The sequence below is a fragment of the Sebastes fasciatus genome, chromosome 15, assembly GCF_043250625.1.
Source record: "Sebastes fasciatus isolate fSebFas1 chromosome 15, fSebFas1.pri, whole genome shotgun sequence".
Lineage (NCBI taxonomy): Eukaryota > Metazoa > Chordata > Actinopteri > Perciformes > Sebastidae > Sebastes > Sebastes fasciatus.
In genome coordinates, this window is record NC_133809.1 from 32,238,040 (window position 1) to 32,370,865 (window position 132,826).

Genomic DNA, 132,826 nt, shown 5'->3' on the forward strand with positions numbered 1-132,826 from the left:
GTGGAACAGGGCTTGCTAGTTACCAGATGTAAACAGGATAATGTCATCAGCAGAGAAATTTACTTTTTGTATTTACATTTTTTTTTTATATCAAGAAACCATTCATATATAATATATGCAAATTTTAGGTGTATAATATAAAAAAAAAAAACAATTGTAACTGAATTGTAATTTCATGTGCCTCAAGAAGTGCATCATAACGGCAGGGTTTCATATATGTCCATCTGAGTACTTGAAAATGAAGATATTGACATAAGATGTATGTTTTTACCTCAACATTCAGTAGATATTCTTATATGCTTATGCCTTAATCATAAAATCATGTAAAACCATTGTATAGATGTTTCTCACAGCAGTCATTTTGACTTGTCATAGGATAAATAGCACACGTGTAATTAATAACATAAATGATGGCTCTTTTCCATTTACAGTAGGTGCTGGGACTCTTCATTGTCCGAGTTGTCTGTGTTCCAGACAACTCGGAGGTCAGAATTTTCTCAGTTCAAATTTCCAACTTCCATCTCCAAGTGTTCCAGGTGCACAACGCCAAACAAAAACCATGGCTGACCGTGACAAACTGATGTTTCTTGTGTACACACAATTGAACTCTCCAGCAGTGCAGCCTCCACGTTGTTCTGGCATTTTTAATGTTTTACCGAATAACTTTTGTGCAGAGAAGATAACTTTCAGATTGTTCGCCGTAACCAGCTACCTAATAACATAGCGACATATTTAGACATCAATTTACAGGCAGAACAGGTTTTACTAAATGATGGTATTTATAATTATAATTAAATACAGGTAAAAGTACTTTACATTGCCTTTTAGTTGATGGTTTACCGTGTGCAGCGTTGTGTGACGTTTGACAATTGCTTCTTTTTGAAGTCGGGTAGATGGATTTGCCTGGAATGCAGCTTTACAAAAAATGGAGCCCTTGTGTTATTAATTTCACCTGTGATCATGTGATCAACAGTTACAGTTACACTAATTGAGCAGTTTTTCTAATTTTACACGACTATCAGTTTAATCAGTCTGTGAAAACAGATAGATTTTGGGGGGTTTATCTCTGCATGGATTTTGAGACAAATTCTGAACAGAAAGCCTGTGTTACAAACTTAGAGCACGGAGTTTGAAAGACAGAGCATGTCTTATGCTAGTGGTTGCATTATGAAAAATGTGGGATTCGGCATCTTTTGGACTTTGACCCTTATTACAAATTAAAAGTCAGGATATCTCAGTCTCTGTTGCTTTGATTTTGACCTTTTTTAAATTTGTCTCTGAGGCATCCCATCTACTTTATGGAAGTGCAATACTTAAAACAAATTGCATTCATGTAGAAAGTGACTAACTGTCTAATCTGTGCTTTTTAGAACACTTTGGAAAAATAAGACCTCTACAATATTATAGTATATTATATAGAGTGCTGCAGGGATGATGTATGTTTGTGAGCCAACGCAGAAGTTAGCATTGCACTGGTTCCCAAAAAGCTAATAGTATTTTTCTATTGGATTTTGGATTATTGCAGAAAATATACTCTGTGGCAAACAAACATTTATGATTAGTTCAGTAAGATAATGTCCACAAATGAACACCGCTTTTTATCATTTTTGTTAACAACCGCCATTTTTAAGACAGGTAAAAGCTTCACGAGTGGGATGTTTATTAATGTATTTTTTAATGTATTTTAACTAAAAATCCACTGACTTCCAGACGAGGGAACAGGAAGTATTAAAATGCTAACTCACTTCTTGGTTTTAGGACTCATTCCTGTAACACTCTACTGAAGGTAACATGCTAATGTTTGCTGAGAGTTCAGTAGATTACAAATACAGTACATGTTTTATTTAAGCACATTTTGCACAGATGCTTCTTCTGTACAGCTACAGCAAAGTAACATCTTGGGAAAGATGAGAGGCTGCTTGATCTTTGGCATTTCTAATGATCCCCTTAAAGGGTTTGCACCACTGCAGAGTCATGCACTGAATGATGTCATATTGTTGGAGCCATCTGAAGACATGCGGCCTGAGGCGCAAATATCGGACGTCACCCGTGATGAGCGAGCATTGTAGATGTACATTTTGCTAAAGCACCATAAGTCACGCATTATTTGCTGGAAGTGGCTCCTGAACTTCACCCCAATGAAGGCATAGAGGATGGGGTTGAGACAACAGTGGAGGTAGGCTATGCTCCTGGAAATGGCCAGAACTTGGAGTTTAATCTTTTCTGCTTCACAACTCCTCTCCTTAAAAAGAGACAGAGTGTGGTTCAGCAGAGACACATTGTAGGGAAGGTGGCACACTATGAAAACCACAACAACTGCCAAAACCACACGGACGGCCTTGTGCCTCTGGCTGCTCTTTGCTCTCAGCAAGGTGCACACGATGCTGGAGTAGCAGAACACCATCACCAGCAGAGGTAGCAGGAAGCCAATGGCCATTTGAAGGCTGGGAACCACCACCTTCATTAGCTTTGCGGTTTCATTCTTACTGAAAGACAGCTGACACATCACAGTGACAGTCTGAGCCCCCAGATTCGGCTCTTCAAAGCGCTCCGTGTAGAGGAGCGTGGGCAGAGTTAAAGCCACTGCAGACACCCAAACAGCTGAGCAGATAAGGCGGCTGTAGATCAGAGTGTGCGAGCGAGCGCCGAAGGATCTTCTAGCCTGAACTATAGCGACGTAACGGTCGCCACTAATGCAAGCAAGCAGGAGCATGCCACTGTAGAGGTTGATACTATAGGCTGACCTCAGCACCTTGCAAGCCACAGGACCCATTAACCAACTGTGCTGCTCGTTGTATATGATAAATGGCAGAGCGACCACAAAGATCAGGTCTGCCACAGCCACATTGTAGAGATAGACGTCTGTCATTGTCTTGGTTCTCTTGTAGAATATGTAGGTGGCGATTACGAGAGTGTTGCCGATCAGGCCAAAGGCACAGATGAAGGAGTGGATGTACGTTTGGGTGATGACCTCCATGGGGTTAGGGTCGAGGTCACAGGGCTCTTCATCTCCTGGGTAATCTGCTCCTGTACTGTAATCATAGTCTGGAGTCACCGACGCCATGATTTTGATCTGGAGAAGAAAAGATGAGCATTTACACCGAACAGCAAATAATTAGGGGAATACAACAAAATGAAAAATATTTTCCAAAACAAATTTGGTGTCACATTTTGATAAGAAGTGGTGGAATGTACACTAAGTACATTTACTAAAGCTGTGTGCTTACGTACAGTTTGGAGCTACTTGTACTTGAGTATTTTAATTGTATAATACTTTACACTTTATACTCCACCCCTGCATTTCAGAGGGAAATATTGCACTTTTTACTCCACTACATGTATTTGACTGCTAAAGCTACTAGTTAATTTACACATTAGGATATTACCAGCAAAACTTATAGACTATGATACAGTGCTTTACTGTTAAACTACCTAGTACTGTACTGTAATTGCTTTTGACTTGTCTGTCACTCGACGTCAGGTCTGTAAATGAGGGCAACCTCAGTGAATTTTTTAGTTTAAAATAAAAGAAATAAAGGTATAATGTACTTAAAGTTTGCTACACATTCCTCTACAGATACACTGGTTCACTGACAAAGGTAATAGGCATCTACCCCCTTTTTATTTATCTATTGTTATAATTCTTATACTTTGTATGGCCTCTCATGTGGACAGTTATGTTTTATAAGTTTCAATTGTTAAAAGCACAATAAAAACAGTTTTTAAAAACATTTGCCACATATGGACATTATAACAGTAAGTAATATTATCCAATAATACTGTACATTTGTAATAATATAACCCTCTGAAAGTAGTGTTTCTGCATAATGAACACTTTCATTTCTGACAAAAAATACATTTTGTTAATAATACTTCTGTACCCTTACTTAAGTTCAGTGGCAGGAAAAGTACTCGGATCTTTTACTTAAGTAAAAGTAGTAATGTCACAGTGTATAAATATTCTGTTACAAGTAAAAGTCTTGCATTCAAAATTTTACTTCAGTAAAAGTACACATCCGTATTAGCATCAAAATACCCTCAAAGTACCAAAAGTAAAAGTATTCATTATTCAGAATGGCCCATTCCAGAATCAAATCTATTATACTATTGGATTATAACTCTGGGTGCATTCATGTGTAAGCATCACTTTAATGTGACAGCTGGTAAAGCTGGGGCTAATTGTAACTACTTTATATACTGATGGGTGGTTTAATCTATGATTTTACATCAGGAGTTTTTAGTTGATGATATTTTCTATTAATAATATGAATATGCAAAATAACTAGTAACTAAAACTGTCAGATTAATGTAGTGATAATATTTGCCTCCTAATTGGAGTAGAAGTAGACAGTAGGAGAGACGGAATTACTAAGAAAGGTACAAGTACCACAAAATTGGACCTAAGTATAGTACTTGTACTTAGTAAATATAAATACAGTACTTGTACTGAGCAAATGTACTTGCTAGTAACATTTTGAACACAGGACTTTTACTGGTTATGGAGCATTTTTAGACGATGATATTTCTACTTTTACTTAAATTACAGATCTGAATACTCTCTCCTCCACTACTGATAAAAGTTTCATGAATTGTAACCAATGGCTTTATTAATGGTTAATAACCAATGTATTTATTCTCCAACAGATTTTGGTTTTGATAGTTTAGTGCACGCTACATGGACTGGGCAACACTCACATCACAGCTTTTTGTCTGTTTACAGGATAAAAGCCAGTGTTCTAGTTCAGCTCTTCCTCCGGGTGTGAGTGACCCAATTTCAGCCCCATTAGACATTAAGGAAATGCACGCAAGGGTAGGCTGCAGGTGCTTGCACTTCGTGCTTTGTCTGATCTTAGAAGCTGATAAGATCTTTAACAGCAAAGATCTCAGATGTATCACTGAGAGTCAGTAAGTGTGTAGGAAGCTCACCAACTTGCAACCCCAGCAAACATACTGGAAATCTAAAAGTGATGATGAAGTGTTTCTATGCGTGATACTAGAACATTAGACTGTTCTGTTTTAACTGATGAATATTAAATTACACAAACCCAACACGCATAGCGCAGCAATGAACACATGAGTTCTCCTTTATGCAAATAATAGCATGTGAGAAACATGTTGCATGCTTCAACTTACTTCTTCGAAAAGCCTGATGTCAAAAACAGATATGACAATATGATGATGTCTCTGTTTTCAGCACTTTCACTTCTCACAAATCACCACAGTAAGATCATGTATAGCACTCGTCAATGAGGAAGGTTTTGTTCTGTTTGGGAAGATAATATAACGAGAAAAGGTTGAACCTTTTGTTTAGAAACGCGCTTTGAGAACTTCAAGTGCTGAGTAAATATTGTTTCCATATTTTACAGAACTGACAGTTCTGTAAAAGTGTTCCGTGTGTGTGTCATGTGTCAGCTGTGAAACCTGAGTCATTTAAAAGTTTATCCAATTTAAAGTGATAAAAAAATAATAATTTTAAAGTTTTAAAACTGATCTAGTAAATCTTTAACATTTATCAATGCAGTGCAGCTTAGAGATTTAAAAAGTATAACATGCACTATATCAAGAGCAAAACATTAAATTACACTTCCACACTTAGATGCTACTAAATAAATAATACATAAAGATGCACATCAAAGTATGTAATGCAGTTACCAAACTGAAAAATAAAATGGATAATCCAGCACAGAATTTGGAGCGTTTACTGTTTATTTGTGCTCATATTTTCTGTTGAGAACATACATACCTTGCAGAATGATGATTTTCTCTCAGTTAATTTCTTTATCCTCCGGGTCCGATGTCATCAAGTCAAAAGAGAGTGAAAGCTCTTCCTCCCAGGCACCAGAGCTGCTTCTGAAGACAGAGTTCAGTGTGGGGGCTTTATGTCACAAATACTGTGTGCTTAAAATATCAAAAGAAGAAGAAGATAAAGCCAGAACCGCATACAGTACAGTGCATCACTGATCTTCCTACTTTTAACGTCACACACACACACACATGCAGGGACATTCCCCCTGCGATGCACATTTGGAGGTTTCTGTTGCTTTCAAAGCAGTGCTTTGATTTTCTGCAAAATTGCTTGATTTACCCCAATTGCCCACAGTCTCAACAACAACTACCCCCCCCTCCCACCCAAAGGTCATGCTTAATAAGGAAATGATTTGTTTTAATGAGCAACTATTCAATTCAATTCAATATATTATTAAATAACGTCAAAGAGAAGCTATCTCAAGATGCTTTTCATAGAGAGCAGGTTTAGACCGTACTCTATAATTTAGAGACCCAACAAGAGATCCCCCATGCTTGTGCACTAGATACGACAGAGGCACGGAAACGGGTAGAGGGAAAGAGAGAGACAGAGAGAGAGACAGAGAGACAGAGAGAGAGAAAGCAGAGGTAGCAGTAATAATAACAGAAATATGACTACTACTACTAATAGCAGTCTTAATAGCAGTAATAATAATATAAATATGACTACTACTACTGATAGCAGTCTTAATAGCAGTAATAATAATAATATAAATATGACTACTACTACTGATAGCAGTCTTAATAGCAGTAATAATAATAATATAAATATGACTTCTACTACTGATAGCAGTCTTAATAGCAGTAATAATAATAATATAAATATGACTACTACTACTGATAGCAGTCTTAATAGCAGTAATAATAATAATAGAAATATTACTTCTACTACTGATAGCAGTCTTAATAGCGGTAATAATAATAGAAATATGACTACTACTACTGATAGCAGTCTTAATAGCAGTAATAATAATAATATAAATATGACTACTACTACTGATAGCAGTCTTAATAGCAGTAATAATAATAATAGAAATATGACTTCTACTACTGATAGCAGTCTTAATAGCAGTAATAATAATATAAATATGACTTCTACTACTGATAGCAGTCTTAATAGCAGTAATAATAATAATATAAATATGACTACTACTACTGATAGCAGTCTTAATAGCAGTAATAATAATAATAGAAATATGACTTCTACTACTGATAGCAGTCTTAATAGCAGTAATAATAATATAAATATGACTACTACTACTGATAGCAGTCTTAATAGCAGTAATAATAATATAAATATGACTTCTACTACTGATAGCAGTCTTAATAGCAGTAATAATAATATAAATATGACTACTACTACTGATAGCAGTCTTAATAGCAGTAATAATAATAATATAAATATGACTACTACTACTGATAGCAGTCTTAATAGCAGTAATAATAATAATATAAATATGACTTCTACTACTGATAGCAGTCTTAATAGCAGTAATAATAATATAAATATGACTACTACTACTGATAGCAGTCTTAATAGCAGTAATAATAATATAAATATGACTTCTACTACTGATAGCAGTCTTAATAGCAGTAATAATAATATAAATATGACTACTACTACTGATAGCAGTCTTAATAGCAGTAATAATAATATAAATATGACTACTACTACTGATAGCAGTCTTAATAGCAGTAATAATAATATAAATATGACTTCTACTACTGATAGCAGTCTTAATAGCAGTAATAATAATATAAATATGACTACTACTACTGATAGCAGTCTTAATAGCAGTAATAATAATAATATAAATATGACTACTACTACTGATAGCAGTCTTAATAGCAGTAATAATAATAATATAAATATGACTTCTACTACTGATAGCAGTCTTAATAGCAGTAATAATAATATAAATATGACTACTACTACTGATAGCAGTCTTAATAGCAGTAATAATAATATAAATATGACTTCTACTACTGATAGCAGTCTTAATAGCAGTAATAATAATATAAATATGACTACTACTACTGATAGCAGTCTTAATAGCAGTAATAATAATATAAATATGACTACTACTACTAATAGCAGTCTTAATAGCAGTAATAATAATAATATAAATATGACTACTACTACTAATAGCAGTCTTAATAGCGGTAATAATAATATAAATATGACTACTACTACTAATAGCAGTAATAATAATATAAATATGACCAGTACTAATAATAATAGCAGTAATAATAATATAAATATGACTACTACTATGACTAATAGCAGTAATAATAATAGAAATATGACTACTACTAATAATAATAGCAGTAATAGTAGCAGTAATAATAATATAAATATAACTACTACTACTAATACAAGCAGTAATAGTAGCAGTTATAATAATATAAATATGACTACTACTATTAATAATAGCAGTAATAGTAGTAGTAATAATAATAGAACTATGACTACTACTAATAATAATAGCAGTAATAGTAGCAGTTATAATAATAGAACTATAACTACTAATAATAATAATTATAGCAGTAATAGTACCAGTAATAATAATAAAAATATGACTACTACTAATAATAATAGCAGTAATAATAATAGAAATATGACTAATACTACTAATAATAGCAGTAATAGTAGCAGTGATAATAATAGAAATATATAACTACTACTATTAATAATAGCAGTAATAGTAGCAGTAATAATAATAGAAATATGACTAATACTACTAATAATAGCAGTAATAGTAACAGTAATAATAATATAAATATGACTGCTACTAATAATAATAGCAGTAATAGTACCAGCAATAATAATAGAACTATAACTACTAATAATAATAATTATAGCAGTAATAGTACCAGTAATAATAATAAAAATATGACTACTACTAATAATAATAGCAGTAATAGTAGCAGTAATAATAATAGAAATATGACTAATACTACTAATAATAGCAGTAATAGTAGCAGTGATAATAATAGAAATATATAACTACTACTATTAATAATAGCAGTAATAGTAGCAGTAATAATAATAGAAATATGACTAATACTACTAATAATAGCAGTAATAGTAGCAGTGATAATAATAGAAATATATAACTACTACTATTAATAATAGCAGTAATAGTAGCAGTAATAATAATAATATAAATATGACTACTACTACTAATAGCAGTCTTAATAGCGGTAATAATAATATAAATATGACTACTACTACTAATAGCAGTAATAATAATATAAATATGACCAGTACTAATAATAATAGCAGTAATAATAATATAAATATGACTACTACTATGACTAATAGCAGTAATAATAATAGAAATATGACTACTAATAATAATAATAGCAGTAATAGTAGCAGTAATAATAATATAAATATAACTACTACTACTAATACAAGCAGTAATAGTAGCAGTTATAATAATATAAATATGACTACTACTATTAATAATAGCAGTAATAGTAGTAGTAATAATAATAGAACTATGACTACTACTAATAATAATAGCAGTAATAGTAGCAGTTACAAAAATATAAATATAATTACTACTACTGATAATAACGTAATAATAATAAAAATATGACTACTACTACTAATAATAGCAGTAATAGTAGCAGTAATAATAATATAAATATGACTGCTACTAATAATAATAGCAGTAATAGTACCAGCAATAATAATAGAACTATAACTACTAATAATAATAATTATAGCAGTAATAGTACCAGTAATAATAATAAAAATATGACTACTAATAATAATAATAGCAGTAATAGTAGCAGTAATAATAATAGAAATATGACTAATGCTACTAATAATAGCAGTAATAGTAGCAGTGATAATAATAGAAATATATAACTACTACTATTAATAATAGCAGTAATAGTAGCAGTAATAATAATAGAAATATGACTAATACTACTAATAATAGCAGTAATAGTAGCAGTGATAATAATAGAAATATATAACTACTACTATTAATAATAGCAGTAATAGTAGCAGTAACAATAATACAAATATGACTACTAATTATAATAATAGCAGTTATAGTAGCAGTAATAGTAGCAGTAATAGTAGTATCTACTGTATATGCCATCAGACTTTTTGAATACAGAAAATCTCATTCATATCATCAATGAAATTTCAAATACATTTTTACAAACTACTAAGTAAAACTTTGCTGCCCTCCCTCACTCTTGCTTTCAGTCTTTGAACACATCCCTTATTATCAAGAAGGCCTCACGACCCTCAGTGAAGCTTTGGCGACCCCCTAGGGGGGGTCGGGACCCCCAGATTAGGAACCAATTTTTTTTAAATAACATTTACATTTGTCTATGCCTATATATATTATTTGTATCTTTCCTTTTTGGGTTTTCTGCTTGTTCTAATTTGTAAGCTGTACAATTTATTCTATTATTGTAAACCCTGATTTAATGAATCCTTAACAAAACTGTATGTTTTGATATTTTTGGACTATTTACTTGTTTTGTGTCAGACTAGTAGTTTGAAAAGAAGCAGCTATGGACTAATGTACAATAATTGTAGTTGCAGTAGTTGCTTTTCCTCAACATGACCAGCAGATAGAGCTGTCATTTCAATGGATACTTTGAGACGACAGCAGCTGCTGGGAAAAAGTTAATCATTACTACCAATGAGTTCATATGGACAGCAAGTCATCGTTTGTAGGGATATAGTGGAGGGTAAAACCATCTCAACTGAGCTTCATTTATGGTAGAAATGAAGCAAATATGATTTAAAAAACTTATTTTTATAAAATGTGTCCTCCGGTGTCCTCCGGTGTCCTCCGGTGTCCTCCGGTGCTCCTAATGGCATCTGCAGGATTTCACAGACCTGAGGAAAACAAGCAATCAGAGCTGATCTGGAGTTTACCGTCTCTTAGCTGCTGTCAATCACTCACAAACTCTGATCAAACGGTCAAACTAGGCAGCGCTGATCAAATATGAATCAATATTCTGTTACTGTAATGACTATTTCTCTCCTCAGATGTTCTCAGAATCATCCTGTAGTGTACTGTTTAGCTGTAAAATGAGAAAGTTTATGACCCGGCAGCCATGTTGAGATCAGTTGAGGAACTACCAAGCCCCGTCCACCAGCCGCAGCACAGCCAATAGGAACACTCTCTCTCTCTGAAATGACCTGTGATTGGTCAAAGTCTCCCGTCAAGAGCTAGATGTTCTAAAGCCTGAAAACAGAGCCATGAGGAGGAGCAGAAGTCTAGTTTTCTCTCAGAACACTTGACTTGAAAAAATATTGTGCCTACTGCCGGTTTAAAGGTTAATGATATAATATGTGATATAAATGTACGCTACAATCTATATCACAGTTACTAATAGCCAATTTAATTTAAGTTTAATAAAGTTTAAGCTCAAGTTTAAGTTTTGAAGTTTTGAAGTTTACATTTACATTTACGTTTACATTTATGTTTAAGTTTGAGTTTGAGTTTTGGTTTTTAAAGTTTAAAGTTTAAGTTTAAGGTCTTTTAAGGAGAAAAAGAAGAAAAAATACTTTTATTAAAGTAATAAACTTGTAACAGCTTTTGGTGTAGTTAAGGATCTTTATGTTCAAGTTGAGATGAAACCCTAATTATCAACTGACATCTTTGAATGCCATGCAGGGGAATTTGTATCAACTTAAAATTAAGATCAAAACACATACATAGACTGTATATGATCCAGCCATATATAAATATAAAAGCAGTATAATTACAGAGTGTAAAGATGTAATTAAAGGGCAAATGGAGGTTTTCATTAAGGTGAGTACTGTAAATTGGAAAGGTTGTTATTGAGAAATTCAAGAGCCTGCTGCATCAAGCAAGAAGCTGCTAGTTTGTTTTCAAAATAAAAGCTTTTTAGTGTAGCTCCTTAACATGATGTAGCCCATACTCCTTGCGTGAGAGAGAATAACACTACTCATATCAATATACAGTTGAATACTGTAATGAAATGAATAGGCCTACTTGTGATCCATGGATGGCAAAAATCAGGCCATAATTGCTCCTTGCTTAACTTATACGGCTGTAAAAGACATTCTCTAACACCAAACTCAACCAGTTGGGTTACATTTTTGTCAAGTTGGTTCAAGTTGGTTTTAACATGTTCCTACAGGAAAGGTGGAGCAGATGCTGCAGAGTACTGGACCATCAGTGGACCCAATAAATGACAAACTGATAATTCCAACTATCAAGTACTGCTTTAAACCATTTTTGAAAAGCCTGTTTGAATATTATATGACAGTGCACTTGTGGGTACTTGAAGGGGCCAGGGAAGGTACTTGTACAGCAGATACTACTGATGGTTAGCAGTGGCAGAGGTGACCCATTGGGGGCCCCTGGTGGGTCAATCCAGCCATGCCTGTGTCTAACTACTTCTTCCTGCTTTGACCTTTAAACTAATGTTGTGAGAGTGGCGTGGGGCATTTGGTGAATAGCAGAGTCAGTGTGTTTTGTGTCTGTGCGTGTATGTAGGAGGTGGATCGAGTGGGAACGAGCGCGGCGTGTGAGTGAGAAAGCAGCGGAGCAGAAGAGAGTTGGTTTTAGCTCAGTGAAAATATAAAGTGAATGTTCGATGTAAGTTGCAGTTTGTACAAGAAATAAATGCTGCAGCTCTTCAAGATCAACGGAGGTTTCCCGTGTCTTGTTTCCCTGCTGTTGAGTTAAGTGACGGGGGTTAACTCCGGAGCGAGTTCAGTACCGACTACGGCCCTGGAGACCAAAGCTACGGTCTCCCCAGTGTCTTCTGACTACGGTCGGGAGGCTGAAGCAGGAACAGTTAACACTAACCTGTTGCACCAGATGGTTTGTTACACAGAACCATCTTAGAAGCCGTCATTGGAAACTGTTTGGAGAAGGAGGGGCACTTTAAAAAAATATTTGGCAGGTGATTGAAAGAACCATCTGTCAATCAAACTCTTGCCGAAGCCAGTCAGGAGAAGAGCGAAAACATCTTTTCCATCAAGGAAAGCCTTCAGTTTCAATGAAGAAATACTCTCCAGTTCTGATATAACGAATGCTACGCAGCTACGCTAACCTCTTCAGGAGCTGCCATTGTTGTTGCCAGTAGCTCCTCACAGGATGCTGATAGGTCTGTTGTCTGACGAGCTGGACACAAACACATTACTTGAAACCTAACAAGATGGATTTTTGTGTGACGTGATCCTGTGATTCTAAAGTGATCTTGTGACATCACGAGAATCCAGCTACCGTGCAAGGTTACCTTTAAACCTATTTTTAACCTCATTATGCTTGCAGCTCACACTGAGCTCCTTTAACAGAAGCACCTCTTTATCTGAAACAAGTTTAACTGCATATTCATGCATGGGATAGTTTGACATTTGAGTTAATACATTTCATGTTGAGGAAGTCACCAGCTTTGGTGCATTGTTTTGACTGAGTAATTGAATAAATATCTAAAAATAGAATATTATAACAAGTAGCTGGTTGATATCTACCATTGAGGACACTGAGGTCTGAGGATTCTATTATTTTTTTTTATTTAGTGAAGATGAGACTAAACAAGACAGAACTTAATACATTGGGTGACATGACAGGATTGACACGGGGTAAAACAAACAACAACAAAACTAGAGACCGTCATGTGATGGGATCACACCAGCTGTGATGTCAAATCGGGCCAGGGGTGTAAAATGGGGGAGCCAGTGGCCCCTTTCCCACTTCCTACCCCCTACTTCCGGCGCCCTTGCTCAGAAAACACCCATCTTCAAACTCAGCCTTCTTTTTAATCCCAACAACACACCTGTAGAGTTTCGTGACTGCATCTTGCACAGTTGTGATGCAATCATGGTGACAAAATCTGTCCACAGACAGACAGACAGACAGACAGACAGATAGACAGACAGATTAACAGCTGGCAAAGTACTCAAAACAATATATTTTTATTAATTTTAGATTTATTTTTAAATGTATGTATTTAAACATTTATTTCTTTATTTCTTTCTGCACGATTTTCCCTTTGCATTCACCCCAGCAACATTTATTTTTAATATTACTTTTGCTACATCTATTGACATTTATTCAATTATTGAGTCATATATTTATTTATTCATTTATTTTTCATTTTGGCAGGTTCAATCCTCCATAAATCTGTGTAAGTCTATCGTGTTGACAAAATCTGTCCACAGACAGACAGACAGACAGACAGACAGACAGACAGACAGACAGACAGACGGACAGACAGATAAACACCTGGCAAAGTACTCAAAACAACTTCTGTGGTATTCCTTTCCTGCTACAGTAGGTGTCTGGTAACAATCAAATGTTGGATCTTATGGTGTGGGGTGTGTGTATTAGGTGCAGGGTAGCCTGTTGTGTCGGGTTCCTGTGAGTATGTATGCCAGTGTAGAGGAGGTGTTTTTTAAGAGGAGACAGAAAAAAGGAAAGAGGGAAGAATACATTTCCCGGCAGGGTGGCTAATAATATCCCATGGTCCAACCATTTATGATATTTTGTTTTGTCTTTTTATTTCTCAAACTTTCCTAGCATTTTTTAGTCCCAGGCCCTGGGGAGGGAGCTGACTGTTGGAGATCTTCTTCCGTCGCCCCTCAGAGCGTGTCCTATCCTGTACTGATTCTAAAGCCCCCCTGAGGAAAATATGTGATTTATTTGTTTGTGCTATACAAATATAATTGACTTGACTAATTTGACTTGACCCTTCGCCCTTCCTGAACAGCCAGATTATTATTATTATTTATTTATTTCTGTAAATTAGGACATCAGACCATCCCAGCCTGGAATTGTATCAACCTGGGGAGAGTTAACACTATAGCCTACTAACAATAAGTCAACTGATGTCCAGTGACACCAACCATTTTCATGATTATGAGGATTCAGTTATTTTACAATCAAACATATCAAACATTCGCTGGACACAAGCAAACTTCCCAAACTTTCCCAGCATTTCTGTTTGTGCCCCAGGTCTTGGGGAGGGAGCTGACTGTTGGAGGTCTTATTCTGTCGCCCCACAGAGCGTGTCCTATCCTAAAGCCGCCTGAGGAAACTGTGTGATTTGTTTGGGTTATATAAATAAAATTGACTTGACTGATTAACCTGACCCTTTGCCCCTCCTGAACAGCCCCCAGACCAATGGAAGAGAGTCTGTTCACGAGGGCAGAAATGAGTTATTATTATCATTATTATTATTATTATTATTATTATTACTATCATTATTCTTGTTTCTACTTCTTCTTCTTCATCTTCTCATTATTATTATTATTATTATTATTATTAATAATACTAATATTATTTTAATTGTAAATGAGGACATCAGGCCACCCAGCCAGGAATTGTAGCAACCTGGGGAGAGTTGACCCTACCAGAGTTGAAACAATAAGTCGACTAATGTCCAGTGACAGCAACCATTTTAATGATTCGATTTAGTCATTTTACAATCAAAAATATCAAATATTCACTGGACGCAAATCGACAATAGTGGCCTCATAGTAGAACTTTATTCTGAAGGTTACAGTCGGAAGTGTAGTTTTCTTCTACCTGATGGTGCGCGCGACCGGTGTAGCCAAATCGAAACGCTCGCGGCAACTCGCTCTGCAGGTTAGCCCGGTGGATCCTCCTCCTCCTCTCCTCTCCTCCTCCTCCTCCAGCTGTCCTCATGGTTCCATTCCCTGCTGGCTCTCTGTGCAGCAGGACTCGGTCTGCAGACAGACAGCATGAGTAAGTCCAGCAGCCTGAGAGTGAAGAACCTGTTTAAAGTCAAGTCCCCTGATAAACAGAGCAAGGAGCAGAAGGGGGGCTCCCTCCAGGATGGAGCAGCCACCAGCCCCAGGGACAAGTCGGGGACTTTACCTGCGACCTCCGGTCCCCTCAGCCCGGGACCCAACGTCACGTTGTCCGGTGATGTTTTACCCGTATCCCCCAAAGAAAAGAAAGGAAAGCGGCTGCTGTCGTTCAAGCTGAAACGGAAGAAATCCAAGCAGAAAGAAGAAGAGGGAGGAGGAGGAGGAGGAGGAGGAGGAGGAGAGGTGTTCTACCCGGATGAACTGGACAGCTTCAACAGCCACCTGTAAGAGAAAAACAAGTTCATTACTTTGATTTGGTTTCCTTTTTTAAGGCCATGGGTGGCCATCTGAGTTTAAAATACAGATTGATATGCTCAATATGATTAGCATACAAACTGAAACTAGGCTACATGAACCTCGTGATATCAGAACATATCTTTGTTGTCAAAGAGTATCTATATATCTATCTGTCTGTCTATATCTATATCTATGTCTATACTCTGGAGGCTGAGTGACACCAGTACAAAACCAAACCATACCTACCTTTTCTTATGTGGAAGTGAATCCATAGTAGGTTAAAGCTAATGCTGGGCCCCCGGAAACTCCCATATTGGCCCCTGGCAGTCCTTTGTCCTCATTTTGGAAACCCAGTGCACCACAGGCTGTTTCACAAGCTGACAGAGCTGAAGGAAGCACTGAAGTGTGTGAAACATCTCACAGAGCGACTGTTTCCCCCCTGGCACTTTATGAAAACTAATCACTGTGGCATTGAGCTGTGGCTGAGCTAGTTTAATCTAGTTCCAAACCTGCACACAGAAGTTTGAAATCTGCAGAGAGGTAAACAGATCCAGTGAGGAGCAGTGAAGAGCAGTGCGAGGAGCAGTGAAGAGCCGTGAGGAGCAGTGGGGAGCAGTGAGGAGCAGTGTGAGGAGCAGTGAAGAGCCGTGAGGAGCAGTGAAGAGCAGTGTGAGGAGCAGTGAGGAGCAGTGGGGAGCAATGAGGAGCAGTGAGAGGAGCAGTGTGAGGAGCAGTGGGGAGCAGTGGGGAGCAGTGAGGAGCAGTGTGAGGAGCGGTGGGGAGCAGTGTGAGGAGCGGTGGGGAGCAGTGTGAGGAGCGGTGAGGAGTAGTGAGGAGCGGTGAGGAGCAGTGAGGAGCAGTGTGAGGAGCGGTGGGGAGCAGTGTGGAGCAGTGTGAGGAGCGGTGGGGAGCAGTGTGAGGAGCGGTGGGGAGCAGTGAGGAGCAGTGTGAGGAGCGGTGGGGAGCAGTGTGAGGAGCGGTGAGGAGCAGTGAGGAGCGGTGGGGAGCAGTGTGAGGAGCGGTGGGGAGCAGTGAGGAGCAGTGTGAGGAGCGGTGGGGAGCAGTGTGAGGAGCGGTGAGGAGCAGTGGGGAGCAGTGAGGAGCAGTGTGAGGAGCGGTGGGGAGCAGTGTGAGGAGCGGTGGGGAGCAGTGTGAGGAGCGGTGGGGAGCAGTGAGGAGCAGTGTGAGGAGCGGTGGGGAGCAGTGTGGAGCAGTGTGAGGAGCGGTGGGGAGCAGTGAGGAGCAGTGTGAGGAGCGGTGGGGAGCAGTGTGAGGAGCGGTGGGGAGCAGTGTGAGGAGCGGTGGGGAGCAGTGAGGAGCAGTGTGAGGAGCGGTGGGGAGCAGTGTGAGGAGCGGTGAGGAGCAGTGGGGAGCAGTGAGGAGCAGTGGGGAGCGGTGGGGAGCAGTGTGAGGAGCGGTGGGGAGCGGTGGGGAGCAGTGTGAGGAGCGGTGGGGAGCAGTGTGAGGAGCGGTGGGGAGCGGTGGGGAGCAGTGTGAGGAGCGGTGAGGAGCAGTGGGGAGCAGTGAGGAGCGGTGGGGAGCAGTGTGAGGAGCGGTGGGGAGCAGTGAGGAGCAGTGTGAGGAGCGGTGGGGAGCAGTGTGAGGAGCGGTGAGGAGCAGTGGGGAGCAGTGAGGAGCAGTGTGAGGAGCGGTGGGGAGCGGTGGGGAGCAGTGTGAGGAGCGGTGAGGAGCAGTGTGGAGCAGTGTGTGAAGCAGTGAGGAGCAGTGTGGAGCAGTGTGAGGAGCAGTGTGGAGCAGTGTGAGGAGCGGTGGGGAGCAGTGTGGAGCAGTGAGGAGCAGTGTGGAGCAGTGTGAGGAGCGTTGGGGAGCAGTGTGGAGTAGTGAGGAGCGATGGGGAGCAGTGTGGAGCAGTGTGGAGCAGTGTGAGGAGCGATGGGGAGCAGTGTGGAGCAGTGTGAGGAGCGTTGGGGAGCAGTGTGGAGTAGTGACGTGCACAGACATTTTGGGTGGCAGATGCTCCAGCGAAAAAAAAGAGCACCCTCTCCTAATTATTTATAAAAAACAGGTACATAACCTACAGTAGCACATATTTTACTTACTTGCTTACTTACTTACATATTTATGTATTTCAATACCCATGCAATCATGCAGATGTTTAATACAGATGATGGATTTCCTACCAGCAGAGTGATACAAGTAAACATGACCAACATCGGGGCTTAGTTTGATGCTTTTTATGCACTCCGGTCATGCAAAGTACATTTCTTAAATCAATTGAAAAACTATTACTGTACTTCTACCATAAGCAGTCTCTTGCGACTTATTCCTATTTATTCATTTCTTTAAGCATGTTATACTGTGTCAGTCATAATCAGCTGTGGTTTTATTGCTATATTACAGTTTTTCTCGATTGTTTACACACATTTTCTGAAAGCATGCCTCATACTCTCAGAACTCTATACACAAATCAAAAAACACACACACAATGGGCAAAACCCCTCAATTCTCCTGCAAAATGAAACTTTACATTCAAATCAATGTTATTTCTTCTCAAAATGGTATTTTGTTTTCAAATGACACACACAAACCATCATATGAATAGACATTTATAAGAACCAGTTGAACACTGATGTGCTCAATGTAAAACACTATGATGAATGGAAAACACTTCTCCATTCATCATAATGACTTAGGCCTTTTTTTTGTTCAGTGTTACACTTACTACAGACAGTACATACATAAGTGTGTTGTAAAATATTTTAGAATATTGTTTTTATACTCAGAACACACAAATACACGGTAACAAATATATTTTATTTTCCCCACAAAAACTATGTACACAGTGTACATCCCAACCAACACATAGTTGCACATACAGTGGTCTACATACAAAACAACAGAAGAATTTACTGTATACAGTTACTGTAAAAAAAACGAAAAAAAAAATATGCTGCATCCTCTCTTCTGTTTCGGTCTGGCCACAGCACCTCATCCACATCACAAGCAATGTTTTCCCTGGCCAAGCAGCGGGGGAAATATCGCTTAGCATGTCAAATCCAGCCATGAAAAGCATCAACTGATTGCTAATTGTAACACTGTGTGACAGGTGTTTGCCCATGTGATGAGTCAGTGTGCATAGTAGGGCAATTGACTTTAGAATTTTGAATGACAGTGTGTTCCTTGTGAAAACGAGATTTTCTTCATGAAAATTGTGCCAAATGCAGAGAATTGTGTGTAGTGTTTTGAAAAAAGTGTGTTTTAGAACTGCAATTTGAGTGTAAAGCAGGAATTGTGCTTGTAGTTTAGCAGAATTGGTTCAGGGGGTTGGTGCATGAGTTACATGTTGTGGTCATTGTGTGTAAAGTACCAGTATTTGTGTGTAAACAATTGAGAAAAACTGTATTATACTTGGACTACATATGTAGTTCTTGTGCTTTCCTGTGTTATCTGTAGCCTATAGAGGGGTGTCATTCAGGTTTTAGGAGCAGTGTCCCAGTCAGGATGCTCCTACTTATTATACAGCAGGATAAAGAGACACTACAGTGAATAAAAGATACTAGGAGATACTGGGTTTGAGGGTCCTCCCCCAAGAAAATTTGGAGAGTTTTGAATTAAAACTATGTAATTTGACATCATTTTGGACCATTATTAATACTAGAGATAACGCTCAAAAAGCTTAAAGAGAAAACTTGCTATAGTTTAATAATTATTTTATTATTTACACATATCACAGCCTTCATCTTTTAATTCTTCTGGAAATGTTTTCCCTGTAAAATCCTATTGCTTGAGCACCACCTGTCTATCTGTGCACGTGCCTGGTGAACTGTCTCGCAAAACATGAGATGCTGTTGTGTGGCTTCTTGTTATGCAGGTCAAACATTTCATTTGACATATTAAGTCTTCACTCTGTGGGATGTTGTGGAAAGTGAATGTGAAAGGCAGACTGAAGCTGTTCTATTTTGGTGGCCTCGGGCAAGGCACTTGACCCCGACCCCTTCCATCCTGTCTCGTTGACCAACAGAGCAACACTGTGGCAGCTCCTTAATGGTAGGGATGCACCGATACAATACCGGATCAGATGTCGGGCCGATACTGACTTTAGTAGCTGGACCGGATATCGGTGACAATGGGGCCGATTTATTCAATTACATTTTATAATTATATACTATATACATTATATACTGGAATTTGTATTACTGTTTAAGTTTGACCAATTTGTTGCTGCATTAAAAAGGTTTACACCTGAATAGTAATTTTGAAGATTTTTTTTGCCAAGTTGTTGCTGTACAATTTATGATTTAATAATAAATAACAATTTTCTAAATTTATGTTATGTTATCTATGTATTTATTTGTTACGTCTTGTTTTACAAAGTTAGGTAAGTAATGTTGAAGTCCAGCCTGATGTTGCCTTACACATAAAAGAATGATCCCAGTCACCATACAGCTGATTAATTAAACTCTGGTATCAGATCGGTACTCGGTATCGGCCGATACCCAAAGCCCAGGTATCACTATCGCTATCGGGACTGAAAAGGTCGGATCGGTGCATCTCTACTTGATGGCAACGTGGGGAACTGTGTGACTGTGAAGCAGTAAATATCCCTGCTGAGTCACTCTTCCCTGGATAAATTAAAGGTTCAAAAAATACACTGGTTAACCTCAAGTGGTCACAATAATGACAGAGACATTTCCAGTACTTTATTTATCCCAGATATTTCCAGTTTTTTTTTCTTTTTCTTCTATTTCTTCTTCTTCTATTGAGCTCCATGTTGTTCTGGGTCCAAACCAGTTTGTTGATGAGTTGCCTCTGACTCAGGTGTTATTGTCACATGCAGTCAGGTTAACGTACAGTGACAGATGCTGTTGTGATATGAGGAGGGCAAACATTGCATAACATTTAATACTGAAATGAAAAACCTGCTCCGGAGCAGGTTATGTTCAAGATAAGAGATCAACTCGTATAAAAGCACCGCCTACTGCCCAATCACAGCTGAGTGCGGGGATCGTATGATAATATTACACACATATGAAGAAGTTACAGTCGTAATCCAGACTAAAAACAACACAGTTTAAACTGACAGATGCAGGAAGGGCAGCTGGATTCATGCTGTGGGTGTTTACTGCTTTGAATTATGTTTTTATATTTATTTTCTTTACTTGATCTTGAGTCTGTTTCACACCGCCTGAGACGGAGACGTAGCTGAAAAAAGGTTGAAATAGTCATACACGCCGCATCCTTGTTAATGGGCATAATGAAGCGTAATCCATTTATCCATATCACATTTAAAAGCTATTTATATCTAGACGACTATATCTGACTTTTGAGTGTTCCGTTAAATTAATAAGTCTGTTAATTTTCGCATTCACATCGGTAATTATTTCTTTCACTAGCTGTCCTTCCTGCATTCAGCAGCTTTAACTGTGGTTCTTTTAGTCTGATTAAGTGTTTAACTTCTTGGTAGTTGTCTAATATAGTTTACTCTTCCTTTGTTAAATGTGTCTCTCTGCCTGTCTGTCTGCAGTCTGTAGACTTGTCCATGTCTGTGATTGGTCAGATGCTGCAAACACCTCCCCGTTCATGTGAACACGCTCACAGCCAGAGAGAGAAACCCTGGGTTGACATACTGAGTTGATAACCAGCGTCGTAGGACCGCTTAGTGTGATCTTGTTTGTTAGGGTTAGTGAAGCCAGATAAAGAAGATACCCTGGGGATGATGAACTGGCTTCATAGTACAGGCCTCTGGTGTGGATCTGAGTTAATATAAAGAAGGCAGAGTGGACGACACTTGTGACACATCGGAAAAACATTACCGTCTGACTCATATGATGTAGAGCGCACAGTTAATTATATGTCAGCTTGATCGGGTATGATATTGAAATACTGTCGCGTCGTGTTGTGAGTGTCTTGGTGCATCAAATTACTGTTCTCTGTTTACTGATAAACTCATCAGTCACAGGCATTGTTTCAGCCCTGCTGTGATTAACTGCTCTTTGCTTCCTTAAACATCTGCAGGTCAGCACATTTCCATTACACTGGGAACGTGAAGTGCAGTTTGACATCTCTTTCTAGATAAAAGCTCTTTTCTTCTTACAACTTGATTTATAAAACAAGCTGAAAGACGCATAACAATGACAGTCATGGCTAAGGTATTGGCAAGCATTGTCTACGTACACATCCAACAGGTTTGGAGAGACATTATTATGCCCAAAGGCACAACTGCAATTTGTATTTCAACAGCTCATCAGAAATGATAACAACCCCCCCCCCCCCCCCCCCCCCCACCTCTTGTCTTTTAACTCTGTGTTTCACCGAGGGCAGCGTGGCTTTGCACTGAGAGCAGAGAGACAGCATTCAAACACTTGGCAGTCCGCTTACTTGTTGCTCTCGCTACCAATATTACCTAGTCTGTTTCAACATGTTTGGCTAAAAAAAGTGCATGCCAAATAGGACCGCAAATAATGATTGTTTTCATTGTAGATTAATTTGTTAGTTATTTTCTCGATTCATCTTCTTGTTTGGTCCATAAAATGTCAGAAAATTGTGAAAAATGTCGATCAGTGTTTTCCGAAACCCAAGATGACGTATTAAAATGTCTTGTTTTGTCCACAACTCAAAGATATTTCATTTACTGTCTCAGAGGAGTAAAGAAACAAGAAAATATTCACTTTTAAGAAGCTGGAATCAGACAATTTAGACTTTTCTTTCTTAAAAAATTACCGGTAACCGACCCTCGTTTACCGATTATTAACTGTTAACTGACAAGATGAATGCGTCTCATGCAGCGGTGCGCCAGCTGCAGTGTATGAGCACAACAGACAACTGAGACTGACAGATAACTGGAAGGCTTGTACATTTTCAGAATACGCCTTCAAAGACCGTAAACCTCTAAGTCTGTTCTCTATTACTGAGTTTCATGGCCTGCTGAGTCAGTTTGTACAGGATTGAACAAAACGAAACAAAAAGCTTATCAGTGACAAGAGAATGAGATCACTTTAGTTTGAGGAAGGTTTCTTCTGTCTCGTCAAAATGACATTACGTCACAGCGCTTTCCAATCTCCAGGCCTGTGACTTGCTGGAATCTGACCAGTATAGCACTTGGAATATCTCGTGCACTGAGGGAACAGTAGGGAAAGTACAGCCTGTTCAAACTCGCTGATAACACCGAGGGATTAGAACATGTTCAGAGTTTGTGTTTGTGGACTACTTGTTTGAGTGCTAAGGTGTGAGGCTACAGGCTATGTCCTGTCTTCATGTTACTGCAACAATATTTAAAAAAGTCTGTAGAAAAGCTATCCATTTCACTGGATGGCTTTAAATGAAGTATTTGAACAGTAGGTGAGAGCTCATGCAGTCTTCCACAATAATCTAATCTCAGCAGACAGTCTAGCAGACTAGATAAACCTGTCACACCCTTCAGCAGAGGCTGCACATTCCTGCTCCTACAATTTCTAGATAATCCCTAAGGTGAGGGTGTGGAGTTTGAAAGCCAAAATGAACAAGTCAACATTTTTGTGCACAGCACCTGTGGTCCCATAGCAATTCAGGAATTAACAAGTAAATCACCCTTAAAGGACTAGTGTGTAACAATAAATAAGTATGTTTTCTTTAGTGTATAATCACCTGATCATAAGAATTTTCATTTTTGTTACCTTAGAATGAGCCGTTTATATCTCCATAGGGAGCGGGTCTTCTTCACAGAGTCCGCCATGTTGCACCGCCATGTTTCTACAGTAGCCCAGAACGGACAAACCAAACACTGTTAACTTTTCCTGCTTGGGCTGGAGTCGATAACGTTACTCGCTCCCAATGCCGCCTCTCTCTCTCTCTTGCTTCATCACTCACTTTCCACATACACAAACACTCTATGCGCTGGCTCTGCTCCAGATGACATACAACTGGCTCTGGAGAGGACCATTCACATGTTTGTGTTAGCCACCATAGTTCTTTTTAACGCTTGGCACACGGGAGAAGCTTCAGTTGGTTTCAATCTGCAACCTCACCGCTAGATACCGCCAGTTGTTGTATAAGTGGAGCGCCCACCCTCCGGTTCCCCCTTAGCTGTTGCTGTTGTTTGCATGGTTAGCTTTGTTAGCACCGTTAGCTGTAAGCCACTGGCTCAGCCGTCAACGATATACGGTCAGATAGAAGTGGTGTACGTCATCTGGAAGCGGGGAACCTAAAGATTAATTTTAAATGCAGCTCAGCACTGTGTGTCAAATTGTTCTTATGATTAATAAGAAATAAACATTAATTAATTAATTAATTAAATAATTGAAATAAATAGTGAAAGTGTACAAGGGCTTAGAACATAATGATAGAAGTATATGATGGCCATCCCCATGCTATTATGTCTCGTTGTTGCAAAAAATCTTTGGGTTGATACCATTTGTTACACAGATTTGGTGCTAAATTGAACCATTTTTTACCGGTGGAGAATTGATTAAAATGATCAATAATCCCTCCAAAATACCACATTAAGAGACACCAGAGAAAAAGCCATGCTGTGATTTGGTATCAAAAACTGACATTCAGACTTTTCTGCAGGAATTGCATTTTTCGGCAATTGGATGGCGAGCACTGCTTAGAAATGCTCTAGGTCTCTAGTCTGATCCATCCATCCTCTGAATGCTCTAGGTCTCTAGTCTGATCCATCCATCCTCTGAATGCTCTAGGTCTCTAGTCTGATCCATCCATCCTCTGAATGCTCTAGGTCTCTAGTCTGATCCATCCATCCTCTGAATGCTCTAGGTCTCTAGTCTGATCCATCCATCCTCTGAATGCTCTAGGTCTTTAGTTTGATCCATCCATCCTCTGAATGCTCTAGGTCTCTAGTCTGATCCATCCATCCTCTGAATGCTCTAGGTCTCTAGTCTGATCCATCCATCCTCTGAATGCTCTAGGTCTCTAGTTTGATCCATCCATCCTCTGAATGCTCTAGGTCTCTAGTTTGATCCATCCATCCTCTGAATGCTCTAGGTCTCTAGTCTGATCCATCCATCCTCTGAATGCTCTAGGTCTTTAGTTTGATCCATCCATCCTCTGAATGCTCTAGGTCTCTAGTCTGATCCATCCATCCTCTGAATGCTCTAGGTCTCTAGTCTGATCCATCCATCCTCTGAATGCTCTAGGTCTCTAGTCTGATCCATCCATCCTCTGAATGCTCTAGGTCTCTAGTTTGATCCATCCATCCTCTGAATGCTCTAGGTCTCTAGTCTGATCCATCCATCCTGTGAATGCTCTAGGTCTGTAGTTTGATCCATCCATCCTCTGAATGCTCTAGGTCTCTAGTCTGATCCATCCATCCTCTGAATGCTCTAGGTCTTTAGTTTGATCCATCCATCCTCTGAATGCTCTAGGTCTCTAGTCTGATCCATCCATCCTCTGAATGCTCTAGGTCTCTAGTTTGTGGCTGTAAAGTTTCATGAGGCTGTGATTATCCTAGAGGTCACCACAGGTCATTTTATACAGTGAGGTCAATGAAATGTCTCCTATGAGGACTAACATCATCACACATGAATACAGTTGGGCTCATTGGATCCATCAGAGTCTCAGCTTTACACCGATACCCAATTTATGGAATTCTAAGACTGTTTAGGGACCCCAGTATGCAGAAATATTCAAACACACCATTTTAGAATAGAAATAAGACATGTATACTGCCTTCAAAAAAACTGCATGGTTTTTGCCCTACACTGCATGTGATTATCATAAAGTGGGCATGTCTGTAAAGGGGAGACTCGTGGGTACCCATAGAACCCATTTACATTCACATATCTGGAGGTCAGAGGTCAAGGGACCCCTTTGAAAATGGACCTGGCAGTTTTTCCTCGACAAAATTATGCTAAATTTGGGGCGTTATTTACCCTCCTTCATGACAAGCTAACATGACGTGGTTGGTACCGTTGGATTCCTTAAGTTTCCTAGGTTCATATGATACCAGGAGCTTCTTATAGCAGTAAAGTCGGTCGGGATAGCGGGTTTGAGGTTTAAAAGTGTAATTTGTTTGAACTTTATCAAACCCAACCTACATAGCCTAATCCTTAACTACACATTGCAGAATTAGTGATGTTCAATTAATTTATGGTGCCTCCGCTCCTTCACTTTAGTGACAAGCTAACGTTACTGTAAGGCTTTTGCATTTTAGTCAGCAAACAGCATTACCTTTATTGTCAATCTACATCTGTGGTGTCAAATCAAAAATGCTTCCTCACATTGCGTCTTAGATTGTTTGGTGTCATCATGATTATAGGGATGCAACATGTTGACACGCCGGATCAGTTTTAGCGCCAATATTGACCTTATTAAGTAGATCGGGTATCGACCATGAAGCGGCAGATTATTGTGAAACGCCACATTAGACATGTTTTCATTGTCAATGTCATCATTAAAAATTCAATGTCTTAGCTCAGTTACACTCAATGAGTCACCGCCGACTCAGTTTTTAGTGCAACAGCGTCCCTGGCCTTAAGTGTAAGTCTTTGATGCAAACTCATTGGGTCCGGTAAACATATGCCATTAAAACATGGGCACATACAGTAGCAGCACAGAGACGTGAAAATGAAAGCATTTGTCCTCAAGAATTTCTGTAATGAGATCATAATCTGACCTATCTATTTATCAGCTCTGTGGTGATGAGGGTATTAAGATGGATTAATAACTAAAATTCACTACATACTTAAGAGCGCAACTTTCTTATCACATCTAACATTGAAGACAGAACTGAGAGAATTCAGTGCTGGGCTGTTGAGCGGGTTTGCTGAGGCCAAACCTACAAACCTCAGAGTCACGACAGCCGAATCCTCCAGACAGATGTTGTCGGATTTGGAGGCTCATACTGTCTTTGAAAGTGAAAGTGTTTGTGTGCATAACATGTTGTGAGAAACTGTTGACTGGCTGACCTGAGCTGTGGCTCAGTGATATATCTATGTACACCTGTTGGCACCTGCTCATTCACATGCAAACAAACACGAGACATGTCTCAATAGGAGGAGACGGGGAGCGAGAGTGCTGGTCGTGCGAGCATTTAAACTAATATGTGTTGAGTGTTTTGCAGACAGTTTCCACAACAGTTGCCACATGGACCATGCTGACAGCGCAGCTGATGATTTTCTTTGGGGAATGGGAATACTCGTATAAGCTAATGCTACCGCAAGTGTAATGAAAATTCATCTTTAATGTTACTGTGAAGAACTTGTTATGAAACAGTCTCAATTAGGGATGCTAATTTAGATTTTTTTTTCTAACCAATATGCGACCCTTGTTAACCAATTATGTAAGGGATCATGTACAGCGACCGGTCATTGTTGTGAAAGAAAGCATACACGTGAGGTGGAGCGAGCTGAGAGAAGGCAAGCAGGCAGAGGAGCAGAGTACAGCAGAGACTCCGGTCCTGGAGACCAAAGCTACGGTCTCCCCCTGCGTCCTCCGACCGCGCCCAACACTGTTTAACAGACGGGCTTCACTAGATACAACCAAGAGGTTTTGGTGCTTCACTGTAGTTTGTGTTGGAGTCTGAGTCTGAACAGCGGAGATACACACGAGCACGCATATGCAAGCGCGCATGGGACACCAACCCGGGAGATTTATACGTGTAAGAAGTTACAAACAGTCCCTTTAAGAAATCAATATTTAGACACCAAATCGGTCCGCCAGAGTCCGACATCAGAGCTGCGCCCATAGCAACGGTCTGCTATACATAGCAACGTTCTGTTATACATAGCAACGGTCTGTTATACATAGCAACGGTCTGCTATACATAGCAACGGTTGGGATACATAGCAACGGTCTGTTATACATAGCAACGGTTGGGATACATAGCAACGGTCTGTTATACATAGCATCGGTGTGTTATACATAGCAACAGTCTGTTATACATAGCAGTGGTCTGCTATACATAGCAACGGTCTGTTATACATAGCAACGGTCTGTTATACATAGCAACGGTCTGTTATATGTAGCAACGGTCTGTTATACATAGCAACGGTCTGTTATACATAGCAACGGTCTGTTATACATAGCAACGGTCTGTTATGCATAGCAACGGTCTGCTATACATAGCAATGGTCTGCTATACATAGCAACGGTCTGTTATACATAGCAATGGTCTGCTATACATAGCAACGGTCTGCTATACATAGCAACGGTCTGTTATACATAGCAACGGTCTGTTATAAGTAGCAACGGTCTGTTATGCATAGCAACGGTCTGTTATGCATAGCAACGGTCTGCTATGCATAGCAACGGTCTGCTATACATAGCAACGGTCTGTTATACATAGCAACGATCTGTTATGCATAGCAACGGTCTGCTATACATAGCAATGGTCTGCTATACATAGCAACGGTCTGTTATACATAGCAATGGTCTGCTATACATAGCAACGGTCTGCTATACATAGCAACGGTCTTTTATACATAGCAACGGTCTGTGGTAAAGAAATTACAGACCACAGAACACCGTGATTGACTAATCAGAATCAAGTATTCAGCACAGCCGTGTTATAATAACCGTTAACAAAAAGATTATTGTGTCGCATGCAGCGGTGCGCCAACTGGAGTGTATGTGCAAAACAGACAACTGAGTCCCCAGTTCACTTTTCCAGTAAAAGTCTCCACTGCACCGTTTAGTTTAGCTGTGAGGTTGTCAGCTGTGTGTCTGCCCGGTGTAACTTTACCGAGTGTCCGACAGACCTTGTGTGTTTGGTTTGTGCTACGTTCACAGATGTAGCGTTGCTAGTGGCTTCCGACAGTGACACCGGCAGCCATGTTGAGATCAGTTGAGGAAATACCAAGCACCACCCACCAGCCGGAGCAAACTTTCTCATTTTACAGCTAAACAGTACACTAGAAGATGATTCTGAGAACATCTGAGGAGAGAAAGAGGCATTACAGTAACAGAATATTGATTCATATTTGATCAGCGCTGCCTAGTTCGTGAGTGATTGACAACTGCTTCCATTGAATGAACAGCCAATAGGAACGCTCTCTCTCTCTGAAATGACCTGTGATTGGTAAAAGTCTCCCATCACAGGCTAGATGTTCTAAAGCCTGAAAACAGAGCCATGAGGAGGAGCAGAAGTCTAGTTTTCTCTCAGAACACTTGAATTACAATATGCTGAAAGGTTATTATGGAATTTTGCTCAATGATGCCAAAAATATACTGCCTACTGCAGCTTTAATGCTAATGTTAAAACTGTCAGTCCTGGAGATGTAAGTGAAACCCAAACATGACTCCTGGCTTTCCGGTACAACAATCAGAAAGTTCTCTAGAATGGAAGAGAAGCAAATGATAGTTGGAAAGGAAGTGTTCATGCCTTAGTGGCTCCAACAAAAGAATTTCAGTTGATAAAAGATGACACGATGGAAGTTGGGCTTCAAGTTGTTGTCAAGACATTAGTGTGGTGCTCAAAGCCAGTATAGACACACATGAATAAAATCAGTGTTGTGTGCCGTTGTTCACGTCTAAACAGATCTACCTCTCCTTTGGTTGTGATCCAGTTCATCCCTCTCCGTGTTCTCTGCTCTGTTTTTGAATCTCTCCACAGGAATGCAGTTAGCCAGCAAAGCTTTTGACTAGTAGCAGATCAGATGATAAGTAATGATTCACTGCTGATTGAGTCAACGCCGTTGCAGTTTATGACAACTACGTACTTGAATAACACTCCAAAACTTTAGGGGCCTTGCCTTCCTGATAAAGGACACATGGCTTTTTAAACAGGGGGATTTTGGTGACATGTTCAACCAACTAGCCACAGTTACAGACGATTACATGTGTTCAGGGTAATCATATCTGGTATTGAATATTGCCCAGTTGTGTGCTGTCTGGATTTGTTCTGAGCTTGACAGATGTTGTAGAAGGACTGAGAGAAGAAGGGCATGTGGATGGGGTAAAGAAAGCATGATGGGCTGTAGGTTTGGGAGAGAAAACAAATGAATTCACTCTCATTTAAAGGATGTCACTCCAGGGAGCAGGTTGGGAAATGTGCTGTTTTGTGTTTTTGTGGATTTCCCTTGAAGTTTGAAACAGGTTTGTAGGTTGTTCTCTTTACAGAAACGGTTGATAAAAAGCAAACATATATTTGTGTGTCATGACCCTGCATCTGTGAATATATTTTGCCGCTCAACACAGGATCTGTTGTGATATATTACCACTTGCACAACCACTTATTGACTAATTAAATTCACAAAGGTAGTAACCTTTGTACTGGATTAATGAGCCAAATGTTTCTGAAGAAGTTCTCTTGTTCTCTTGCCAACCTCTATAGTGATTGACAGGTTCAGGTAAATAAGATCCTCTACCCTCATGTTCTTCCTTCTACTTCATTATGACTGGCACATCTGTCACCAGCTATATGAGCTTCAGCTTAAAGGAACAATACCACACTCAAACACATTAGCAATGCACTATGCATTTCTGTTTTTTTTTGTTTAGATTTTCATATATCCAACGCACCTACAATGGGTAAGAGCCATTAAGGGTAGACACAAAAAGCTCACGGGGTCAAAACGTCACGCTGTCATCACAGCGTGCTAACTCTCTACTCTGTACTCTGGCTGGGAGGCTACAATTAAAATGGGTTTGGAGAAAATTAGACAAACACATCGCATGCAAATGCAGCATATGATTATCTACCTGAACTTGAGTAACTTTGCTTTTTGGGTACATACCTCTTTGATAAACCAGGTCCGAATGGAACAAATGAGTATCACCTGATAAGTTGGATCAGCCTTCATTTAAAACAGGTCCAATGACAAAGTTGGATTAGAATAATAACAGCCACCACAGCAGTTGCTCTCCAACAACAGCTAACACCACTTCTACAGCTGAAACTGAGCCGGCTTCTCACAAGTTTATTAAATATGTGTTACTACCACGAGGACAAAGTACAGCTATTTTTATTGCCTTCTTGTTGTTGTTGTTACATCGTGGTTGATAATATTATAAATGTCTGGATAAACCAGGTGATTCATGACCTAACATCTCAAATTGAATGGAGAATGTTTAAGCTTGTAATTGGGGATGGAGTTGTCATTTTTCAGATTTATATTTTCAATAAGAGCCAAGTAGGCGTTCAGATACTCAGTCATGACTGTTGGCTTTTCACAGTAAGCCATTGTGTTTGTTTAGTTATTCAAGTCATGCGCGATATCAATAGCTGCTGTTATTCTGCTGTTATTCTGTAGAAGGGAGTGTTTCCATTAGCGCCTTTCATTAGAACTGCAGTTATAAGAAAAGTTGAATGCAGAAGTTGAATAATGCTATCTTATAAGCACATGTGCATGTTTGTTTTTGTGTATTGCATAAATGTCAGTGTTGACATGCGATGGTCACTGGGTGTTAACAGCCCATTGTTGCCCTTTTGTGCTGCAGTAGGCCCTCAAACACAGCCATTAGACTCCAGGTGAGGGAGCAGCAAACAGGTATAAGTAAGTAAACATGACCTGGCTTTGGTCCTGAAACTCTTACTTGCTATTGAACCTGTGTGCATGTATTCATTGGTCGGTTTTAAACACAGAAGCAAATAGACAACATACTGTAGCCTACACACAAGCACAATTTCATGTAGAGTCACACAGTTCTCACACAAACACACCTCCAGGATTGTGTAAGGAGTGGTTTTCAGCCTGGTCCAGCTGGGATTAGGCAAGTACCGTGGGCGGACTCAAGTTTTTCCATGTTAAAGAAAGTTGTTATTGTGAAGGAATTTGAAGAATATTCATCAGAGTTCATCATCATTGTTGCAGCACCCTGAGCACAGGAGCCAGCTTTGGGAAAACATGCAGTCTTATCTGCCTCACTGTTTTGAACCTCATCAAAGTTCTATTCCTCTACTCATTTTGCATTTTTATTTTTGCATGAATACATCTGGTAATTTCATTAGTTTGTGAGGAAGTATCTCCTTACATTTTGTAGAAACTATTTATGCATTCAGAAAATGGGACGCTTGGTGTCAACTAGGGCTGTGTGCTGGCAAGAATCTGGCGATACGGAACGTATCATGATACAGGGGTTACCATTCAATATATTGCCATACTGTAATCAAAGCGATATATTTAGATTTTTTTAAATATATAATTGAAATAATAAAACTCTCATAGTTTAAAGAACACACAACCATATGCATAAAATCTAAGTAAAAAAATTAGGGCTCTCAAAGTTAATGCGATAACACTTTGACGCAAATCCGTTTTAACGCTACTAATTTCTTTAACGCATGTTTTAAAGCTAGAGTGAAGATACGGGTATCATATGAAAGTAGAAAACTAAAAGAATCCATCGGTACCAGTCATGTCATACTAGCTTGTCGTGAAGCTTCAAACTTACGCTGAATTTTGTCGAGGAAAAACTGTCATGGCCATTTTCAAAGGGGTCCGTTGACCTCTGACCTCCAGATATGTGAATGTAAATGGGTTCTATGGGTACCCACGAGTCTCCCCTTTACAGACATGCAGACAGCTGTTGTTGCCTGTTGGGCTGCAGTTTGCCATGTTATGATTGGAGCATATTGTTTTATGTTAAATGCAGTACCTGTGAGGGTTTCTGGACAATATCTGTCATTGTTTTGTGTTGTTAATAGATTTACAATAATACATATATACATACATTTGTATTAAGCAGCATATTTGTCCACTCCCATTTTGATAAGAGTATTAAATACTTGACTAATCTCCCTTTAAGGGACATTTTGAACAAAAAAATAAAAAATGTGCGATTAATTTGCAATTAATCTGTAAATGAATAATAAACAGTAAAGTATTGACTGAGTTAAGCTTGCATGTATACTATTAAATAAAACAGTGTTTTTGTCAATCGATACAGTATCACAAAACATAATATTGCGATATGAAATATTCTCGATATTTTCTTACACCCCTAGTGTCAACATGTCACATTAATGCATTAATAATCCTCTTTAGAGTTTTTATATATGAAAGCCCTTTACAGCCAGAAAAAATAATAAATGTTTGTATGTGTGGATAAGAAAAGTAAAAAATACTTATGATATGTCAAAATTATTAGAATTACTAAGTCAGAAGTATTAGATAATGTCTATAAATCATCTTGTATAATATAGTATCTATATAAACTTAGAAAGTCCAAATTTGACTTGGTATCTCGTAATTTAGACTTCCCATGAGTGTTGTCATGTATCAGTATTGATAGTGAAGGAATTTCCCCTGCAGTAATATATTGATGCTTTTTAAATTACAAAGATGAATGAATAAAAAAAAAAAAAAATCAAATACTTGTTTATTATTAAATGCAGAACACAGAAGGGCAGCATTTTTTTCAGCTGAGACATTTTGGTTGTGTCTGGTTGCAATGATATGGAATATCTACAAAAGTAAAAATGTCGGCACAAGGTAGAGTACTTGCTCTGGATGAAAGAAGGCTAAAGCATGTAGAGAGGACGGACCCGCTGGTCTATGTGCATTCATTTCTCCTCCATTGTTGTTGTTGTTCAAAGCTTGTAGCCTACATGTAGGATCTGGTCTGTGTGGTATTTGTCCCGCCCCTCCTCCATTGTGATTGGACTGCTGGGTAAAAACGTGACAGCGAGAAGCACAGCGTTTTACCCAAAATTGAACATTTTTCAACTCTCACTGACCAGAAAAAAAACGCCAAACGTGCAGCGCTCAGCGCCTCGTCATGCTGTTGCCATTTGCAGCATAGTGTAAAAAAATGGCACTGGAAGATGCCACTATGTATGAGTTTCCATGTCCCTTTCCAAAGTCAACATGTCAGCATTATGAGCTACCATTGTAACATTGTCATCCACTTGTACTTTCTGCAGGACGGAGCACACATGCAGCTCATTCTATTCTGCTAGTACAACACATAGAAGTTTGGCTTTGGTTGTTCAAAAGATGCATCGTGTCTGCACTTTGCAGTTGAGGAAAACTCTTGACACATGCATGTTGGCTTGGTTTCCATTGCACACCATCATACCAATTATTGGTCCAAGTGGAAGTGGAGTGGCTGCAGCCTACTGGTTGTTGCGGACCCGCCCAGCATCTGGCAAACACTCTGCTCTGCAGCAATTGTTCCAGGCACTCCCAATGTCACTCTTACAGCGTCTATTTGTGGTTCATAGTGAAGCCACGCTGGAGCCTATTTATATCTTGTGATTAACACTTCAGTCTATTGATTTGCTATCATCCGTTGCTTGGCATAACATCAGGCTTGTCTCAACACTGCTGTGTTGTCTGAGCATGCAAAGAGAGAAATTAGACCCATTGCAGAGCATGAGCCTCTACTTTTTGCTGCACTGTACTTCAGCTCCAAGTTTCCTATTGGGCAACTTGACCTTGAAACAAGCCTTTACACCAGGCGGCAGTCCAGACATGGCCAATCTGTGTATCACAACCTGTTCCTGTTGTTTACAGCAGTCAAATCCAGTGGCCTTCTTCAGTGTGGTCTGGATTTAGAGCAAGATATATTCCATCAACAGCCTTTAGTGACTCATTAAACCCTCATATGCCCAACAAAGAGTGAGTCAGTAGTTGAATCCTTTCCAAGCCTTGTTTGAGTTTATTCAGTAGCTCCATGCTGGTGTGCAGGTTTGCTGAGCTCACTGTTTGTTTTATTTCCCTGTTTGTTCCTGAGCAATGGAAAGATGAGTTTGAGTTGATAACCTTTTCTTGGCACCAGTATCAGTGTGCTGTTGATCTCTGGGTTGGCTGAAAAGCTGCAGTGGATTAAGTTGATGGAGGTTTGGTGCATGCATATGCATATGTCCTCTTAGGCAATAGTGTACAGTAGGTACAGTGTGTTTCACATAGATTGTGTTTTTACCTTTTTCAGAAATCGATGAGGAATGACTGCAGTTGCCATGGTGCAAGAACATCAAGCACTCCTCGTTAAAATCTCATAAAACGAGCGCTTAAACAGTAGAGCTTCTGTCTGTGTTGCACCAAAGAATTGTGCCTTTAATTGTATTTAGTGTGACTATTGTCTGTAACCTGCTAAGTCTATTCATCTAGGTAAAAAATAATGTTTATTAAAATGTATGTAAAAAATACAACCTAAATAGTGCATTAAAACAAATCAGTAAGATAATGTAAAAGAAAGGTGAAAAACAGCTATATAATGTATCTTTAAACAGTAAATTAACTGTAAAATACTGTGAAATTAATACAAAACAACCAGTTCAAACTGTATTTTTCATTAACAGTACAAAGCTGTAAATTTCAGCGACAGTATAATAATGTTAATTTTACTGTATCATAAAGGCAACCCTGCTGCCAGTTCTTTACTGTTATTTTACTGGGAAATTCTTAACAGTGTATTAGATACTTGACAAATCTCCCTTTAAGGTACATTTAGAACAGATAAAAAATGTGTGATTAATTTGTATTAATCGTGATTAACTATTTTAATGGACTGACAGCTCTAGTTTATTGTATTTTTTTGTTCACTTTTATTTGACATTTTAAAGTTCCGGTGCTTACAACGCAGTGCAGCTGGATCATGGGCAAACCCTTTGGGAAACAAAGAACGGTTATCTTTTATATTGCACCAAGATCCTTCAAACCTCTGTAAAAAGTGTGGTAAGCTGTGGAAGCAAACAACATTTAAACCACTTTTCTTAGTCTTGTAACAAAAAATACACAAATACCATTTTTCACTAAACAGTATTCTTATTATCTCCTTCCAAGGCCTTAGGCCTGTCTGTCTGTCTGTCTGTCTGTCTGTCTGTCTGTCTGTCCGCTATCTGTCTGTCTGTCTGTCTGTCCGCTATCTGTCTGTCTGTCTGTCTGTCCGCTATCTGTCTGTCTGTCTGTCTGTCTGTCTGTCTGTCTGTCTATTAGCAGGATTACTCCAAAGGTTCGCTATGGATCTGAATTAAATGTTTTGGAGGGGGGTGGGGGGGGTTGGCACAATGAACAATCAGCCTGAGCATTAAGAACACAGGGTATAACACATGCACAGTGTAATTGATGACATGTTGATGACGCGTGACCCCGCCTTCTTCCTTCTTCTGAGAGCAGAGAGATACGTGTGTGGATGTGTGTGCGGGAGCTGCTGTCCGTCCGCGGTGAGAAAGAACAAAGCGGTAGATGACAGGATGAGAGACAACGTAGTGTAACGTTATACAGACATAACAAGGCTGCTGAATGAGAGAGGCATCCGCCGATACGTTACATGGAAACACACCGTGTTAATAATAAACCGACCACCTCACGGTACCGCCAGCTGGGAGCTGTGATCTGTTTTTAAAGTCAAACACCTTGGTGGAGGTCTGCGCTCTCCGAGCGCCATTCTAGTTTTTTAAGCTGGATCCAAACTTGTTAGAGGGCTATTGCATAGCTGGAATTGACATCAACCATCTTAAAAAATGAGCCACTCATCAGGATAACAACAGCTGGGAAGATGACTGTGACTGGTCAGCTGGGCCTGCTTATGTTTTCTCTTTCAAGTTCTTTTGCTGTTAGAGAACATTATTATTACGATGACAAAGATGCCAGACGAGTCCTTCTTTTCAGAACACGTTATGATCTGGCAAAACCAGGCTGGGGCGATACATCTATCCCCCGATTTGATACTATCTTGATACTTGGGTGCCGATTCGATGTGTGTTGGGATATTACGACTAATTGTTAACTTTCTTAACACTAGACCATGGGAAAAAGTAGAATCATACACATCTAGGGACTTTTACTTTGGAAAACATCTAAATTAATCCAGTAAGACTGTTTGATATTCAGCATGTCTGTAGTCAGAGATGTCCTGAAGTCAATTATATCAGTCATCATCATTGTCGGGCATTATTTATAATTTTTTTTCCAGTAACCTAAAAATCAAAGAATAAAGACATTTCCCTCACTGATTAGTGGTATTTTCTATTTAATTTATAAGGGACATGTAATGTTTTATACTTCTGGTGAATATAATCCAATCAATCTTATTTCCATAGATGTATTTTGTAAATACAGTGCCCTTTGTTAACACCTTATTTTGAAAACCAGACATAGTCCCACATGTCTACTTCCTCTAACTTCTCCAAGGTGGTCTCTAGCTCTCCCGTCAGCTCCGTTCTCTTTATCCATCCATGGTCAGCTCCATCGGGGCCGTTTGAATGCAGAGAACAGAAATGTCAGTATCTGGGTGCTCTACAGTTGTAGCGTTGGCCCATTTGACCACGGAGATGAGAGCGACGGCCGGCTCGACCGCCACGTTACCGCCATACGATAACGTTTCCTGTCCGTGACAGAGTTAGCATGCAGCTTTAGCCGTGATGTCTAGCTCTGCTTTTCCTGTCAATGTGTGAAACCCAAAGTGTTTCCATCCTTTACTGGATGTGTAGTGTTTACCACGCTGGATTTAACATGTGAGGGTGCAGGTCGTATCCACGCTGACCCTCCAATGTTTCCTACTTAGTCGTTTGGGATCGCTGAGGTTTGTTTTAGTTGACGGATACAGAACGGATATGACGTCACGTTACTCAGACTACAACAATAAAAGTGGTAACCTCCTTCTACCTCCGCATAGACTCAAATGAAGCAAATATATCGATTCTGAAAAAAAATTATTTCAAAATCGTTAAAAAAAACAAATGGCGATCCATAGGTGAATCGAATTTTTTCCCATCCCTAAAAACCAACAAGTGAAAACATGACAGCCTGATACTGTAGGGTGCATCAGTTTACTGTACTGAAATCAGTTGACATGCTGGAGGCGTCTACGTCTGTGACTGTAACACTTAATGCAGCAGCTTCAGTGCAGGGTAAGAGTTACTCTCTTCACCTACATGTATGAGCAAGATCAGACTCTCTCTGCTCTTAATTCCCATATGGCCATATTTGATTGAAAGCAGCAAGTTCATGCATGTTCCTCGGAGCATGTTGAGTCATTTCAGGTAAAATAGGAAATCTAGATAGACAGGATGAGGCATGTGTATCAAAACTAAAACTGTTATATTTTGTCAACACACTTGTGATACATTGAATGTCATAATTTCTTCCTTGGTTTTAATCAGAAGGGAATCTTTTGTCAGGTTTCCTCTTTATTCTCCCTATGTGGTTTTTCTCTCAACCTCCCTCTGTCTCTGTCTCTGTTTTTTCTATCCCAATGGCTGGTGATGTCAATCTCGTGGTGGTGATATAGGGGCTGTACTTGGCCAGGCTTGTAGGTGGAGGGAGGCCATAGTCCTGATAGTAATTGATGAGGTCTACATCGGCACGTTCTACGTCAGCCTCATACAGACACACAGGCATGCAGAAAATGCCCTCTTTGTCTTTACCGGCTGCGACAGCGATGCTGGTATTGTTTTCCCCTTGTGAGTCTGTGTGTGTGTCATCATGACAAAAATGTGGTCCTGGAGACACCTACTGTAGCAGGAACTACCACAGAGGAGGTTATGAATACTTTGCCAGGTGTTTTTGTCTGTCTGTCTGTGGACAGATTTTGTCAACACAACAGACGTACACAGATTAATGGAGGTTGGAACCTGCCAAAATAATAAATACATGAATAAATAAATGTATTACTCAATAAATGAATAAATGTCTTTAAATGTAGAAAAATAATATTAAAAATAAATGTTGCTGGGGTGAATGCAAAGGGAAAACCGTGCATAAATAAATAAATGTTTAAATACATAAATACATATATTCAAAAATAAATCAAAATAAATTCAAAAATAAATAAATAATACATAAATAGAGGGGGAAATTAAACAGAACACTAAATAAATAGGGGAATTAATATAAAAAGAAATGAAGAAATAAGCAAATTAAAACAGAAATATGAATTTATGTCACATTTTATCAATTAATTGCTAAATTTATTTTAAATATAATTTTTTGCGACATGTAATGAGATATTTATTAATGTATCAGGTCATTTATTGATTTATTCATTTGTTTTTTGACAGGCGCTAAAACGGAGCGTTTCAGACAGAGGGTGGTTATTTTTATAAAACGGTTACTATATCCCGACTGTAGTGCATGAGACAGGTAATCTGAAATAAATCATGTTCGTCTGTGTCCTCCGGTGCTCCTGATGGCATCTGCAAGCAGAGCAGATCTGGAGCCTTGCCGTCTCTGAGCAACTGTCAATCAGTTACTGTAATGCCTATTTCTCTCCCCACATTCAACACACGTTCTCAGAATCATCTTGTAGTGTACTGTTTAGCTGTAAAATGAGAATGTTTGTGACCCGGCAGCCATGTTGAGATCTGCTGAGGAAATACTAAGCACCCCCACTAGGGATGTGCATTCCAACCAAAAATACTATTCAAAATTCACTGGGAATTAGTCGTTTATTATTCGAAAATGGCTGCATAACCCCCAACCCCCCTCTACTAGTTTATCGATGACCCATCCCTACCGCCAGCCGGAGAAAACTGGCTACTGTAACAGGCATTACAGTAACAGAATATTGATTCATATTTGATCAGCGCTGCCTAGTTTGACCGTTTGATTGAAGTTCAAGAGTGATTGACAGCTACATCCGTTGAATGAACAGCCAATAGGAACTCTCTCTCTGAAATGACCTGTGATTGGTCAAAGTCTCCCGTCATGGGCTAGATGTTCTAAAGCCTGAAAACAGAGCCATGAGGAGGACTAGAAGTCTAGTTTTCTCTCAGAACACTTGAATTACAATATGCTGAAAGGTTATTATGGAATTTGTGACCAATGATACCAAAAATATTTTGCCTACTGCAGGTTTAAAGTTACTGAGGGTCATATCAGTTGAGGCGTGGTCCATTCATCCCATAGCTCAGCCTGCACAAAGAATGTAAACAAGGTAGAATAATTACTGACAAGCCCTCTGGATCTACTGTTCTAACTCTGTCCATTCACAGGCTGAAAGCATAGAACAATTCAATATCCACATACCGTACATGAGACTATTTAACATGACTTCACAAAGTACATTACTGTATCTGTTTTTACACCAAACAACTGCTATTAGAAAGTTGGGTGTTCATCTCCATGTTAGACAGTGAGTATTTCCCTCAGTCAGGACACTAGTCACTCATCAACTGCACAGCCTCACTTCAAAGTCTTAGCACATTTTAACACAGATAAATGCTACAAAACAGTAAGGCCCAATTCCAATCCGAGCCCTACACCCTCTCCCTACCCACTTCCACTCTGTTTGCGCTAGGGATGTCTATGATTAACCGTTTAGCCGTTAACCGACATTAAACATTTTAACCGATTAACGCTATCGGTTAAAACGGTTAAAAGAAATGTTAATAATTAATTAAAAAGCTGAGCAGCTCAGAGGAGCGGCTCGTCACTTTAAGGAGAAAAGCTGGTCCATCTTAACAGCCCACCTTAAGAGGCGGAGCCGGAGTTGCAGGATACAGGAAGTCATCTCCGGTCTCTCCGGCTCGCTTGAGCGGAGCGGAGGAGTTGTAGTTTCATAGCATTTATTCACCGACAAATAAACTGTACACACACTGCTACACCTACGATCACAACTAGAACGCCACCAACAACCTCACACTCACCACCAACACACACACACACACGGTCTGTCGATAACGGTTAATAATCGGTTAACGAGGGTCAGTTATCGGTAATTAAAATACATTTTTAGCATCCCTAGTTTGTGCGTTTGTGTGGAGGGTCCGCCATATTAAGTGGCATCCCAAACCAATTAGCGAGGAGTGGAAGTGGGTTATAAAACCCTCCAACAGCGAGTCTACATCGATGCCGACTTAACCAGCTGCCCTTACTGACGACGTGCAACGCCGCTTTGTGTTCGTCATGGAACACGTTCCAATGTAGGTTCCGTGTAACTACCGGTACAAACATTTACTACAAAACTGCTCAAACTAAGACAGACATTTCATTTATTCTACCTTATTGTCATACAGACGTTATCAACTTAAAGTAAATACATCTAGTCGAGAAAACTAGATGCTCATTTGATTGTAGTGTTGTGTGTGTGTGTATATATACAGTATAGATATATTTATATTTCTTATTTTTACCCCTATGAGCAGCTATAACCCCATATTTATTATACCCTCAACTGTGCAATACTGACTTAACAGTACAATAATTTAGTGCAATAATTCAGGTTTGCAATAATCTGGTTTACTCCGGCATTAACACTGCATTTATTTATACAATACATTTAAACTAATATTCATATTTATTTATACTATTCTTGCATGTGTTTATATTTTTTTCAGCATTATTATTTGCACTGTTGTTATACATATTTCATAATTACATTTTCTTATGATTTCTCTCTCACTCTATATATATATATATATATATATATATATGTATATATATATATATATATATATATACATATATATATATATATATATGTATACATATATTTATTTTTTCTATTCTACAATGGGAGCAAAATGTAGCTCAATTTCCCCTGGGGATCAATAAAGTATTTTATGATTCTGATATATATTTATGGTTTTCTGCTGGAGAGAGGGAAGTTTGTCCCAAAGCTTGCCGCTGTATTTCTACCCTCCACCTTACAGAAGGGAGCTTCATTGAGCTGTGAGTGTGACTTCAAACGGAGTCCACTCCACCAGGGAGTGGGAGGGTGGAGGGGCCGGATTGGAATTGGGCCTAAATCTTTTCAATTGATTTGTCTTCCTGCCAGCTTTCCTTGAAAACCAATGTAGCTCTGCCCCCTTGTGGGGAAACACTACATTACAAAGACTCCTGGTGACTGTGGCTGGGGACAAGGTGCTGCTAAAGGGAACTACTGCCACAGGTATGACAGTATGCTGTCATATTGCTGTTACGTCTTGACAAACAATATTCTGGAGTAAATTGGGTTAATGTCCTCACTTACTAAGTGAATACTGACATTTGAATGTTTGTGCAGCTGAACCCATGATCGTGTCATATGACGATACTATCTTTGCATTGGTTACAATGTAAATTTAGCACATCTGTTGTTGAGTTAAGGTGCAGTGGTCTGTCATTCTAACATTGTGTAAGACCGCTCGCTGCTCAGACGACTCTTTTGATTCCAGACTGGGTGTGATTCCTCTGTGAATGCTTTGAGGCAACTGACTAACTCCAGCTGCAGAAACAGCCACTCCTCTTGAAATGGAGGCACCTCCTCGTGCCTCACACGTGTCCTAGAATCCTCGACGGCACTCTAATTGCTCAGCGTCCTTGGTTTGTCGCTGGGTTGTGAAGGTTGTCCGTCAAGTGTCATATTGTCTGTCTCTTCTGTGCGTTTTCCAACTCAACACAAAAGCACAACGGAAAGCGTCTAATTGTTCTTAACTGCAGGTTAAGAACAATTACAGGCGCCAGTGCAGTGCAGCACCTCATGTTTAAAATAGGGCTGTCAAAGTTAATGCGATAATAATGCGTTAACACGGGCTCAGTTTTAAAGCTAGAGTGAAGATACTGGTATCATATGAAATAGAAAACCTGATTTATCCATCAGTACCAACCATGTCATACTAGCACATAAATAGCGCTCCAAACTTGCGCTAAATTTTGGCGAGGAAAAACTGTCATTTCCATTTTCAAAGGGGTCCCTTGACCTCTGACCTCCAGATGTGTGAATGTAAATGGGTTCTATGGGTACCCACGAGTCTCCCCTTTACAGACATGCCCACTTTATGATAATCACATGCAGTTTGGGGCAAGTCATAGTCAAGTCAGCACACTGACACATTGACAGCTGTTGTTGTCTGTTGGGCTGCAGTTTGCCCTGTTATGATTGGAGCATATTGTTTTATGCTAAATGCAGTACCTGTGAGGGTTTCTGGACAATATCTGTCATTGTTTTGTGTTGTTCATTGATTTACAATAATAAATATATACATACATTTGCATAAAGCAGCATATTTGTCCACTCCCATGTTGATAAGAGGATTAAATACTTGACAAATTATTATAATTATTATAAATTATTTTTATGAAATGGTCATCCTGACAGTAGTAGTACATGAAACAGGTAACCTGAAAAAAATCATGTTCCTCTGTGTCCTCCGGTGTCCTCCGGTTACCTCCGGTGTCCTCCGGTGCTCCTAACGGCATCTGCAAGATTTCACAGACCGGAGGAAAACAAGCAGTCAGAGCTGATCTGAGGTCTGCTGTCCAGCTGCTGTCTATGAGAGCCGGCTGTCAATCACTCACGAACTCTGACCAAACGGTCAAACTAGGCAGCGCTGATCAAATATGAATCAATATTCTGTTACTGTAATGACTATTTCTCTCCTCAGATGTTCTCAGAATCATCTTGTAGTGTACTGTTTAGCTGTAAAATGAGAAAGTTTGTGACCCAGCAGCCATGTTGAGATGATATCTCTTCAGGAAATACCAAGCACAGCCCACATGACCGGAGTACAGCCAATAGGAACGCTCTCTCTATAATGACCTGTGATTGGTCAAAGTCTCCCGTCACAGGTTAGATGTTCTAAAGCCTGAAAACAGAGCCATGAGGAGGAGCAGAAGTCTAGTTTTCTCTCAGAACACTTGAATTATAATATGCTGAAAGGTTATTATGGGATTTTTGCCCAATGATGGCAAAAATATACTCCCTACTGCAGGTTTAAGGCACATTTTCAGATGCAGATAAAAAAAAAAGTGTGATTAATTTGCGATCATCGCAATTAACTATGGACAATCATGGGATTAAAGCTAAACCGTGCACTACAAGATGAACATCTGAGGAGAGAAATAGGCATTACAGTAAGTAGAATATTGATTCATATCTGATCAGCGCTGCCTAGTTTGACCGTTGGATCAGAGTTCGCGAGTGATTGACAGCCTGCTCTCATAGACAGCAGATGGACAGCAGATCCCAGATCAGCTCTGACTGCTTGTTTTCCTTCGGTCGGTGAAATCTTGCAGATGCCGTTAGGAGCACTGGAGGCCCCCTGATTATTTTCAGGTTACCTGTTTCATGCACTACTGTCAGAATATAGTGACCGTTTCATAAAAATAACTTTCTTTAATCATATTTGCTCCAATCTGTCTACTTCAGCTTTAATTGCGATTAAACATTTGAATTGATTGACAGCCGTAGTTTAAAATGGTGTGTTCATGCGCTCATGTGTATATAAATATCTTCAATTTGTTATAGAAGAATCAGCACATATTCAAGGAGATATCTATCAAAATCATGTCATGAATTGTAGTAAAGTTTCATGAGTTTGATGAAGACATAATACTGTAAAAACATAACATGCACATTGGGAGGAGAAACAAAGGCTAATAACATAACATCCCCCCCCCCCCCCGCTCTCTCTCTCTCTCTGTCTCTCTCTCTCCCTCTCTCCGTTTCCTGCCTCTCTCCATCAGGAGCTACGACCAGATCAGTGTTACCACAGAGTGCAGTTTCCGGACTGAATCGGACTGGGACCCTCTCTCTGAGTCCTCCTCCATGATGAGCTTTGACATGACTCAGCCACACAGCCCCTCCAAATCCTACAAGGTTGGTTTTATGAACACATTCTCACATTTACTATCAGTGTTGGACTCAAAGCTTCAGATGTTACAGATTAGTGTGTGTTGTTGTTGTTGTTGTTGTTGTTGTTGTTTAAAAAACAAACAGAAATCTCCAGTAGGATTCATAATGACAGCCATCAGTTCTTCCTGAGGTCCATGCCCACCATCACACTTGTGTAAAGAAAAGTAATAAAGAATATAGTATCAGTATCAGACATACATTTAAAATAGTAACAACAACAAAGACATCAAATAAATGAGCATTGTTGCTGCTACAGACAGAGTTTAGTTGACTTATTAAGCATGGAGTTCCACTTTACTTTTCTACTGCTAACCTTTTTCAGTGGTGGAAAAGCACTAAGCATTAGTACTCAAGTACTTATTACTTGACCTCTGACCTCCAGATGTGTGAATGTAAATGGGTTCTATGGGTGCCCACAAGTCTCCCCTTTACAGACATGCCCACTTTATGATAATCACAAGTCATAGTCGAGTTTCCAGTAATGAATATATACATACATTTGCATATAGCAGCATATTTGTCCACTCCCATGTTGATAAGAGGATTAAATACTTGACTAATCTCCCTTTAAGGTTAATTTTGAACAGATATAAAATGTGTGATTAATCACCATTAACTATGGACAATCATGCGATTAATCGCGATTAAATATTTGAACAAACTGACAGCCTTAGTACTAGACCTTTGCATCTGATACTTTAAAATTACATTTTGCTAATAATACTTAAGTTAAATACTTTTACTTAAAGTTACTGTGAGGAACTTTTAACCGGTTATGAAACAGTCTCAATGTAATACTGGTGCCACTATATGTCCTACATAAACAAACGAGACCATCAGCGAGAAGTTTGGCTATTTCTATAGTTATTCTTAATGCACGTCATCGGGGCCACCGGGTCCGATTCCAGCGAAATCAGACGAGAGCACGCAGGTTCTCCCGCCCTTAGAGAGAGAGCTCGGTGCCCGGCAGCAGCGGGTCCTCCTCCAGCCAGGAACAGAGCTTCGCCTTACTGCTCCGCCGGTCCTCGCTGGGAGCCAACACCGACACCACGCTGCTGGAGGCCCAGGCCGTATTGCTGGGCCCGCTGGAGGGAAGGGAGGCACGGGAGAACCAGGACCAGGACTGAGCGGGGCAAACTGTCAGACCCGGCTGCAGTAATATGAGGGGTTTTCTAAAGGGATGCCGGGGCTCTGAAACAGTACCTTTTTTGTCCACAGGGACTGCAAAAATCCACACAAAATGAAAGTTCCTTGTAGAGGCTTTAAGTGAATAATTACATAACTTTTCTGATTTCCAAGGTTCCATGTTTATCATAAGGGCTAGCTCAAGCATATGGCCATGCTTAGCCTTCCTCTCCAGTTTATTCTCCAAACAGCTGCACAACTCCATGATCTCACCAAATTCAGACTGCTTTCTCTCATTTCTGCCTGCAGGAACTTTCAGTAACAGACTCGCCTGTCAGAGGTGAAATATGATATTCAGGGACTGTAAAAGTGCTTCCCCTTTAAGATAAACTGCACATAATCCTATGGGATCTCATTGTCTCTGGGCTATTTCCATAGACTCAAACCTGTCAAACCTGCTCTCAGTAATACTTTTGTCTGTGAGAGACGTTAAGAAGTGATGATCGAGTTTGTTCCATGTTTAAATATGAGGGGCTTGAAAACCTTTAATAGAGTGTATAACAATAGGACATACTTCTTCTTTGGGTTTATACTTGAAAAAACAAAACATGAACCCGCTTTCTTTACACTTTTGCGTAGAGTCTGACAGGTCCAGAGCCCTGCTATAATTACCGGTGTGTGTGTGCCTTTTATTATTATTATCTGCAGCTGAAATCTTGGAGTGAAGCAGAGCTTTGGCTCCCAGATCAGGGAGTGGGCCATAATGCACACAGATATGGTGCTATATCTCCACCTACCTGACATTTGTCATTGCTATGAGTAAATACATGAGGAATGTTTGGTGGAGAGCTAATAGTGGAAGCTTTGCTTCGAGGGACGACAGGTAGCAGACTTCAACACACACTGGACACAGGATCATTTAAATTGACTCTGCTTCAACGCGGTGGATTTGTGAATGAGTGGAAACGATCTGGAGGTACTGTATCCCGCTTTGACCTAAGAGGATATTCAGTTAGGGTTGTGTGTTTCATTCTATTTAGACATGAACTGGAAAACCCGGCCACAGGTTGTCTTTACCTGTTTGCTCAGTGTTTGTCAACACTGGAGAGTCCAAACAGGTTTTATCATAGAAAAGTGACTGAAAGTACTCTGGAAATAGTCACCTTTAACGGAACTTAACTTAACTTTCATTTACTTGTGTCACACAACACTGGACCGTGGCACCTTTGACCCATTTCACTGTACAGTCCCTATCTAAATGATAGCTTTGATGAGTGTTAACTGATACAGTTCTTCTTGAATAAAGGCACAGTAGATAACAGATGTCCTGTTGATTTCCCCGGCTTTAGAATGAGGAAGGGTGGGGTTTTCTCCAGCAGGCCTATCCACACCCTCTCAATATCACTGGATTGTGAATTCTTTCTGTTTGTGAACCATCTTTCACAATATCTTTTTCACACTGTTAGCTGTGATGCAAATGGCCATGCCCTCGAGTCAGACACTTTGTTCAGAGCTGGGACATTTAACTGCAGACACACGAGACACTGCAGCCAGTGCTGCTTGTGTGCTTATAGGAGAGGACTCTTATTTCCTGCTAAAGAAGAAGGATACTGGCTTTCTTATTAAACTTTACAAGCAACTCGTTTAAGAATCATTCAGAGGATCGTTATGTCTTTGAAAAGACTATTTTGGGGATCTGAGCATTAATTAGACACAGAACTCCAAAGGAAACAACAGTTTATGCTCCAGGAAGTCCAAATGGTATGTAACTGTTGCTTTTTACTTTACTGGTCTGTAACTGTTGTTTTACGCTGTGGTTCACACTTCTTGTCCTAACATGTGCTCTTTATACTGTGACTACAGTCAGCCAGGTTGCACAAGATGTGTTTCACGTCAGCACAGTGGTTTTACTTTGTATCAGGTCTTCTTGGCTGTGATAGAAATCCTGTTAAAAAGTGACTGACTCACTGCTGCTGTTTCACACTGACTGTACCCTACTTTAATATGAAATATAATCTAGTTCTCATTGATTATCAGGCTCTTTTTGGGTCTAAGCCTGTCTTATTTGACTTCATTCTTTTACTGTTTATGTACAGTTAGTAGCTATGATAACTCCAGTGACCCTTGAGCTGAGTTGTACATCTTTCTACTGTCTAGTTAGTCATTAGTTGTCCTACTCCAGCTTGATTGTTTTACCAGTGTGTTGTTATTTGCACCAGGGTGACTGCGTTTAACCTGCTCAGCTTGCTTTGGTTTTGAGCTGTTGTGCAGGGTTTAATAAGCTCTTTTATTAGGCATTAGAAAATAGAATCTTTTAAATCTATGACTTGAAGATTTGTGGTATTTTTTTTATATCTTGAAAAAAACAAAGGTCCTGAAAAGACAATATTCTTAACAATATAAGCAAGCTGAATGATGCAAATGTATGTACATAATGTATGTATATAGACTCGTAGAAGACCCATAGAACCCACTTTCATTCACATATCTGGAGGTCAGAGGTCAAGGGACCCCTTTGAAAATGGACATGACAGATTTCCTCGCCAAAATGTATCGTAAGTTTGTAAAGTTATTTAACCTCCTTCCCGACAAGTTAGTATGACATGGTTAGTACCGATGGATTCCTTCTGTTTTTCAAGTCTCCCCTTTACAGACATGCCCACTTTATGATAATCACATGCAGTTTGGGGCAAGTCATAGTCAAGTCAGCACACTGACACACTGGCAGCTGTTGTTGCCTGTTGGGCTGCAGTTTGCCATGTTATGATTGGAGCATATTGTTTTATGCTAAATGCAGTACCTGTGAGGGTTTCTGGACAATATCTGTCATTGTTTTGTGTTGTTCATTGATTTACAATAATAAATATATACATATATTTGCATAAAGCAGCATATTTGCCCACTCCCATGTTGATAAGAGTATTAAATACTTGACAAATCTCCCTTTAAGGTACATTTGGAACAGATAAAACATGTGCAATTAATTTGCAATTAAAGGGACTGTTTGTGACTTCTTCCTAAATCATTGCAGGTCGGTGTCCCATGCGCGCTTGCGTGTGGCTACGCTGTTCAGACTCAGACTCCAACACAAACTACAGTGAAGCACCAAAACCTCTTGGTTGTATCTAGTGAAGCCCGTCTGTTAAACAGTGTTGGCCGCAGTCGGAGGATGCGGGGGAGACCGTAGCAACAGGACGCTGACTTTTGTTGACTTAATGGAAACTGAATGCAGTAGTTGTATTGGTCTATATATTTTTCCATCCTCATCTTGTCCCGTTCTAAAATTGTATGTGTATTTTTAATTCTAGTTTCAACATTAGTTGTTCCAAAGGTATTGAATAAAGTGGGTCGTGTGTTGACTTTATGTATTGTGTAAGTAGCGTCTAACCTGTGTGAATGTGCTAGTACATACAGTACATACTGCAGCTCCTCAAAGGAAATGAATGGTAAATTATGTCACTTTTTCTAGCTTAGCTTTCGGCTAGATATTTTTTGAAGAGCATTCCTTTTAGTTTTCATTTCCTGTTTTCTTTCTTTTTTTCTAGCAAATACAAAGAGAAAGGGTGTGCCAGCTGCTCTGTCCACCTCATTATTTATCTTTCTGTCTGTTTCTTGTCTGTCCTCTTTCAGAGTTCGGAGGAGAAGAAGGGAGTGTTTAATCGCATCAGCAATTTCTTCAACTCCAGGAAAAAGAAGAGCAGCAGTAGGAAGCATTCAGACGCTTCCACCGATGCAGGTTCCCCAACATCCCCCTTGTCTCCACGCTCACCCCAGTCTCTACAGGAGGAGGAGGATGGGCTAAAGACTCCAACTCCTTCTCGGAGAGGCAGTGAGCTAACGGGGCCTTATTATGGAGGGACTGAGTCCAGAGCGGGAGCAGACACCCCCACCCAAAGCTCCACTCCCAGCGCCTCAAGCGTGGTCTCTCTGCTCACAGATGGAGGAGATCTCCCATTTGCAGATAGCAACAGCAGTGGCCGAAGCAGCGTGAGGGAGATGCACGTGTGCAGGATCAGCACAGCCAGCGGTGAAAGGAATTCTGGGAATGTGACTTCCGACATTCTGGACGTTGCTACTACCACTCATCCAAGTGCTGATTTGAGCTCAGAGGTGGGCTTTGCAGAATCAGTGGTGGAGGAAGTAAGCAAGAGGCTGCAGGTCAGTTTGGATGAAAATATCCAGATGCATACAGAGGTTCAGACCACACTGTCGACAGTTAAACCCATCCTCTCCAAGGCAGCTGAGGCCCCAAAGTCGCCTAACTTAACCTCTATAAGCTTAGCATCAAAGAAAACATCGGTGAAAGTTGGAGAGAAGGGGCACAGCACTGCTCTGAGAGGAATAACTTTAGGCTCTCAGTCGTCCACCTCGCACCTCATCAGGACCCAACAGGAAGACGAAGACTCCCCGGACATGACGAGGGAAAACAAGAGGAGGGGTCAGGTATTCTCTTGGGACACTGTAGCCACGGCATGGAGCCCTTCACCTGAGAAAGTGCCCAGAGGTGATTCTCCACAACTCCACAAAGCCATATGGGTGGAAACACACATGGGAGCGGAAGAGTGGGAGGGGGAGAAAGAGAGGGATGTAATGAAACAAGAGGACGACGTTTTCAGAGCAGACTCACCGCCCGTGCTGGCTATACCTGTCACAGTAATTCCAGAGGACGACTCCACAGACAGAAGGGCTCCTACCCCCTCAAAGACTTCGCCCTCCAGTGGCAGCCTGCCAGAATCAGCCACCTCTTTGGCACCGACTACAGGGGAGGTCCAGACAACCTCACCACAGCCAGAGGAGCCCGACACTGGCACGGGCTCAAAGCAACTCAGGGAGAAACGCAGATCGAGAGAACTTCGTGTCACGCGCAAGACTGTGAATCTGCCTTCGAAACACAAGGTTTTCGCCCACAAGGTGCACGTTAGCCCGGAGCCAAGTCTGGATGGGAGCGAACCAGCGGAAGAAGAGCTCAGCAGAGATTCAACTACAAAGAGTTCAGACACAACAGAAGTGAAACCGTGAGTATCTGTCTATTTAAATGCTCCGTGGTTACTGTTTAATGGGCTCTTTGATTCTGGGGGAAACAGAAAGCAGGAGCTAAAGAGAGCTAAGCCTGCATGCAACCTGAGCTCTGAGTTCCCAAGCTCCATTGTACCAGAGGAGAACAATACACACCACACTGAGGCACTGAAATATTCATCTACAGTACATCTAACCATACAAAAACTGTTTTATATAAAGTACAATAAAGTACCCCTCAAATTCCTAAAAAGCATTTGGTGCTTATTAAGTTCCAATTAAATTCAAGGTCACCTCTGCTGTGTTTACCTATGGTGTATATTCACTACCTGAATAAGTTAGTCATTACAAAACTTGACGGGCAACTGGCGACTACTGCCTGCACACTTCTGTTTGACTTTAGGTTTCCATGGTTACACTTAGACTCATGCCTATAGAAAAAAAGGCATGGCATACATACAGATACTGCTCTCAAAAGAATACAGAATGGATAACAGTTGTAAAGTTTTGAGTTACTGTGCACTCCAGGCTACAGAGACCTGGAAAATACTTGGTGTGATTTATAGTTTCCGAACCACTGCAGGGGGATTTAAACTGTCTTTTAAGACACCAACAACCTATAGAAATAAAGGAATATTTTGACTAGGGCTGACAATCGATAAAATATTGAAATCGCGATTAATTGCATGATTAATCACAAATTAATCGCACATTTTTTTATGTGTTCAAAATGTACCTTAAAGGGAGATTTGTCAAGTATTTAATCCTCTTATCAACATGGGAGTGGGCAAATATGCTGCTTTATGCAAATGCATGTATATACAGTATTTATTATTGTAAATCAATGAACAACACAAAACAATGCCAGATATTGTCCAGAAACCCTCACAGGTACTGCATTTAGCATAAAACAATATGCTCCCATCAGAACATGACAAACTGCAGCCCAACAGGCAACAACAGCTGTCAGTGTGTCAGTGTGCTGACTTGACTATGACTTGCCCCAAACTGCATGTGATTATCATAAAGTGGGCATGTCTGTAAAGGGGAGACTCGTGGGTACCCATGAACCCATTTACATTCACTGATTTGGAGGTCAGAGGTCAAGGGACCTCTTTGAAAATGGCCATATCAGGATTTCTATTTCATATGATACCAGTATCTTCACTCTAGCTTTAAAACTGAGCCGCTACAACCTATCGCAATTTGTGTTAATATTTTAAAGAAATTAGTGGCATTAAAATGAATTTGCGTTAACGTGTTATTATCGCGTCAACTTCTGACAGCCCTAATTTTGACATTTAGGGAAACTTAGGGCAGGAAAGCAAGAAGCGTATTTCCCAAAGTGTCAAACTCTTCCTTTTAAGTTATTGTACTTGCATGTGGATACTTTGTTGTTCCAACAGGAGAATAAATGAAATGTACTATTCATTATTCCTTATTTAACGAACTGTGCAGTATATGGTTATTAAGGTTACTCTAAAATATGTCTGTTAATGTCTCTCTGTCTGTCTGTCTGTCTGTCTGTCTGTCTCTCTCTCGTCAGACTGCCAAGCCTCCAAAACAATAACAATGTGGAACTCAAGGAAGTCAACTTGGAGCCACATCCAACAACAGACGAGACTACACACTCTGACACAAATACTCCTGAACCCCTAGTTAAAGAAAAAACAGACTCCGAGGCCTCTGACTTTGATGATACCTCTGCAACCTCAGACATGTACAGAGCAAAGTCACAAGCGTCGGGGTCTGGGGTGAGAGGCCAAGGGACCAACCAGGCTACGCCTTCTAAAGGAGGGGTTAAAGCAGCAGCAGAAAGTGGGCATACCACAGCAAGTGGAGCAAAGAGCCCGTCCTCCGCGGCTGGCAACAAGGCCAAAAATGTGACAACAAAGGCTAAGACCTCCACAGAGAGCACAAAAGTGGGAACTTCCAGTGATATGCCGCCACAGAGGGAACCTAGCAACAATAAAACAGTTTCTATGTTGCCAACATTAAAAGACCAAAGCAGTGGTCCATCAAGTCCAACAGCTTCAAAATCTAAAATCCCTAAAAGGTTAGCATCAGATGCTGATGTGAAATCACCAGTGCCTCCAGATAAAACAGCAGCTGATGCTGCCGGGTCAGTGGTTACTTCAAAACTGCAGAAACAGCTCAAAACCAAAGAAGCTTTGAAATCTCCCGTCACTACAACCAAAGTTGGCAGGAAGCAAAGTTTTGAAGAAGCCAAGGCAGGGAAAGCTCTGTCAGGAGACATTTTTCCCACAAAAACACACAAGACAGGAACAAAGCTTATTAAAGAAAAGCCAGATGAGGACAGTGACTCTATGAACCTGGTAAATGGCGTGGAGAAAGACCACGAGGACAGTAGTATTACAACAGGACAGCCAACTGACAGGGAGGGCCTGGATGTCAAAAAACAAGGGCTAAACCATCTGGAGAATAATGCCTCCTTGTCATCAAAGAGTCGGTTGCCCGTTTCATCTCCGACAAGAAAGAGGAACGATGAGATGAGTCAAACAAGCGGCAGCAACTTTAAAAAGGTGACATCTGGGCAGACCAATTCAGACAGATCCAAGACAGTCCAGAAGCAGAGTCCAGAGCAGCAAGAAGTAACTCCTGGTGAGAGATCTGGTAGTGAGACACCACCTCTACTCCCTGAAAGTCCCAAGAAAGGTAAGACAGTACGATTACAACATGTTGTATGCTCGACAGGAAATCAGTCAGTTCCAGTTCTGTTTACTACGGAAGCCCTGAGAGGCAAGTGAGAAAAATAAATTCTGGTGGTCCAAGTCTGTTCTAAATAGTTTTCTCTCCTGAGTTTATGACTTAAAGGTATACTATTAAAGGTGTAATATTAAAGGTATACTATTAAAGGTGTAATATTAAAGGTATACTATTAAAGGTATAATATTAAAGGTATACTATTAAAGGTGTAATATTAAAGGTATACTATTAAAGGTATAATATTAAAGGTATACTATTAAAGGTATACTATTGAAGGTATAATATTAAAGGTATACTATTAAAGGTATAATATTAAAGGTATACTATTAAAGGTGTAATATTAAAGGTATAATATTAAAGGTATAATATTAAAAGTATAATATTAAAGGTATAATATTAAAAGTATAATATTAAAAGTATAATATTAAAAGTATGATATTAAAGGTATAATATTAAAAGTATAATATTAAAGGTATAATATTAAAGGTATAATATTAAAGGTATAATATTAAAAGTATAATATTAAAGGTATAATATTAAAGGTATAATATTAAAAGTATAATATTAAAAGTATAATGTGAAGCAGTTGTCGGTTGGTGTAAACATGCCACATTCAAAGTTGGCTCCTCCTCCTCGGCTCAACTAGCGAGAGGGAGAGAGAGGTCAGCAATGGTCGAGCGAGCTGTAGAATGAATGGAGAGAGAGAGCGGCGTAAGTGGGAACAAAGCAGTGAATCAGAGAAATAGTTGTTTCATGGCGGTTACGTTCTTAAACACAAATAAAACGCACAACTAACTCCGCACAACCCTGCGGGTAAATGGTTATTGGACTTGCATTTATATAACACCTTTCTAGTCTTCCGACCACTCAAAGCTCTTTACACTACATGTCAGCATTCACCCATTCATACACACATTCATACACTGATGGCAGAGGCTGCCATGCAAGGAGCCAACCTGTCCATCAGGATCTGATCTAGATACTCATTCACACACGGATGGCTATGCCTTCGGGAGCAATTTAGGGTTGTGTCTTGCTCAAGGACACATGGCATGTGACCGGAGCAGTCGGGGATCGAACCAGTCTGAGTCGGCGTTACAGATACAGGAAGTTGGCTCCCGTCTATAGCTCGCTTGAGCGGAGGAGTTGTAGCCTCGTAGCATTTATTCACCGACATAAACTGTACACACACTGTCTGCTACACCTACGTTCACAGCTAGAACGCCACCAGCAACACAGTCGGTCGGAAACTCGCTGAAGTTACGCCCCGCTGACAGAGTGTATGTGTGTGGCTACAGCGGGCATGGAGCCACCGGCAACGCTAGCAGCTTCTAACGTAGCACAAACACACACACTGTTTGTAGCACAATCGCTATCGTTAATCCGGACAGACAGAGTGTCGTTAATCCAGGCAGACACACAGCTGACAACCTGCTAAACTAAACTAAATGTGCGGTGGAGACTTTTACTGGGAAAGTGGCTGCCTGCTAAATTAACGCTCCCGGACGGTGAACTGGAGACAGTGAACGCAGCATACGCTCCCGTACGGGTGAACTGGAGACAGTGAACGCAGCATACGCTCCCGTACGGGTGAACTGGGGACTCAGTTGTCTGTTGTCCTCATACACTGCAGCTGGTATACCGCTGCATGCGAGGCACAAATCTTATCGGTTAACGGTTAATAATCGGTTAACGAGGGTTGGTTTATTCGGTTAAGAACATTTTTCAAAATTAGCAGCCCTAATATATATACTGTATATATATATATATATATATATATATATATATATACGTACCTTGTGTTTAGAGTGCATGGAGAAATTTAAAATCACCTGGAAGAAAACTATTTAGAACATTAGGTAGTGGTGCACTTCAGCCTCTTTTGGCCAAAATGATTATTACAACAACAAACACTGGCAAAGCCTTTTTTTCACCTGTTTCACAGATTCAATTTTTTTATGGAACTTCAAAAGATTATCCTGGCAAAACTTTTTTTTCACCTGTTCTTAGGTCATAAACACAGAGAAAACAATTTTAGAAAATGGATCACTCAATTTTGTTTTTCTCACTTGCCTCTCAGGGCTTCCGTAGTTACCCTGTCATTATTACAAAATCCTGGGGCCCCTCTGTTGACAGTGAATGAAAGATCATCTTTATAAAAACAGTTTACTTTGAGGCTTGAAAATTGTTCATGTTTTGAAGGAATTGTTCAATATTTTGGGAAATGTGCTTACGTATTTAGATGATAAGATTGATATCACTCTCATATCTGTGTAGTGCATATGTAGCTACTCCCAGCAGCTGGTCAGTGTAGCTTAGCACAAAGACTGGAAACAAGGAAACAGCTAGCCTGGCTTTATCCAGACATAACAAGATTGCCTACCAGCACCTGTAAAGCTCACTAATTAACACGTCCCGCCCAAGAACTAGTCCCACACATAACCCCTCGTCAAACCACAACATGTTTTTACACTTAAACAGGCGAGATATTGCAAGCTTTAGAGGTGTTGGTACTGTAGGTAGATTTTGTTACATTTGGACAGAGCTGGGCTTCCCTCCTGTTTTTCATTTTTTATGCTGAGCTAAGCTCACCATCTCCTGGCTCCAGCTTCATATTTACCACACAGATCTAGAAGTGGCATCAATCTTCTCATCTAACTCTCGGCAAGAAAGCAAATAAGCGTATTTCCCATAATGTTGAACTACTCCTTTAACTTGAGGACATTTTTTGTCATTCAAGAGTGTTTTTTTTGTTTGTGTTTCCAACAGGAAGTATGCTGTCAACCAGACCATCCAAACACCTCTCTAAAAGAAGCATTAGCCAGGAAGAGAGTGACACAACCACAGTGTGCGTCTCCCCGCCTCCCACCAAGCAAGGGAAAGCTGTGTCATCGAGGCTCTCCAAACATAGCGACGACATTAAACACCACAAAAGTCCGGTAAAAGATTCAGCTGATCCCTCACCCTCTGTAAGCAAGCTTCCTACAAGGGGTCAGAGAAGCCCCAACAAAGTAAAATCCAGGAAACATTCACCAAGTAAGAATTCTGAAAGCACATCCACATCTAAACGGGAGGACTCAAATCAGAACGCTAACACAGAGACAGCCGAGAGTGTCACAGCAGATCAAGTGAAAGACAATGCCAGCTGTGACAGATTTATATTCACGTCTCTGTCTACAGAGGAACAAGAGCACATAATAAAACTCACAGACAATCAGTCCGGTACCAGTGAAAACACGCTGGAAGGAAAAGAGACAAAGGAATTAGAGGAGAGCATAACCAGTCCTGCAACTGCAGAGATTTCAGAAATCCAACCAATACATAACAACAATGTGATTATTACAGAAAACACTCAAGTAAAAGTTACACCAGTTACAGGCCCAGGGGCTGAGGTATTGCCTAGCAGTGAGGTTGCCAAGGTAAGTCTATCTCAGTCACCAGTTACTCAGACTGATTGCCAGGGAGGACAGCATGAGGCCCAACCACAAACAAAAGTCGAGTCTCACATTCACACCACACGGGAACAGGAAACACCGTTTTCACCAAAGACTTGTCCGGAAGAAGTAAAAGAGAAAGACATTTTAGAGACAACCCAGCTAATAAGTAACATAAAACCAGATTTAATCCAGGAGAGAGGTCTTCCAGAGCCAAATTCTGCAGCATTGGCTCAGGATATAATATCTGCTCATGAGGATGTAACTGATATGTCAGCCAAGCCTGTTGTTGGTGACAGCACTCACTGTGACATAATGACCCCCTCTGATCAGGAAGGTGTTATGCCCGATAGTGTTTCCCTTAAAGAAACAAATAAGGTCACATCTAAGGAATATAATAGCAGAAATAGTCTTTCTGCTGAATTGGCCTCAAAAGACCAAGATGCTGAGCCAAAGGATGTACTTTTAGCCCCTCCTATTGCTGTTTCAGTTGATGCTAACCTGGCCAGTACAGAGCAGCAAAAGGAGTTATTGAAGGATCAAACCAGAAAAAAAATTATTCTTAACAATGACAGATTGCCCACATTGAGCAGAGATTTGGGAAAAGATTTTGCGGTACAGGAGAAAAGTAAAGAGGAGGCTGGCAGGAAACTAGCAGAGGCTTTGGACATCCAAACAGAGGCTGTGACTGTTTGTGAATTGCCCAAGAATGTTGAAAATCAGCTGGACAAAGAGCCTCTTTCACTGTCAGGAGAATTTGAAAGACAGGAGAATGACTCAAAACCAAATGAAAAGCTGAATGACGCAGCGGTGGAAAGCACTGACTCACAGAACAGATGCAAAACGGAGCTCAAGGGCTCAACTATCGAGGATGAAGCAGAGAAGGACATTACAAAAACACAGAAGCCAACAGATCTATCATCAGAGGAGAAAAGTGTACAACTGGAATCAGAGGAGGGACCACAGACGTATGTTACGGACGAGGCAGAGCAGGCAAGAAGTGCACTCCATGAAAATACAGCCGGTGTGGTTGATACAAAGCAGGAATGTGAGATCCTCTTGAAAGAAAATGCAGAGAGGGGTGACAAGGAAAAAGATCAGCAGATTAAGACATCAACTGAGAAAAATGAACAGGAACAGAAAGTGCTTCTAACCAAAGACAAGAAGGTCAGGGATAAGGAAGCCAACCAGGGGGACAAACATGCTGACGTTGTGATTAAGAGTCAAACTCCAGAACTACAAGCCAAAAGCACTAAAACTACTACTTCTCAAGAAAAGAGTAAAATAATGGATTCATCGATGAAGAATTTACCAAATGAGATTTCAAATGAGACTACTGTCTCTGAAATTAGGAGCGTCAAGGAACAGAAGACCTTAATCGCTAGAGACCAAGATGTGGACATTAAAAAAACAGAGGAAAATGCTCCTAGATCAGCAGAATCCAAATGTCCAAATGGTAACCTAGTACAGCAACCTGAGACAGAAAAAGCTCCAGAGAAGACAACAGAAAGCCACGTTTTACAAATGGATACAACTCAAGAACTAGAAGCAGAAAGCGCAGAAACCCAGAGTGCTGAAGGTACTAAAGAGAAAATGGAAACAAAGGAGTCATCTGTAAAGAGTTTGGTGAATGAGACTGCAATTGTGAATGCTAACCGTGAAGTTAGTATACAGCAAGACCAGATGTCCATCATTGTTAGAGATCAACATGAGGACATAACCAAACCAGATTTAAACAAATCAACAGAATTTAAACATCAAAATACCAACCTAAAACAGGAACTGGAAACGGTAACAGGAGAAGCTGCAGAGAAGATATCAGAAAGCCAAATTCAAGAACTAAAGGTTGTAAGCACCAAAACTCAGACTGCGGGTGGAGCTAAAGAGAAGACTGAAACGAAGGATTCATCAGTTAAGAGTTTGGTGAATGAGACCGCAGTTATAAATGCTAACAGTGAAGTTAGCATTCAACAAGACCAGAAGTCCGTAATTGTTAAAGACCAACATGAGGACATAACAAAACCAGATACAAGCAAATCAACAGAATCCAAACGTCCAAATACCGACCTAAAACAGGACCCGGAAAGAACAGAAGCTCCAGAGATGATATCAGAAAGCCAAATTCAAGAACAAAAGGTTGTAAGCACCAAAACTCAGAGTGCTGAGGAAGCTAAAGAGAAGACTGATACAAAGGATTCATCGGTTAAGAGTTTGGTGAAGGAAATAGCAACTGCAAACGCTAACTATGAAGTTAGCAACCAACAGGATCAGAAGTCCGTAATTGTTAAAGATCAACATGAGGACGTAAGAAAACCAGATACAAGCAAATCAACAGAATCCAAAGGTCTAAATACCGACCTCAAACAGGAACCGGAAAGAACAGAAGCGCCGAAGAAAATATCAGAAAGCCAAATTCAAGAACTAAAGGTTGTAAGCACCAAAATTCAGAGTGCTGAGGAAGCTAAAGAGAAGACTGAAACTAAGGATTTACCAATAAAGAATGAGACTTCAATTGTGAATGCTAACAGTGAAGTTAGCATCCAACAAGACCAGATGTCCATACTTGCTAGAGACCAAGATGAGGACATAACGAAACCACAGAAAAACAAATCAACAGAATTCAAATGTCCAACTTCTAAGCTAGAAGAGGAACCAGAGACAGTAGGAATTAAAGTCCAAAAGAAGACAACGGAGACACACATTTTACAAATGGATACAACTCGAGAACTCCACTCAATAAGCACTAAAGCTCAGAGTGCTAAAGATGTCAAGGAAAAGACTGAAACAAAGGATTCATCAGTAAAGAGTTTGGTGAATGAGACAGCAACTGCGAACGCTAACTATGAAGTTAGCAACCAACAGATTCAGAAGTCCATAATTGTTAGAGATCAACATGACAATATAACAAAACCAGATGCAAGCAAATCATCAGAATCCAAACGTCCAAATACCGACCTAAAACAGGAACAGCAAACGGTAACAATGGAAGCACCAGAGAAGATTTCAGAAAGCCAAATTCAAGAACTAAAGGTTGTAAGCACCAAAACTCAGAGTGCTGAGGAAGCTAAAGGGAAGACTGAAATAAAGGATTCATCGGTTAAGAGTTTGGTGAAGGAAATAGCAACTGCAAACGCTAACTATGAAGTTAGCAACCAACAGGATCAGAAGTCCGTAATTGTTAAAGACCAACATGAGGACATAACAAAGCCAGATACAAGCAAATCAACAAAATCCAAACGTCCTAATACCGACCTAAAACAGGACCCGGAAAGAACAGAAGCTCCAGAGATGATATCAGAAAGCCAAATTCAAGAACTAAAGGTTGTAAGCACCAAAACTCAGAGTGCTGAGGAAGCTAAAGAGAAGACTGAAACAAAGGATTCATCGGTTAAGAGTTTGGTGAAGGAAATAGCAACTGCAAACGCTAACTATGAAGTTAGCAACCAACAGGATCAGAAGTCCGTAATTGTTAAAGATCAACATGAGGACGTAAGAAAACCAGATACAAGCAAATCAACAGAATCCGAAGGTCTAAATACCGACCTCAAACAGGAACCGGTAACAATGGAAGCACCAGAGAAGATTTCAGAAAGCCAAATTCAAGAACTAAAGGTTGTAAGCACCAAAACTCAGAGTGCTGAGGAAGCTAAAGGGAAGACTGAAATAAAGGATTCATCGGTTAAGAGTTTGGTGAAGGAAATAGCAACTGCAAACGCTAACTATGAAGTTAGCAACCAACAGGATCAGAAGTCCGTAACTGTTAAAGACCAACATGAGGACATAACAAAGCCAGATACAAGCAAATCAACAGAATCCAAACGTCCAAATACTGACCTAAAACAGGACCCGGAAAGAACAGAAGCTCCAGAGATGATATCAGAAAGCCAAATTCAAGAACTAAAGGTTGTAAGCACCAAAACTCAGAGTGCTGAGGAAGCTAAAGAGAAGACTGAAACAAAGGATTCATCAGTTAAGAGTTTGGTGAAGGAAATAGCAACTGCAAACACTAACTATGAAGTTAGCAACCAACAGGATCAGAAGTCCGTAATTGTTAAAGATCAACATGAGGACGTAAGAAAACCAGATACAAGCAAATCAACAGAATCCAAAGGTCTAAATACCGACCTCAAACAGGAACCGGAAAGAACAGAAGCGCCGAAGAAAATATCAGAAAGCCAAATTCAAGAACTAAAGGTTGTAAGCACCAAAATTCAGAGTGCTAAGGAAGCTAAAGAGAAGACTGAAACTAAGGATTTACCAATAAAGAATGAGACCTCAATTGTGAATGCTAACAGTGAAGTTAGCATCCAACAAGACCAGATGTCCATACTTGCTAGAGACCAAGATGAGGACATAACGAAACCACAGAAAAACAAATCAACAGAATTCAAATGTCCAACTTCTAAGCTAGAAGAGGAACCAGAGACATTAGGAATTAAAGTCCAAAAGAAGACAACGGAGACACAAATTTTACAAATGGATACAACTCGAGAACTCCACTCAATAAGCACTAAAGCTCAGAGTGCTAAAGATGTCAAGGAAAAGACTGAAACAAAGGATTCATCAGTAAAGAGTTTGGTGAATGAGACAGCAACTGCGAACGCTAACTATGAAGTTAGCAACCAACAGATTCAGAAGTCCATAATTGTTAGAGATCAACATGACAATATAACAAAACCAGATGCAAGCAAATCATCAGAATCCAAACGTCCAAATACCGACCTAAAACAGGAACAGCAAACGGTAACAATGGAAGCACCAGAGAAGATTTCAGAAAGCCAAATTCAAGAACTAAAGGTTGTAAGCACCAAAACTCAGAGTGCTGAGGAAGCTAAAGGGAAGACTGAAATAAAGGATTTATCAGTAAAGAGTTTGGTGAATGAGCCAGCAATGACAACCGAAGCTCCAGAAAAGATTTCAGAAAGCCAAATTCAAGAACTAAAGTTTGTAAGCACCAAAATTCAGAGATCTGATGGAGCTAAAGAGCAGACTGAAACAAAGGGTTCACCTATAAAGAGTCTGGTGATTGAGATTGTAATTGAGAACTCTGAAGTTACCACCCAAAAGGACCAGAAGCCTGTCGTAGATGAACATGTGAAGATTAAGAAACCAGACAAAAACTCTGAACAATCCACAGATTTCAAAGCCCCAACTGCTAACCCAGTTGTTTTCTCAACTGAAAAAGCAAAGGCTGATAAGAAACAGAAAAAAAGAAAAGAAATTAAAGAGGGTGTTGAAGTTGAGAATAAAGTGACAAAGCAGGAGGATCAGCAGATGAAGGCATCAAAGATGGATGCCAAGCAAGAGTCAGAACGCATTTTTGTAAAAGATGCATCTAGCAAAAAAGGTGGTGGAGAACAAAAGGACAAACCCACTGCTGTTCCAGATAAAGTACCAAATACCACTGATGCTCTTAGGAATGATGAAGACACCAAAGAAAAAAACAAAACAGATAGCAGTTTGAAACAGGAACTGCAGACTTTAAGAGAAGAGAAAACCAGTGATCCACAAAAGCCTGCAATGCCAACACTTATTGGCAGTATGTCTCTTTCTGCGACCGCGGAACCACCTGCAACATCTCAAAGTCTACAGCTAAGGAAGGAATCTCCATCGAGCTGGTTAAATGTGGAGCATCGAAAACCAAAGAAGGAACATAAAAGAAGACTAAAGGCCTCAACCAGTGAGGATGAATCTCTTCAGCTTGATGACTTTGATGATTTTATCAGGAGCATTAAGGAGGGCTGCATTCCATTCTCACTACCTCCAAAGAGGCATACTCGTAAAAAGTCCCCATCTCCACCTTTTTCCATGCCAGCCATCAAGGAGGACCATTTTGAGAAAATGTTTGATCTAGAGGATTTCCAGTTCGGCTTAGGAAATAATGGTTTTAGGGATCCTTCCCCTGCTATGGTGATTAAACAAAGAGCAGCTAATAGGAAAGGACGGACCCTGGAAAAACGTGCACAAGATAATGCCATGCACACATCTAGAGACCAGTTGAATTCACTTGATGAGATAGAAGGAAAAGATGGAGTCAAAGAGGGGACAAATATTGAAGCAGGAACAGAAGAAAGACAAAACAATGGAGAAGAGCCTGGGAAGCTGACGTCACGACTTGAAAGGATATCCATCCTCTCCAGCTTACTGACTTCCCCTTGGTCCTCCAGGGAGCCCCAAGAGGAAGCGACCTCCGCCTCAAATAGCACACTTTCTAACCAACAACAGGGCCTGCTATCGCTTAGAGAACAGGGAGTTGCTGATTCGCCTCTGCCTGCCGTTGAAGCAGATAAGAAGGGTGTAAAAGGTATAGATCAAGGCCCACTTGTGGGTGGTGGTATAGGTACAGTTAGTGAGTCAGCACTCAACCCTTCCTCTCCTCCTCCTCCTTCCCTGCCCTTGTTCCCGGAGATAAAGCTGCCTGATCATTTAGAGAAATACCTCAAGAAGGACAAATCCGACTCTGAGGCCTCCCAGGGCACTACACAGATGACTAAAACTAAACTGAATCCTGATGGTACTGTGATGGATCAGGCCTCAGTAGCAGGAGTACCTAATATAAATGTGGGCATGGAGGGCCCTGCAGGACTGCCTCCAACCAGCAACAACAGCCAGCAGACTTCTCGAAATGGACTTTCTACTTCTAAGACTACGGTAGGAATTTCAGTATTTCAAATGATGAGCTTCAATAATTGTTCTGCTTTTTTTTACTAATTATCACTAAAAGTCTGAGCAATCCAGAGAAATAACAGGCCAAAGCCTGAATGGGTTTTGACTTGCCAGGCTTTTACAGCAAGCATTGATTTCCCTAGTTTATTTCCATGGCAATATGTCTCAGTTTCATATCCTGTTCTTTTGTTTTGTGGTGGTGTTGCAACAAAGTCATGAATCATTTGCATGTGAGGACAGGATCAAGGAGCATTTCCTCCATCTGGAACTTTGCACAGGGAATCTTTGCCAAGATCAGCTAAAACTGTCACGTCACAATAACATATTTGCATCAATATGCAAATTAAGCAGGATATGCAAAATGTTTGTGTTTGGACGAACACAGTGTGCATTTTATACCTAAGTGTTCATTTCTCTCCCTTTAGACCATTGGCATTACAAGACAGTTTTTTGGGGTAAATTTCTTCCAATCAAAATGTTTATTCTCCCTCAGTGATTACCAAATAGCAGTTGCTATAGAGTAGCTACTAGAGTAGCTCAACTAATGTGATAAAACAAAATTACAAATTGGTTAAAAAAATATCCACATATTGAGATAAAAGTAATAATAAATGGTTGAATTAGTTAGCTAAAAGTAATGGATAAATGGTTGAATTAGTTTGCTAAAAGTAATGGATAAATGGTTGAATTAGTTAGCTAAAAGTAATGGATAAATGGTTGAATTAGTTAGCTAAAAGTAATGGATAAATGGTTGAATTAGTTAGCTAAAAGTAATAATAAATGGTTGAATTAGTTAGCTAAAAGTAATAATAAATGGTTGAATTAGTTAGCTAAAAGTAATGGATAAATGGTTGAATTAGTTAACTAAAAGTAATAATAAATGGTTGAATTAGTTAGCTAAAAGTAATAATAAATGGTTGAATTAGTTAGCTAAAAGTAATGGATAAATGGTTGAATTAGTTAACTAAAAGTAATAATAAATGGTTGAATTAGTTAGCTAAAAGTAATGGATAAATGGTTGAATTAGTTAGCTAAAAGTAATGGATAAATGGTTGAATTAGTTAGCTAAAAGTAATGGATAAATGGTTGAATTAGTTAACTAAAAGTAATGGATAAATGGTTGAATTAGTTAACTAAAAGTAATAATAAATGGTTGAATTAGTTAGCTAAAAGTAATGGATAAATGGTTGAATTAGTTAGCTAAAAGTAATGGATAAATGGTTGAATTAGTTAGCTAAAAGTAATGGATAAATGGTTGAATTAGTTAACTAAAAGTAATAATAAATGGTTGAATTAGTTAGCTAAAAGTAATGGATAAATGGTTGAATTAGTTAGCTAAAAGTAATGGATAAATGGTTGAATTAGTTAGCTAAAAGTAATGGATAAATGGTTGAATTAGTTAGCTAAAAGTAATGGATAAATGGTTGAATTAGTTAGCTAAAAGTAATGGATAAATGGTTGAATTAGTTAGCTAAAAGTAATGGATAAATGGTTGAATTAGTTAGCTAAAAGTAATGGATAAATGGTTGCATTAGTTAACTAAAAGTAATGGATAAATGGTTGAATTAGTTAACTAAAAGTAATAATAAATGGTTGAATTAGTTAGCTAAAAGTAATAGATAAATGGTTGAATTAGTTAGCTAAAAGTAATGGATAAATGGTTGAATTAGATAACTAAAAGTAATGGATAAATGGTTGAATTAGTTAGCTAAAAGTAATGGATAAATGGTTGAATTAGTTAGCTAAAAGTAATGGATAAATGGTTGAATTAGTTAGCTAAAAGTAATGGATAAATGGTTGAATTAGGTAGCTAAAAGTAATGGATAAATGGTTGAATTAGTTAACTAAAAGTAATGGATAAATGGTTGAATTAGTTAGCTAAAAGTAATGGATAAATGGTTGAATTAGTTAGCTAAAAGTAATGGATAAATGGTTGAATTAGTTAGCTAAAAGTAATAATAAATGGTTGAATTAGTTAGCTAAAAGTAATAATAAATGGTTGAATTAGTTAACTAAAAGTAATGGATAAATGGTTGAATTAGTTAACTAAAAGTAATGGATAAATGGTTGAATTAGTTAGCTAAAAGTAATGGATAAATGGTTGAATTAGTTAGCTAAAAGTAATGGATAAATGGTTGCATTAGTTAACTAAAAGTAATGGATAAATGGTTGAATTAGTTAACTAAAAGTAATAATAAATGGTTGAATTAGTTAGCTAAAAGTAATGGATAAATGGTTGAATTAGTTAGCTAAAAGTAATGGATAAATGGTTGAATTAGTTAACTAAAAGTAATAATAAATGGTTGAATTAGTTAGCTAAAAGTAATGGATAAATGGTTGAATTAGTTAGCTAAAAGTAATGGATAAATGGTTGAATTAGTTAGCTAAAAGTAATGGATAAATGGTTGAATTAGTTAGCTAAAAGTAATGGATAAATGGTTGAATTAGGTAGCTAAAAGTAATGGATAAATGGTTGAATTAGTTAACTAAAAGTAATGGATAAATGGTTGAATTAGTTAGCTAAAAGTAATGGATAAATGGTTGAATTAGTTAGCTAAAAGTAATGGATAAATGGTTGAATTAGTTAGCTAAAAGTAATAATAAATGGTTGAATTAGTTAGCTAAAAGTAATAATAAATGGTTGAATTAGTTAACTAAAAGTAATGGATAAATGGTTGAATTAGTTAACTAAAAGTAATGGATAAATGGTTGAATTAGTTAGCTAAAAGTAATGGATAAATGGTTGAATTAGTTAGCTAAAAGTAATGGATAAATGGTTGCATTAGTTAACTAAAAGTAATGGATAAATGGTTGAATTAGTTAACTAAAAGTAATAATAAATGGTTGAATTAGTTAGCTAAAAGTAATGGATAAATGGTTGAATTAGTTAGCTAAAAGTAATAATAAATGGTTGAATTAGTTAGCTAAAAGTAATGGATAAATGGTTGAATTAGTTAGCTAAAAGTAATGGATAAATGGTTGAATTAGTTAGCTAAAAGTAATGGATAAATGGTTGAATTAGTTAGCTAAAAGTAATGGATAAATGGTTGAATTAGTTAACTAAAAGTAATGGATAAATGGTTGAATTAGTTAGCTAAAAGTAATGGATAAATGGTTGCATTAGTTAGCTAAAAGTAATGGATAAATGGTTGCATTAGTTAACTAAAAGTAATGGATAAATGGTTGAATTAGTTAACTAAAAGTAATAATAAATGGTTGAATTAGTTAGCTAAAAGTAATGGATAAATGGTTGAATTAGTTAACTAAAAGTAATGGATAAATGGTTGCATTAGTTAGCTAAAAGTAATGGATAAATGGTTGCATTAGTTAACTAAAAGTAATGGATAAATGGTTGAATTAGTTAACTAAAAGTAATAATAAATGGTTGAATTAGTTAGCTAAAAGTAATAATAAATGGTTGAATTAGTTAGCTAAAAGTAATGGATAAATGGTTGAATTAGTTAACTAAAAGTAATAATAAATGGTTGAATTAGTTAGCTAAAAGTAATGGATAAATGGTTGAATTAGTTAGCTAAAAGTAATGGATAAATGGTTGAATTAGATAACTAAAAGTAATGGATAAATGGTTGAATTAGTTAACTAAAAGTAATAATAAATGGTTGAATTAGTTAGCTAAAAGTAATGGATAAATGGTTGAATTAGTTAGCTAAAAGTAATGGATAAATGGTTGAATTAGTTAGCTAAAAGTAATGGATAAATGGTTGAATTAGGTAGCTAAAAGTAATGGATAAATGGTTGAATTAGTTAACTAAAAGTAATAATAAATGGTTGAATTAGTTAGCTAAAAGTAATGGATAAATGGTTGAATTAGTTAACTAAAAGTAATAATAAATGGTTGAATTAGTTAGCTAAAAGTAATGGATAAATGGTTGAATTAGTTAGCTAAAAGTAATGGATAAATGGTTGAATTAGTTAGCTAAAAGTAATGGATAAATGGTTGAATTAGTTAGCTAAAAGTAATGGATAAATGGTTGAATTAGTTAACTAAAAGTAATGGATAAATGGTTGAATTAGTTAGCTAAAAGTAATGGATAAATGGTTGCATTAGTTAGCTAAAAGTAATGGATAAATGGTTGCATTAGTTAACTAAAAGTAATGGATAAATGGTTGAATTAGTTAACTAAAAGTAATAATAAATGGTTGAATTAGTTAGCTAAAAGTAATAATAAATGGTTGAATTAGTTAGCTAAAAGTAATGGATAAATGGTTGAATTAGTTAACTAAAAGTAATAATAAATGGTTGAATTAGTTAGCTAAAAGTAATGGATAAATGGTTGAATTAGTTAGCTAAAAGTAATGGATAAATGGTTGAATTAGTTAGCTAAAAGTAATAATAAATGGTTGAATTAGTTAGCTAAAAGTAATGGATAAATGGTTGAATTAGTTAACTAAAAGTAATGGATAAATGGTTGAATTAGTTAGCTAAAAGTAATGGATAAATGGTTGCATTAGTTAGCTAAAAGTAATGGATAAATGGTTGCATTAGTTAACTAAAAGTAATGGATAAATGGTTGAATTAGTTAACTAAAAGTAATAATAAATGGTTGAATTAGTTAGCTAAAAGTAATGGATAAATGGTTGAATTAGTTAACTAAAAGTAATGGATAAATGGTTGCATTAGTTAGCTAAAAGTAATGGATAAATGGTTGAATTAGTTAACTAAAAGTAATAATAAATGGTTGAATTAGTTAGCTAAAAGTAATGGATAAATGGTTGAATTAGTTAACTAAAAGTAATGGATAAATGGTTGAATTAGTTAACTAAAAGTAATAATAAATGGTTGAATTAGTTAGCTAAAAGTAATGGATAAATGGTTGAATTAGTTAGCTAAAAGTAATGGATAAATGGTTGAATTAGTTAGCTAAAAGTAATGGATAAATGGTTGAACTAGTTAGCTAAAAGTAATGGATAAATGGTTGAATTAGTTAACTAAAAGTAATGGATAAATGGTTGAATTAGTTAGCTAAAAGTAATGGATAAATGGTTGAATTAGTTAACTAAAAGTAATGGATAAATGGTTGAATTAGTTAACTAAAAGTAATGGATAAATGGTTGAATTAGTTAGCTAAAAGTAATGGATAAATGGTTGAATTAGTTAGCTAAAAGTAATGGATAAATGGTTGCATTAGTTAACTAAAAGTAATGGATAAATGGTTGAATTAGTTAACTAAAAGTAATAATAAATGGTTGAATTAGTTAGCTAAAAGTAATAGATAAATGGTTGAATTAGTTAGCTAAAAGTAATGGATAAATGGTTGAATTAGTTAACTAAAAGTAATAATAAATGGTTGAATTAGTTAGCTAAAAGTAATGGATAAATGGTTGAATTAGTTAGCTAAAAGTAATGGATAAATGGTTGAATTAGTTAGCTAAAAGTAATGGATAAATGGTTGAATTAGTTAGCTAAAAGTAATGGATAAATGGTTGAATTAGTTAGCTAAAAGTAATGGATAAATGGTTGAATTAGTTAACTAAAAGTAATGGATAAATGGTTGAATTAGTTAGCTAAAAGTAATGGATAAATGGTTGCATTAGTTAGCTAAAAGTAATGGATAAATGGTTGCATTAGTTAACTAAAAGTAATGGATAAATGGTTGAATTAGTTAACTAAAAGTAATAATAAATGGTTGAATTAGTTAGCTAAAAGTAATGGATAAATGGTTGAATTAGTTAACTAAAAGTAATGGATAAATGGTTGCATTAGTTAGCTAAAAGTAATGGATAAATGGTTGCATTAGTTAACTAAAAGTAATGGATAAATGGTTGAATTAGTTAACTAAAAGTAATAATAAATGGTTGAATTAGTTAGCTAAAAGTAATGGATAAATGGTTGAATTAGTTAACTAAAAGTAATGGATAAATGGTTGAATTAGTTAACTAAAAGTAATAATAAATGGTTGAATTAGTTAGCTAAAAGTAATGGATAAATGGTTGAATTAGTTAGCTAAAAGTAATGGATAAATGGTTGAATTAGTTAGCTAAAAGTAATGGATAAATAGTTGAACTAGTTAGCTAAAAGTAATGGATAAATGGTTGAATTAGTTAACTAAAAGTAATAATAAATGGTTGAATTAGTTAGCTAAAAGTAATGGATAAATGGTTGAATTAGTTAGCTAAAAGTAATGGATAAATGGTTGAATTAGTTAGCTAAAAGTAATGGATAAATGGTTGAATTAGTTAGCTAAAAGTAATGGATAAATGGTTGCATTAGTTAACTAAAAGTAATAATAAATGGTTGAATTAGTTAGCTAAAAGTAATAATAAATGGTTGAATTAGTTTGCTAAAAGTAATGGATAAATGGTTGCATTAGTTAACTAAAAGTAATGGATAAATGGTTGAATTAGTTAGCTAAACCATTCAAATGAACACACTTGGTACATGATGGGTAGGAATAAATGTTTCTTACCTCTATAAATGATTTGGCTCAGGTTCAAGTTCATAATCTAAATATTTCATTTTCTTTCAGGTACCTGCGGTAAGAGGGTTCCACAAAAGGCCTGGAAAGGTACGATTAAATGTTATTTACTTGCATTTTTAATGCTTAGTGTCAATAATACATTGTTTGCTGCTACATATTTGAATGAAATGTGTATTTCCTCATCCAGATGATCATACATGAACATGCTCAGTTTGGAGGGCAGCCGTTTGAACTCTATTGTGATGTAGAGGACGCCACCACAATGAAGCTGTCCCCTGTCATCTCAGTCAGAGTCATCAGAGGATGGTAAGGCTCTTTGGGAGCATTCAAATTAAACCTGCAGGTTTAATATGGATATGATGACTAACTTGCTGATACAGTATAATCTAAATGACTATCCAGGTAATATGTGTGTACTTCAGTATTATCCTTCCATTTTCTGTTTCTCTTTGTCCTTAAAGGTGAATGGAGCCATTCACAAAGCTGTTTAATGTCTTTTAACTATCTATAAAAGTCTATAAAGTTTCAAAATTCTGATGATGTAATGATGCAGTTCTCTTTTTCTTTAGCTGGCTCCTCTATGAAAAACCTGGCTTCAAGGGTCGTATCATCGCCCTTGAGGAAGGTCCTACAGAGCACCTAGTGAATATGTGGGCAGAGGAGGGAACTCCAACGACACTAGACCAGATGGGTCAGCCTGTACCACAAGCACCTATGGTCATAGGTTCTATTCGATTGGCAGTTAGAGTAAGCTAACCTGATTATTTGTCAGTCTGTCATACTGCAATCATATTTGTATTGTTACTATTTGTCCTGTTATGTTGTTTCCCACCTCATCTAATCCCTGTAGAAGTCTTAAGCTGGGTATCAAACCTCAATATTTTTTGGTATCAACTGAAAAGTGAATGTGGCACGAGTATTGAAAACTGTCTAGTACCAAAAGCTGGCATGGAATGCTTTCTCAGATTTGTACTATTCCTCAATTATTCTTTGGTCAGACAGTTTGGGATATAGGCCCTGTCTACACGTATACACATATTTTTAAAAACAGATATTTTTCCCCTTCGTTTTACAAAATATTTCCATCCACTTTAGGACGCAAAAACGACTCCAAATACTCGCCAGGCCAGTAGGTGCCGATAAAGGCTACATCAACGATACAATGCTCTGGACATGAGAAAGTTTTCCTTCCATTCCTTATCGACAACAATCCCTGTCTCGAAATTTTCCCATCATCAGCTCGCTCGACCGGTCCTGATCCAAAACCGTTGTTTCTGGCGGTCTTTAAACCATGGGTGCTGAGGTGGACCAAATAGCATTGGGCGCAGTAGACGCCTCTGTTTGTCCGTGAAGCGGTGCAGCAATATTAAGTTCAAATGTAAAGTAGTAATTAGTCCGAGCAGTGCTAACAAAGCGTAAACTAGCCGGTAGTCCACCATCTTTGTTTATGTCTCTGGCTCATTACACAAAGCAACAATGGGCATGCGCAAATTGAGGAGAGGATGTCATTGTTTCCCACACGCTCCGTTTTACACGTCCACACCGATACAAAGTAACAGGAGTTTTAAAAATCTGCACCTTAGAAGGCGTTTTCAAAAATATCCGTTTGTGTGACCCAAAACTCTGGTTGTGTGCGGACGAGAGGCCATAACGTAGAGGAAAATATCTGTTTTTAAAAATAGCTGTATACGTGTTGATCATAATCATAATTTTGTTACTTTTAGACCGTATTTATTTATGTAGGTGAAGTTCTTATATTTTAAATTTAACATTAGAAAAGCAGGGTTTCTTTTGTTAAATATAATTCTTTTTGTTTTTTTGGTATTACTCAAAGTACAGTATCGAAACTATTATAGCTTACTCAGACACTTCGGTAATGTATTCACTCTAAAAATGTAAAATGCCCAGTTACCCAGCCTTATATGTTTAGATACATTCTCAAATTAAAAACTTGAAATTCTCACACAATTTTATTTTTATTTTTGTGTTTTATAGGATTATAGCGTACCCCAAATTGACCTGTTTTCAGAGGTAAACGGGTTGGGGAGGATGTCATCTTACTGTGGCGACGCTGTAGAGATTGTCTCCTTCGGGATCCCACAGACTACCGGCTCAATTAAGGTTCACTCTGGAGTGTAAGTTCAGCTGACAGCCAAAGGCTCTTTTGTGTCAATCATTTAAAGTAACGGGGAATGTTCCATTATGGAAGCATCTTTCAGTGTCATGGTTGGTAGCAATCCTGCTACTTAGTGGTAGTTTTAAAGCTCACAGCGACGCAGTCTCTTCTGGGACAGTACTGGAAAGAGTCTGTGTGTAGCATCTGTTCTCTGTTTATGAAGGAATGCATGTTGCAGGCTAGAGCTTGTGATTATCATAGTTTTAACTGCTGCTGATTATTGATGGTTAGCACTTACATTTTTTAACTGGTGTAGAGAAAAAGTATATTTAGTCCCTCCAGTCATTGTGTAATAGGGCAGGATCTGAAATGAACTTTTTTTCACTATCGCAAGTATTTTTTTTTTTTTCTGGCACTCAGAAATTTTATCTGCCACTTTTGAAATCTATATCAATTTTCTAAAAAAATCTATAGGATTCACCCAATACTCATTTTTGAACAGATCACGAACGCATCATAATGCAACTCAATGGAAGCTCCGTTAACGTTAGTAGATGTGTTATTTAGCCAAGCAGGACCAACCGGCCTCTAACAGCTAACGTTACTAACTCTCCTCCTGCCCATTTCAACACGGATTTGTTGTTCACAGTGTCGCTTTATCAGGGAGTAGCGATAGTAGCGCCATGCTTTTTAGCGCTTTTTTTCTCTCGCTCCGGTCCCAAACAAACTGAAACATGATACAGCGTGCATATGCCGTTTCGTCATTGTGCATGTGTAACAGTCAGAAAGCATCAATACAGAAGAATCCCCAGAAGAATCCCCAGAGAGTCATGACTCTCTGGGGATTCTTTGTTGTCCGATTCCTTGGCAATCGGACAACAAAGAACCCATTCTCTATTCCCATCCCTACCATTTTCCCTGCCTGCCAAAGTGGCGTCTGTCGTGATGATTTTACCCACCACTGCCAACAATTTAGCCACATTTGGCAGGTGGCGGGTGCTAATTTCAGACCCTGGTAAAGGATAAGACAGAGTTGCCTCTTCAAAGTACTGTGCAGAAAAAGTCACTACATAGTCATTACTTTCCCTTTCCCTCCTCCCATTCTTTTCTCACATTCCCTCCCATGCTGCCTCTGTGTCTTTAGCTGGCTGGTGTACACTGATCCAGGGTTTGGAGGTTTTGTTGGAGTGCTGGAGGTGGGAGAGTATCCCTGCCCACAGGACTGGGGTTTCCCTGAGCCCTTCATCGGGTCTCTCAGACCCCTCCGAATGGTACAGTACATGAAATATATCACATATGTTTCCACATTTTGTCACTTGTCTCGGTCTGACAAGCATCTGTCTCTTCATTACAGGGACCAATAAAGGTGGAGCGTCCTCATGAATTCAAGGTGTGTTCTGCATTGCATTACATTTGTTGCATCTATCAATATCTGCTGTTTATAGAAAGCACACACACACACACACACACACACGCTGAAGTGTCAACACAAAGTCTCATATGTTACTTTTGTTAACTATCGCTTAAGAGAATCTTGTTAAGAGGCAAAGGATGGGGGAGAAACTCAACTTTGTGGTGGATATGGTGTGGGTACCATGAATCACAAAGGTTTAGTCGAGGCATGTTTAACTGATATTATTCATGATGTTGATGACTTGGCTCAGGCTAAGACTCAGAATTTGGAGTACTGTACGTCTAACATAATATAGATTTAGAGAAACTTGAGACTGATACCACCAAATATTAAAAATGATTTGTAGAGATTAAATTTAAAAACAATTAATTAATTATGAAAATAATCGTTAGTTGCAGCCGTAGGCCGCGCCGCATCAAGCTGACTGCTAAAATAAGATGTTCACTGTGTCTGCAGTTTATGTTCATCCAGTAAATTACCCAAAATATGTTGATCATTTTCATCATTTAGGAATTGGTAGCTAATTGCCCTTTTCAACAAAAATGTTCCAGGAACTATGGAACCAGAGGAGATAAACTAGGAACTAGAAGTCTGTTTTTCTGCTACATTTGAAAAACTGGAGATCAGACAAATTAATCACACATGACAAAGAATTATCTTGTGCTTTCTATTGACTGCGGTGTGACCTTTAGTACGTGAACGCCATGAAGCGAAGCGAATAAAACTCTTGTTGACTCGCTTTGTTCGCTCCTTCTCTCTCTCTCTCTCTCTCTCTCTGTCTCTCTCTCTCTTTCTCTCTCTCTCTCTCTCTCTATAGCATAGCAGGGGCTTTTTTTTTTACTTTTAATCCTTGAGAACAAGATCCTTTTGGGTTCCTCAAAAGGATCTTGTTCTCAAGGGAAAGTTCCTGTGAAACTGTGTAATCATTTCCTAGATACAGCTCAAAGTAAAAGCTCAAAGAAATAAAGTCTGTACTTGTAGCCAGTGTTACAGACCGATGTGACATGTGTCACTGTAGTTTGTAGAAGTATTGTCATTCTACCTTAGGACAGAAATGAGCCAAAAACTCTACACAGACACATCTATAGCCCTATTTCCACCGCAGGAACTTTCCCCCGGAACTAAGAACCTTTAGAGGAACTAGTTGCAGTTCAACCGCAGGGACCAGGGTCTAAATTAAGTTCCGAGGACACTTGATGGGGCCTTTTTACCCCAAAAAAGGCCCTGGTTGGGGGGCTATTACTTTCTGAAAGTACCTGAACTTTCAGTGTGGAGTTTGCAGGGATGACTGTCGCTGATTGGTAAAACACACACACAGCACCGCTGCTTCAACGGCCTCAACTCGTGTACCACTTCAGTCAAGGAAGTCCTCTAGTATTGATTTAGGATCATTTTAGGACGAGAGGAGAACATTTCTCTTTGTTGGATAACATTAAAAGTAAAGTTCGGCTCTGCTGTCGGCTTCCCGTCTCATTAAAAACAGAGAGAGAGAGATGGCAAGGGCAATAGGTAACGTTAGATGAGGAAGACAGCCGGCGGTGCTGTGAATGAGAGAAAGAAAAGTTATTTTCTGATTGTTTCACGGTGTTAAAGTTCTAAATCACAAATAAATAACCATTAAACACTCAATAGATGATCTACTGAGGAGACAGACTCTTAGTTTCATTTCATTCATCACATCCCACGTTCATCAGTAAATACATGCAGCAGTAAATAAAGTCGCAGTGAGATGAAACGTAACGTTTATTTTTTCTAAGGTTTATTTTTTTCTAGTGTGTTTTTCAGAGCAAACAGGCGACACACTGAACGTCAGGCTGCAGAGTGAGTTTACTGCTGTGACCACCAGCAGCCCTCGTCTCATGTCATGTTGCTTTTTCAGAAGTCAGCGGATTAATTTGCCTGATCTTAGCAGGTTTTTAGACCGCAGTGGAAACACAGACAACAATGGGCTGAGGAACCTTTTAGTTCCTTGAAAAGTAGTTCCAGGGAAAGTCTCGCAAACCTTTGGTGGAAACCCAGCTTTAGGCCTGTGTTTACAACTACAGCTCACCTTTAACTCCTTTCTCTCCTGCTTCAGGCCTTAGTGTTCACCAAGCCCAACTTTGATGGAGAGTGCATAGAGGTGGACAGTGATGCGTACAACTTACAAGAACAACAAGTGGAAGAGGAGAAAACAGGCAAACCAGACAAGAACAAGAAGACCGTGTCTACAGTGGGGTCTATAAAGATACTTGGTGGTCTGTAAGTATCTGTTTGAGATAATAGATGCAGGGTGATCATCTTTGTTTGGCAGGCAGCCAACTATTAGGATATGAAACAAACAGCTAAACAAATGTGTGATCAGATTTCAGGAGAAGACTCAAACTAATGTGAAATATTAGTGCTAATTGTTTGTTCCGTCCTTGCAGCTGGGTGGGCTATCAGGAGGCAGACTTCGAGGGCCAGCAGTACATCCTGGAGGAGGGGCAGTATCCTCACTGCAGTGACTGGGGAGGATCTGAGGAGGGGCTCCTGTCACTTCGGCCTGTATGCGCAGTAAGTATCACCAGCAATATTACAGATACAGTGAAATGGTGTTCTGCAAGATTTATTGTTTGATCTTGTATATATATATAATATATCAGAAATATTGCTGTGGTGTTTCTGCGCTGGTCATTCAAACAGTGCTCTGCCATTGTAGGTAAAAAAAGGAAAAAAAATGTACGGAGCCAGGGGAGAATATCTGAGATTTTTCTCTTAAATCTACTACTTTAATCTCAGAGAATATACAATTTTTTTCTCAGAATATTACCCCACCGGCTCCGTTATTATTATTATTTTTTACCTAACATGGCCCTAATAGACTGTTGTAGAAATAAGAGATCACCCTTTCTAATAATTTCACTGTATTATTTTTGCTAGGATTTCCTGTCCCCTCATATTAAACTGTTCAGTGAGCGGCACTTTGATGAACTGGGGCTGAGTGTGGACTTGCTGGGTCCCGTCCCCAGCATGGAGGACTTCGGCCATGGTGGCAAAACTCAGTCTATCAACGTCATGGGTGGAGTGTAAGTCAAACAAACACACAAAAAAAAACATAAAGAAGGAGGGACCCACAGCTTGTGTTGTCCACGCCCTTATAGTGTTTGGGCGTGTGCTTCTCACCTACCATACTTGACTAAGCGCTCTGTCACTGTACACACACGTACAAGCACACACACACACACGCACACACACACACACACACACACACACACACACACACACACACACACATGCACATATACAGCCCTAGAGGATACAATTATGAACAATCTCGTGCGATTGATCCATTAGAGTAAATGATTTGTCACGTTTGACAAAGGATGACTAAAAGCTTCCATCTCTTGAGGGCAAGGATTTACCGATGATATGAACGAGGAGAGTGAATCTTTAGTTACTATTAAATATAGACTACATTACAGATTACAGGCTTCTTTTCAAAGTTTCTGCAGAGAAAAGGAAGCTTTGTTCCAGGTACAGCACATACTGTACAGTTTGTCAAATCACAAGTTAAGTACCTAATTGTTTAAAATCAAAAGTTTCACAATGGTTTAAATACATTTCTAGTCAGTTATTTATATTAAATAATACATTTAAAACATGGCACAAGTTTCTTTAGTTAACAGATTTTTGTCAATCAGCCAGCTGAGTGATTTGAACCTTTATCACCATCTTTATGTAACGTTCTACTGTTTGCTTTACATCTGCCTCGCCAGCTCAATCGTTTTACAGCCTCATAAAAGCACAGACTTCCTCTTTTTATCATGGTAGCATGCAGTCCAAGTCAGTGATTTAATCAGTCGAGTCTGACTGACCAATCAGGATTCCTAACCATCTCCATTTATACTAGGGCTGTCAATCGATTCAAATATTTAATCACGACTAATCGCATGATTGTCCATAGTTAATCGTGATACATTCATTTTGTATCTGTTCAAAATGTACCTTTAAAGGGAGATTTGTCAAGTATTTAATACTCTTATCAACATGGGAGTGGACAAATATGCTGTTATGCAAATGTATGTATATATGAATTATTGTAAATCAATGAACTTAGTATGACATGGTTGGTACCAGTGGATTCCTTAGGGTTCATATGATGAACTGAGCCGCTACAACCTCAAAATCACAAGCTGCGCTAATGTGTTAAAGAAATGAGCAAAAGATAAACAAATTTGCGTTATTACATGATATTATCATGTCAACTTTGACAGGCATATATGTATCTATCTATCTATCTATCTATATCTCTATCTATATATAGATATATAGATAGAGATATAGATAGATATATAGATATAGATATAGATGTAGATATAGATATATACACATATATATATATATACACATATACATATATATATATATATATATGTATCAGAGGCGGCTGGTGACTCAAAAATCATCATGTCATCAATCGTCATGTTACTTTACATTAGTTGGATACTTATCTCTACTTTCTTTATTTATTAAACATAAGAACACAATTCACATTCAGTATAATAACAACAAAAGAGCCAGAGGTATATCACACTAAACAAATATGTAGTATACGGTATTTATTGTTTCATTTATATTTATGAATAAAAGATTAAAAGAAAACACATCAAATTTGTTATAAGAAAATATTGTTTTGGTGTTTTTGAAGAAACCAAACAGCACATTTTCCCATTATTATGTCTTTAAAGATATGATCAATGACAAATCTGCAAGTCTTTGTCTTTTTTCATTTCTGCATGTAGTGGTTCACTTCCTTATCCTTATCCTTATTCACTATTAGGTATTTATGAGGAAGCATCCAGACCTTCATCCAATAGTCTATATGTCATTTACAAACTGATCCCAACATGCCACGATGACATCTGGAATAGAGACAACCTCTCTTTGAAACAGGGCAGCTATAGCTTTATTATTATTTGGAGATGTGGTGAGAAACATATTGTTCCTATCGAGACGAGTCAGCTGTGTTGGGCTTATCTCTGCTTTCTTATTAAGCAGTAAAACAACGGCTTACTAGATTTCTAATAAACGATCCTTGTAGGCTCTGCATGAGGATGAACTTCTTGTGTGCGTAATGTGTCACTAGAAGCCTGTCAGTATGTGACAGTGGGAACACCCTCCATGCCGTTGCCGGGATCCAGTCCGGGCTGCGCAGAGTAAGTTACAGAAGCACACGTCAGACCGGGACACCGACATTCCCACCGTAGTTCAGCTGTCTGTCCAGCCCGGACAGATGAGGCAGCGAGGCCCAAGGTAGCGGGGCAGCGAGGCCCGAGGCTTGGCCAGCAGAGCGAGAGGGGTTATCCTCCCTTGGAGCGTCATTTTATGTATTTTGGCCAGTCACAGACAAGCATGAAAAAAATGAATTCATATACTTTTATTATAATTACTTTTTTCTGGTCCACTTAATTTGGATATTATTATTATTTAGTTATTTAGTTATCTTTACCCCCGCGAGCCCAAAACACTACACTATAGTTAGAGATGCACCGATCCAACTTTTTCAGTCCTGATTTTGGGCATCGGCCGATACCGAGTACCGATCCGATACCGACCCGATACTGAGTACCGATCTGATACCGAGTACCGATCTGATACCGAGTACCGATCCGATACCGATCCGATACCGAGTACCGATCTGATACCGAGTACCGATCCGATACCGATCCGATACCGAGTACCGATCCAATACCGAGTACCGATCCGATACCGAGTACCGACCCGATACCGGTGTTTAATTAATCAGCTGCATGCCTCACTGGCAGGAAGTGACTGGATCATTCTTTTATGTGTAAGACAACATCAGGCTGGACTTAAACATTACTTTCCTAACTTTGTAAAACAAAATGTAACAAATAAATACAAAGATCTAAATTTACTGTATTGTTATTTATTATTAAAATAATAAATCATACACCAGCAACTTGGCAAAAAAATTATAATTCCAGTGTAAACTTTTAATGCAGCAACAAATTGGTCAAAACTTAAACAGCAAACACATTCCAGTATATAATGTATATAGTATATAAACATAGAATTGAATTGAATAGATCGGCCCCATTGTCAGCGATATCCAATCCAGCTATTTGAGTCAGTATCAGCCTGATATCTGATCCAGTATTGATGCATCCCTAACTTAAGTTATAGTTCAGTTATTTTGTGTATGAAAGTTTGCTTAAAAGTGGAAAAAAATGTCCAAAGTATATTTGAATAAAAGATTTAATCAGAGAGCCAATCAGGATAGGAAGAGACCGCTGGACCTGTATCTGTCTCTGATAAATGAACTCTGTCACGGTGGTGTTTTGCATCTTTAGGATGTTGTTTTTGTGTCCCTGGCAGGTGGGTGGGGTTTGAGAAGCCTGGATTCAGTGGAGAGCTCTACGTCCTGGAGAGAGGCCTGTATGCAAACCCAGCGGACTGGGGAGCCAAGAACTTCAAGATCTCGTCCATACAGCCGGTCTTCCATGTAAGAAACGACGTGTAGGATCAGTTCAAAACAGGATGTGGTTAAACAGGTTTTTTCACAAGGAAAGAAATAGTGTCTGCCTTTGTGATGTTTTGAATAAATGTCATTTGTAATGAAAAGTTTACATGTGTGCAAAGTTTATGTTAATACCTCCCTCCTATCTGTTTTATAGGACACACTGATGGAAACCGCAAAATTCAAGGTATCATCCCTCCATTCCAGACTTGATATAAAAACCCATTATTCCTGGCTGAGTCGCTAACTTCTGTTTTAATGTGTGTTACAGGTGCAGCTGTATTCTGAGCCAGACTTCCAGGGACGGCTGGTGGCTCTGGAGGACAGCTCAGCAGCTCTGGATGAGGACTTCACACCCAAGTCCTGTAAGGTGCTGGTTGGCAGGTAGGCACATTACCTACAACTCTCACTGATATTTACGGTATAAGAGATTCGACATGGCTGGCTGGAGAATGAATGCTGTATTTATTTGGCATAAAAAATACTTTTGTACAGATTAATTCCACGTGCATCTCTTTAATTGGAGAACTTTAACAGTCCTTGGTTCCAACGAGCCCTTTTCCAAACACACTGAATAAACTCAGCAGCATTTGGGGGGCCCAGCTGAGAGTGACAATAACAAACAACCTTATGATAAAGTGGTAGAAATCACTAATACAAGTGCCATGGAGGTAGAGTGTATGAAATAGTGTTATGAGCAGGGCTGTCAATCAATTAAAATAGTTTATTGCGATTAATCGCAAATTAATCTCACATTATTTTATCTGTTCTAGATGAACCTTAAAGGGAGATTTCTTAAGTATTTAATACTCTTATCAACATGGGAGTGGACAAATATGCTGCTTTATGCAAATGTATGTATATATTTATTATTGTAAATCAGTTAACAACACAAAACAATGACAGATATTGATCCAGAAATCCTCACAAGTACTGCATTTAGCATAAAACAATATGCTCCAATCATAACATGGCAAACTGCAGCCCAACAGGCAACAACATCTGTCAGTGTGTCAGTGTGCTGACTTGACTATGACTTGCCCCAAACTGCATGTGATTATCATAAAGTGGGCATGTCTGTAAAGGGGAGACTCGTGGGTACCCATAGAACCCATTTACATTCACTGATCTGGAGGTCAGAGGTCAGAGGTCAAGGGACCTCTTTGAAAATGCCCTTCGCCAAAATTTAGAGCAAGTCTGGAGCATTATTTAACCTCCTTCGCGACAAGCTAGTATGACATGGTTGGTACCGATGGATTCATCAGGTGTTCTAGTTTCATATGATACCAGTATCTTCACTCTAGCTTTAAAACTGAGCCGCTACAACCTAAAAATCGCAAGTTGCGTTAACGCGTTAAAGAAATTGGTGGCGTTAAAAAGAATTGCGTTAACACGTTATTATCATGTTAACTTTGACAGCCCTAGATATAAGAGGTGATTTTAAAGAGGATACAGAGTTAATGGCAAAATTGAAGAACAATATGACAACAATAATGTGTGTGTTTCTGTGTCAGCTGGGTGGCTTATGAAGGAGCTCAGTTCACAGAGAACATGTATGTGTTGGAGGAGGGAGAATACCCCAACACAGAGGCCATGGGCTTCCTGTCCTCAGACTCGACCATTCGCTCCATACAGACTGCTGGACATGTGAGTAAAGCTACATTTGGGCCCTTTGTGATGCTCACTCTGTGCTGTTGGTGATAAAGGAATCGTTGTGGGTGAGACTAATAAGGAATGAATCTTTGTGGTCTTGTTGTTCAGGAGATGTCTCTGCCCTCCATCGTCTTGTTCAGTAAGGTGGGCTGTAGAGGTCGCAGAGTGCTGCTGACCAATGGAGCTGAGAACCTGCTGCAGGCAGGCCTGGACACACGCATCCGCTCCGTGGTGGTGGAGGGAGGAATGTATGTCACTGTTTTCAAATGTCCACTATTCTCTTTCTAATGGCACAGTCTAAATGGATCAAAGTAGTAGCTGCATCACTAGCAATCAGAACGCAGATGAAACCTGCTATTAATCCTTAGCTTGATTGACAGGTCATAAGATACACATACTAACAGAACAAAACTGAAGCTATCAGTGTTTTAGAGTTAACCTTAAAGTTGTTTATATACATTTCTGCACACAAAATGTTGATTTTCTTCATCTCTTCAGTTGAGTGTACCTTAGACCTTAAATTTATGTGAACTGGTAAAACTTGTTATGGGTGGCAATTTAAAGGTGCAGTCACCAACTCTATTACACTTTGTTGTCAAATTCAGCAAATATCTCGGCCCGCTAGATGTCCGTTCTGAGTGTGCGCTGAAACAAAATACGGTGTTCATACAGAGCCCTGGCTCTGGCTGGAAATAAAAGCCGGGACTCCATCAAAAGGGACTTTCAGTCCCGGGAACTACTTTTCAAGGGACTAAAAGGTTCCTCAGCCCACTGTTGTCTGCATTTCCACCGCGGTCTAAAGACCTGCTAAGATCAGGCAAATTAGTCTGCTGACTTCTGAAAAAGCAACATGACATGAGACGAGGGCTGCTGGTGGTCACAGCAGTAAACTCACTCTGCAGCCTGACGTTCAGTGTGTCGCCTGTTTGCTCTGAAAAACACACTAGAAAAAAATAAACCTTAGAAAAAAATAAACGTTACGTTTCATCTCACTGCGACTTTATTTACTGCTGCATGTATTTACTGATGAACGTGGGATGTGATGAATGAAATGAAACTAAGAGTCTGTCTCCTCAGTAGATCATCTGTTGAGTGTTTAATGGTTATTTATTTGTGATTTAGAATGTTAACACCGTGAAACAATCAGAAAATAACTTTTCTTTCTCTCATTCACGGCACCACCATGGTGTCTCCCTCTTCTACCGTTACCGTTGCCTTCGCGAACTCTCTCTCTCTTCTTCTCTCTCTCTGTTTTTAATGAGACGGGAAGCCGACAGCAGAACCGAACTTTACTTTTAATGTTATCAAACATCTCCTCTCGTCCTAAAATGCTGGATGTGGTACACGAGTTGAAGCCGTTGAAGCAGCGCTGCTGTGTGTGTGTGTGTGTGTGTGTGTGTGTGTGTGTGTGTGTGTGTGTGTGTGTGTGTGTGTGTGTGTGTGTGTGTGCGCAAACTCCACCCGCCCAACCAGGGCCTTTTTGGGGGTAAAAGGGCTCTGTGAAATGTCACCGGAACTTCATCTAGACCCTGCAGTCGAATGCAGGGACCAGAATGGCCGACTCCACCTTTTTTTTTTTTTTTTTTTTTAAGTTATTTTTTTTGGGGGCATTTTTTAAGCATTTTATTGATAGGACAGTGGATAGAGTGTTGAAAGGGGGAGAGAGAGAGTTGACATGCGGAAAGGACCACAGGCCGGATTCGAACCCCGGTCCACCGCTGCTAGGACTGAGCCTTAGCGATACATGGGCGCTCGCTCTACCGACTGAGCTAACCAGCCGCCGCCGCCGCCGACTCCACCTTTAAATACATATTTCAATTTGCAAACCTTCAACCTTTAACTACTAATGTGTTGAGGATCAGGGATCAGTGGAAAAACATGTAAATGTTCACATTCCTGCACAAAGTTTGACAGGGACACATGAAATTCCCTTAAATGGTGTTAGCTTAGCCTTTAGAACGGGACTGTTCTCATTAAGAGCAGTAAACATGTCAGAGATGTGAGGACACATGTGACAGCTGTAAATCATGAAGCTCAGCTTGAAATGTAAATATGAGATTTTTTTTCTACATTGTCCCACATTGTCGCACATTTGTGAAGCTGAACACGGCTGTCGTCTCCCTAGGTGGGTGTTGTATGAAGGCAGTAACTACCGAGGTCGACAGCTGCTTCTCCTGCCAAGTCAAGTGGCTGATTTGTGGCAGTTGAGCGGCTGGCAGCAAATAGGATCCCTACGTCCTTTACTCCAGGTATGGAAGGAGGGATGAATCAAAACATAATTGTAGGACTTAGTTTAGTACATCAAGTTAGTGATGAGGAATATAAGTCACACATCTAGTTGTGAATGACTTTGACATGTATACATAAATGAAATGTGTGTTTTCCTCCAACAGAAGCAGATGTACGTCCGTCTGCGGAACAAGGAGACGGGAGGTGTGATGTCCCTGACAGGAACTTTGGATGACATCAAGCTGATGAGGGTTCAGGCTGTGGAGGAGACAGGAGGGTTAGAGCACGTCTGGCTCTATCGGGACGGGCTGCTTTCCTGCAAGGTACAACATTAAACCAACGCTGATCAGAGCAGGGCTCTAGTCAAGTCCAACTTAATCGAGTCCAAGTCAAGTCCAAGAACAGGTCCAGTCGAGTCGTTAGGATGGATAGAAATAATCTATCTATAAACAATACTGATCTGTCTTCTACCATCAAACTAATCAATGGTTTGAGGACCGTTACAGTCTAACGTTTCTACAACGGGTCCACCCCCAATATGCACACGAGCATATATATATATATATACACGAGCAGGGACATTTTCATTCAATTTTCGATTTCAATTTATTTACTGAGATTATTATTGATGCAAATAGCATGGACGTAGGAGCAGTAGATGTCCTGCAGCAGCTCCGAAAACAAACAACCATCAGTTAATAAAGTTTCAACTCAGTATTAAGTTTAACTTGGTGATCAAACTGTAGTGTTCACCTCTTCCTGGGATACAGGCTATATGTGAGGTACACCAGTAGGCTATTTGTGGTGGGAAAGACCATTGTTTTTTATCCGTTTATTATCATATGCATTATTATTCCTTGTGAGGCAGACTCTATCCACATCATCTGTGGAAACTCTACGGAAGCCCACAGGGACAACACACCAGGCTGTTTATATAGCTAATGGCCATGCAATTTCTTCAAACAGCACCTACAGGAGATACAGAAGTGTTCCATTTACAAATACTTGTAGTATGGCCTTAAACGCCTTTTATCTTCAGTATTTTGCTCTCTGACAGTCTTGTGGTTGTACTCACCCTACAGTAACAGTGTCTGTGCCACATATGAGTCATAAATGTCAAATTTGTGCACAAAAAGTGTGATTATTTGGAACGGCTGTTACTTTTCTGTAGGAACTATTTCAGTAGTTTGAAAGATGACTGTAGTGAAAACCCTCTACTCTCTGGCACACTTATTTTAGCTACTGTGACTGTGTACTTGAAAACAAGGACGTGAACAAGACGATATGTGAAGCAGGAAAAAACATGAATTCAATAGACTTCATTCATTCCGCTGGTCACCTCCAGCAAAGAGGTTCTGTTTTTATTCCTGTCCGTTAGTTAGCAGGATATCTCAAACAATGCAGCATTGGGGACAATGACGAGTTTTTATTGTTTTTTAATGTAACCTCAATAATTTGTAATGGATTTTTTTACGGTTTTGTGTGTGTATTTTGACGAAAATACTTTCTATTATGAAATAATATATTACTACGAAAGCCCTGAAAGGCAAGTGGAAAAAAAAGTAACTTAAAAAATGTATCCTGGCAAAAAACCTAAATAATGGATCACCAGAATTTATTTTTCTCACTTGCCACTCAGGGCTTCCGTACCTTAAGGAGATTGTGGCAGCAAAGGCGGCGGCATCAGAGGCATGCATCCTGTGAGAGCTCTGTAGTTTACAGTTTGTGCTCTGCACAAATGACAAAAGAATGAATGGCCAGCAGTTTGCCAGAGTATAACAACTGGTTTAACAAGGAAAACTAACCAATACTTACTCATTTCTCCTCATCCACGATGCCCTCTATGTCTCCAGCTGGTTGAGGACTGTTACCTGGAGACCACAGGCAGTGTGGTGATGGAGGGCAACAGGCTTTGTGTTACCCCGGAGCGAGGCACAGGCAACCACCTGTGGAACATCACCCCAGATGGCCTGGTGCACTGCCACCTCAAGCCTGACCTGGTCCTTGAGGTCAAAGGTCAGATAGCTTTGTCTTAGCTTAAAACATATTTTTTGTTGAGTTTAGGGCTGTCAAAGTTAACACAGTAACAACACAGTAACAACACGTTAACGCAGCAACAACAAACTAACGCAAATTTGTTTTAATGCAAGTAAGTAAGATATACTTTTATTGTCCCCGTGGGGCAATTTTTCCTGGACTCCGTCCAACTGCAGTTATAAGCACTAAATTAAAACAACATCAAACAAGAATGATAAAGGATTCCACCTAAGACAGGGAAACAGTTTGACAGAAACAGATGTTTCAACACATACACAGTCCACGTGCATAATGGCACATACCATCACACACACCATTAGGTAGTGCACTGCACCGTCTACCGTCTTGCCCATATTGCACAGACAATAGCCCAATATTACACAGAGGCAACATATTGCACTGTCCCTATTTAACATATAATGCCACTAATTTATTAAGGCAATTGGGTCTTTCGGAGGTTGTAGAGGCTCAGTTTTAGGGAAGAGTGAATATACTGGTATATAAAACTAGAAAACCTGATGAATCCATTGGTCCATGTCCATGTGTGATCCATGTCATACTAGCTTGTTGTGAAGGAGGTTAAATAACACTCCACAGTTAGACTAAATGTTGGCAAGGAAAAACTGTCATGGCCATTTTCAAAGGGGTCCCTTGACCTCTGACCTCCAGATATGTGAATGTAAATGGGTTCTATGGGTACCCACGAGTCTCCCCTTTACAGACATGACCACTTTATGATAATCACATGCAGTTTGGGGCAAGTCCTAGTCAAGTCATCACACTGACACACTGACAGCTGTTGTTGCCTGTTGGGCTGCAGTTTGACATGTTATGATTGGAGCATATTGTTTTATGCTAAATGCAGTACCTGTGAGGGTTTCTGGATCAATATCTGTCATTGATTTGTGTTGTTCATTGATTTACAATAATAAATATATACATACATTTGCATAAAGCAGCATATTTTTCCACTCCCATGTTGATAAGAGTATTAAATACTTGACAAATCTCCCTTTACGGTACATTTAGAACAGATAAAAAATGTGTGATTTATAGTGAATAATTGACAGCCCTAGTCGCGTTATGTTTTATGGAATATATTAAAAAGGTTCAACTATATGAGTATGTGATTGAGATTCAATCAGCCCTAAACCAACAGCTTCATCTCCTGGTGTACTGAAGAGGTGCATGATGGAAAATATCTGGCTGGTTGCACAAGCGCCCTCACTAACTTCAGTTTTGGCTTTAGTCAGACAGTTGTTGCTTTAACCACATATTGTACTAAACACCTGGTTTAAATAATGATTTTGATTACCAGTTGTTGTCAACAGTCTAAAAATGTTTTAAAGTGCAAAAACACTGACTTGTGTTTTGTTGTTGGCTTCTTAGGTGGTCATCAGTATGACAAGAACCAGGTGATCCTCAGCACATGGAATGAGAGAAAATTGAACCAAAGGTGGACCTTGGATATCCTGTGATCTGACTCACAAATCGTACTGAACCCTGTGATGCAGCTCCACTGTGGAGCCCAAACCACAGAAATGGGCCGGGTTGCGCAATGATTGCACCTTTTTGTAAAATGGTAAATGGACTTGCATTTATATAGCACCTTTCTAGTGTTCCGACCACTCAAAGCTCTTTACACTACATGTCAGCATTCACCCATTCACACACTGATGGCAGAGGCTACTAAGATGCCAACTTTGCCAATCAGGATCTAATCTAAATACTCATTCACTCACCGATGGCTATGCCTTCGGGAGCAATTTGGGGTTAAGTGTCTTGCTCAGGGACACATCGACATGTGACCCGGGTGTTACACCGGGGATCAAACCACCGACCTTCCAATTGGTGGACGTCCTGCTCTACCCTCTGAGCCACAGCAGCTGTAGTATTTAAACTCTTGTTGAGGAGGGTAACCAGTGACTGGATCAACATTAGAACTTGTATTGAATAAATGAGTGTACGAAATGTTGCTTATTTTTTGCCACTTGATTTGGATCACTATATACCAAAGACTCCATGCACCCTCTCTACGTTTCCACTGCATACAGTGAGAACTCAGCCCTGTTTCAATGCTGCATCCTTCTATTTCCTGTATGGTACTTTTCTACTGCTTGGTTCCAATGTGTGTTTTCTGACCATAATGTTGGCATGTTTAGTATATAGTGACAGCTGCAATATCACGTCCGATGTGCCTACACTCCAAAGATTTATGTAGACTAGATGTTTTCTTTTTATTAATGTAGATCCAAAATGATCTATAGTAAAGTTTTAATATCTTTTTAGGACTTTTTACATTTTTACACTTATTGTACTTTACTGCTTTAGATTGTACATAAGCATCAGGTGTATAGATTTGAGTTTAAATTTCAAAGCAGAACTGCAATGACAGTGCTGCCCACTGTTGATTGTAAATATGTGAATGTATAAGAGAAAACTGTTACACATGAAAATATGAATGTGATTTTCTTTCTTTGTTTTTTTTTAGAAAATAAAACATTGTCTTTCTTTAGATTTTAATTATCTGTTTCTGTGAAACTCAGACAGGCAGTTTGTTAGAGGTCAAGTGACTTAATCCATCTTCCATGGATTTGGGGTGGAATTGCTTTCACCAGAGCAAGCTACAAACCATTTTGTATGATCCACTGCTGCATAGAAATAGACTGAGGTAGGCCTATATTATGCACAAAGCTGTACACACATTTATACTATGGAGGACAAACTATGACCGGTCAAGCTTGTTCTAAAATGTCAGTAATATGACACCAAGCAGCAGCAGCTCCATTCATGAACGAGTACCACTAGAATGACCATAGAGCAGGGGTGGAAGTAGCAAACTACGTGTCGTTACTGAAACAAAGTTCTTTTGTGTACTTCTGAGTATTTTTTAAAATCTGTAATTTTGCCTTTACTTCAGTAGGCCACTATTTATGACAAGTAGGCCTGTAGTTCTTCACTACATTTCAAGTCACAGTCATTATAGAGTAAAAGTCCTGATAAACTACAACACACATACAACGGGGCTCGTTCGTTCTATCTCTTCCCAGCTGATATAAAGACCAGGAGTCGCTGGATAAAACACATCAGTTACATCTGTGCGTGGAACATAGCTAAGTTACTAGCTAGCTAGTGTTGAGGGATTTCCAACACCTAGTGACAATGTTACAGCCTGGAGAATAACACTTCTCAGTCACTGCCAAAGACATCAAGAGCTCCCAGCAAGCATGCTAATGCTGCAGGAACCAACGCACGGGCATCGATCGCAGGGACGTCCCACACCAACACACATGGACGTACTGAGGAGTGATGCTGGACAGTGCTGGCGAGCTAGCCAGATGTATGGTGGACTGAGACAGCTGGAAGCTCCACTTGAAAGCCCGTCTGGGGACGACCCAATGACATCAATTCTGATAGTTGTATTATCACTCTTTCCATCCACCACTATTGGTTTTGTGTTATCAGTCCTACTTGTATTAGCTATTACAGCTGCTAGGCTACTATTGTGGCTGCTTCTCTATCTCTCTCTCTCTCTCTATCTATCTCTCTCTCTCTCTCTCTCACTCTCTCTCTATCTATCTATCCCCCCAGCCGGTCTCGGGAGATGGCCGCCCGCCCTGCGCCCGGTTCTGCTCCAGGTTTCTTCCCAGTAATCGGGGAGTTTTTCCTGGCCACAGTGCGCTTGGTGGATCCTGTTGGGTCTCTAAACTCTGGTGTACGGTCATCGACCTGCTCTATATATAAAGCGTCTTGAGATAACTTCTGTTGTGATTTGACGCTATACAAAAATAAATTGATTTGATTTGATTTGATTTGATTTGTTGGTGACGTATATTGTGCGAGATGAGAGTCCTCCCTGGCCTTCCCACCAAACTGCTCAACAGACTTCAAATCATTCAGAACTCTGCCACCCGGATCATCACCCGCACCAGATCCTCCGACCACATCACCCCCATCCTCATCCAACTACACTGGATCCATGTTCAATACCGAATTGACTTCAAAAACCTTCTGCTCACGTACAAAGCCCTCCACAACCTCGCCCCCACCTACCTCACTGATCTCCTTCAGGAGTACACCCTCTCCCTTTACCTGCACTCATTATCAGCTGGTCTTCTGACCACCCCCACCTCACGCCTCAGCACCATGGGAGCTTGGGTGTTCAGCTGCTCTGCTCCCAGGCTCTGGAACTCCCTCCCTCCTCACATCCGGCAGTCTGACACTATCACATCATTCAAATACATCCTCAAAACTCACCGGTTCAAACTGTAGTGTGTCCATCAGTCCATCATGTGTCTGCATAAATGTGTCTCTGTCATGTCTGGCTGTTTCGATCTGTTTGAGTATAATTGTATCTTTGTAAGGTGTCCTTGGGTGTCCTGAAAGGCTCCACCTAATAAAATGTAGTTTATTATTATTATTATTATTAGTTCACTAACAACTGAATTATACTACAACAAACTGAGACTGGCTTGACTTGCAAAATGATGTTTTAAATTGACAAACATATGTGTGATTCATGGAGCAATAGTTGTTTTTTGTGTACTTGTACTTTGAGTATTTCTTAAAATCTGTAATTTTTCTTTTACTTCAGTAGGCTGCTATTTATTACAAGTAGGCCTGCGGTTCTACTTAAAACAGGTCTTGCTTGTTCTTTCTCTTCCCGGCTGATAAAAAGGAGTCGCTGGATAAAACACATCAGGTCAGATAACGTTCCATCTGTGCGTGGTCATAGCTAAGTGAGTTAGCTAGTGTTGGTGATGTATATTGTGTGAGGTGAGAGATGTAGTTCACTGAGCGCTTTCACACTAAAATAAATGATACTACGAAAAAACAGAGACTTTCTGGACTTGCAAAATCATCTTTCAAATTGACAAACATCATATGTGTGATTCATGGAGCAAGTCAAACAGCATCAACAAAACATTTCTCACCTCAACATCTTTCACCGTTGACTACCGTTCATATTTTTTCTGAAATAAGGTCCCATGGGTCGAGCGGAAGGGGCGGGACTTCGCTTCTCTGATGGGCATTATTGTGCCTCCGCATAATTCAAAAAACATTGAATCTATGTTAATGACTGATTTAATGCCCGCCCCGGCGAGCAGTAACGTTTACTCAGAGTACTTTTTTATTTATTTGGTCAGTTTTGTGCCTTTGTTCGATAGAGACAGTGACAGTTGTGAAAGGGAGAGAGAGGACTCCGCTCCGCTCTACCAGGTGAGCTACCAGGGCGCCCTCAGAGTACATTTTAACCTGCCTACTTTTTACTTTTACTTAAGTACATTTTTACACAAGTACTTTCACTTGAGTACAATATTCTAGGACTCTTTGCACCTCTTCCATAAAGTTGAATTACCTCCTCTCTAAAACTGTACATTCTAACCTTAATGAAGGGAGGATTTACTGCAGGACTGTTGTTAGACTACATCACTTTTACACAGGTGGATCTAATAAAGTGGCAACTGAGTGTATGAGGAAATACTTCCATTTTACACATTCAAACATTACTAATTGCTCTTTAAATAAATTGACAGTGCTTAAATCATCACTTTACTTTAATCAACTCATTTCATGTTTCAAGCCAGTATAAAAGTAGCAATCATTTTAAAGCATCGGCTACAACAGCAGCTGTAGTGCTTACCTGCACATTTTTAGCTCCAAAAATCCCGCACACATGAGAAGAAGTAACAGCAATAACCTTGTTCTTGTACCTTGTTTGCAGCTGTGGATACAATAAGCTAAGACCTTGCATTCAAATGAGTCTTAATTCAGTTTGTTTCATGATTGAGCAGATTCTCAGTCAGTGCTACAAGTCATCTCCCCCTTTGCCGATCTGGACCACAGTCTTTCCGCGAGCGTGACCTTTCTCCAACTTCTCGAAGGCCTGAGGAACCTGGGAAAAGCTGAAAGTGTCCTCCACCACTGCCCGAATCTGAGAGAGAGCAGACGGAGGTAGGCAGAGGTCATGCATAGATAGATAGATAGATAGATAGATAGACAGATAGACAGATAGACAGACAGATAGACAGATAGATAGATAGTAACTTTATTGATCCCGAGGGAAATTCAAGGCTGCATACATGCAAGCCTACATACTGTATTTACCCATAAGCCTGATACTTTGTGAATCATGGATTTCCCAAAGTCACTAATGCCTAGAACATTCTTTAACATAATTTTTACGAGAACGTAATGTGCACTAGGGGTTAAATTGGGATTAATGGTGAGGGGTAGCCCTTGTCCAATGAGGTTGGGGATTTGTTGGTTGGTTTCCACCAACCACATTGTCGACACTTTTCATAGGGACTATTCCTTAAACCTGCAGTAGGCAGAATATTTTTGGCATCATTGGGTAAAAAAACCATAATAACCTTTCAGCAAGTGTTCTGAGAGAAAACTAGACTTCTGTTCCTCCTCATGGCTCTGTTTTCAGACTTTAGAACATCTAGCCCGTGACGGGAGACTTTGGTCAATCACAGGTCATTTCAGAGGGAGACATTCCTGTTGGCTGTGCTCCAGCTGGTGGGCGGCGCTTGGTATTTCCTCAGCTGATCTCAACATGGCTGCCGGGTCAAAAATGTTCTCATTTTACAGCTAAACCGTGCACTACAAGATGTTTCTGAGAACATCTGAGGAGAGAAATAGTCATTACAGTAACAGAATATTGATTGATATTTGATCAGCGCTGCCTAGTTATAGGATATAGGATATAGTGACCGTTTTGTAAAAATAACTTTTTTTAATTATATTTGCTCCATTTCTACCTACTGCTGCTTTAAGTAGTTCCAATGAAAACTGTAGACATTGTGTTGTGTGGATGTGGGCTGTCCAGTGTAACGATGGCAACCTCAAACTAGACTCCATTCATCTCAATGGAACTGGTGACATTTCAGAGACAGATATCTCACTATCTAAATGGCCAGATACCACTAGGGAGAAACGAGAACATTTTACTTATTTATTGGTAATTTGGGTGACGCAAAGGACCATTTAATTTTGTTAGCTTTTGCATTGAATTTATGGTTCATGAAACACTGACATTCTTGTCCATGCTAAAAATAGACCACTTTGTTCCCACTGATGTCCCTGAGTAAACTTGGAATCTGTGTACAGATCAGCCTACCTGTTTGCTATGCAGCATATGGTTAATAAGGCTACTGTAAGACCACAATGTCACAACAGAAGATTTCAATAATGAATGAAGTTACCTCTGCTGTGCCACGGGGCTAAATTACACGCAGCTCATCTCTCCCTTTGGAGACACTGCTGCTTTGTGACGGCCACAGCTACACAATGAAGTCAAGAAAAGGAGCCTACATTCTACATTTGTTTAGTCAGCGTGAGAGAGTGTTTGAAACTGATGTTTCAAGCCAAAATGATGATACTGAAGGTGGGCTCCGGCCCAATTTAACCCCTGATGTGAACACAATGATGCTCACTGTCAGTCCCTTAACAGCTTAGAGAATAAATCGGGTACTGTACCTGTCCTGCATCCACTAGTTCCCTGATTTCATCCAGTGCAGGACCACTAGGTGCAAAGAATCCCCAGCGGTAGTGTACTCCTTTGACAAGGTGCTACAAGAAAACAGAATGAGAAAAAATACATGAAGCGTCATTAAAACTTGTGTAATTGTATGCATAGCAGAGACTTTACTGTTGATGATGTTAACTTGACAGTGCACGATTGTAAGGTCTGAAGCTGTAGGAAAACAAGTCACATTGAACTGCGGAACATCTCAAATATACTCATTATTTGACTGGCTTCCTACTTCCCAGCATTGTGACTTCATGATGTCAGTGCTGTTAGTTCCTGTCATAAAGGATACAGTAATAGTAGTGAGAACTATAGGTCTAGCTACTGTACTTTACAATGTGTGTCAGATCATTCTGATTGACAGGTTAGAATTGTTTCTCTTCATAATTGTTTATTAATCTTGCTTTACATTTATAGAGTGCTCCAGGGATGAAGTATTTCTGTAGGGCAACCAGGAAGTTAGCATCACCCTGGTTCCCTCGACAAAAAGCCAACCGGATTGTTCCATTGGGTTTTGGATTATTGCAGAAAATCAGCTCTGAGGCAAACACACATTTATGATGCTTATATGTTTTGTTCAGCAAGATAACCTTCACAAATGAAAACCACTTTTATGATTTTTGAAGTGTGAATGCAATCAGCAGAAGTAAAAAGCTAACGTTAGGCTGTTAACCAGCTACACCACGGTCGCATGAACGTGAGTTTACACAACGAGGCTGTAAAGGAGGACGAGTCGGCGTGATGACGTTTAGTAGTCTCATTTAGACACTTGTTAGCAACCGCCTTTTTTAAGACACGTAAAAGCTTCAAAAATCACGACTGGAGTATTTACTAACGCATTTTATATCGTAGAACAAAACGTTAAAATCTCTTCAGCTTGTGTTAACCACAGACCTGATTTCAGGCATCTAACTAAAAACCCTCTGACGTCTAGACGAGGGAACCAGAAGTGCTAAAATGCTAACTCACTTCTGGGTTTAGGACTCATTCCTGTAGCACTCTATAAAAAATGGCATTACTCAACGTAGTCCTATATCCAAAGTGTCTCACGTGTGTCAGCTGACTGGGTGGAGATGCATCCCATTTTCCCTTAACAGCTGGGTAGGATTCACTGCAACTCATGACAAAAGGAGAAATGAGTTGACTCAGTCTTTTGTTATATTTGCACCTCTGTGTGTGGGGACTTTCGATATCAAGGAGTTACTTAACGTGTTTCCGTATTTAGAAATGAGGACACTGTGACGACCAAGCCAGGTGTCGGCGCTCTAGTTTTCCTTTTACTAACAAAGTATACAGTGTGTGTGTGTGCGTGTGCGTGTGCGTGTGCGTGTGCGTGTGTGTGTGAGTGAACAAAGAGGTGTGAGACCTGGAGGTGTACAGTGTTTTTTGCTTCCTGTCTATAAACCCTCAGGGTACATCCCTCTTCCATTCTTTTTACTTGCTTTTAGGTGTCATCCTTCTGCTGTGTACAGTATGTATATCAGCTCTACGAGAACTAACCAACAGCATGTCAACTCTGACTGAAGACACAGTCATCGCTGAAACAAGACACCTCTGTTGCGTCAGTCTGAATAATCGGTGTCAGATTGTAGTTCTGATAGGAGAGATAGTGTGGGTGCTAATGAGAGACAGTCCACTTCTCCTAGTCTTACTTATATTACATTGTCTGAAGCACAAGGTGTGACCATGAAAAACAAAATCAGCTGAGCCCTAAACAAGTCTTTTGAGGGATTTCAAGTTCAAGATGTGTAGTGTGGGGTATATGTCTGAATGAACAGCCATGGGCCATTTCTAAGGCGGCATTAAAGCTGCAGTAGGCAGTATATTTTTGCCATCAATGGGGAAAAATTCCATAATAGCTTCAGAACATCTAGCCCTTTGATAGGAGACTTTGACCAATCACAGGTCATTTCAGACAGAGAGCGTTCCTATTGGCTGAGCTCCGGCTGGTGGGCGGTGCTTGGTATTTCCTCAGCTGTTCTCAACATGGCTGCCGGGTCACAAACTTTCTCATTTTATAGCTAAACCGTGCACTACAAGATGATTCTGAGAACATCTGAGGAGAGAAATAGTCATTACAGTAACAGAATATTGATTCATATTTTATCAGCGCTGCCTAGTTTGACCGTTTGGTCGGAGTTCCTGAGTGATTGACAGCTGCTCGGAGACGGCAAGGCTCCAGCTCGGCTCTGATTGGTTGTTTTCCTCCGGTGTGTGAAATCATGCAGATGCCGTTAGGAGCACCGGAGGACACCGGAGGACACCGGAGGACACAGTGACACATGAATGTTTTCAGATTACCTGTCTCATGTACTACTGTCAGGATATAGTGACAGTTTTATAAAAATAACTTTTTTTAATCATGTATGCTTCATTTCTACCCACTGCTGCTTTAAGGCGTCACACTACATGACACACTATGTAGTTACACACACAGCAAGAAGAAGGGCCAAAGCGTTCAGGATCGGTAGAAGAGGAAGAAGAAACTGGACACTAACTCTCTGTACATGCTGGAAAGGAAGTGAAGAAATGTAGTAGACTGGTGAAGGAGTATTGTAGTACACAAATATGCAGCTGCTACTAAACTTGTAATCCTATATGTAAATGCTATTCTTTTCCTATCTCTTTCTGTCAACCTTTGGGGCAATAGTCAAATACAAAACTCTACTTTTGGCAAGGAAAAAAAGAAAAGGGCAAGTTTCCCTGGGGCTGTCCCGGCCCATAATAATCCTTTTCTTAAGTTTCCAGTTCATGACTCAGTCGAGTCCAGCAGCTCTGTGAGGTTGTACTTGGGCGCGGTGCTACTTTGAGCTAATGCTAACGTCAGCATGCTAACACGTGTTAAAGTTAACAGGTACCATGTTCACCATCTTAGTTTTGTGTGTTAGCATGCTAACTAGGGCTGTCAAAGTTAAAGCGATAACGCGTTAACTCAAACTCATTTTAAGGCCATTAAATGCATTAACGCGATCGATCTTTCAGAGGTTGTACCGGGCTCAGTTTTAAAGCTAAAGTGAAGATACTGGCATCATATTAAACTAGTAGTAATCCATTGGTACCAACCATGTCATACTAGCTCGTTGCGAAGAGCTTGACTGCTGTTTGGTGCTGGGCAGGTTGCATACAGTACGTTCAGAGTTTTTAAGCTTAAAACAGCTGCGTCCTGGGGCTAGAAACAGGGCTACTGAGAGCAGTTTTAGTGTGATAAAAGATGAGAAAATGTTCCGTAAAGCTAGGACATTTTTCTGTGGATTTGTCACCAGAAGTGACACCTTTCACATTACTTCCACCTCACATCCTGCTTCAGGTCAAAATGTGTCAAGACACGGTTTCCTTGTTACTGAATGGAATGTAAATAAGTTGCATCATGCTCAAATCACTTGGACTTACCACATAGCACTAGTTAGTGCTTTAACTTCCAAACAGTACTAAATGTGTGCTCCATCCACAAAACTGTCCTTTACCACTAGATACCATACATCTAGAAAACCTATACTTCTTCAGCAGGTCATTCGTGTAAAACATAATCCTAAATGACCTCAACTGATAAAGTGGGACACACCTTTTAGCTTTAGGTGTAACCGATCATTGAACCAAGAAGAAAGTAGAAGTGTTTTGACTTTGAACAACAGCGACACATGCTTGAGTCAGTTCGTACTGTGGTGTGTGGTTGAGACTTGAGTGGAAAGAGGTGGTGACGGTAATGCACAAATGGGACATACACACGCACTAGCCACAAATGCACTGCATGCAAGCTTTGCTCTGCATGATGTTCACCGCAGCGGGCACGCCGACAGGATGCCAGTGAGTTTGTATGTGTGGGGTAAATGGTGTCGTATTTTAAATGTGTCCTGACTATAACACCATATATGCACTGCGCATGCATTGATTAAGTTATAGCTCAGGGAAGATGTTGTACTCCCGGTTACACTGGCGACTGAGACTGACTGAAAAACACTGTAGCCATAGTAACTGCAAAGATATCACAGAGTCTGTGGTATAGATGAACGGTTTCCTCCCTTATCTGAAAGGAAATGACTGACTGGTGTGAAAGCTAGTCAGCTGGTATTGGGACCAGATCACTAGACTATGTGATTAGCTAATCACGGCTGAGTTCTCTGGCTGGGCTGTTTGTGTTGGATATTTATCTACTTACAGTAGTTCATTAACACACTATATTTTCAGTTTTAAAGCCAGAGTGGTTTGATTGAGGACCTGGAAGGTATGGCTGTGGGCTGCTTCCTCTAAAGGAACTTTGTGCATTGTTTTGTTAAAGGGACAGTGTGTAACATTTCGTAGATCATATTCAGAACTATGTTTTTTTTTAGTGTATAATCAGCTGAACTAAGAATTGAAGTGTTTTCGTTAGAATGAGTCCATCATATCTACATAGAGAGCGGGTCCTCTTCATGGAGTCCTCCATGTTGCTCCTCCATGTTTCTACAGTAGCCCAGAACGGACAAACCAAACTCTGGCTCTGGAGAGAGACTTTCGCATTTTAACGTTACCTGAAGGTCACCGTAGTTCTCTGACCCGCTTGTGAAACTGCGGTAACGTGGGCCGCCGAGTGCTAAACCGTGATGCCGCCAGCCGCCGTCTGACTACCGTTGCTCCTAAAGTAGTGTTATTATGGTATGGATGGCTTATGGATAGCGAGGCGAATGGCGTTACCACGGTTTTACACTCGGCAACTCACATTACCACAGTTTTGGTAAGGCAGGAATGAGCGAAGGGGTTCTCACTTGATTGCAATCTGCAACCACACCACTAGATGCCACCAAATCCTACACACTGTACCTTTAATGTTACAACAGAAATATGTAAAAAGGGCCCAAATGCATTTATTGATTTATTCTCAGACTTACACTATACAGCCAAAAGTATATGGGCCACTGTCCATGTTCTGTTTCCTAGTTTGGTTTGGGGCTGTTTTTATGATTTGGTCTAGGCAAGCTATCTCTCCCACTGTTATTGTGTGACTTTAGTGTTTTACAGGGTTAGTTTGGATTAACCAAAGTCACACAATAATACAAACTAACTAACTGATCGAGGTAGCGGTAGGCCAGCTGCTTCCATGTTCTGTGAGGTAAAATGTCGTTGACGATGTCCAGGAATTTGGTGGCTTTGAAGAGGGGCCAGGTAAAGCAGAAAAAATATTCTAAATATAGCGTACACTTAAACTGATATTGATTGTTTTAGGTGTCTAAAATCTGTTCTGCTGCTGCCCCCACTATAGTACATTGCTTTGCTCCAGTGCTGGTACTCCTGTCTGTTTTGTCCTAACTGGGAGCGTGCCGACGGTCATCTACTGTAGGTAATACACTGACTATGGAGAAGTACCTCATACAACCCCACTGAGAAACACCCAAACTATGCCTTTAAGCTGCACAACCAGTCCATTCTTTAATAAATATGTAACTAATCAAACTTCATCTGTTATTCTACCATGATTACCTTGAGGGCTTTGGTGGCCATTGTGGCAGCAGTCTGCATCATGCCATCAGCAATGCCCAGTCTGTCAGTGTTCTGGAGGAACGGTGTTACAAGGGTGACATATTTGGCACCACACCAAGGCTTAAGCAGATTCAGTGCCCAGCGCTCCGTGTCCCCCCCGACATTATCCAGGATCAGGTTAAATCTTGAGGAGAGGGGTAGGGTTGGTGAAAACAGGAGACACAAGCAAAGATACATACGTGTGAGGTTGTTGGGCAAGAAGACAAAGCAAATGAAAAGAAGAATCTGTAGGTGTGGAAAGAAAAGGATGATTGGGGTGATGACAGAAAGGGAGAGAGAGAGATTAAGTGTGAGTGTCATTAAGTTCGTTAGAAAAGTGAAGACTAATGAGCCGACTGCAGCTAGAGGGACTGGGTTGCCTTGGTAACAAGTGCAACAAGTTCACACACACACGCACGCACGCACGCACGCACGCACAGTCCAATTAAATACCAACATGAATGAAAAATGACTGTGGATGTGTGTGTGTGTGTGTGTGTGGGGAGGGTGGGGGGATTCTCTCACTTCTCCAGTGCACTGAGCGGCTCCTCAACAGGTCCAGCAGTGTAGTCCACCACATGGTCTGCCCCCAGGCCCCTTACGAACCGCTCTGCATTCTGGGAGCAGGTAACAGTCACATGGGCTCCCCAGGCCTTCAGCATCTGGACACAAATGACAGTAGCAGCTGTTTGTTTGTATCATTTATAGGGCTGTATATATTTAACGCCATAATAACACATTAACGCAAATTAATTTTAGAGCCACTAACTTCATTAACGCATTAACACAACTTGTGATTTGTAGGTTGCGCTGGGCTCAGTTTTAAAACTAGAGTGAAGATACTGGTATCATGAAACTAGAAAACCTAAAGAATCCATCGGTACCAACCATGTCATAGTATCTTACTAGACTAGCTTGTCGCAAAGGAGGTTAAATAACGCTCCAAAGTTATGCTAAATTTTGGTGAGGAAAAACTGGCATGGTCATTTTCAAAGGGGTCCCTTGACCTCTGACCTCCAGATCAGTGAATGTAAATGGGTTCTATGGGTACCCACGAGTCTCCCCTTTACAGACATGCCCACGTTATGATAATCACATGCAGTTTGGGGCAAGTCATAGTCAAGTCAGCACACTGACACACTGACAGCTGTTGTTGCCTGTTGGGCTGCAGTTTGCCATGTTATGATTGGAGCATATTGTTTTATGCTGAATGCAGTACCTGTGAGGGTTTCTGGACAATATCTGTCATTGTTTTGTGTTTTGTTTATTATTTACAATAATAAATATATACATACATTTAGATAAAGCAGCATATTTGTCCACTCCCATGTTGATAAGAGGATTAAATACTTGACAAATCTCCCTTTAAGGTACATTTAGAACAGATACAAAATGTGCAATTAATCCCAATTAAATATTTTAATCAATTGGCAGCCCTAATCATTTATGTCTAATAAATCAATGTTTGGGTTCTTGTAGGGAGCAGAATGTTACCCAATGTTTGAGAAGCACACTGAATGTATAATTAATGATATCAAGCGTTACGTCTGTGTAATGTGAGCTACAGTTATCAGGTCACCAAGCAAAGTGTGGCACAGACTGAAACCCGACAGGCCAAACAGACTTTTTATAACACCGCTGTTTATTTCATGATCAGTGTTCTTGTTTATATTTAGAACAGGCTGTTCTGGGCTTGATGCACTTAATAATGCTACATAATGTGTACGATATGCAGCTCGGCTATCAACATCATCCTCCTCCTCTTCATCCATACCTGTATAGCAAATGTCCCCACTCCCCCGGATCCCCCGAGGATCAAAATCCTGTGGGGAAGAAGCAAGCAGACATGTACAGTGTTTCGACAATGTTTTATACGCTATTGTTGCACAGACTCTCCCTCATTAGGATTCATGTCAAATGCACTCCGGGCTTTAGCGTGTCAAGTTCACTGCAGTGTGAGGGGGGGTCTGAGCTGCTGCCAGAGAACCGCGACACATCACCCAGAGGCTCATTACGGAGCGGGCTAAGCTTAGAGGGAGTGCCAAGTGGAATAATTGGTTAGATCAAAGACCGGGTGCTTCTTCAGGGTGGACGGGGATTAACAACAAGTGGAAATTCTGTGTGTGTGTGTGTGTGTGTGTGTGTGTGTGTGTGTGTGTGTAGTAATGTGGCAGTGTTTATCCCCTCACCGCTTCTTAGCACAGTTGTCCTTGTTGAGCCCACCGGTGTTGACCAACGCCGACCAGGCAGTGGTTGCCACATAGGGAATGGCTGCTGCCTCTGTGTGGCTCAGTGACTCTGGTTTGCGGGATACCTGAGCACAACACATATTGTGCTTTTATAACAGCAGTTATAAAAGTAGCACGGCCTCGAACACCTGTCAGCAGTACATCTGCTGAGTCATGATGAAAAAGCATCTGAACGGCAGCACAACCGTATAATATTGACCTGATCATCACATACTTATAGTTGTGTTTTTTTAGGACTGTCAAAGTTAACGTGTTAACGCAAATTCGTTTTAACGCCAATCAATAATTTATTTAACGCATTTTCTTGCAATTTTTAGGTTTTGTCAGGATCAGTTTTAAAACTAGAGTGAAGATACTAGTATCATATGAAACTACAAAACCTGATGAATCCATCGGTACCAACCATGTCATACTAGCTAGTCAGCAATGAGGTTAAATAACGCTCCAAACGTACACTGAATGTTGGCGAGGAAAAACTGTCATGGCCATTTTCAAAGGAGTACCTTGACCTCTGACCTCCAAATCAGTGAATGTAAATGGGTTCTATGGGTACCCACGAGTCTCCCCTTTACAGACATGCCCACTTTATGATAATCACATGCAGTTTGGGGCAAGTCATAGTCAAGTTAGCACACTGACACACTGACAGCTGTTGTTGCCTGTTGGGCTGCAGTTTGCCATGTTATGATTGGAGCATATTGTTTTATGCTAAATGCAGTACCTGTGAGGGTTTCTGGACAATATCTGTCATTGTTTTGTGTTATTAATTGATTTCCAATAATAAATATATACATACATTTGCATAAAGCAGCATATTTGCCCACTCCCATGTTGATGAGAGTATTGAATACTTGACAAATCTCCCTTTAAGGTACATCTAGAACAGATAAAAATGTGATTAATCGCAATTAACTATTTTAATCGATTGACAGCCCTAGTTTTTTTTTTGCATGCAATAAATAAAAAAAAATTTAAAATTAAATAAAATAAATTTTTGCAAGTAATAAATAAGAAAATTTAGAAGGGGAAAAAACACATTGCTGCTGTTGAAACTGATCAAGTGCGTGACTGAAACAAACCGCAATCAACAAAAATGAAACTCACTGCACAGAACGGATATTGATGAAATTATAAACTTCCACAGAGATAGAAGCACACCTCAACAACAACATTAGCTCAAAGCAACAGTGTAGTCCATCAGATGAACAATACCTCATTGGCACTCAGCACCACAAACTCAGCCAAGCTGCCCTGCTTCCATGGCGGGATGGCTGCCCACACCTGGAGGAGACACACAGCAACACGACACGCATTGACCAAAGACATAAACAACTGTGTGTCTACATTTCTATACAGTTAGTTCACAATAGTTTAGTATGATGAGAGTAATGTATCAAATCAAAAGTAGTACATGTGTAACGTCAAACACTGAGTCACCGTCTATTTTAGCACTGCCTGAATTAGTCAACAAATGTGTGGTGACAAAAAGCTAAATATGACTTCATGAAATGCTGAACCAGTTTAAAGACCCAGTTTGCCTTCACACAAACCTCATGTACGACCTTGATCATATCTGAGATGAAAACTACATTGTAAACGGAAATGAAAGTTGTTTGAGGGCAGTTGAGGATGAACTGAAAAAGCCAACAAGAGCTGAAACTCATTTAAAGCAGCAGTGGGTAGAAATGGAGCAAACATGATTTAAAAAAGTTATTTTTATAAAACAGTCACTATGTCCTGACAGTAGTACATGAGACAGGTAATCTGAAAACAATCATGTTCCTCTGTGTCCTCCGGTGCTCCTAACGGCATCTGCAAGATTTCACAGACCGGAGGAAAACAACCAATCAGAGCTGATCTGGAGCCTTGCCGTCTCTGAGCAGCTGTCAATCACTCGCGAACTCCGATCAAACGATCAAACTAGGCAGCGCTGATCAACTATGAATTAATATTCTGTTACTGTAATGCCTATTTCTCTCCTCAGATGTTCTCAGAATCATCTTGTAGTGTACAGTTTAGCTGTAAAATGAGAAAGTTTGTGACCCGGCAGCCATGTTGAGAACAGTTGAGGAAATACCAAGCACCGCCCACCAGCTGGAGCTATCTTTCACATTACAGTAACAGAATATTGATTCATATTTGATCAGCGCTGCCTAGTTTGACCGTTTGATTGGAGTTTGTGAGTGATTGACAGCTGCCTCCGTTGAATGAACAGCCAATAGAAGCGCTCTCTCTCTGAACTGACCTGTGATTGGCCAAAGTCTCCCATCACAGGCTAGATGTTCTAAAGCCTGAAAACAGAGCCATGAGGAGGAGAAGTCTAGTTTTCTCTCAGAGCACTTGAATTACAATATGCTGAAAGGTTATTGTGAATTTTTTGCCCAATGATGGCAAAAATATACTGCCTGCTGCAGCTTTAAAACCATTAAATAACGGAATTTTTGCTTGAAAAATTGTCTTGATGAAAATGTTTTTGTCTAAATTAAATTTTCAGTTAATTTCATTTTCAGTTTATTTCCAATTGACTTGTCAATCGATGAATCAATAAACTGACTAGTTGCAGCTCTACAATGCATTCTGTTTCTTTGATATATTTTCAATTAAAAATACTGTTAGGAAACAGTTACTAACAAAAGTTGACTCCATCCGTTTTGCCACACTGGTTTAAAATGCTCGACAGCATCTCACAGCCCAATCCTCTTCGACCACAGAAGACTTGAGTCATGTCTTGTTCCTGAGCCAGGTGGAGGTGACGGTGCATAATCCTTGTGACAAAGCGTAGACTGTGACCAGGATGGATGAACTAGGTCACACTGTGATCATGATGCTCAGTTTGCACTACAGAGCCTAATATCAGCCAAGAAAACACTCCCACACTATTACACCACCGACTGCTCGCTTGTTTACAGCACCATGACTACATGCTTTATTCATACGTAACTCACTGTGTGCAGGAACAAGTGGTTTTCGTAAACAGGGGGCTACCTGTATGTATAATGAAGTGGTTACTGAATGTGTCTCGTCTGCTATTTGCTTCGTTTACCTCATCCTTTTCACTGAAGTACTTCACATCCAGGCCGCACTCCATGATGACCCCCGACACATCCCTTCCCAGGATGAGAGGGAACTCGCTGCCTGACTGCTTGATATTCAGAGGATCTCTCTTCATAGACAGGGTTGCAGCGCCGTAGCCACCTGACAGGGAGAGAGTTTCGGATTACAGATAATTTGCTGTAACAACAGGACAAGATAAAAAATGTACTTCTGAGGGCTGCTGCATGGACTAACCCAGCTAAACTTAACAAAAAGACAGAAAGAAAGCACGAGATCAGAGACACCAAGAAGAAACCTTTACTTGTCATAGAACATACAGGTACATGGAATTTGACCTCTGCATTTAACCCATCCCAAATATTTTAGGAGCAGTGGGCTGCTGCAAGCGCCCGGAGAGCAACTTGGGGTTTAGTGTCTCGCTCAAGGACACTTCGACATGCAGTCTGTAGGAGCCGGGGATCGAACCGCCAAACTTGTAGTTAAAGGTCGACCTGCTCTACCCACCGAGCTACAGCTCCAGTTAGATGAAGAGTATACAGTTGTCAATGCTGTTAAAATATACATTAAGAAGAAGTAACTACAATCAATGATTACTTTAATCTGCTCATTGTTTTCTCAAATCATCGGTTGGTTGTTTGATATATAGAATTTTAGAAAATAGTGAAAAACACCCATCAAAATTCCTAAAGCCTAATGTGTTTAGTAAGTGTCAGTGTAATGATAGGCCCTGAAACCAGCTTCAAATGGTTCAAAAATATTGCTGTTAGATTGGTAGGCCGGAGGTTGTTGAGACACACTCTATCTAGTACTTTTGAGAAGAATGGTAGGTTAGAGACTGGTTTATACTGTCAAATCTGACTTAAGGTCCATGGCAGTCTTCAGTATCCAGCATTGTGGGTCCCAGAATCAGTCAGACTGAAAGCTTTAAAAGATTTGTCTGGTCGGGGATCGAGGAGGCAGGAAATAGGTTTGGCAGTGAACAGCTGCTTAGACAATGTTGCAGATGAAATTTGTGAGAACGGGTATTATCTGGAAGTCCTTGTATACATTTAACAAAACAGAATCTGTACTAGAGTAACCAGTCTTTAATGCACATTTTTGTCCATTTTTAGATTATAATTTACAGTCTTTAATGCACATTCTTTTGCAATATGTACATATCTGTCACTTTATGTACATATTGTATTATGTACATAAATACCTGTCACTGTAAATATAAATCCTGCTCACTGTACATTCAACATTTAGACATCTCTACATGGAGCCAGTTGAGGTGGATCGGGCATCTAGTAAGGATGCCCCCTGGGCGCCTCCCTTGGGAGGTGTTCCAGGCACGACCAGCTGGGAGGAGACCACGGGGAAGACCCAGGACTAGGTGGAGAGATTATTTCTCCACTCTGGCTGGGGAACGCCTCGGGATCCCCCAGTCAGAGCTGGTTAATGTGGCCCGGGAAAGGGAAGTTTGGGGTACCCTGCTGGAGCTGTTGCCCCCGCGACCCGATGCCGGATAAGCAGTTGAAGATGGATGGATGGATGGACATGTGCATACTGTACATTATCATCCAGTCCATATACTGTATATCCATCTAGTATTTATTTCTTTGCACTATTTGTATTGTTTACAACTTCCAGAACGCTTGACTTGTATATGGACACTTTATTTTTATTATTGTATTCTTTTATTCTGCTATTTCTATTCTGTGTAAGTACATTGAGAGAGCTGCATAAAACCGGAGTCAAATTCCATGTATGTATATACTTGGCGAAACAAACCTGATTCTGATTCTAATTTAATCATCAATCTAATATCATCTATTCTTCTGCAAAAACAACTAAGAAGTCATTGGCAATAAGGTGGGTAGCTAGTGGAGGGTTGCTTTACAGTAAGTCTGGCTACATTATTAAAAAAATAGGATTGTGTTTTTTGTCACAGATTATGCAAAAGAAAACTGTTGCTTTGACAGATAAGACAGATAAGACAGAGCTCAGATAAGACAGAGCTCAGATAAGACAGAGCTCAGATAAGACAAGCTTCATATAGACATCCCTAGGCTATATGATGACAAACGTGCATGTTAGGGACAAAATAACACTTTTAATATGCAATAATCAAAGTGCAATGCAGCTAGTGAAACATAAATTTCCAAATGAGCAACCTCAAAATCTATCACTGCTTTTGCCCCTTTTCTCCACCCACACACTAACCCACCACCTCCTTCAAGATCACAGAGTGGTTCAACAGGCACTGGCTGAGTGGGGGAAGGATGACGGGCTGCATGATTATAACCACAGCAAACGTCAGTCTTACTCTGTTTCCTCACTGATAGTATCTATTCTGCTCACAGAAAAAAAAAAATACAAATCAAACTATATTTCATTCTTAAAGCTGCAGTGCGTGGAAATGGAGCATATATGGTTAAAAAGTGATTTTTTAAAACGGTCACTATATCCTGACAGTAGTACATGAGACAGGTAATCTGAAAACAATCATGTTCCTCTGTGTCCTCGGGTGTCCTCCGGTGCTCCTAACGGCATCTGCAAGATTTCACAGACCGAAAAAATCAACCAATCAGAGCTGATCTGGAGTCTGCCGTCTCTGAGCAGCTGTCAATCACTGATCTTTGATCAAATGGTCAAACTAGGCAGCGCTGATCAAATATGAATCAATATTCTGTTACTGTAATGACTATTTCTCTCCTCAGATGTTCTCAGAATCATCTTGTAGTGTACTGTTTAATGGTACAATGAGAAAGTTTGTGACCCGGCAGCCATGTTGAGAACAGCTGATGAAATACCAAGCACCGCCCACCAGCCGGAGCACAGCCAATAGGAACGCTCTCTCTGAAATGACCTGTGATTGGCCAAAGTCTCCCCTCCCAGGCTAGATATTCTAAAGCCTGTAAACAGAGCCATGAGGAGGAGCAGAAGTCTAGTTTTCTCTCAGAACACTTGAATTACAATGTGCTGAAAGGTTATTATGGGATTTTTGTCCAATGATGCCAAAAGTATACTGCCTACTGAAACTTTAAGTTTGGAAATGCAGCCACGTGTCAGATGGATTTATTTGTTGGATTCATTGCCATTATACAACACTTTTCTTAATGTCAGTGTGCAGGTTAAAATGTGATGCCACTGTCAAGTCAACCTGCTCACAGGCTCATCACTCACCTCTCATGCTGACATCCAGTGGGTTCAGTCCTGCTGCGTGCACTTTCACTATAACCTCATTGGGGTAGTGGATGACGGGGAAACTGGCATTTTTAGTAAACCTCAGCACATTATTGCTTCCATATTTATCAATGACCCAGGCAGGCATAATAGTCCTGCTGCTGTTGGTAGTGCTGAACAGTCTGGTCTGCCTGCCATGCCAGCACACTGATGTGTTCACACTTGGTGATTTACTGTGGTTTAACAACCAGCGACTGTACACGAAGGATCTCACACAACTCATATTTCAACACTGTTCATTATTGCCATGTAAAACAGTGACTCTGTAATCTAGCAGTGCTTTAAATCCTCCCTGTTACAGACGGGAAGAACTCGACCTGTACAGACACTAGACTGAAGTTCTGTAGAAACCACGACTACATGCTGACTACCGACATGTACTTCTCTTACATCCACACGGCTAGAGTTAACTAGTGAGCCATTTGGCTAAAGGCTAACGTGTAAATCCAGAGTTTATATCAAACCAGCGTCCTCTTCGTTAACATGCCACCTCCTGGACTGGGGTCTTTCACAGCGCTCGCGCAGCCTCTCCACCAATCACAGCGCGGTTTCCTCAACAGCCGTCCAATCACAGAAAGCGCTGTTAGACGGTGATTATGGAAACCAACATGGCAGCCTGCTGGAGCTGCACACTGTTGGAAGGTTGTTAGTTTAAAGGTTGTCACAGAAAGAGAGTGTAGAGATGCTCAGCCTGACGATCACAGAGGATAAAGGTTGTCACAGAAAGAGAGTGTAGAGATGCTCAGCCGGACGATCACAGAGGATAAAGGTTGTCACAGAAAGAGAGTGTAGAGATGCTCAGCCGGACGATCACAGAGGATAAAGGTTGTCACAGAAAGAGAGTGTAGAGATGCTCAGCCGGACGATCACAGAGGATAAAGGTTTTCACAGAAAGAGAGTGTAGAGATGCTCAGCCGGACGATCACAGAGGTGAGTACCACTGCTCCGCTTCTTCGTTTTATTCACTCCTGAGTGTTCAGTGTGTTCACCGCGTTTACCTGCAGCTAAACGGCCTCTGGACCTTTGATGCTGTCAATACACAACTATATACAATATACATACAATGTATAACATACAATAACAATACAATAACAATACAATAACATACAATAGCATACAATAAAAATACAATAACATACAATAACAATACAATAACATACAATAACAATACAATAACATACAATAACAATACAATAACAATACAATAACATACAATAACATACAATAAAAATACAATAACATACAATAACAATACAATAAAAATACAATAACATACAATAACATACAATAACAATACAACATACAATAACAATACAATACAATAACAATACAATAACATACAATAACATACAATAACAATACAATAAAATACAATAACATACAATAACAATACAATAACAATACAATAACATACAATAACAATACAATAACATACAATAACAATACAATAAAAATACAATAACATACAATAACAATACAATACACAACTAGCTGAAGGGAAATAATACACAATGTGTAATACTGTTGCTCCCTAACTAGCAACAGCTCCAACATCTGATCAGGCAACCGTTTAAAACCTTCTGTCTGCTTATTGTGCTTTCTGCATATGAGAGAACTAGTAGAACGTAGTTGTATGAACAGTATGTAGTAGAAGATGATGCAGCTGATGTGAACTAACCCAGTGAGCTAGACTGCTCAACCATCAGGCTTTATAAAGTTACTAACGAGATGTGTTGGTGTGAAGGAAGTAGTCCCGTCCATCAATGAAACAATGACACCACTGTCTTTCATAGTTGTTGAGGAACTATACAGGTATTTTATTTAACTTAAGTAAAATTAGCAATACGTTTATTTAACCTTAAGTAAGTAAAGGTATGCAAGAATTAGCAGATACATGTACTAAGTGTCAAAAATAAAGGTATTCATTATGCAGAATGACCCCATTCAGAGTGTAATATTTATAATTAATATATTATTGGAATACTGACTGATTGATAGATAGATTGATAAATAGCTAGATAGATATACTGTAATGCCTATTTCTCTCCTCAGATGTTCTCAGAATCATCTTGTAGTGCACGGTTTAGCTGTAAAATTAGAAAGTTTGTGACCCGGCAGCCATGTTGAGATCAGTTGGGGAAATACCAAGCACCGCCCACCAGCCAGAGCACACTTTCTCATTTTACAGCTAAACCGTGCACTACAAGATGTTTCTAAAAAATCTGAGGAGAGAAATAGGCATTACAGTAACAGAATATTGATTCATATTTGATCAGCGCTACCTAGTTTGATCGTTTGGTCGAAGTTGGTTGACAGCTGCCTCCGTTGAATGAACAGCCAATAGGAACGCTGAAAGGTTATTATGGAATTTTTGACCAATGATGCCAAAAACATTCTGTCTACTGCAGCTTTAAGTGGAGTAGAATAAAGTATGATAAAATGTCATCTCAAATAAAGTACACAAACCTCAAAATTGTACTCAACTACAGTATTATGCCCTTTTCATGGAAGGTATTTTAAGATAAAAAGTCAGAAAAGCACCGGGATGCTGCGTCAGTGTCCTGGTGTTGTGCATGCTGGCTCGCTGTCATGGCTTACTGGGACACTTGAATAGTACATGGCCAATATTAATGTAAGAGTAACACCTGTGCTTTTCCTACTATGACAAGCTAAAATGTCTGCTGTGAAAGGGGTCTATTGAGTAAAACTAGAATGGCACTTGGAGAGCGCAGACCTCCGCCCCCCTCTTCGCGCAGCTTGCGCCATCATCCACGTGTATTTTAGTTCGTCGAGATCAGCTGTACGTTACGTAGCATCGTAAAACACTTCATTCAAACTGGACAGAAACAAAATAAAACTCACCTAAACCGTTGTTCTTACTCTTTCCAACAATAACCAAGTGTGCTTTGGTTGAACTCATCTGTAATTTTACAGAGCTTAGTGTGAAAAAACGCTGAATCTACAGTTGTCCTCCCCATCACCCCACCCCCCGCTCTCTCAGGTCATGCGTCATCAACGCGTCATCAGTTACACTGTGCATGTGTTATACCCAGAGGTCTTAATGTTCTGATCGGAATCCTTAAAAATATTCCTGAATCCGGATCATGATCCAGATCGCCACCAAAATCTAATGGATTGTTCATGTGCCACACCCCACCCCTCCAAAAAATGTCATTCAAATCCATCGCAGACTTTTGGAGTAATCCTGCAAACGGACAAACCAACAAACCAACGCCGGTGAAAACATAACCTCCTACCTAGGCCTTCGGCCTTGGCAGAGGTAATAACTGATTGACATTCCACCACTGGTATTTCATCATTGTTCTTTCTCCAGGTGTCTTTGGCGCTCAGGGAGGGAAGAATCTCTCCAACAGAGCTCTGTAGGAAGTGTCTGAACCACATCAAGAAAACACAACATCTTAATGCTTACATCACTGTGACAGAGGAGTTGGCACTGAAGCAGGCTCAAGAAGCAGAAACCAGACTGCTGAGAGGTGGGGACAGCGTGTATTTCTATATATTCTGTGTTACAGTCGAAGGTGTTACTGATCTTGTTTTCCCTCAGGTGCCCCCAAAGGTCTACTGGATGGAATCCCATTTACAGTCAAAGACAACTTCTGCACAGAAAATATCAAGACTACATGTGCTTCCAGAATGCTTAAAGGTGTGTGTGTGAACCTCAGTGAAAGTTGCTGTGTCTTTTATTTTCCAATGATAACCTGCCGTTACTTGTGCTACAGACTACACTCCACCATACAATGCTACAGTGGTCCAGAAGCTTTTTGACCAAGGGGCTGTTCTTATGGGGAAGTCCAACATGGATGAGTTTGCTATGGGGTAAGGCCATTATTATCAATGTCAGAATACACATGAAACATGTTAAAAAGTTATGCAAGACAGTAAAGGTAAATCTGAACGGTGATGATACGACAATAGAACCCGTTTATACAGCTCAGCTGTTTATGCATGCCATGATATTTTCACACTTGTCTTGTTGTGTTACTGTATGGAGCCAGGCTTCACAGTCAACTGTCAAACCTGTTGCATCGCTATATAAACAAGCACTGAAAATAATGGATCAAAAACAAAGGAAAAGGCATCACTGTATAATTCTGAAAAAAGTATAATCTGCTCAGTTTTGATAGTTTTATCAAGTTTTCTTTTATCCAATTGATTTTTAAATATGTGAACAATCTCTCCCCAGCTGTACTTTGTCCATATGTCACCGAAATGAATACCAATAGAATAGCCACTAGGGGATCAATGAATGGTAACTGCAGAGTGACACAACGCAAAACTACCTTCCGTCAGTCGTCTTTTAAGTAAAAGGAATAAATATTTGGAACACCCTACCAACGGAAATAAAAATACAACCTGACCTGAAAATGTTTCTTGAAAAGGTGAAACACTGGCTGAAACTAAACCAAAACTGTGATTGCTGATTATTGATTGGGAACAAACATATGTAAATTGATTGTAATATACAATGTTGTATTATATTATTTTATGTATGATGTGCTATTATATAGCTTTATCTTTTTTTAAAAGCCTAACCTGGGACAAGGTCTGCAAATTAGCTACGTCTAGAAGTCCTATATACTGTACATTGCATCGGTTGCACTTTAATTAAGTGTAACAATCCCTACATGTATTGTCCCTGTCAAATAAAGAAATAAATAGCTGTGTACTCACAGCTTGCCTTTCAGTAACAGCTAGTTACAAATCCCAGTCTATTTTACAAATTGCTTGATGAAGCTGTTACTGCTGTGCAAACCTACAGTTGGAGACATTTTTTAGATTACTGGTTGTCATCGTCTTATTATACCCACGCGACAACGTAGTCGGGTATGCAGCGCTCCGCGTGTCTGTTTCGTTTCCAGAGCAGAACTCAGAAACTATTTAACTTAGGAACTTCAAATTTGGTGTAATGTTTGACAGTGTGGTCTAGTTGTGCCTTTTGGGGATTAGAATTGAGGAACTTCAGGAAGGTGAGCTAATAACAAGCTACATTGTGCTCAGTAGACTAATTCCATTAGTTCATAAAGGGCAAAACCTTTGGCCCTACTTTAGTAGGGGTCAAGCAGTGAGCGGGGGATGTGAGCCATGCTCACTTTTGCCTTGTGTATTTATTTGTTTATTTGTCTCTCAGTGCAGGCAGTACTGACGGGGCTTTCGGTCCGGTGAGAAACCCCTGGGGCTATGCGGCTCCCTACAGAGAGCAGACCGGGGCAGCGCTAGACTCTGACTGGGTCATCACTGGAGGAAGTTCAGGAGGAAGTGCTGCAGCTGTGGCCTCACTCACCAGCTACCTGTGAGGGAACACATTCATATGCACTGGTTACAAAGGAAATATTTGATTGAAAAGGGTGATTACAAATCAAAATGTACTGTTTTGGTAATTACTTGGCAGGGCTTTGGGTTCAGACACAGGTGGTTCTACTCGTAACCCCGGAGCACTGTGTGGCGTTGTGGCCCTGAAGCCCACTTATGGTCTGCTGTCCAGACATGGTCTCATCCCCCTGGTCAACTCCATGGACGTCCCCGGCATTATGACCCGCAGCGTCAGTGACGCAGCCATCGTCTTAGGTAGGACACTATTGATGACCTGTCATTAGACGAATGTTGAACGTCATCCGGTCCTACATAAACAAGACTTGGTCAAAACCGAGCATATGTCTGGACTGTGTACGGTCAGTCTATGAATATGTGGCTAAATTGTTACACAAATAGTCAGTGGTCATGTCTGTAATGTTAAATCCAGTACTGGTACATCCACAGCCTCCGTCCTTTTAATGCTTCCCATTCATTGTCTATGTAAGCAGCCGTGCAATGCATTCTGGTAGCGTGGCGGCGTGATTCAAGAGACGGGGCGCCGCGGCCGCTCCTCATTTGCATAAAGTTGAGGTCTAGGCTACTTTATGACTCTCGGCATGACTCTGGAAACTCCCGAGAAAATTTTAAACTAACCGTTTTTGATCCAAAATAAACCCAATCCAAATTTCTTTTTAAAGCACATTTAAAAAATCAAAAGTTGACCCAAGTGCTTTACAAAATAAAGACAGATTCAGCAACTGCATGGCTTATTTCTGACATAAAATGTTTATTGAACTGTTTTCATGATGTAAGAGAGGAAAGTTTCCTAAGGAGCTGCCATGTTGGTGTCACTCAGTCAACGTCAGGCTGGCCTTCTGCAGTCCAGCCAAAACCCTTTCTTGCTCTTGAATATGGTCATTCTACATTTCCAGCTCTTTGAGGGCTTTGAATTGCACTTATCTGGTTTAAGGGAATGTTTGTAACTTTTTACACGTATAAATCACCCGCGTCGGTTTCCAATGCGCGCTCGCATGTCGTAGTCCCTTTTATTATGCCGGCCTCCCAAAGTGCAATCGGTGCTTAATATTTACAAAAGGTGAAAAAATTGAAAATAAGCTATGTACACAAACATCAAATAGCACTGAAAATTGAGTTCCTCAATAACTCCATACTTTTCTGTTGGCAAAAAACCAATCCAAATTGCAACATATTTATGCTGCAACATGACATCAAAAACGCGCGAGAGCGCCCTTTTTAACGGGGGGATTTGTTACGGCCCCGTTTCGCTCGTCAAACCCATGAATGGGACATGACAGGATGGACAGGCAGCATTTCAGCTACTGGTCAGTGAGAATAATGTTTGTTTGAATATATGCGTATAGGAAACAGCAGAACAATCAAGTGTGCATGTCGCGGGGTTCTATTTCAAAACTCCGTACAACATGAAAAACAGTTTAGGGGAGAGGGATATGTCGCGATGTGTTTTAACTTCGGAGTGAATCAGGAAGGCAGCGGAGAAATGTTTGGCGTGTGTGTGTGTGTGCTGCCTGCAGGCAGCAGGCCAGTGGCGCAGCAGCGCAGCGGAGAAATGTTGGTGTGTGCGGCCTGAGGTGATGTGTGTGCGCTGCCCACAGTCAGTGACGGCTACTCCGTCACACCAACACAAACTACACGGAAGCACCAAACCCGCAAAGTTGTATCTAGTGAAGCCCGTCTGTTAAACAGTGTTGGCCGTGGTCGGAGGACGCGGAGGAGACCATAGCTTTGGTCTCCAAGACCGGAGTCTCTGCTGTACTCTGCTCCTCTGCCTGCCTTCACTCACACACCACGCTTGTTCTCGCTCCACCTCACATGCATGCACGCACAATACACACTGCGTTAGTTTAGCTCGTAGAATATCTAGTGAATGTTCAGTGGACGTTTGTGCAGAAATAACTGCTGCAGCTCCTCCAGACCAACAGAGGTTTCCCGTGTCTTGTGAAGTGACGGGGCTCCGCAGAGAGAAACGTTATCGTCTCCGACCGGTTGCCGGTGGCTCCCTCCGGCCGCGGTCGAGAGGCTGAAGCAGGAAAGATAAGATATTCCTTTATTAGTCCCACAGTGGGGAAATTTGCAAACACTAGGATCAGCATTGATTCATGGAGAGACCTTCGTCTGGTCAGCTAACATTACTGCCAAGCAGCTGAAAAATAGAGTGATATTGTGCTTTTAGCTGACGTGTGTCGCCTCACTGTTTTGAGCGATGCTCGTTCATGTCTATTTAGAGAGAGCAAGCGCGAGCAGCAGGACGCTGACTTTCGTTGACTTAACGACCACAGGTGTCACTGTTAACAAGCATTTCTGATTCTTACAACAGTCCCTTTAAATAAAGCAGAGGTTATCAATCTTTTTTCAGCTAAGGACCCCTTACAAGATAGAGAATATACCGGGGACCCCCCGTCATGTATGTCCCTTGGAATAATTTGACGTAGCCTATTATTTTGCACTTCTATAGTCTTAGTTATGTGAAAGAATACAAGAGAAATGTATTAGAAAGATATTAGACATGTATTAAACATATTTTTTAATCTAAAAGTTATATATTTGTTAGATTAGAATGTAATATAAGAACTATTGTAGATTTAAAAATGAAAATATTATTCTTTGATTTATGAAGCTTATTGTTAAAAAAGAAAATTCTATCATGATAATTTAAATGAATGAATCTGAAAACTTTTCACGGACCCCATGCCACGTTTTTACGATAGTTACAGATCTTGTTTGTAACAAGCACACAGTTCTCATCCTGCAATGTAAACAAGGTACAATTTAAAATGTAAAAAAGAAAAAATGGCTTCGTGAATTTTTCACAAGGAAGGAAGTGCATTCAACACATTTGTTAGACCTCAAGGATACAAACAATGTGTTTTGGTGAGACAACACTCCACAGGGCACCTTTGAATCTATCCATGTAATGGAACAAAATGTGACATTGTTAATGAATCAGTATAGCAGCTCAACAGTGTTGTGCATTTGTCATACTGCGATCAAATAATGGACCTAACCTGGGTTTTGCTATGTCACACAGGTATCCTCCAAGGCCTTGATATTAAAGATTCAACAACAACTCCTGCTCCCTCATCACTGACAGAGTTACCTGAACACTTTGATGTCAGGAACATCTGCGTAGGCATTCCTAAGGTGAGTTTAGCTCAGTATTAAAATCATCTTCTCCACTCTATTATCTCAGCATCACCGGCACCACCTTTTCCTTCAAATTAATTGGAATAGTCAAAGACTTAAGCATTTCAAAGGTAGTTTCCACTTGCAAAGTATTATACAAATCTCATTTTAAATGTAAGATGTTTAAGTTTTGTTGTAAATATGAAAAACTTGAAGAGTACTGCAGTTCTAAAGCTATCAGAAACAAAACTTATGATGCGTAACAGACTTGTACTACATCAAATACGCAACATTACAGTCATCAATCTGACTGGAGAAGAAACTGTTGATATTATGATGATTTTTGTTACATATCTTCTGTTTTTTTTAGATGAAAACTAGGGCTGTCAATCAATTAAAATATTTAATCGTGATTAATCGCATGATGGTTCATAGTTAATCACAACTGATCACAAATTAATCGCACATTTTTTTATCGGTAAAAAATGTACCTTAAAAGGAGATTTGTATATAAATATTTAATACTCTTATCAACATGGGTGGGTAAATATTCTGCTTTATGGAAATGTATGTATATATTTATTATTGTAAATCAATTAACAACACAAAACAATGACAGATATTGATCCAGAAACCCTCACAGGTACTGCATTTAGTATAAAACAATATGCTCCAATCATAACATGGCAAACTGCAGCCCAACAGGCAACAACAGCTGTCAGTGTGTCAGTGTGCTGACTTGACTATGACTTGCCCCAAACTGCATGTGATTATCATAAAGTGGGCATGTCTGTAAAGGGGAGACTCGTGGGTACCCATAGAACCCATTTACATTCACTGATCTGGAGGTCAGAGGTCAAGGGACGCCTTTGAAAATGGCCATGACAGTTTTTCCTCGCCAAAATTTAGCGTAAGTTTGGAGCGTTATTTAACCTCCTTCACAACAAGCTAGTATGTCATGGTTGGTACCGATGGATCCCTTAGGTTTTGTAGTTACATATGATGCCCGCTACAACCTAAAAATTGGCAGTTGTGTTAATGTGTTAAAGAAATTAGTGGCGTTAAAATAAAGTTGTGATATCGCGTTAACTTTGACAGCCCTGATGAAAACCATGGCATGTCCTGTACTTGAAGTTTGTGTGTCTTAGCAGCGATATCATCAAGACAAATTCTTTGTAGAGTATATTATATGTATGGTTCTGATTAAAAAAAAAAAAAAAAAATTTAATATCTCTGTGAACACAGATGCATGGCTCAGAGGGTAGAGCAGGTCGTCCACCAATCGTAAGGTCGGGGGTTTGGTCCCCGGCTGCTCCGGGTCACATGTCAATGTGTCCTTGAGCAAGACACTTAACCCCAAATTGCTCCCGAAGGCATAGCCATCGGTGTGTGTGAATGAGTATTTAGATTAGATCCTGATTGAGGTTGGTACCTTAGCAGCCTCTGCCATCAGTGTATGAATGTGTGTGTGAATGGGTGAATGCTGACATGTAGTGTAAAGAGCTTTGAGTGGTCGGAAGACTAGAAAGGAGCTATATAAATGCAAGTCCAATAACCAGTGATTTCCTAAAGCTGCTTGACTTTCCTGTCTCCTAATGTGTGTCAGGAGTACCACGCCCCGGGGCTGTCTGAGGAGACTGTAGCACAATGGAGCCGTCTTGCTGACATGTTTGAGAGGGCGGGGGCGCAGGTGAAGCAAGTATCCCTTCCCCACACCCAGTACTCCATTGTGTGTTACCGCGTTCTGTGCCATGCTGAGGTGGCATCTAACATGGCCCGTTTTGACGGCCTAGAATACGGTATGAACCAGTATGCAATATTTCAAGGTTGCAGTGTGGAGCATTTTACACATTATCACACATTACTTTACACTGTTGGATTATTTAACTGTAGAAAATCAGAAAAGGTATTGCTATTGATTTCCATCCCTCTTCTGTCAGGCCATCGTAGCGAGGTGGACAGCTCGACAGAGGCCATGTATGCCTCGAGCCGACACGAGGGCTTCAACGATGTAGTGAGAGGGAGGATACTGTCTGGGAACTACTTCCTGCTCAAACAGTAAGACAACAGATTGAACCTGCTTGCACCCTTCTGCTTCAGTTCATTAACTACACACCAGTGTCAAGGTGACAGTGTGTCACTTTATCGCTTTGACCTTTTCTCCTTGACCTTTTTATGAGCACATTTGGTTATTTGATTCTATTTGAAGAAAAAGGTAACGCCTGCACACTACTGATGCCACGATATTTGTATTGATGTTTCAATCCTGCTTGGATCTTTGTCAGGTCAAAATGTTTAAAAAAGTGGAAACCACATCCATATTTTTACACAAAGCACACCGATAGGCAAACTAGCTCGATGACGGCAGGTGTAGTTCATCCAAAACACCAGTGTGATAAAACATCCACAAACAATTCACAATATGTACATAAAAACAGTAATACAAAAGCCATACTTTTAAAAATCATACTTTTAAATATCAAACATGTTATTTATAAACATTATGTCATTCATCATCACATATATCAGAAAATCCATCACCTACGTTGAAAAATATTACATTACGTTGAGGTAGAGGAAAAAGGAAAGAGGAAATGTTTAATGGTCAGTGTATCGTTTGGTCATTCCATTTTCCTTTCGCAAAAGGATATTAAAATACAAAAATTATGTTATTTGATTTTCATTTTAAAATAAAAAATGTAAATAGAAATACAAGGTGTTTTTCATTATCAGGGTCAAAAAGGGATAAACTAAACTTAAAAAACAGGTTGATTGACAATTTGTATTTCTAAAAACAAAAAATAAAATCACTAGAAGACAGAAACAAAAAACGTTTTTTATATTCTGTGACCGTTAGTCGTGTTAGAGCGCGTATGAGGCACTGTAATAGTACAGGAACCTCTTAATTTTGAAGATTTTTTGCCAAGTTGCTGGTACTTATTATTTTGATAATAAATAACAATTCGGTAAATTTATATCTATATATTTATTTGCTACTTTTTGTTTTACAAAGTTAAGACAGCGATGTTTAAGTCTAGCCTGATGTTTCCTTACACATAAAAGAATGATCCCAGTCACCTCCACCCAGTGAGGCATACAGCTGATTAATTAAACTCTGGTATCGGATCAGTACTCAGTATCGACCGATACCCAAAGCCCAGGTATCACTATTGCTATCTGGACTGAAAAAGTCGGATCGGTGCATCCGTACCTTCTAAATAAGATATCTATATCAAATCCCTATATGGAAAAAAGACACACCTGTTGTATACAACATTACAAATATGTATGTCAGAATATATAAATATAACTGTATATATAGAAAGAGCCATCATAGTACAACCACTGTTAATTGTTTTAGAGAAAAAGTTTGATCTCATCCTCTTGATTCAGACCTCTAGGTGTAAGAGTCTGGAGAATGAACATATAGTAGCTTTCTCTTTGGAGTAAGACGGTATTTAATTCTCCTCCTCGTCTTGGAGATCTAACTTGCTCGATGTCAATGTATCTGAGAGAAGCTACTGGGTGATTTGCCTCTGCCACCCGGCTACGCTGATCCCGGTTCCGGATGCAGCTCCTGTGCTCTGCAAACACACATTTGGTTATTTGCCAAGTTGTCTTTCATGAAATATATGAGAGAATAAAATTGTCCGGTGGAGCTGTAATATTTCTGAAACGGCAAGGTTAACTGTCGGCATCCTCACCCTCATTTTGCCAGGAACTACCAGCACTACTTTCTAAAGGCTCAGAAAGTCCGCCGGTTGATCGCAGATGATTTCAAACACGTGTTCAGATCGGGCGTGGACGTGCTGCTGACGCCCACCACTCTGACTGATGCAGCCCGTTACTCCGACTTCACACAGGAAGACAACCAAACACGCAGCGCGCAGGAAGACGTCTTCACCCAGCCTGTCAACATTGCAGGTACAGAGAGGAAACTGTTCATGTATAGGATGTGTGGGAGGATTCAGGAACTTTCACCCAAAACTACTTCAGTTTTGTTTGTGCTTCTTATTTTACATCCTATAACAAAGGCTCGTTGGACCACAAATGTCATGGTGAAATGAAAAAGGGGAAATGAGTATTTTACTTCTCTGTTTTCTTTGTTGATCTCTGGGTAGATAAACATGACCTGGTCAACACATGTAATACAGGAGTGTGTTTACATCGAGTACCATTTTTTCTCCAAACTAACCTGTAACTAACATTTAGATCCTAATCATTGCCTTTCCCTGAACTTCCCTCACTCTTTTGTTTTTCTCACCCCAGGTCTCCCTGCTGTTTCTGTGCCAACTGCTTTATCAAGACGGGGCCTCCCTATTGGTTTGCAGCTCATAGCCCCCGCCCTCCAAGACATGAAGCTGCTCAGTGTTGCCCGATGGATCGAGCAAAGGGTTGGGTTTCCCTCCATCAGTGACTATGGAGACTCCAGCAAGAGCAGGTGTGACACAGGAATGTCCAAAAGAGAGCAGACTTCAGCTGTATGAAAAGAACTGTGGACACCAGGGACTGACTGTTGACAAAGGCACATATAATGGACTTTAAAGTAACTACTTTTCTTGACTTGTACGATGCCTTTTCCTTGATGGAATGAAACACAAGGGATGGACTCAGTGCTTTATAACATGCCTCATATTTGAAGTGCAGGGACATTGTGTTTAATCTGCGACATGCTGCTGTATTTGTTGTCTGAAAGTGGTGCTATTAAATATATGCAAAATGGTGATTTATTGATAGAGTGATATTTATTAAATGTCATTTTATTATTTAATTATTATTGAAATTGTTTTCAAGCACTATTGTCTAATCAAGTAGACACACTTCCTGCTAAAATGCTGTTCTTTACCTGCATTTGTTTACTTGTTGATTGAGAGTATTTGGGTCATGCTAGCACGTGGCTCTAGAGGTGGCCAGGTTGCTCTCTTGGACGGTCAGTAGGTCCGCCACTTTGGTCCAGACTGAAATATTTCCACAATATTGGAGGGATTGCCATGAAACTTTGTACATTCATGAATCATGGAAGGTCCTCAGAGAGAGTGATCTCCTGACTTTTCCTCCCGCACCACCATGGGGTTCACATTTTTGATTTTTAGTGAAATTTCAATTGTCCAATACTTTGTTTTATGACCAAATACCTGTTAAATTAATGAAATAAATTACCATGAGCCTCAGCTGTTCTCTGTTTTTAGTGCTAATGGTGAACATAACACCTGCTAAACATCAGCATGTCGTTGTGAACATGTTAGCATGGTTGCATACTTTTATATTCAATTAAAGCAGCAGTGGGTAGAAATGGAGCAAATATGATTTAAAAAAAGTTATTTTATAAAACAGTCACTATATCCTGACAGTAGTGCAAGAGACAGGTAATCTGAAAAAAATCATATTCCTCTGTGTCCTCCAGTGTCCTTTGGTGCTCCTAACGGCATCTGGAAGATTTCACAGACCGGAGGAAAACAAGCAATCAGAGCTGATCCTGAGCCTTGCTGTCTCTGAGCAGCTGTCAATCACTCACAAACTCTGATCAAAGGGTCAAACTAGGCAGCGCTGATCACATATGAATCAATATTCTGTTACTGTAATGCCATATCTCTCCTCAGATGTTCTCAGAAACATCTTGTAATGTACTGTTTAGCTGTAAAATGAGAAAGTTTGTGACCTGGCAGCCATGTTGAGATCAGTTGAGGAAATACCAAGCACTGCCCACCAGCCGGGGCAAACTTTCTCATTTTACAGCTAAACAGTACAAGACAGTACACTTGGACAGAGCCAGGCTAGCTGTTTCCCCCTGCTTCCAGGCTTCATGCTAAGCTAGGCTAATTACCATGTTTGCTCACAAAATATTTTTGACCAATTTCACCTTCACTGAAAATCTGACTGATCTTATTTGATCTCATATCCCGGCTCACTGCTGTGACCAGGCATTTACTTCTATCTCTTTCTCTTCTCTCTATCAGTCTATACTAAATTCGTTGTACATCTGTAAATTCTACCTATATATATTTCAGTTTCAGTATATTGTTTTGCCCAAAACAACAAAAGCAAACGTTTGCAACAGTCCGACTTCCTTTTGTATTCTGTAGAACAATTTTGACATGATTTACTTTACATGACTTCATATTAAGGAACCACATCATTCTCAGGATAAAGTGCTCTGCAAAAAAATTAAATGATCATGTTTTTAATTATTTTCTACAAATTAATATTTTTTTTAAACAAGAAAGAATAAGGCAGGTTGTTAATAATTAATAATATTTTATCTAAAAAATAAAAGGTGAAATATCCTTACTGCACTGGCAGATTTAGTCACTTGTTTTGAGAAAATAAAATTACAGACAAAAATGACAGCTAAGGAGATATTTGTAGTGTTGTGTTATTCAAGACCAAGTCCACCCTTCCCTAATTTTGTTACAATGCCCAGGAATCCCCAAATCCTGTTGCTACAATTAGCATGCAGCTAGCTACCTGCTAAATTTAGCACAAAACCTGTTGTACGTCAGCTGAAAGGAGGACACCTCAGTCTGAGAACAAGCAGCCAGCCACAGCAGGCCACATTGAGACTTAATTAAGAGAAAATGCCTTGTTGATGTCAGAGGTCAGAGGAGAATGGGCAGAGTGGTTGGAGATGATAGAAAGGCAACAGTAACTCAAATAACCACTCGTTACAACCAAAGTATGCAGAATACCATCTCTGAACGCACAACACGTCCAACCTTGAGGCAGACGGGCTACAGCAGCAGAAGACCACCCGGTACTAGCAAGGTGTACCTAATAAAGTGGCAGGTGAGTGTATATTAATTTATTAAACTGATAGTGTTTCAGTATATTGTTTTGCCAAAAACGACAAAAGCTGACATTGCAACAGTCATACTTCCTTCTGTATTCTATAGAACAATTTTGAAATAATTTGACATCACATCACTTCACTTTAAGGAACCATATCATTCTCAGTGAAAAGTGTGCACTGCAAAAAACTGAAATAATCATCCATCCATCCATCCAACCTTTATCTGTAACCGCTTATCCTTTTCATGGTCGCGGGGGGCTGGAGCCGATCCCAGCTGACATTGGGCAAAGGCTGAAATAATCATGTTTTCTACAAATTAGCCTAAACTTTTCTTGAAACAAGAAAGAATAAGGCATGTTTTTAATAATTAATAACATTTTATTTAAAAAAAAATAAAAAAGGTGAAATATTCTTACTCCACTGGCATTGTCAGTTGTTTTGAGATAATACATTTCCAGACAAAAAATTACTTGATAAGAAGAAGATATGGTGTTATTCAAGACCAGGTCCACCCTTCCCTAATTTTGGGAGTTTAGCCAGCCACAGCAGGCCACATGAAGACTAGAATAGGATTTAGATGCTTGTTAGAGCTGGTGCTCATGTTTCTGTACGTGCATTAGCAATTAAGAGCTCCATCTTTAAAGGAATAGTTAGACATTTTGGGAACTAGGCCTACACTTATTCACATTGTTTTAAGTTTGGACAGAGCCAGGCTAGCTGTTTCCGCCTGGTTCCAGGCTTTATTCTAAGCTAGGCTAATCACCTAGCTTCCAAAATATGGAATTAATAAAACTTTAAAAGATTTTCCTTTTAAAGTTACTTCCGCTCCTCTATGACAAAGGAAGTCATGCCACTGGTCGAAGTCATTCTAAATGGTTACAACATGAAGTAACAGTTTAAAAAATGGCTTCTAATCAGTCCATAACGTGGGTAGCCTATCTAAAAACGGAATTATGTGAAAACCGGTGTGGCAACTGAAATGTAGAGCTTTAAGTCTTGTTGTGTCCAATATCTCACACAGCAGAACACATGGAGCCCATGCTGGGCTCCTGTTTCCTCTGACATTCTCCTCTCTGGATGTGTGGATTTGCGTGGTATCTCCTCTCCTCTTTCATCATTGCTCCATCCCTCCCACCTGCCCAGCTCTTTCCAGTGCCTCTCATTTGATCCTGGTCTCTGTGTTCATTATGCAAATGTCGCCATCGTTCATGGTTGACAGAGAAGGACATGCTATTGAAATGAAAGCACAGGCTCCTCACATAAGCCATGTACAGTATGTCCATATAAAACAGTGAATGCCTATAATCTCTGCTTGACAGTTGCACTCATTGGAAGATTACGACACCTCAGAATATGAATGTAAAGTACTTCAGATTGTACAATGCGCTCACAGTGCTCAGTGCAGAAGGAAGTGCTTTGTGTCATGTTTTGTAGGTTACACTGATTGTAAAATGAGATATTAGACACCCACACACACAAAGGCTGTCACAGAGAGGGCATCTAAACAGTAAATATGTTTGTATTGGTTTGAGAAGGGGAACTTGAATTGCAAAGAAAAAGTTGTGTCTTTCTTGTTAAACCATGGAGGTACTGTATATTAAAAGAAAAAAGAAAAACAAGCATCAAGTGTGTGTGTGTGTGTGTGTGTGTGTATGTGCTTGTACAACTATCTTTGTGAGGACCACTTTGAGTTTTAGACCTTTAGAGTGAGGACATTTTTGGAAAGTGAGGACATTTTGGCCGGTCCTCACCTTTGGACAGACCTTCAAAGGCCTGTTTGAGGGTTCAGACTTGGTTTTAAGGTTCAAGTTAGAATAAGGTTAAGGTTAGGGTAAGGGTTGGGGTCAGGCATTTAGCTGTGATGGTTAAGGTTAGGGTAAGGGGCTAGGGAATGCATTATGGTAATGAGTGTCCTCACAAAGATAGAAGTACACGGCTGTGTGTGGGATGGCCTGTTCCTCTTTAAACCAGAGGATTACTGCCACAGCTGGGCGTTGCCAGGTGAAGGGATCTCCCAAACCCTGAGGTTGGTTCCTTTACCTTCCACAGATTAACTTGTGGTTGCATGAGCTCAGCTTTCTGTTAAAGACTGTTTTTTGGACCGTTCAAGGTCAAACATCACCATGTGTGTCTATATGTGTAAGTCCTGTGAGGACTTGTGACTCGTCCATGCCTCTTGCCAAGTGCATGCTTGGATAGCATCCAGTTCTCTGCAAGGATGGATGGACTTACTGTAGACTTTCTTTTTGTGAATAATAGTAGCATGTAACTATACAAAACTGGTTTATGTATTTATTTATTTTGTATTGGTGGAATCTAAGTGGATTTTACAGTAGGGTGGATTAAGAACAGAATTTTTACTTAATAAAATAAAATATCCTGTCTCATTTTCCTGATCTTGGTTATACAAGCCCCCACTGCATGCACATTTCTAATAGGACAGACTTGAAACTCTATGAGTCCTCAACCGTGTGAACTGTTTGTAGGACAACAAATCTCTTGCTCAAATATAGGGTTCATTTTTTATATATAACTGTAAAAAAATAACTATTCTTCACCAATGCTACTGTTACTCATGTGGATTTTTCTGTATCTAAGGTCAAATTTAAATGCAGGACAGGAACCATTTAAATGTCATATTTAAATTTGTATATATGTAGCATGAGTTTTACATAATTGTTCATATATACATACATATATATATATATACATGTTCAGGTTCCATGTCTGTGTTGTCGACACCAGCGCAAACGGGCCTGACGGTGAAGGGCAGTCATTGCAGGCTTCCTGGTAGCCTTATGAGAATACACTGTTTACCATTGGCATAGCATTTTGGAACATTTCTCTTGGGCGCTACCCACATAATCAGCTGTGCTGCTCATCCCACAAATGCATGATCCTTACAAGTTGGAAATCATTGCGTTGGTAAATAAACAGGCTTTCCAACGATGTAAAATACAATGACCATTAGCTTTGTAACAACAGAGAAATAATCGACCAAACACAAGTTTCCAAACTTTGTTTTACCAGTATATATATATACATGTATGGTAGCCTAAAAATTAAGCTATAGCCATGAGCCAACAGCTGGTTAGCTTAGCTTAGCATAAGACTAGGCTACTTGAAACAGGGGAAAACCGCTAGCCTGGCTTTGTAACACCACAAATTGTGTTTTTACACATCAGTTTTTGTAAGGATTAAAACAAATTGGAAATAATGTATTATAAGTTAGTTTTAGAGGTGCTGGGTTTTATTAGACAGAGCAGGCTAGCTGTTTCCCCATTTCCAGTCTCTGTGCTAAACTAAGCTAAGCTAACCAGCTGCTTGCGGTAGCTTCAGTACAGGCAAAGACTATAGAAGCAAAGAGACAAAACTCTGGTGTTTATTCGGCAACAGCTGCTGCTGCTGCTGCCGCCATTTTGGACTGAAAACGCTTATTATATTTATAATATTTTATTGTTCAACACAGGCCATTTAGGGCAGAATAGAAATAACTTTGTTTTAATTTTGTACTATTTAGCCGGACGTTTTACTGTCGTCCGGTATTTGCTTTCGGTCCAAAATGTTGGAAGTGTAGCTCTGCTGCTGGGCGCTGATGTTGCAATGGAACGAACTATTGACTTTCACTTCTTGGCAATATATGTTCTTTAGATGGTATATTGATTGATCCTTTCATCTCACTCTCTGCAAACTCTTTCACTATACATGTGTGATGTTATGCCATTTTCAGACATGGAATACGTAACATTGCTGGTTACATCTGTTTGTTAATGTAATGGCTTTTTGTCATTCAGAGATATAGGTGATCATTACAGAAATGTTTGTTCACATCAGTTACAGAAAGATCCACAGTGCTCGCACATTATTTGGCACCTGGTGCCTTTCCATGGCATGTCAATCAGCATCAACATCTCATTTCAATATCCCACTCGTGATAATCTGTGGTAATCTGTATTTCATACAGTGGGTTTGGACCTGGATCCATATTATTTGTGTTTGACAGACGCACAGGCTTCTTGTAGAATGACATGAGAAAACCAAGATGATTTACAGATGGTTGCCACGGTAACCAGACAATTGGTCTTAATTGTCATTAACTTATGGTACATATTTGTTCCTCATCCAGAAAGACTGATTTTGATTGACTGAAGTTTTATTGAAAAGTGGCGCTATCCGTTGATGTTTAATACATGAGCCTGAAAAACTATCATTTTGCAGTGTGTTACTATCAAGTTGACAAAAACAGGAACAGGAAAAGAGGATGTGATGACTAATCTGCATGCAGCAGTTGACTACCACCCACAGAGCTCAACACCACCATGCCATATCTGAAACATCACACAACAGAGCCTCACAGCACCCCCGTTCATCCTGATAAAGTGTCTTCCGTTAAGGTGTTGTGTCGCTACCTGCTTGTAGTGAGCTCAGTGTTGAATCTTACCTTGTCAGTCAGATCAGTCAGAAATCATACACCCAGTGTGTATGGGAATTGTTAAATCTTTAGTATCTTTGAACTGAGTGTGAAATTATGCATTTGTACAGGGTGTGATGACAGCATATCTGTACTTCCCTGAAGTGACGATGCATGCAATGATGGCTCGTATCAGTGCAGTAAATGTAATAAGTGAAGGGATATTTATAATTTTATTGATATTAGGGTTATGCAACCTGTATGAAAGTATGATTAATGGTTGTTACTGATGCTATGCTGTTCCAAGTCTCTACTTCCTCTACCTGACTGATATGGGACCAGGGTCAGCATCAGTGTCTTAAGTCATATACTTTGACATAGTGAAGCTACTGAACTCTCCTACTTTGACAGTTTGGATTGTGGTGTGGTTGTATACAGTGCATTGATTTCAATGGTGTGCAGTGTAGTTTCTTTAAAACATGTGAAACCCAACAAAGAGTTCTTCCTGTCCCTTTCCATGGAGACACTGAGCTCACAGCAGACTGAAATTAGATCTCTGTCTCTCTGTCTCTCTCTCTCTCTCACACACGCACGCACACGCGCACACGCACGCGCGCGCACACACACACACACACACACACACACACGCATACACGCATACACGCACGCACGCACGCACGCACGCACGCACGCACGCACGCACGCACGCACACACACACACACACACGCACACACGCACACACACACACACACGCGCACACACACACACGAGTGTATAATCTTACTACTTCTCGTTTTCCCACAGGGGTTATTTGAGGTCTGAATCTGTGGTGCATCAATTGTTTTAAAAGGTCCCATATTGTAAAAAGTGAGATTTTCATGTCTTTGCACTTTGTGTCACAGTTTATTTCCTGTTGCAGTGTATGTGAATGACATCAACTGACAGGAAGTAAACATGGGCCCAAGCTGTTGCCTAGCAACGCAATTCCGTTGAAATGTGCTAAAACGAAGTGTTTCAGACAGAGGATAAATACAGATATATTCAGACAGACAGAATGAAGAAAGTAACATTAAACATTAAACATGCTTTAAACATTAAGGCATGTAAACATGTTCTAGTAGAAACACAAAATACAACTATGAACCTGAAAATGAGCACGATATGGGACCTTTAACTTAATAAAGCAGCCATGTATTGCTTCAAATTCACATGCTTTATGGTATCTCAGTATGAAATCCTCTTTACACCCCGACAGCAATCAATAAATCAAATGCTCTGATAAAAATAAAAAAAATCTGGTATCTGTGGCTGTCACAGGACTGGGATAAGCCCGTCCAATCATTTCATTCGGCCCCACATTTTAGCCTGCATTAAACTAATAGAGTGGATGACGTATCGCCCTGGTTTCCTCTGCATTAAACTAATAGAGTGGATGACGTATCGCCCTGGTTTCCTCCACAAAAACCCAACGCAATTTTTCCATTGGGTTTTGTATTATTGCAGAAAATCAGCTCTGTGGCAAACACACGTTTATGATACTTATACATTTTATTCCGTAAAATAATTTTCACAAATGAACACCACTTTTATGATTTTTGAAGTGTGACTACAATTGCCAGAAGTAAAAAGATAACGTTAGGCTATGAACAAACTACATCACAGTAGCATGAACGTGAGTATCCACAACGAGGCTGTAACGGAGGACGAGTCGGTGTGATGACGTTTTGTAGTCTCATTTAGCTACTTGTTAGCAACCGCCTTTTTTACGACACGTAAAAGCTTCAAAATTCACGAGTGGGATATTTATTGATGTATTCTATATCGTAGAACAAAACGTTAAAATCTCTTCAGCTTGTGTTAACTACAGACCTAATTTCAGGCATCTAACTAAAAGCTCATTAAAAAAACCCATTGACTTCCAGACGAGGGAAGTGCTAAAATGCTAACTCATTTCTGGGTTTTAGGACTCATTGAGTGTGTTCTAATCTGCGTACTTCTGTACTTACACTATTTTGAGTGCATAAGTGCGTTCACACTGGGAAGTACGGCAAAATGCAGTGCACTCAAAGTACCCGGATGTTGTACTCAAAACGGTCAGATCGTTGAGTGTGGAACGCTGGACACTTTCCACACTCAACTGCGTAGCGGAAGGGGCGGGACCACAACCACTATTCAAACATACGTAGATAACAGAATAAAACAATACAATACGTAAACATACCACTGCATTTTCAGCCAACAGGACACACCATAGACGTAGGCAACGACGTTGGAAACGTAATTTCCACTCTGCTTTAATTTTTTTCTTCAACAAAGCAGGCAGGTATTTTGGCGGGTAGCGAGCCGCGGTGAAATGTTGCGATCATCGTTTCCGGTCAGTGCAGCGCAGAGTATTCGATTTGAGACGATCCTACTCCGTTGAAATTTACGCACTACTCAAGTAAGTACAGAGTGCACACAGTGCACTACATTGAAGTGTACTTCAGGAAGTATGTGGATTGGAACACACTCATTCTTTATAATAGCAATAAGAGTCTACAGCCATGCTAACGGCTCTATGCCGCACAGCGGTGGTGAGCTAAATGTTAACTTCAATATTCTAATATGCTCACAATGACAATGCTAGCATGCTTAAGTGCATTAACGCATTTGATCTTTTGGAGGTTGTAGCAGGCTAAATGTTGTCGAGGAAAGACTGTCATGTCCATTTTCAAAGGGGTCCCTTGACCTCTGACCTCCAGATCAGTGAATGTAAATGGGTTCTATGGGTACCCACGAGTCTTCCCTTTACAGACATGCCCACTTTATGATAATCACATGCAGTTTGGGGCAAGTCATAGTCAAGTCAGCACACTGACACACTGACACACTGACAGCTGTTGTTGCCTGTTGGGCTGCAGTTTGCCATGTTCTGATTGGAGCATATTGTTTTATGCTAAATGCAGTACCTGTGAGGGTTTCTGGATCAATATCTGTCATTGTTTTGTGTTGTTCATTGATTTCCAATAATAAATATATACATACATTTGCATAAAGCAGCATATTTGTCCACTCCCATGTTGATAAAGATGAGTATTAAATACTTGACAAATCTCCCTTTAAGGTACATTTTGAACAGATAAAAAAATCGATGAATAATTTGCGATTAATCGCGATTAACTATTGACAATCATGTGATTAAACTTGATTAAATATTTTAATCGATTTACAGCCCTACTAAAAGCATCTACAGTTGTATAGAAATTCTCAGTTGCTCTCAAATGTACTTTCTCACTCAGCAACAAATCATAGCAGTACCTCACTGAGATATACATCTTCTTCATTTCCCTTAGGCAATGACTGGCCAACAACCATTGACTTCGCTGTTTCAGTTCTCCCACAGTCCTCATTTAAAAGCTGCAGCCAATGTAGAAGCTACATAGAAGCTGCATAGCAACCCTCCTTGAAGCTGTCAGGTGCTGTAAGTATCATGCTGGAAAGTTACAGCGAAGGTGTCGTCAGTGATATCTGTTTCCAGCACATGATAGTCTTTGACTTATTGATAAGCTACAAACCCCGGCCTGTTGTTTTAGGTGGAATGAATGCTGCTGAATAAGTGTTGAGGGATAAAAAAACAAACTTGCTCTTAAAGCTTGAAGCATTCAGGAAAGATGGTTGTAATGGTTAATAAAAGCAGTGTGTAGGGCGCCCTGGTAGCTCACCTGGTAGAGAATCCTTACCACAGCGGCCCGGGTTTCCAATCTGACCTGCGGCCCTTTGCTGCGTGTCATCCCCTCTCTCACCCCCTTTCATAACTACCCCTTTCATAACTATCACTGTCTCTCACTCCATTAAAGGCATAAAAGCCCCAAACATAATCTTTGAGAAAAACAAAAAGCAGTGTGGCCGTTTAGTGGCTGGTGTCAGACACTGATCAGAGGCGTCAGCATAGTGGTTTGGACTGTTTTGAAATGCAGATTCCTGTTTGGAAAAGAGCAAGAGATGTGTGAGGGGTCATCTACCTCAGCGATGAAATCTTTGGAGTGTCCTTCACCTGTCCCTGATCCCCCTCTTCTTGCCCTTCCTCTTTTTTATTTGCATGTGCTCCCCCCCCTCCCCCGTCTCCACCAGCAAAAAAACACCTCTGCCTGAACCCAGGTTTCTCCTTACGCTTCATCAGGTGGACGGGAGGAGATGGGTGGAGTGGCTGGAGGAGGGCCTTAAGTGGTCACACTCTGGCAGTCAACTAAAGGAGAACTCTTCTTCTCGATCACCTGACCGCACTCCAATTGCATTAAAGTTTCACGGCCGAGCTGCAGGAATGTGGCTAGTGCTCCGTCAGGCCTCTTTAGCTTTGGATTGTGAAGTAGAGACAGAAAGAAAAGAGACAGAGTTAAGATGGAGATCAACATCTTAAAAATAACATGTTTATGAGGAAGAAGCTGATGAAGAAGAGGGGGAGGGAGGGATGAGAGGCAGCCTCGTGGAGCAAAGGTCCTGATCCAAGTCTAGCTTTGGAGCAGATAAGATGAGCTGGACAATACAGCCATTGTCATGTGATCAGGGTGGGATGCATTCTCACACAGATCAAGAGTGGGTGCACGGAGGAGGGAGGGAGGGAGGGAGGGATTCCAGCAGTCAGTCTTTCACAGATAGAGAGGCCCTTTGATGCACCAGGTGAAGGAGGAGGCCTGGCTCGCCACCTTTAAATTATTCATCCCTCGCAGTCAATAATTAAAGTATGTTTTATTAGTACTCACATCCTCCCTTTGTTTAGTGAGAAAATAGTTGTAGCTTTTGTGGCCAGCTGATGCTACAAATGGTTTGTGACCCCATAGCTTCAGGTCAGGGTTGACATGAGCTCAAGTTTTCTGGTGTGCCAACAACTGAAGGGAGAATGACTATTGATGTGTTTTAGTAGGGCTGTCAATCGATTCAAATAGATAATCGTGATTAATCACAAATTAATCACCCATTTTTTATCTGTTCAGAACATTAAAGGGAGATTTGTCAAGTATTTAATAATCCACCTAAAACAACAGGCCGGAGTTTGTAGTTTATCAATAAGTCAAAGACTATCATGTGCTGGAAACAGATATCACTGACGACACCTTCGCTGTAACTTTCCAGCATGATACTTACAGCACCTGACAGCTTCAAGGAGGGTTGCTATGCAGCTTCTATGTAGCTGCAGCTTTTAAATGAGGACTGTGGGAGAACTTAAACAGTGAAGTCAATGGTTGTTGGCCAGTCATTGCAAAGAAGATGTATATCTCAGTGAGGTGCTGCTATGATTTGTTGCAGTGAAAAAGTACATTTGAGAGCAACTGAGAATTTCTATACAAATGTAGATGCTTTTAGTAGGGCTGTCAATCGATTAAAATATTTAAACGTGATTAATCACAAATGATTCACATTTATCTGTTCAAAATGTACCTTAAAGGGAGATTTGTCAAGTATTTAATCCTCTTATCAACATGGGAGTGGACAAATATGCTGCTTTATGCAATTGTAGTATATATATATTATTGTAAATCAATGAACACAACTGACAGATATTGTCCAGAAACCCTCACAGGTACTGCATTTAGCATAAAACTATATGCTCAAATCATAAAAACATCTGTAAAGGAGACTCGTGGGTACCCATATAACCCATTCACATATCTGGAGGTCAGAGGTCAAGGGACCCCTTTGAAAATGGCTGTCAAGTTTTTTCTTGCCAAAATTTAGCACAAGTTGGAGCGTTATTTAACCTCCTTTTCGAAAGCTACAAGCTAGTTTGACATGGTACCGATGGATTCATCAGGTTTAGTTTTATATGATGCCAGTATCTTCACTCTAGCTTTAAAAATGAGCCGCTACAACCTAAAAATCATAAGTTGCGTTAACTCTGCTTTGAATAGTAATTTGTGTTCGATAGGCTTTTGCACTTTGCTATGTTTTAAATTGCATCTCCTCACATT

General features: G+C 39.8%; 4 protein-coding genes and 1 long non-coding RNA gene across 8 annotated transcripts; 2 read left to right on the forward strand and 3 right to left on the reverse strand.

Annotated features, from left to right (window-relative positions):
- Window positions 1-1,186: 1,186 nt before the first annotated feature.
- On the reverse strand, window positions 1,187-5,926 carry ccr6b (chemokine (C-C motif) receptor 6b). The gene is made up of 2 exons (XM_074660606.1): window positions 5,744-5,926; window positions 1,187-3,073 (listed from the first exon to the last, which is right to left on the reverse strand). Exon 2 carries the CDS (start codon window positions 3,062-3,064, stop codon window positions 1,973-1,975), a length of 1,092 nt encoding a protein of 363 aa, XP_074516707.1. The 5' UTR covers window positions 3,065-3,073; window positions 5,744-5,926; the 3' UTR covers window positions 1,187-1,972.
- A 7,393-nt stretch (window positions 5,927-13,319) lies between these two features.
- LOC141783058 (uncharacterized) lies at window positions 13,320-16,462 on the reverse strand. Its single transcript, XR_012597204.1, has 3 exons — window positions 16,139-16,462; window positions 15,351-15,877; window positions 13,320-13,656 (listed from the first exon to the last, which is right to left on the reverse strand). It is a non-coding gene; the product is annotated as an uncharacterized LOC141783058 (long non-coding RNA).
- crybg1a (crystallin beta-gamma domain containing 1a) lies at window positions 15,527-88,169 on the forward strand. Of its 3 annotated transcripts, XM_074659929.1 has the most exons (23): window positions 15,527-15,879; window positions 44,119-44,251; window positions 49,043-50,427; window positions 51,975-53,104; window positions 55,925-63,240; window positions 69,744-69,782; window positions 69,883-70,001; window positions 70,265-70,442; window positions 71,691-71,830; window positions 72,956-73,082; window positions 73,166-73,201; window positions 75,303-75,466; window positions 75,634-75,760; window positions 76,127-76,272; window positions 79,586-79,712; window positions 79,885-79,914; window positions 79,999-80,111; window positions 81,242-81,374; window positions 81,489-81,628; window positions 83,506-83,629; window positions 83,774-83,932; window positions 85,463-85,625; window positions 87,036-88,169. In XM_074659929.1, the coding sequence occupies exons 1-23, from the start codon at window positions 15,527-15,529 to the stop codon at window positions 87,122-87,124; spliced, it is 12,471 nt and encodes a 4,156-aa protein (XP_074516030.1). In that variant the 3' UTR covers window positions 87,125-88,169. The 3 variants fall into 3 exon arrangements, with proteins under 3 accessions (XP_074516030.1, XP_074516032.1, XP_074516031.1); XM_074659931.1 differs by lacking the exons at window positions 15,527-15,879; window positions 44,119-44,251 and adding an exon at window positions 46,149-46,388; XM_074659930.1 differs by lacking the exons at window positions 15,527-15,879; window positions 44,119-44,251 and adding an exon at window positions 46,866-47,173.
- A 3,017-nt stretch (window positions 88,170-91,186) lies between these two features.
- rtn4ip1 (reticulon 4 interacting protein 1) lies at window positions 91,187-107,702 on the reverse strand. The gene is made up of 9 exons (XM_074659969.1): window positions 107,148-107,702; window positions 103,969-104,120; window positions 102,138-102,206; window positions 100,866-100,990; window positions 100,451-100,499; window positions 99,202-99,338; window positions 98,638-98,821; window positions 93,132-93,224; window positions 91,187-91,581 (listed from the first exon to the last, which is right to left on the reverse strand). Exons 1-9 carry the CDS (start codon window positions 107,428-107,430, stop codon window positions 91,456-91,458), a joined length of 1,218 nt encoding a protein of 405 aa, XP_074516070.1. The 5' UTR covers window positions 107,431-107,702; the 3' UTR covers window positions 91,187-91,455.
- An 84-nt stretch (window positions 107,703-107,786) lies between these two features.
- Window positions 107,787-120,408, forward strand: qrsl1 (glutaminyl-tRNA amidotransferase subunit QRSL1). Of its 2 annotated transcripts, XM_074659966.1 has the most exons (12): window positions 107,787-107,864; window positions 108,089-108,137; window positions 110,542-110,701; window positions 110,773-110,871; window positions 110,948-111,044; window positions 112,357-112,518; window positions 112,618-112,793; window positions 115,588-115,700; window positions 117,289-117,481; window positions 117,623-117,740; window positions 119,401-119,606; window positions 119,952-120,408. In XM_074659966.1, the coding sequence occupies exons 2-12, from the start codon at window positions 108,114-108,116 to the stop codon at window positions 120,167-120,169; spliced, it is 1,566 nt and encodes a 521-aa protein (XP_074516067.1). In that variant the 5' UTR covers window positions 107,787-107,864; window positions 108,089-108,113; the 3' UTR covers window positions 120,170-120,408. The 2 variants fall into 2 exon arrangements, with proteins under 2 accessions (XP_074516067.1, XP_074516066.1); XM_074659965.1 differs by lacking the exon at window positions 108,089-108,137 and having other exon boundaries at window positions 107,792-108,079; window positions 110,540-110,701.
- Window positions 120,409-132,826: the final 12,418 nt, after the last annotated feature.

What these genes read in the sequence shown, in the direction of transcription:
- crybg1a (XM_074659929.1), top strand. Translation starts at nt 15,527, where the DNA reads ATGAGTAAGTCCAGCAGCCTGAGAGTGAAGAACCTGTTTAAAGTCAAG. An exon ending in TGGAAACCGCAAAATTCAAG is followed by an intron (nt 79,915 to 79,998) that starts GTATCATCCCTC and finishes TGTGTGTTACAG; the next exon opens with GTGCAGCTGTATTCTGAGCC. An exon ending in GTGGTGGTGGAGGGAGGAAT is followed by an intron (nt 81,629 to 83,505) that starts GTATGTCACTGT and finishes TCGTCTCCCTAG; the next exon opens with GTGGGTGTTGTATGAAGGCA.
- ccr6b (XM_074660606.1), bottom strand. Translation starts at nt 3,064, where the DNA reads ATGGCGTCGGTGACTCCAGACTATGATTACAGTACAGGAGCAGATTAC.
- rtn4ip1 (XM_074659969.1), bottom strand. Translation starts at nt 107,430, where the DNA reads ATGAGTTGTGTGAGATCCTTCGTGTACAGTCGCTGGTTGTTAAACCAC. An exon ending in ACTTCAGTGAAAAGGATGAG is followed by an intron (nt 102,207 to 103,968) that starts GTAAACGAAGCA and finishes TGTCTCCTCCAG; the next exon opens with GTGTGGGCAGCCATCCCGCC. An exon ending in TGGTGCTGAGTGCCAATGAG is followed by an intron (nt 100,991 to 102,137) that starts GTATTGTTCATC and finishes TGTTGTGCTCAG; the next exon opens with GTATCCCGCAAACCAGAGTC.
- qrsl1 (XM_074659966.1), top strand. Translation starts at nt 108,114, where the DNA reads ATGCTCAGCCGGACGATCACAGAG. An exon ending in AACTACTTCCTGCTCAAACA is followed by an intron (nt 117,741 to 119,400) that starts GTAAGACAACAG and finishes TCATTTTGCCAG; the next exon opens with GAACTACCAGCACTACTTTC. An exon ending in CCAGCCTGTCAACATTGCAG is followed by an intron (nt 119,607 to 119,951) that starts GTACAGAGAGGA and finishes TTCTCACCCCAG; the next exon opens with GTCTCCCTGCTGTTTCTGTG.